The 129,325-nt window shown below is 47.3% G+C and overlaps 2 protein-coding genes and 1 pseudogene across 2 annotated transcripts; 2 read left to right on the top strand and 1 right to left on the bottom strand.

Moving 5' to 3' along the window:
• The first annotated feature begins 30,484 nt into the window (after positions 1–30,484).
• On the top strand, positions 30,485–65,265 carry LOC148505990 (UDP-glucose 6-dehydrogenase-like). The gene is made up of 11 exons (XM_088447371.1): positions 30,485–30,646; positions 33,226–33,327; positions 34,005–34,205; positions 37,437–37,634; positions 39,249–39,396; positions 43,035–43,114; positions 43,392–43,522; positions 47,274–47,413; positions 50,988–51,079; positions 51,169–51,279; positions 64,671–65,265. Exons 1-11 carry the CDS (start codon positions 30,485–30,487, stop codon positions 64,770–64,772), a joined length of 1,467 nt encoding a protein of 488 aa, XP_088303497.1. The 3' UTR covers positions 64,773–65,265.
• A 2,858-nt stretch (positions 65,266–68,123) lies between these two features.
• Positions 68,124–109,016, bottom strand: HARS1 (histidyl-tRNA synthetase 1). The gene is made up of 13 exons (XM_088447384.1): positions 108,843–109,016; positions 101,562–101,651; positions 82,811–82,930; positions 80,687–80,782; positions 79,267–79,392; positions 76,828–76,935; positions 76,579–76,677; positions 76,021–76,114; positions 75,614–75,741; positions 74,312–74,569; positions 72,987–73,103; positions 69,798–69,944; positions 68,124–68,371 (listed from the first exon to the last, which is right to left on the bottom strand). The coding sequence occupies exons 1-13, from the start codon at positions 108,930–108,932 to the stop codon at positions 68,312–68,314; spliced, it is 1,533 nt and encodes a 510-aa protein (XP_088303510.1). The 5' UTR covers positions 108,933–109,016; the 3' UTR covers positions 68,124–68,311.
• A 9,753-nt stretch (positions 109,017–118,769) lies between these two features.
• LOC148505992 (alpha/beta hydrolase domain-containing protein 17C pseudogene) lies at positions 118,770–119,270 on the top strand (annotated as a pseudogene).
• Positions 119,271–129,325: the final 10,055 nt, after the last annotated feature.

The raw sequence follows: 129,325 nt of genomic DNA on the forward strand, positions 1-129,325 counted from the left end.
GTGGCCCAGACGGCACTGGTTCTCAGACCTTCAGGGTCTGTCCGTGGACAGTCCTCTGCGGTTGCCGCTACGACCGGACCTTCTGTATCAGGGTCCTTGTCTTCACCCGGACCTGACTCGGCTGTCTTTGGCGGCGTGGCTGTTGAGACGGCCATGCTGAGGTCCTGGGGGTTTGCCAGCTCTGTGGTGCGTACCATGTTACGAGCTCGGAAACCGTCTTCCGCGAGGATATACCATCGCGTGTGGCATACGTTCTTCCAGTGGTGTCGACCGAGAGGTTATGCAGCGCGGGAGTTTCGTCTGTCTCGGATTCTCGCCTTCCTGCAAGCGGGACTAGATCATGGGCTTCGCCTTGCTTCTTTGAAGGTACAGGTTTCGGCCCTATCTGTCTGGTTTCACCGTAGGATTGCTACAATCCCGGATGTGCGCACCTTTATGCAAGGTGTTCTCCGTATTCAGCCGCCCTTTGTTCCACCTGTGGCGCCTTGGGATTTGGCTGTGGTCCTGAGGGCTCTCCAAGGACCGCCGTTTGAACCACTGGGCTCAGTGAATATTAAATGGCTAACAGCTAAGACTGTTTTCCTTCTGGCCGTTGCTTCAGCCAGACGTGTTTCTGAGTTAGGGGCTCTTTCTTGTAGACCCCCTTTCTTGGTTTTTCATGGGAACAGGGCAGTGCTCCGCACTCGGCCCGAGTTTCTTCCCAAAGTTGTTTCCCAGTTTCATGTTAACGAGGAAATAGTTGTTCCGGCCTTTAACTCACCGGGTCTTTCCGTGGGTGAGGCCTCTTTGGATGTTGTGCGGGCCTTAAGGACTTATGTTGACCGCACTTCTTTGTTTAGGAAGTCGGACGCTTTGTTGTCCTCTATGGCTTCTGTAAAAAGGGTTGGCCTGCTTCAAAGCAAACTTTGGCAGCCTGGATCCGTATGGCTATTTCTGAAGCTTATCTTCATGAAGGCCTACCGGTCCCTCCTTCTCTGAAGGCTCATTCCACTAGGTCTGTGGGTCCTTCGTGGGCAGCTCGACGTGGTGCCTCGGCAGTTCAGATCTGCAAGGCTGCTACGTGGTCTTCTGTCCATACCTTCGTGAGGTATTACAGGTTTGACACCTTCGCCTCTCAGGATGCTTCCTTCGGGCGGCGGATTCTCCTTTCTGCACAGGAGCGTCCCCACCCTTAAAGGATACTGCTTTGGGACATCCCCAAGGTATCCTGTGGATACCCTATGGACCCTGAAGTAGAAAATATGAGATATGGTAAGAACTTACCCTTGTTATCTCTATTTCTACGAAGTCCATAGGGTTCCACAGGACTCCCGCCCTGTCGCACCTGTGCTGCAGATGGGCTTTGCTCTGGTCACCGGTTTTCCGTCTCCCTCTGGTGAGAATGTGATTCTTGTATGTGTCCAGATCTTTGTTCTCTCTCTTCCTTCTCCTCCTCCGGCCTATGGCTTGGTAACTAACTGAGGTGCCTTGGCCCGGGGGCGGGGTATAGGAGGGGGACCTAGTGCATCCTGGGAGGCTGAAAGCTTAACTCTTTGGTGCCCTGCGACTGACGTCACACCTATACCCCCAAGGTATCCTGTGGAACCCTATGGACTTCGTAGAAATAGAGATAACAAGGGTAAGTTCTTACCATATCTCATATTATTAAACAACAGCAACTATTTGTAATATTTCTAAACAGATTTAACTTAAAGTAGCAACTACTATCTAGCATCAGATAATGGATGGATCACTGCAATAATATCTCTTGTAGATGTTTATAATATTGCTTGATTTCAATGTAGTGTATTAATTTCTTGTAGTAATTTCCAAATATACATCATTATCCCAAATATTGAGCTTATTGAAAGAACAAAGGGTCTGATTCACTACCGTTCGCAACTGCGATTACGCACGCAATCGGCCAATTGTTGCCTTCTGCCCATGCGTATGCATCGCAGTGCGCGAACAGCCATTGTGATCGCAGTGACTATGCAGACCCTTCGCAGAGTGATAGGCAGGAAGTGCCGTTTGTGGGTGGTGACGGGGCGGTGGTTGGTGAAACGCAGACGTGCCAGTACGTTTCAACGCCGTTGCAGGGGCGTACATAAATTATCCTCTGCGATGCCATACGCAGCCTGAGCATTTATAGCGTGCGATGAAGTTAGCAATTCCTGAGTAAGGTCAGAGCTTGTGCAAGTGTGTGTGAGGCTGCGATTGGACCGATGGTTTTGCAGTCTTGCTAATCATTACGGATGTGTGTAAAGTAAAGTGGGCATCCTTATGTTATGCTGTGACGACATAGCGAATGCAATGGATTAGCATACTATCGCAGTTGAACTGCCTGCATAATCGCTATTGCATTCGCAGTTGCGATCCATAGTGAATCAGGCCCAATGTCTCTAGTTCTACTGTATATAACTATGGATAATGTCAAGCCAAAAACGGAAATTGTTTTCCAAAACTTGTAAAAAGGAGGAATTATCGGAATATAGGGCTCTCACCCACTTTCCCCTAGCAGTGATCTCAACGAATATCTGCCAATACACCTCCCACTTCGTTCTTTTCCCTCTAAGCATAGGGTATGTTCTGGGGGGTAGGTGTAATCTTTCCTCAAACCAATGCTGGAGAAACAGTGGGGTGGTGGGCGCACATTCCTCAACACATGGTTGGATTGCCCCCTTATGTGCCAATTTTGGAGCAGCATCTTAGATATCATTGAACAGATTACAGCGTCCTGGGTCCCTTGTAACCCACATGTACTCTTCCTTAATAAACCACTGAAATTGTTGTACAGACCCACAGACAAATTAATCCTGCATATTTGTGCCGCGTCAAAGCTCTTTATAGCAAGAGAATGGACAAAACACTCCCTTTGAGAGTGTTAAAAGTCCAGTCCAGGACTTGTCTCCTACCAATATTCCTCCTGCTCTTGACCATGCTTCTAGGTTGCCGGTTGTTAGGAGACCCAAATGTTAGAGGATTTCACATGTTTCCTCCTAGTGTTGCCTGATTGGCAGCTGATCCTATTTGAACTTCATGGACTGTCGCCGCCTGTCGGCTATAGAGTTTTCATGTGGAAATTGTGGTTATGCAACCTGCTTTCTGTGCATCCAGACTTCCAGTTATAATTTGTACATGCTGCGTTTATTCTGCTCACCGGCTTCTAAATGACCCAAGTACCCCGGGTTCGAGCATCGCTGTCTATAGGGCCCTCCAGGCCATACAGCAATCCTGCTTCAACACCACGTTGTAAGCATCGCTGTCTGCTAGGCCCTCCAGGCCATACAGCAATCCTGCTTCAACACCACATTTCAAGCATAGCTGTTTACTAGGCCCTCCAGGCCATACAGCAATCCTGCTTCAACACCACGTTTCAAGCATCGCTGTCTACTAGGCCCTCCAGGTCATACAGCAATCCTGCTTCAACACCATGTTTCAAGCATCGCTGTATGCTAGGCCATACAGCAACCCTGCTTCAACACCACGTTTCAAGCATCGCTCTCTACTAGGCCTCCTGGCCATTTAACAACTTTAGTTTGGGCTGTAAGTCTACAGTATATTCTATGGACTGTCCTATTGTTTCAGCTCCTTACTGCACCATTAACATGTTGTGTTTGTACTGGCCCTCCTGGTCCACCATATCATTTATAAAGTAAACTGCCATGATTTTAATATTCTGCTTGTGACTGTTCTTGGATGTGCCTCATATCTCCGATACCTCCATCTCGGTCTTAGCAATTGCTAGAGGATCATAACATTATAGCCGACCAAATCTTTGGACTACGATGGAGCATACGCAGAATCCAGCACAAATTCTGGGAGCTCAAATTCAGACTCTTACTCAAAAAGTTAATGAACTCTCACTTCAAGTTGAAGATGTCCGTATTTCCTCGTTACAAGCTGCTCTTAAGGAGCCCAAAATGAACTTTTCTGATCGTTTCGCTGGGGACAGAAACTTGTTTGTAAATTTCCGTGAGAATTGTAAACTTTATCTCCGCGTGCGTCCAGTCTCTTCTGGTTCTGAGACACAAAGAGTTGGACTTATTATTTCCCTGCTTCAGGGTGATCCACAAACATGGGAATTTGGACTGCCTTCCTCGCATGTTGCCCTTCAGACTGTGGATGCCTTTTTCCTCAAGCTGGGCCTGTTGTATGATGACCCAGATAAGGTATCACTTGCAGAATCCAAGCTTCGCTCTCTTAAACAGGGACAAAAAGCTGCAGAGGATTATTGTTCTGAATTTTGTAGATGGGCAACGGAATCCGGCTGGAATGATTCGGCTTTGCGTAGTCAGTTTCGGATTGGTCTTTCTGAGGTAATAAAGGACATTCTTGTACAACATTCCCCGGCAAAGACTCTGGATGACTTCATGCAGACAGTTATCCGTATTGACCATCGTTTACGTGAAAGATGGAGAGAGCAGCAGTTGCCTACTAGGTCTCCCCGATTTTCTTCGTGGCCTCCTTCACTGGATCGTGAGGAGCCTATGCAAGTTGGAGCTTCTCGTCTGTCTCTGGGAGGAAGGCATAGAAGACGTTCACAAGGTCTCTGTATGTACTGTGGAGACAAGGCTCATTCCATAAAAGACTGTCCTTTGATATCCGTAAAAAGGCAGGGTCTAAGTGTACAGAAGAGATTACACTTAGGTCTAGCCTCAATTTCCTCCAAGAATTCAGTACTTGTTCCTGTATCCATTCATTCAGCTGATAAAGAGTTCAAGACACAAGCTTTTTTGGATAGTGGAGCAGCAGCTAATTTTATGGACTATGCGTTCTTTCAGAAGTTAAAGATTCCTGCAGTTCCATTAAAGCAAGAAGTTTCCATTTGTGGCCTGGATGGAGGCTTAATCTCGAAAGGAACTCTTAAGGTTAAGACATCTCTTATTCGGCTTACCGTGGGTGTTTTACATGTAGAACTCATTTCATTTTTTCTTCTGCGTTGTCCTTTGGTTCCAATTGTATTGGGCCTTCCATGGCTTAAATTACACAATCCTTACATTGACTGGTCCTCTGGGGAGATTATTAAGTGGAGTCCTGAATGTCAGTCCTCATGCCTTTCACTCCCTGTGCGGATGCTACAATTTCCTGAAGTTTCGTCCGCTTGTAGCATTCCTCTTCAATATTTCGATTTTGCTGATGTGTTTTCTAAGCAAAAAGCTAATGCATTGCTTCCACATCGATCATATGATTGCGCCATCAATCTTGTTCCTGGAGCCAAGTTGCCTAAAGGTCGTTTGTATTCTCTGTCCATTCCTGAGAGTAAAGCTATGGAGGATTATATTAAAGAGGATTTAGCCAGAGGATTTATTCATCCATCCAAGTCCCTGGTCAGTGCAGGCTTCTTTTTTGTCCAATAGAAGGATGGGTCTCTACGTCCATGTATTGACTTTAGAGGACTTAACAGTATAACTATCAAGAACTCATACCCGCTACCTCTTATTTCTGTGCTTTTTGATCAACTCAGAGAAGCGACCATTTTCTCCAAAATTGATCTCAGAGGAGCTTATAACCTTATTCGCATTAAGGAAGGTGATGAGTGGAGGACCGTTTTCAACACTCATTCATGGCACTAGGAGTACCTCGTCATGCCATTTGGACTCTCTTAACGCTCCTGCTGTTTTTCAGGATTTAATTAATGACGTCCTTTGAGAGTTCCTGGGTGTTTTTGTGGTTGTCTATTTGGATGATATCCTTATTTACTCCAAGTCAGAAGAGCTCCATGTTCAACATGTTCATTTGGTTTTGCAACAGCTTCGTGAGCATCACCTTTTTGCTAAATTGGAGAAATGTGAATTCCACGTCGCTCAAGTATCCTTTCTGGGTTATGTCATCTCTACTGAGGGATTTTCGATGGATCACAGTAAAGTCAAAGCAGTTCATGAATGGGTTCAGCCCAATACTTTGAAGGGCATCCAGCATTTCCTTAGATTTGCTAATTATTACCGGAGATTTATGAATTCTTTCTCTACCATTGTGGCTCCTATTGTGGACTTTACCAAGAAAGGAGCGGATACAGCTAATTGGCCTTTGAAGGCTATCCAGGCCTTTGAAGATCTGAAGACTGCCTTTACTGATGCACCTGTTCTACGTCATCCTGATCATGAGTTGCCATTTATTTTGGAAGTTGATGCATCAGAGGTTGGGGCTGGAGCAATTCTTTCTCAAAGAAGTCCTCCAGATAATAAATTGCATCCATGTGCTTTTTTTTCATGCAAATTTGCCACTGCTGAACGTAATTACGATGTGTGGAACAGAGAATTGCTTGCCATTAAATTGGCTTTTGAAGATTGGAAATACTGGCTTGACAGGGCCAAACATCAAGTCACGGTTCTCACTGATCATAAAAATCTGGCCTATATTGAAACAGGTAAGCATCTCAATTCCAGACAAGCACATTGGGCTTTATTTTTTACTCGTTTTAATTTTATTTCCTTCCGTCCTGGTTCTAAAAATGTTAAAGCTGACGCTCTCTCCAGAAGTTTCTTCTCTGAACAACAAGTCTCCGTTTCTCAAGAACCCATCATTCCTAAAGATTTGATTCATTTTGCCTTAACCCGGACTCTAGCTGAGACACTCCAGAGATGCCAATATGAAGCTCCATCTAATGTTCCTGCTCATCTTCTATTTGTTCCCGAGAGACTTAGGAAAACTGTCCTTTTGGATTTTCATTCTAAAAAGCCTTTGGTCATCCAGGCATTACTAAGACTATGGACAGTCTCTCTCGTTCTGTCTGGTGGCCATCTTTAGCCAAAGATGTCCGTGAGTTTGTGTTAGCATGTGAAGTCTGTGTCCGTAATAAGACTCCTCGGACAGCTCCTCCTGGTCTTCTTCCGTTGTCTACACCTAAGAGATCTTGGACGCACATTGCCATGGACTTCATTGTGGATCTTCCAGTTTACTCTGGATGTTCGGATGTCTGGACGGTTGTGGACCGATTTAGTAAAATGGCACGCTTTGTTCCTTTGTCCAAGCTGCCGTCGGCCAGAGAACTTTCTTCATTATTTATACAACACATCTTTAGACTTCATGGATTGCCTTTAGATAGTGTCTGATCGTGGCACTCAATTCATTGCACAATTTTGGAGAGCATTTTGTTCCTCGATGGGTATTTCTATCAGTCTCTCTTCAGGATATCATCCACAGTCCAATGGTCAGACGGAACGTGCCAACCAGTCTCTGGAGCTATATTTACGTTGTTTAATTTCCAAATGTCATTCAGACTGGGTTCTGCATTTGCCTCTGGCAGAACTTGCATTCAACAATGCTTGTCATTCAGCTTCATCTGTGTCTCCATTTTTCGGTGTCACCGGTCAGCATCCCAGAGCTAACTCCTTTTGAACCTAATGTTTCCAGTGTGTCTACTCAGTCATCTGTGTCTCGGCTTCGCCGTATTTGGAGCAAAGTTCATCAAAGTCTCTGCAAAGTTTCTCTTCGTTCCAAGAGTATTGCTGACAGGCATCGAAGACCGTGTTTATTGAAATAGGGAGATTTGGTCTGGCTTTCTACTAAGAATATCAAGCTGCGCCAACCTACTCATAATTGGGACCTAGATTCATCGGGCCTTTTCGCATCATTGCTCAAGTGAATCCTGTCGCTTTCAAATTGCAACTACCCAATTCTTTACGTATTAACAACACCTTTCATTGCTCTCTCTTCAAACCGTTTTTTTCTTCCACGAGATTTGGAAGTAAGCCTAGTGCCGAACCTGGTCCAGTGATTGTCTATGGTCAACAGGAATTTGTGGTTGAAAGAATTCTGGACTCCCAAGTTCTCCAGAGGTAAATTACAGTTTTTGGTTCATTGGAGGGGTTACAGCCCAGAGGAACGTTCCTGGGTTTTGGAAGATGCACTCCATGCTCCCAGACTGGAAAGACTTTTCTTTCAGAAGTTTCCTGATAAACCTGGATCTGGGGGTTCTTCAACCCCGCATCAAGGGAGGGGTACTGTTACAAATCCAGTCCAGGACTTGTCTCCTGCCAATATTCCACCTGCTCCTGACCATGCTTCTAGGTTGCCGGTTGTTAGGAGACCCAAACGTTAGAGGATTTCACATGTTTCCTCCTAGTGTTGCCTGATTGGCAGCTGATCCTATTTGAACTTCCTGGACTGTCGCCGCCCTGCCGGCTATAGAGTTTTCATGTGGAACTTTTGGTTATGCAACCTGCTTTCTGTGCATCCAGACTTTGTTATAATTTGTACATGCTGCGTTTATTCTGCTCACCGGCTTCTAAATGACCCAAGTACCCCGGGTTCGAGCATCGCTGTCTATAGGGCCCTCCAGGCCATACAGCAATCCAGCTTCAACACCACGTTTCAAGCATCGCTGTCTGCTAGGCCCTCCAGGCCATACAGCAATCCTGCTTCAACACCACGTTTCAAGCATCGCTGTCTGCTAGGGCCTCCAGGCCATACAGCAATCCTGCTTCTACACCACCTTTCAAGCACTGCAGTCTACTAGGCCCTCCAGGCCATACAGCAAATCCTGCTTCTGCACCACGTTTCAAGCATCACTGTCAACTAGGCCTGGCCATTTAACAACTTTAGTTTGGACTGTAAGTCTACAGTATATTCTATTGACTGTCCTATTGTTTCTGCTCCTTACTGCACAATTGACATGTTGTGTTTGTACTGGCCCTCCTGGTCCACCATATCATTTATAAAGTAAACTGCCATGATTTTAATATTCTGCTTGTGACTGTTCTTTGATGTGCCACATATCTCCAAACCTCCATCTCTGTTCTAGCAATTGCTAGAGGATCGTAACAGAGAGTAGCATTGCTCAATGGTATTTAGCACAGCTCCATGGTTTATCACAGGACTGCTCCATCTACCTATCACAAAATCTGGGGGCCCTGGTATCATTTACTTAACTCATTCACTTCTTGCATAATAATCTTCTTAAATAGGTTCTAAAATACAGAATTCCTGCCTGACGCTATTATATAACCTTACCACCTGCTTTTTGCCCTCCCATTAAAAACATAAAAATCTACCTTTTGACTTGAATCCAAGCTATTTTATTAGTCTGTAATCTTCACCCCCTGCCTGGTACTCTGTCATTGTTCAATTGTGCCCTTTGGATTCCTGCTGACAAAATTGAATGTCAATGTAACCTCTACTGTTTGTTTAATACGCATACTATTTTACTGTCCAATGCCATGTCAGTCACTGCTGCACTATTGCATAAAAGGTAATAAAATAATATAACAAAAAAATAGTAGAGTCCTAAATGTTCAGTTCCAAATTATCCAGAATATAAAACCGCCCCATTGAAAAACATATTGTATAGCTGTCATTACTTCCACATCAACACATTATGAAGGCGCCTGCATTTATCCCATGGGTAATGCAGCCCTAAATTTTACAGCGTATTACTCAGCACAAGAAACAAGATTTGTTTTTTTTACCTGAACAATCACCTTTTGTGATGTGAATTATTACTAGTGGCTGAGCCAGGAGCTCTGGATACAGGAGTAGGCACTGCCAAACCCACCCTTTTACACAGTTTCCTCTGGAGTAAGATCTTACTGAGAAAGCCCTAAGCAGGCCATACACTACACGACAATCGTGCAAACCAGCCAACTGGTATGCTGCATACATACTATACAATATGCCATTAAATCAGCCAACGAACGACATATCGTATACTGCATCTGTACATGTGTACAGAAGATATGTCTGTTAACGACGTTGTTCACCCTGCGGCACAGCCGATGCTGATATATCTTGCAGATATATCGGGACATCTTGCAGGCTGTATAGTCGACTTGCCGACCCAACCCATATGCTGGCTCAGGAACTGCTTGTGATGATGTCACTACCGGTACCTGTGGCCAGACAATATGGTTTGTGCATACCACTCACCAAATCGTTGGATCGGGTGACCGGAAGATCCATTGTTCAGGTGTATATTCTGCATAACTGGGCTAAGCGATTAACCTGAAAACTGCTGAAAAAAATGGTTTGGTTAGGCTTTCGATTCTATCCAATCTATCTGACCATCGTTCAGCTTAGGCTGTGAATGGAGATCTCCTCTATGCATCGTATAGTGTATGGAGGAGTTCTGATCAGGCTGTCGGCTCCTCCTCTGATCTTGTATGCTGCATTATGCAGTGTAAGGCAGTGACATGCGGTGAGGTCAATGGCTGGGGAGGCACACATGGAGATGGGTCTGAGTGCTGGGAGCCTGTTTCACCCCCTACTCACTGTAACTCCCCTCACTACACTAAGCTTCAGTGTCCATTGATTCTCCTGCCTGCATCACTGTCTTCTCTTGCTGCTGACTGAGCTCCGATCTCTAAATACTGCACTGCACTTCCTTGTCACATGACACATCCAAGGTGTCCATCAGTGCTCAAGGCACACCTCTATTAGCTCTCTTTCTGTGCTGCCTTCTGCCTGTGGTGTGGCCACGCCCCAAGCTGTGTAAGCAGTGTCTGACTATACAGAAGCGAGGCTGAGCTGTTGCTGCCTCATCTCTTGTCTCCCTGTAGTCCCAGGGTTCTCTAAAAAGCTAGTGAGTGTTAACTATAAAAAAATGATTACAATAAATAAAAAAAGATGTTTATAAGTTATAAATATCTTCTTTGTATTCTAAGCATTTTTAGATCAAATCTCAGGAGTATGACGGGAGGCTCTGCCTACCCTGACTGCACGTCCCTGGTGTAAGCCCAGCTATAGTCTCCCTGTTACACATAAACAATCTTACCTGGGGGAAGGGACAATGGTTAAACTGTTTGTCTTGGAACATAAGGTATCCCTCGCGTGCTCAAGCTGATCAGCCAGATTGTGATGACTGGACTTTGAGAAATGACAGCCACTGTTTCTGGGTCATACTGTCTATGGCCCTGATTTAGAGATGGATGCTAATGCGATCGCAACTGTGATTTCGCACGGAATGCAGCTTCAAAAATATGTTAATTGTTCCAAAGCTTACCAAAGCATACGGAAGCCCACCACTGCCTGCTCATATGCGTACAACATTGTGTGCCAGCATGAATATAGATAATATTAACACACATCAACCAGCCATGCAGGCCTTGCGGCAGGTCTGATTTGTCTCAAATACAGCAGCTCTTCTGACATGCCGAGACCTCTCATGCTGTGTATGTGATCACAATGGCTAAATTATGCAGGCCTGTGTAACAGGGTTTAAACGGTCAGACACGCCTGCGTTTATCTGACCACCCCCTGTAACCTCCCCCAAATGCTGACTAGCTGTCACTCACTTTGCAAATGAATGGGTTCTCTGTTCATCCAAATTGCAAGAAAATCCCAGCGTGTGCTCAGTGTGCGGCTTACACACTTGTGCAATGGCAAACAATCACTCGATCTGCTTAAAAATCTCCATTCCGTCCATGTTTGACTCAGAGATGCAAAAACTACCCTATGAGCGGTATATGTTCGGCATCCCGGTGGACGGGATGCTGACTCTTACATTACCAGCGCAGGGATCCCAATGCCGATCAGAATCCCGGTGCCGGCATCACGACCGCCAGGATACCGAAGGTAAGTAGCAGGGCGGGGTGAGGAATAGGTTTAGGGGAGGGGGAGGTTAGGCTGCAGGGGTAGGAGGTTAGGTTGCAGGGGGGGAGATTAGGGGTAGGCTGTGGCAGGAAGGTTAGGCTGCAAAGGGGGGTTAGGCTGCAGGAGGAGGAGGTTAGAGTAAGTCTGCGGGCAGGAGGGTTAGTGTTAGGCTGTAGGGGTGGAGGTTAGGATGTGGCAGGAAAGTTAGGGATAAACTGCAGGAGGAGGTTAGGGTTAGGCTGCAGGGGGAGGGGGTTAGGCTGTGGCAGGAAGGTTAGGGTTATGCTGCAAGGGGAGGTTAGGGTTCGGCTGCAGGGGGAGGATGGTTAGTGTTAGACTGTAGGGGGAGGAGGTTAGGGTTAGGTTGCAGGGGGAGGAGGTTAGGGGTAGGCTGTGGCAGGAAGGTTAGGCTGCAGGCAGGAGGGTTAGTGTTAGGCTGTAGGGGTGGAGGTTAGGCTCTGGCAGAAAGTTTAGGGATAAACTGCAAGTGGAATTTAGGGTTAGGCTGCAAGGGAGGAGGTTAGAGTTAGGCTGCAGAGTGGAGGTTAGGGCTAGGCTGCAGGGGGAGGAGGTTAGGGCTAGGCTGCAGGGGGAGGTGGTTAGGCTGTGGCAGGAAGGTTAGGCTGCAGGGGGAGGAGGTTAGGCTTAGGCTGCAATTGGAGGTTAGGCTGCAGGGGGAGGAGGTTATGGTTAACTTGTGGCAGGAAGGTTAGGGATAAACTGCAAGGGGAGGTTAGGGTTAGGCTGCAGGGGGAGGAGGCTAGGGTTAGGCTGCAAGGGAAAGTTAGGGATTGAATGCATGCATGGATGGGTAGGTTTAGGCATTAGAGGGAGAGTTAGGAATAGCAGAGAAACACAGGAACGCATGAGGATTCTGATTTGGAAGTGACAGTCAATTGACCACTGGGACTCGGAAGACGCCACTGGAGCGCAGTACGCATCAATCCGCCGATTACATGCATATTAGCAACTGCAATCCTTGCTGAATCAAGCCCTGAATACGTTCCTGAAACTATTATGTACCCTTCCCTACCCATTCCTTCGCCCCTCCTTTCACTTCCCCATTAAACATATAAACAATCTTAAAGTCGTTTTTAACGTAACATACTTATTTTATTTCTCCCTAATCATCACAACCTGTGTGCTACTCCTTCGTCATTGTTTAATTGTGTACTTTGGATTTCTAAATGACAATTTTAGAAGGTCATTGTAAACTTTACTGATTATAAGCACTATTCTAGTCCTTACTAATTTGTGCCTTGGCTGCATTATAAAATAAAAAATTAAAAAAATACAGACCCAAGAGTGTATTATGTTATACAGTGTTCAATTATCAGGAATATAAAACAGTCCCATTGTTATAGCTGCCATTACTTTCACATACAATACATCACTGGTGATTACGCTGCCTACAGTTCCATTATTAGTTATCCCATGGGTAATGCAGCCCTGAATTGTACATTATATTGCACAACATGAGGAAGCTTTGGGAAGACTCTCTGGTCCATTGGTAGCTTGCTGTCTTTCATCCCACATTCTGACACTCAGGAAAAGTAAGCTCTCCTTTGAACACTTACATCTGTAATTCTGGCAGCTTGCACTAATAAACTGTCAGCTCTCTCTGAAGAAGTGTCAGTTTTCTCTGTAAGACAGGCAGCTCTTTCTAAGGAATTGGTATCTAATGCTAATGGCGTTGCCCTTGCTGACTGTACTTCCATCTGCAGCTTCTCTCTCCACAATATTCACCTGCGCTCACTAGCAGGTTCAGGCTTTAGTCTGTCCTAATACACCTCATCTCGCACTTCATCTCAGTCAGGGTGCACATCTTCCTCTATGCCCCCATTCCCACACTAAAGCATTAATGAGTCTTTAACAAGTAGACAAAGTGATCTCTAATAAGTAGAACATGAAAGTCACACTTAGTGATGGTCAAACCGGATCTTGAAACTCAGTTAACTTTTTCTTCGATGTCCATAGGGACCACAGGATCTACCTTGGGGTATGTAATTGGAGTGATCCATTTCACCAAACAGCTTACAGCTTTGAAGCTCCCAGCATGCATAGGTCCTCCTCCCTATATACCCCGCCCCCAGCCGCAGGCATTCAGTTTGTAAATAAGCCTAATGGCAAGAGACAGAAAGTGGAGAAGGAATTACAATGTACCCAAGAAACACTTTCAAAACATGAAGAGGGAATCGGTGATACAAAAAGAAAGGAACAGATCCCAACTGAGGCCAGGTGTGTCAGGGTGGGTGCCTTGTGGAGCCTATGGACCTCAAAGAAAAAGTTAACTGAGATATGTTATACCATAACTCTTATTTTCTTCTTCAGGGTCCACAGGATCTACCTTGGGGACGTCCTAAAGCAGTTCCGAGAATCCGCTGCCCAAAGGAAGCATCCTGGGAGGCAAAAGTATCAAATGCATAGAATTTGATAAAGGTATGGACGGAAGACCAAGTAGCTGCCTTGCACAGCTCTTCAGCCGAGGCGCCATGTCTAACCGCCCATGTTGTTCCCACAGACTGAGTAGAATGTGCTGTCACCTTGTTCAGGACAGGGAGATTAGCCTGTGTATAAACCTGAGAAATGGTCATACTCAACCAGCGAGCCAAAGTCTGTTTGTTAGCTGGTCAACCTCATTTGTGAAAACCATATAACACAAAGAGCGCATCTGATTTCCTGATGAAGTTGGTACAATCCACGTAGATAAGCAGAGCTCGGACCACATCCAGTGAAGCTTCACCCCTAGAAAAGTCTGAAGACTGAAAACCAGGTACTACATTCTCCTCGTTCATATGAAAATGGGACACCACTTTTGGAAGGTAACCCGCTCTACTACGGAGGACAGCTCTATTTTGATGAAAAAGCAAATATGGAGAGCGACATGACAGTGCTGTCAAATCAAAAACTGTGACCTGAGGAAAAAGCGAGAAGAAAAAGTCTTCGCTGCCAACCATCTAAGGTCCAACTTATCTAAGGGTTCAAAAGGAGCAACTTGCAATGCCTTGAGAACCAAAGATAAATCCCATGGTGCCACCGGAGGGACAAACGGAGGTTGCAGAAGGAGAACCCCCTGCAAAAATGTTCTAACATCTGGCAGGGCAGCAATTCTGCGCTGGAACCAAACTGACAATGCAGAAACCTGAACTCTCGAGGTAGCCAGGCGAAGATATAAGTCTAATCCAGCCTGAAGAAAAGCAAGCACTCACGAGACCTTGAAGACCTTAGAGTTATAATTTCTGTGGGAACACCAAAGAAAAAATGAATGCCAAATCCTGTGATAGATGCGTGCAGAAGCAGGCTCCCTTGCCCTTAGCATCGTCTGGATCACAGAAGTAGAGAAACCCTTTGCCTTTAAGATGGAAGGCTCAAGAGCCATGCTGTCAAAGCCAGCCGAGGTAAATCCGGATATAGGCAGGGACCCTGCACTAACAAATCCAGTCATAAAGGCAGTGGAAGTGGACTGTCTATTGAGACACATCAGATCTGCGAACCAAAGTCTCGTGGGCCAGGCAGGAGCTATTAGTATTATCCTGCCACCTTCCTGCTTGAACTTTTTGACCACCCTTGGAAGGAGGGAGATTGGAGGAAACAGATATGCCAACCCGAAGTCCCACCTCACCGCCAGAGAATCCACAAAGGCAGCTGAGGGGTCTCTTGTCCTGGACCCATACCTGGGGACCTTGTGGTTGTGACGTAATGCCATGAGGTCTACATCCGGTAATCCCCACCTGTCCACCAGGATTTGAAATATGTCTGGATGAAGAGCCCATTCTCTGGCGTGTATGTCCTGACAACTTAGAAAGTCTGCTTCCCAGTTTAGGACTACTGGGATGAATATTGCAGAGATTGCTGGAAGATGGCATTCTGCCCACAGCAGAATGTTCGCCACTTCATGGCTGCCGGACTTCGTGTGCCTCCCTGATGGTTGATGTAGGCCACTGTGGTCACATTGTCGGAATGAATCTGGACAGGCCTGCCGTGAAAGAGGTCCTGTGCCAGAATGAGCACTCTGTAAGCTGCATGAAGCTCCAAAACATTTATCTGTAGGTGACTTTCTTGAGCCGTCCATTTTCCCTAAAAGGTGTGATGACCTGTCACCGCTCCCCATCTTCGCAGACTTGCATCCGTGGTGAGGAGCACCCAATCTGGGACCCATAACGAATGACCCTTGTCTAGATGAGTCATCTGCAGCTACCATGCGAGGGAGAGCCGAACCTCTGGTGAAATGCGGATCATCTGAGACTTTATCCGATGTTAAGGACCATCCCAATGAGACAGAATCCATTGCTGCAGGGACCTGGAGTGGAACTGGGCATAAGCCACCATGTCGAATGTGGATACCATGGAGCCCAGCATCTGCATTGCCAAGTGAACTGACACTTCTTGCTTGCAAAGTAGACTGTGCACATGAGATTGTAGTGCCGCAATCTTGTCCTCTAGTAGAAGAATCCTCTGCCCCAGAGAGTCTAGCAGCACCTCTAAGTGCACCATTTGCTGAGTTGGAGAAAGAGAAGACTTTTTCCAATTGATTATCCAGCCATGCTCTTGTAGGCAGACAATGGTCATCTGAAGATGACATTGTATTATCTCCTGCGATTGTGCTAATATCTGGAGGTCATCCAAATATGGCAGCATCCTGACTCCTTGTCGTCTGAGATGAGCCGCCATGACTGCTATTATCTCTGTAAATACCCAAGGGGCTGTGGCCAGCCCGAAGGGTAGAGCCTGAATTTGGTAACATTGCTGATCTACCACCAATCTCAGAAATCCTTGGTGAGATTGTGCAATAGGAATATGCAGATATGTATCCTGTATGTCCAGGGAGACCATGAAATCTCCAGGATCCATTGCCAGCATATTTGACAATAGGGTTTCCATATGGAATTTGGGCACATGAATGAATCTGTTGAGAGACTTCAGTTTCAAGATAGGGCGATGTGATCCATTTGGTTTCTGAATCAAAAACAAATTTTAATAATAACCCCTTCCCTGTTGCATCACCTGAACAGGGATTTTGACTCCTGACCTCAGGAGGGCCCCATTAGCCTCCCAAAAGGCCAAAGACTTGACCAGGTCTACAGGAAGGGTTGTGCGAACCAACCTCTGAGGAGGATGCCTCAGGAACGTGATGGCGTAACCATGAGAGACCACCTCTCGAACCAGGCATCCGTAGTTATCTGATGCCAGGCATGAGAAAACTGTAGAAGTCAGCCTCCAACTCTGGAGTGGGCTTATCGTCCGGTTTGGAAGCAGGATGTCTGGTTGACCAGGATTTCCTGGTCTGCGGTTTCCTGTGGGAATTATCCCATCTAGAGGAAGACTGTCCCTTTGTCCTACTCTATGGGCAAAAGGACCGAGCTGATGACTGCCTATACTTAGGGGTAGTCATAGATGGCAACCCCGCAGACTTAGAACGTCATCCAGCTCCAAAAGTATCTTCCCAAAAAAAGGCAAAGGCTCCAGGGCCTTCTTGGACCTGTATCCACCTTCCAAGTTTTTAGCCAAAGGGTTCTTCAAGCAGCAAACCGAAGTTGCAGACACCCTAGAAGCCAAGATACCTGCGTCAATGACCACTTCCCCCATATACATAACTGCTTCTTGCATCTGACTGAGATAAGACAACTGTTCTCTGGTAGCATTCAGCATGCTATCCTCCAGAGACTTCGTCCATTCTTCCATAGCTTTGGCAACCCAAGCTACAGCCATAGCTGGTTTGGTAATAGCGCCAGATAATGAAAACACTGATTTTAAATTGTTATCAAGATTTCTGTCTCTTTTAATGAGGATTCTGCAGGAATGGGTAATGTAAAACTCTTGATCAATCTAGTTACATGAGCATCTACCGATGGAGGAACTTCCCATTTGTTACATTCACCAAGTGCAAATGGGTATGGAGAGGTTAAGTTCCTTGTAGCATGGAAAAGCTTATTTGGAGTGCACCATGCTTCAGACATGAGATTCGTCAGTTGTTCAGACTGAGGAAAATAATCTCTAGCCACCTTCTGACGTCTTCCTCTATACTGAGGACAGATCTAACTGCTCTCACCAGAGAGGGGATATCCACAGAGGATTGATGGTCTTCTTCCACTGAGTAAGAACCCAAACTCTGAGTATCAGAGTGTAATGAGGAGGTTGAGTCAGAATCCTGAGGCAACGTCTGAAGACGTTGCCTCCCCCTCCCCCATAGCAGTATCATCAGCTCCCTAAGTCCCCACTCCCCATATGTATTTGCCTCTCCCTCCCACCATAGTGTCGCCAGCCCCCTGAGCCCCCACTCCCCATATGTATTTGCCTCCCCCTCCCCCCATAGCAGTGTCGCCAGCCCCCTGAGCCCCCACTCCCCATATGTATCTGCCTCCCCCTCACCCCATAGTGTCACCAGTCCCCTGAACTCCCACACCTCATATGTATCTGCCTCCCCTTCCCCCATAGCAGTGTCATCAGCCCTGAGCTCACACACATCCATCTCTCTGCTACCCCCTCCCCCATAGCAGTATCATCAACTCCTTTAGCCCCCTCCACCCATAGCAGTAACATCAGCTCCCTAAGCCCCCACTCCCCATATGTATCTGCCTCCCCCTCCCCTCAAAGCAGTATCATCAGCTCCCTAAGTCCCACTCCCCATATGTATCTGCCTCCCCTTCCCACCATAGCAGTGTCGCCAGCCCCCTGAGGCCCCACTCCTCATATGTATCTGCCTCCCCTTCCCCCATAGCAGTGTCATCAGCCCTGAGCTCACACACATCCATCTCTCTGCTACCCCCTCCCCCATAGCAGTCTCACCAGCCACCTGAGCCCCCACTCCCCATATGTATCTGTCCCCCCTAACCCCATAGCAGTGTCACCATCCCCGTGAGCTCCCACTTCTCATATGTATCTGCCACCCCCTCACCCCATAGCAGTGTCACCAGCCCTGAACTCCCACACATCCATGTATCTGCCTCCCGCTCCCCCATAGCAGTGTCGCCAGCCCCCTGAGTCCCCTCACCCCATAGCAGTATCATCAGCTCCCTAAGCCCCCACTCCTTATATGTATCTGCCTACCCTCATCCACCTCTTACCTTTATCCCATGTGGATAAGGCAGGGTCCTGCCACTCAACCTCCACATGCGCTGCTGCCTGGCTTTCTCTCTGCACAGAAGGGATGGCCATCGGCCATCGATGATTCGTAATCATCGATGGTTTATGCCTATGTTGAATGATTTTCCCATCGATGGGGGAAACAAATGGTTTCCCTCGATCGATGGAAGAACATAACCAAATAACTCCGCCCCCTGAATACCTGCAAAGCCACGCCCCCCAATTCTGATTGGCCCACGGGCCAGTCAGTCATAGAACAGGGATAACCATTGGTTGGTGAAGCCATTGATGGTCATCCATTGCATAGTTGGTTACCATCGATTGCCACTTTCTACTTTACCATCGATGGTAACCATACCGATGGCCATCCCTACTGCACAGCCTCAGTCAGAAAGTAAAAGTAGACACACTTTCTGCCTTTGTGAAACTGAGCATAGACTCTGGGGAGATGTACTAAGCATCGCTATAGCAATGCGATACATCCTCCCTGACTTCGCGTACATACCGCAGTATGTACAAATGATTTCGCAAAGGACAGCTCTCTCGATAAGAGCTGTCCTTTACGATGCTACCGGGCAGAGGGACTTCCGGGTTGAACACCCAGAAGTCCTTCTGCGCATGCCCTAGGCATATGCCTGTAATGCCCTTGCCCTGGTGACATGCGGTGGAGGGGGGAGATGGTCGGGCAAACGCAGTCGTGCAAGTGCGTTTCAGGGGCGGGCATAAATTATATACTGTGATGCCCTATGCAGCCTGCGGCCTGATAGCGTGCGCTGAAGTTAGCAATTTATGAGTAAGGTTAGAGCTTGTGCAAGTGTGCGTGAGGCGGCGATGGTACACGATTGTACCGATGCGAATGCGCAGCTAAAAGGGCAACAAAACATGCAATGAGAATGATAGCAGGTGCTAGCCATCACAGTGATTGTATGCACAGGGTACCAATAAGCAAGTTATGTAACAAAGGTATGAAAGCAAAGGCACTCTTGTATTGCATACTTTGTAATAATAGTTCAAATAAAGCGCGTTGTTTTCTTTGTACACTGATATTTTTTTTTAAGTTTTAAGCACGTCAGTAGTAATATATATATATATATTTTTTTTTTAAATTTTACTTTAGATGTATACAGTACCTTCATTGTCTTGGTCAAAGTATGAATTTTTACAATCTATGCTTTTCATTTGGTTATAATGTAGTGTGTTATAATACAGTGCGTTACACATGTATACGTCAAAACCTTGATAAAAACACTTCGAATTTGTCTATATTAAATGTCATGCGTATATATATATATATATATATATATATATATATAAAAAGAGTATTAAAATAAATGAAGTAAATCAAACTTTGGCATTTTTACAATCAAGAATTTCTGGAAGGATTTGGAAGTGGAACACACGCAGATGTGTGATGGTGCTGATTCTGCTACTATTACTGCACCAAATGTCCCTACTCCACTTCCTCCTAAAAAATATCACCTCCAAATCATACATGCCGACATTCAGGTCCCTCCTTCCGGGAGGGAGCTGAATGTCTGTGCACAGTGGGGGGTGGAGCCATGCGAGCGCATCACCGTGGCTCCGCCCCCTCTTCACAATGCCGAAAATATTGGCATTATGAAGCAGGGGGCGGAGCCACGATGACGTGATTCAGCGTGAATCGCGTCATCGGGCCCCCTGCTGCGGGTGTTTCTTCTAGTAGTTGGGGGGGGGGTGTCAGGCGGCAGCCGGGAGGCTTGCCTGCCTTTCCGGGGGGTCGGGAGCAGCACCCGATTTTCGGGAGGCTCCCGACCAAATCGGGAGGGTAGGCAAGCCTGCTCCAAATGTGTCTGCCAGAACTTCAACAGACCCACCATGTGATCGCACGATATGAGTACCAGATACCTGTAGTGCCCACCAGTTTCGTAAGTTCATCCCAGATGCCCCCCATCACAGCCGCTGACACTGTAATGTAGAATTTCGCATGCAGATACACCCGCAGTAGCACATATATAGAATATAGGCTGGGTACATATCATTTGTGAGTCATGTTTGCATTGCGACACCCTGTGCGAATAAGACGCATTTCAAGGGAAAAATTTGCAAAACAAGATGCTCTTGTCAATAACCCAAGCCCATAGTCAATAACCATCAAAATCTGGCCTATAAGAATTGATCTGTGTTGCGAGAGTCACCAGGAAGACAATGTAGGTGTGCAGGAGAGGCGTGTTCTTACCCTCAGCAGCTCAGCACATTGGAGGCTGGAGGATCTAGTTACAGCATAGTACAGTAGAGGTAGCACCATTCCCACCACTCTCTCATCCAGCATCAAGGATTCTCTACCCTCAGGCAAGTCTTATTTTCTCACTTTCAGCTGCATCCAGTCGCATACTATATTATATATAATGTTCTGCTTTCATTGATTATAAATAATAATAATGTACAGTTTAGTCATCTTTTGCAAGCTTGCGGTACAGTCTATACTGCCTTTTATGAGACTTTGGTAGTCTATATGCAGAGGCACATGAGTGGGACAGATGTATATGTGTGTATAGAGTATATCCTTACATGTTATAAGGGTAGCTCAGGCATAAGCAACATTTGCTCCTATAGCTGCTGTGGAAATAAAAATGGCAATGTACGTTGGCAGTGCATGGTTGTGTATGTACGAATGCAGTCTAAATGGGCCGGGGGGCTCTTGTTAGCTAAAGGTGAAATAGACAACATATTGGAATTTATGTCACCAATCTATCTGAGGAACTAACACAAGATGTATATGTCAAGTCATTTCAGTGAGGGTGTTAACACATAAGCTCAGATACCAGCGTGGCAATGGGATACCCCCAGCTGACAGGAAATGGGGCCCCTGACTGACTGATTTCTCAACTTGCTTTCTAATTAAAAGTAGTTTTGTTTTTTTTTGTTTTCTGGTTGAAAAATACATTCCTATATAATTCACACAATGCAAGCTTATATCTACATTTATTATGTTAGTACATATGCAGAGTCAAAACTTTCATTACAATTACAGTTCCCTGACCATGAATATTTCAGAAAAATTCTAAACTCCTAGTAATACATAATTAAAGACAGACCTCAAATAACCTATATATTTAATATGTATCTCTCTCTCTCCCCCCAGTGAATTGACGTCACGCGCATGCGTACGGCACATATTCACTACTTGCTCAGCTAATAAGAGCAGTGGGTGAGCGGTGGCCTCCCAACAAAATCATAGTGTACCTCATAACACTGTCCTCAATTAATTATATGCTACAAATCCGTGCCACAAATTCATTATATGCCGCAGACCTGTATCCCCACTTCATAATTATGCTACACATTAATTCTTCCAATACATAAAACATGCCACACATTAGTGCTCCCAAAATCTAATGCCACACATTAGTGCTCCCAAAATCTAATGCCACACATTAGTGCTCCCAAAATCTAATGCCACACATTAGTGCTCCCAAAATCTAATGCCACACATTTGAGTCTCCAATACATACTATGCCATACATCTGTGCCTCCCCTATTTGTATGCCACATAGCTATGAATGCCCCAATACATTTTCCACACATGTGCCCCAAATTATTTATATACCATACAGCTGTGCCCTCAATACATTATGCCAGACATCTATGCCCAAATACATATTTATGCCACACATCTGTGCCCCAATATATGTCAGCACCCATTAACCCCTCCACACACACACACTCACCCTGCCAGCACTCATAAACAGGGGCGCCGAGAGGGGGGGGAGCGGGTACAGATTACCGGGGCCCGGGCTTCCTGAGGGGCCTGGCGGGGGCCCGGGTCCGGCGTCACTCCCCCCCCCCTCACAGCAGCCCAGCACACAGCGTGTGCTGAGCCGCAGTTGGAGACTGCTCGTGGCTGCTGAGCAGCAGCCACAGCAGTCTCCTATGCCTGTGCGGGGAGCGACCACATTGATCGCACCCCCCTGGCTTTGCGCCGGGCTGAGGGGGCTGCAAATCTTTATTTTTTATTTTTTTCTCGGCAAGGGGGCGTGGCCACGCCTCCCGCGATTAGGCCACGCCCCCTATTACCGGGGCCCGCCACGGCTCTTGGCGGGCCTGCTCATAAACACACACACACTCACCCTGCCAGCACTCATAAACACACACACACACTCACCCTGCCAGCACTCATAAACACACACACACACTCACCCTGCCAGCACTCATAAACACACACACACACTCACCCTGCCAGCACTCATAAACACACACACACACTCACCCTGCCAGCACTCATAAACACACACACACACTCACCCTGCCAGCACTCATAAACACACACACACACTCACCCTGCCAGCACTCATAAACACACACACACACTCACCCTGCTAGGACTCATTGACCCACCCACAGAAAGAACGATCCTTCTTTTTTTTTGTGGACTCAGCGGCGCCTTCCAGTAGCCAGCACCCTGCCTAATGGTAGCAGGGGCCCTGTATAAATGTCTGTCCATGCATAGTCTTACACTGCCTTTACACATTGTTGCACAAGATGGAAATAAATACAGTGTAATTAACAATATCCCTATAAGGAATGAATGCCTATGGTGGTTTTATGTTTAATAAATGCAGATAAGCATTTGACGGCACAGTTATGTTGGTTTTAGTATATCAGCGTGAAACTAGGATATCATTTTGGGGTCTATGTGCTAAGCCTTGGAGAGAGATAAGTGGATGTAGATAAAGTACCATCCGGTCAGCTCCTAACTGTCACTTTACAGGTCATGTTTGAATAATGACAGGAGCTGTTGGTATTTTGTCTCCATCCACTTTATCTCTCTCCAAGGCTTAGTAGATAGACTCCTTACTCATATTTACATGTAACAAAACAGTACCATAGCCTAGGCATCCTGCTGTGCTGGAACTACACATGCCATCACGTCCTATTACCAAGATTTGTCATTCCGGGGTCCATGTGATGAGCCACAAGCTTCCTAAACCTGCTGTATAGTGCACATTTGTACCTAATGGTTGGATGGTATGAAGTCAGTTTGTTGACATTCAGACTGTTGGACAATGTTGCTATATTCTGAATGTCGACATAAACAAAATGTTGACATTGATCATCATTCACAATGATATAATGTTGACTTTGCCAGAATTCCAAAATTAGATTAGTTTAGTGGTAGGGTTATGCTGCAGTTAGGACTAGATTAGGGGTAGGCAGTTAGGATTAGATTAGGGGTAGGGTTGAGCAGCAGTTAGGATTATATTAGGGGTAAAGTTAGCCTGCAGTTAGGATTAGATTAGGGGTAGGGTTAGGGTTGGGCTGCAGTTAGGATTAGATTAGGGGTAGGATTAGGGTTGAGCTGCAGTTAGGATTATATTAGGGGTAAGGTTAGCCTGCAGTTAGGATTAGATTAGGGGTAGGGTTAGGGTTGGGCTGCAGTTAGGATTAGATTAGGGGAAAGGGTGGGCTGCAGTTAGGGTTTGATTAGGGTTAGGCTGCAGTTAGGATTAGATTAGGGGTAGGGTTAGGGTTGGGCTGCAGTTAGGATTAGATTAGGGGTAGGGTTGGGCTGCAGTTAGGATTAGATTAGGGGAAAGGGTGGGCTGCAGTTAGGGTTCGATTAGGATTAGGGATAGGCTGCAGTTAGGGTTAGATTAGGTGTAGGTTTGGGCTGTAGTTAGGGTTCGACTAGGGGTAGGGTTAGATTAGGGGTAGGGTTAGGATGCAGTTAGGATTAGATTAGGATTAGGGTTAGGCTGCAGTTAGGGTTAGATTAGGGGTAGGCAGTTAGGGTAGGGATAGGGTTCGGCTGCAGTTATGGTTAGAGTAAGATTTATTGTGAAATACCATTGCTGACATGTTAACTGTCAGCATCCACAATGTCAATATAATGTCATTGTCGATATTGTGAATGTAGTCAAATGACATATACAAATCCTGATTGTCGACATTCTAATTGTCAGCATACTGTATGTACAATACCGGATATATTTTATACAGTATATATACCTGTGTATATATATATATATATATATATATATATATATATATACACACACATATATATAGTATCCATAATTGCTCTCTTTGTACAGTGTCTGCCCCTGTTTCTCGTACAATATATCTGTGCCACACTGGCAAAGCTAGTAACATTACTTACAAACTGGTCTTTGTTGCTTACAGGCTTACATCTGTCAGTAACTGGGTTGGGAATAAATGGTTTGCATGCATCAGGCAATAAGAGAGGTATAATCACTCTTCTGTTCCCGTGTATATGCTACTTCATGAGATGCACGTAGACTGGTCTCCTCTCTCTGGGCTGATTCATGCTACATAAGAAACTTTTTGCATCTGTGCTATGCTGATAGGGCCAGTAAATGTCCTTCATGTGTGAAATGCAAAATATTAGACTGCTGATATGACTAGAACCATAGAACCAGATTAACCATTTAAAATACTAAACCAAACTAATTTGCATTTAGTTTTATAGAAAGATATGCTTGTGTGAGCTGCGCTCCCTATAAATGTGGTGGCAATAGGTGTGAGGCAGGTTAAACAAAAAATATAACCCCCCCAAGGGCCCCCTCCCTGTTACCCCCCTCCTTCTTTTACTCAGCCCCGCTCCCCATTTGCAGAGCACAGCAGAGCGTGGGGCAGGGGGGACTGATCATCAGCCCCCCTGCTGCAGCTGATCTCTGCACATGCAGAGATCAGCATAGCGGTGCTCAGTGGGAAGCTATGTTCCCCTTCTCACACCTTTTTTACCGGCGAATGCACCCCAGAGTGTGTCACAAACCTTCGCATCACTTCCGGGGGGGGGGGGGGGGGTCCAGGGAGACAGAGGAGATTCCTTGTGCACTTGTGCAGCTGGGGTCTCCTCCGCTAAAGCCGGGGGACGGGGCTGGCTGCCGTGGTCACATATAATGCGACTTTGCCAGATGAAGTACTTCCGGCTCCGATGCGACCACGCCAGTTAAGTGGTTAAAATTGTGAGTTCCTTAATTACAACAGTGGGCCTGATTCAGAGATAGATGCAATGCCGATTTTTACGCAGATCGAGCGGTATCCATTGCGTATGCGTGTCAGCCGCACTGCACACTCACAGCAATTGTTTTGCAATTATGCCCGCACAGAGGATCCATTCACAATGTGCGTGACAGGAAGTCATCGTTTGGGGGAGGTAAGAGGGGGTAGCTAGGCAAACATAGGCGTGTCGCAACCATTTAAACGCTGTTTCATGGGTGTGCACAAATGAAACATTGCGATCTGTGTAGCATGAGAGCTCTCTGCATGTCAGGACAGCCTCAGTGTTTGTGGCTGGGCAGACTCTGCTGCCCGATGTACGTCGATGTTACCTATGTTTACGCTGTTGTACGTTGTCGGATGGATATGAGAAGGCAGCAGTGGGCGTCCGTTTGCTTGGCTGTGCATTGGACATGCATTAGCATATTTTAGCAACAGCGATTCGCTAGAGAATGCTGTTGTGCTTGCATTAGCGTCCATCTCTGTATCAGGCTCAGTAAACTGTAATAAGGGATTATATTCTGTCAAACAAATTAAATAAAACAGTTGCTTGAGAATTAGGGGTCTATTTACTAAGCAGTGTTAGGAGACAGAGTGAAAAGTGATAAGAAAGTGATAAGGTGCAGGCCAATCAGCTCCCAACTGTCATTTTTTAAACACAGCCTGTGAGATGACAGTTGGAAGCTGATTGGCTGGCACCTTATCACTTTTCACTCTGTCTCCTAACACTGCTTAGTAAATAGACCCCTTAATGTTGTAATGATAGCGGATTCTACCAGAATCAGCTGTTCAGTTAGGTATGCAAATAACATTGTGATAAAATACATCCTAAAAGCAAATAAATGTATAAAAAGGATAAATAGCCAAATGTATAAAAACCAGGATGGTTGGAGGTGTAAAACTACTTGTTTAAAGGGCTAGTTGCAAGAAAAAGTTGTTTTTTTCTTTCCATTATCTGAACGAATTTCTGATGTGGTAGAAAAAAAGTTTCAAAATGTTGATGGTTTCTTTAACTACTTGCCTGACTCAGGTACATCGTTTGCGACAACGCCAGGCTGAACGTTACCTGATATGTTCGCATACAATGTGACCAGTCAGAAATGCACACTGGGCGGCTGCTGGAAGATAATCTTCCAGCAGAAGCCAATGGCAGTGGGACCTCCCAGACCCTCTTCGACTGTGTCCCTGTATCCGCCTGTATCCTCCTCCAGTGTCTACTGTGCAGCTGATCACTGCAGGTTGTGCTCTCATACAGCTAACTCGCAATGTCATCCTGCTAATAGAAGTAATTTTATCCAGATGTTACACATATATCCTATCCCATAATTCACACTTTGGGGGGTATGCATTACACAAGCCATGGGGAAGGGAGGCTTTTACTTTTATGGTTAACCCTTTCTGACTGATTTATAAACAAGTACCGCTGGTCATGAACGCAGCATAAGACATATTGGTTGTTTTAGGCAGCACATTAAGAAGGTTAAGAAAAATATTCTTCCTGAAGCTTTTTTTTTAAAGTAAGCAACACCAACAATGGGCTTGTATCAGAGATGTACGCTAATGCCACCAAAGCTCCTGTGCCAAAATATGCAAATGTCACAGACGCCGGGATTAGTATGGAGGTGCCTACTGACAGCATCGCAAATCTAAACGGCTGTGCACAAAGACTCAACATCGGCCGAAGATCCTTCGATAATCGGCCTTTTGAGTAACCCTATGGTCAGGCTGAATGGCCACGTGCAGCGGTGTCACAAGGGGTAGGCGGGCCGCACCCGGGTGTCACCCGCCAAGGGATGACACCAAAGTGCCGACTCCTCAGTGACAGGAGCCGGGTGCTGCACTGTAGCATTCTGTACAGCACTTGGCTATTGACACAGTGAGGGAGGCGGCACTGCACACAGAGTGATCCCCAGTGGCAGTCCGCAACCAGGACCCCCAGGGTGATTACAGTGGACACCTCTATCACCCCCCCATAGTGATTACAATGGTAGTTTGGACTGCGAGGCCACACCCTCTACCCATGAGGCCATGCTCTTTGATTACTGGCGTGCACACTACAGCCCTCCCCACAACGGCTGTCACCGAGGGGAGGGACGCCACTGGCCACGTGTACTGAAACGCCAGAGTCATTTAATTTGCGTATGGGAATGCAGGCGCAGGCTTTGACACCCCGAAAAAGGTCGCAACACACTTGCATTTTTTGCTGCCACTCCCTGATACCTCCCCCACATGCTCCCTGACTGTAAAGTAAATAGTCGCTGCGAGCGACTACAGTAAGGTAATGTACGCAATGGCCATATTTATACAGTTGAGCGATTATCAGTAATCCGTGCAAGCGTCTAAGTCGCACTGATTTAGACGCTTGCACAGATTACCGATAATCACTCAACTGTATAAATATCACTATTGCATACATCTCAGAATCAGGCCGAATGTCAGTTATAGATAGAAAGTGGAGCGCTAGTTTGATCAAGTGAAAAAACACAATTTATTAAAAACAATATAACGATAAAATGCATTAGCATCACACAGATACACTTTCACATATGATAAACACAATTACTACAGGGCATGAGGGTAAAACGGAGCACATGATGTAGGGCACAACTTGTGCCCCACTTTCTATGTATTGCATATTGTTTAGCAGGTGTAGCTGCCTGTGAGCTGCCTGTTTCAGGATATACCATGATCTGGCTAATAAACGCACCTGATTCTTTTTGTGTGTAGCAATTTTTTTTCGAATGTCAGTTACCCAGATATACTTCAACTTTCCAACTGCAATGCACTTTTTGCATGGAAAAAACTGACAAGCTCAAAACAAGGATTAAAAAAAAAAAGATGTTATTTTCATGCACTTGTGTTTTGTTTTTTCTTATAAATGTAAATCCAAAATAATTTTGCCCAATATTTTTATTTATTTGGCATGTATAATTTCACCGGCTTCATTACATGCTGTTGGCGATAACAAGTTTATCCGGCAGCTAGGTTCACTAAGTCTGATAACAGAGGTCTAGGTTGAGGAGTTTTATAATTTAATTCACTATTGCTGAAGACACTTTAAATGTTTCTCAAATTGGCAAAATGTAGTTATTATTATTATTAATAATAATAATTTTATTTATAAGGTGCCACACGGTGTCCACAGTGCCATACAGGGTAACAAAAAAAACATTTCACAGTATCAGAGCAGAAGTACAATACACAGAGGTGCCAAGAGGTGGACGCGACAGTTACAGATTACCGTCTGGGCGGGGCTGGGTCGCCTCTCCAACCTCATTTAAACAAATACTACCAAATTGAACTTAAACACTTTACATCTCACATGACCTCCCACCTCATTCTTATTGGCTCTTGATTCTTCCATGCAAAATCATCCAGATCCTTAGCCCCTTCACACCTTACAAAATGAACCAATCACACTAAAACCATTACCTGTCACCTACGACCCCTGCCGATCCACGGAATTCCACTCCACTGCGTTTATTTTCCTTAGTCCTAAAAGCCTTAAGTCTCTTGATAGACCCCAGAATTTGGGCTGCCAGAGATACAGTGCTTGGAATATTTTTCAGTGGTATAATGACTAGCGACAAAGAGCTGGTGGCACCTGATTGGATTTCCTTGGCTGCCATCCAATTAGTGCCAAGTTTCCTGGCACAATCCTACGCAATGTGAAAGCTCCCCAAGCATTGGAGCTGGACATTGTATACAGCAGCAGCAAGATTGCCAAGCTTTGCAAATATTTTCTAATGGCAAATGTCCAGTGAAATTTACCCAGCCAGGGTACAGTATCCATTCATGCACAGTTAAAAAAAAAAGTAAATGGGCACACTTTCTTTTTCACCGACATGCTGTTTGGTTAAACTTCAAAATGAACAGAAGTCATAGCATCTGGAGAAAATGCAAAGTCAGGGAAGGATTAACAGAAAAGTGTCGAAAATTACAAATTAGCCTCTTAATTACTTGTTTGTAAATGCAGGATTTCTAGTGGAATGGTTTAAAAATATTCGATTTTAAGAGCCATAAGTGATATGGTTTGGATAAGACTGGGGACAATTATGGGGCACATCCACTAGCAGTCCAAAAAATGACTGCACGACATTGTAATCGTGCAGTCGTTTCACAGTCTGTGCTGTGCCTACACTGAGCGACTGAACGTTCAGTCGCTCAGTGTAGGCACATCAATCATCCCCTACCATGCTCAACCTGACGTTATCGTCAGGTTGTCCAGCATATTCGGGCGATGATTGATGTCGGAAACGACCAGCGGGAGCGCGTATCGCTGGTCGTTTCCGACATTAATGTGCCCGATTCATGTGCGATTGAATGATTACTATATCGTTATCGTTCAATCGCACATAGAAATCAGCAAGTGGATGTGCGCCTTAACAGTAAGGCCAAATTCCACCTGTGAAATGTTGCAGGAAAATTGGAAACAGATTTGCTCGTTCATCAGATATGCTGAACGGCGGAAGGGCAGTCTGTGTATGATGGCTTAATGTTGGTGGCAATTGTTCTGCCCGGCTTACAACTACCTCCAGTTATCTATTCCCTGAGTGGGAACAAATCTAATTAGCCATAGGTGGTGTTAACAGTTCAAGGATAAATATGCTTATCTTGGTCAGTATAATAAATACATACCTGGGTAGTTTTTGGTGATTGCAAAACATATACTGTTTGTAAAGTCTGTCAGATTACTCAATCGCCCTCTTACATGTCATTGGCAAATTAAGGTATTCAATTTGATAAAGTCTTCCAGGCCATTGGTAATATGGGAGTTCTGATTTGAGTCACATATGTATTGCTGAAGACAAAGGAAACTATGATGACTTTGTATTTTTACTGTTAGGTTCATTCCTTTTGCCACGTACCTATAGAGACTGGTCTGTAACTGAAAATGGTTCAGGTGAACAATATCTGCTGCATTGGCGCAGGATACGTAGGAGGTCCGACATGTACTGTCATTGCCCAAATGTGTCCTCAGATAACGGTCACTGTTGTAGACATAAACAAAGAACGAATCCAAGCCTGGAACTCTGACCGACTGCCTATATATGAGGTAGGGTTTTTTATTTTCTTCAAATTCATTGTTCACATCATTTCTCCTAATTGTGGTGATAGTGGCTGCTGTAAGTTAAAGATGGTTCCTTGGTGTCATCTCAGGTTTGTATAGGGGAACAGCCTCTGCCATGGCTTATGATTGCTTTAGTTTAATTGTTCAGTAAGTAAACATCAAAGTATGTGACCATAAGTTATTTTGTGCAAAGATCTCATCTTCTCTCCATCTTTAATTAAATTGAGTGGGGGTAATAATTTCACTGGTGTTGTTGAGGTAGTATAAAATGCATAGGAAGTAGAACAGCACAACCCATAGACATTCCTAAACTGGTCCTCGAGCTCGCGGTCCCTCTAACGGTTGACATTTTCCAGACCATGTAGCTGGTGCATTTCTAACTGTCACAGTTTAATACATGCGGTGAGTTCATTCATACTGACACATTCTACAGATCCACAGGAGTTCTGGAAGTCATGAACCATTAGCGGTACTTGAGGACCGGCACCATTAGACCACATGATAAAATAATAGGTTGTTGCTTGCTTCTAGCAAACAATATATGTTGACCAAAACACCCATCATGAAGAACCAAGTCTCACTGAGCAGGATGAATCATCCAACACTAATTTCCAGCAGAACATATGGCAAGAAGGAGACTGCCATCAGCTAGAGTGTGCCTTCATCTTCTGACCACAGTAACGAGCCACATAGGAGCATTCACTGCTTGTGACTCTTGACAGAGGCAGAACTATGGGAGACAATGGAGGCGTCTGCCGCCGGGTGCCAGCACTGAAGGGGCACCACCTCCATTCACCCCACAATATATTCACCCCACTTAGGGCAGTAAATATGTACCTGGAGTGTACCGTCACGGCCGCCCAATACAAGGCACTTTTTCCCGGCACCTGAGAAGCCACCATAATCATATACTAGTGGAGGGCTCCATGTCAAACCACCAGATGCCGCTTCCGCTTATCTACAGTATAGCCTTTCCCTGCTCATTGATGTCGCTGCTCCTCAGCAGCTTTTCATGCCAGTGTGACTCTGACGCCCCTCCTCACCCACAACTCCCCGTCCAACTCCTTCCTGGTGGCAGCTCTAGGCGCGGACCTGTGCTGCGGTCCCAAGCATAAGCGCGGCTGCAGATCTTCCAGGAGCTGGATAGATAGATAGATATGCACCATATTTATTTTCTCTTTTTTTGGGGGGTGGGGGGTGGCACCAAATTATAACTTGCCTCCGGCCGTCTGGGTTGAACCTACGCCACTGACTCTTGACTCGAGGAGTCGAACAGCTGGAACTCTTCTGATTTGCCTACCCATGCGTCTGGACAAATAGAGTGATAATCCTGACAATTGACCCTTCAATGATTTTCATTGCTAACCGTTAGCACAGACAACCAAGGATATGTTTTCTTTATGAGCACAGCTGAAATTAAGGATCTAACTTGCCGCGATTTGTGGCAACACACCCAAATGTACAGGATAAATTTATCATTGTTCTGGTGCTGGGTCAGCTGTGCCAAACAGCAGCTGTACCGCAAACCTGTTCACTACCACTTTCACAATACAGGTTGAGTCTCCCATATCCAAAATGCTTGGGACCAGAAGTATTTTGGATATCGGATTTTTCCGTATTTTGGAATATTTGCATACCATAATGAGATATCTTGGGAATAGGACCCAAGTCTAAACACAGAATGCATTTGTTTCATATACACCCTACTTTATACTTAGAGCCTGAAGATAATTTTATTCAATATTTTTAATAATTTTGTGCATCAAGCAAAGTTTGTGTACGTACACAAAATTTATTTATGTTTCGCAGCCTGAAGATGATGTTATGCAATATTTTTTAATAATTTTGTACATTAAATAAAGTTTATGTACATTGGACCATCAAAAATCAAAGGTGTCACTATCTCAGTCATGCTCAAAAAATTCCATATTTTTGAGTATTTGGATATGGGAGACTCAACCTGTAGTAGCGGTGACAGTTTACAATGCTGGGTTCTTCCTGGCAGTGTTACTGGGCATGCACGATCTACAATAAGTCACACGTGTACTTAGAAGGCTGGCGGATCTGAATGTTTCCGTATGTATATCAGTGCGGAAACGGGTGATGAATAGGACCATTGCTTTGATTCAGTTTAGCATATACTGCTATTGTAGAAGTGCGGTGGCTATGGGGTATAGATATGCTTGGGATTGCCATCCCATCACTGGGCAGCCATTCTGGCCTTGTGAGCATGCTTTGGGGATGGACCTGCATCCCTTATCTGTATAATAAATATGCAGTCATTACTTTGTAACAACCTAGAAAATCCTATAATTGTTCTAAACTATTATTCAAGTGACTGGACATAAATGTAATGTAAAAAAAACTATAGAATATAAATTAAAACCAGTCATTTCTAAGGACAGAACTACACTGTGAGATGATGAAGATGTGTCTTTAAAGGTCTACTTGAACAAAGTGAATGGAGACTTTGCATGTTATGGAATTGTCTTATTAGTATAAAATTCTGAGATCTTCCACATGTTCTTAATGCTGTGGGATCATTATATTCTTCTGTCCCACAGCCTGACCTAAAGGAAGTGGTGGAGTCCTGTAGAGGAAGAAATCTTTTCTTCTCAACCAATATAAATGAAGCCATAAAAAATGCAGACATCATCTTCATTTCAGTAAGTCAAGGTCCATCTAAAGTCATCAGCATTCATAAATATCTATGTAAAAGTCACCATACCATTACAGGAGTTAAGATGTTTGACATTTTATGCAACCACATGGTCCAGGGTCGCCCGGGCCACAGGATCACAAGGGAAATTTCTGAGGGCCCAGCCCGCTCCTCTAGGGGTCAGATTTTCAGACTTTTAGCTGACACCACCCCTTAAGCATGGGCCCCTACCACTAAATTTCTCATTTGGGCCCTTCATGCCCCAGTCCGACATTGATATTGTCTCTCATATTATGGTCTTCAGCTAGGGCTCGGATATGCCTCAGTTTTCCCTGGATACTCATTTTCCCACCAAAAAATTCCACTCACAAAATTTTCCCACCAAAAAATTCCACTCACAACATTTTCCCATCCAAAAATATTTTTCCAGAATTGAAACTCCTAATGATCTCAAATCAAATTACAGTCATAAGATGCGATAACTGTTTATTATAGCAACCAATCAGATTTTAGCTGTCATTTATCTAATACATTATGTAAAGTGGTAGCTATAATCTGATTGGTTGCTTTGATTTTCATGGTAATCTATTTTCCCAGTTTCTCTCTAATGTGTGGAAATACTTTGGGATCTGGGCCTCAGTACTGTGTTTCACTTCCTGACAATCATTCATTATCCACCCACAGGTGAACACTCCCACAAAAACCTTTGGCATAGGTAAAGGTCGTGCCGCCAATATGAGGCATGTAGAAATTTGCGCCCGTCAGATTGCAGATGTCGCAGACGGCTACAAGATAGTGGTTGAAAAGAGCACTGTTCCAGTTAGGGCGGCGGAAATTATTAGACGCATCTTCAAAACCAGTACCAAGCGCAATATTTCTTTCCAGGTGAGTGTAATATTAATAATAGTCATTGTCTACAATAGTAAGTCTATTGTACAAGTTAAGGCTCATACGCACTAGACGATGTGCTGTATGCACGATATTGGTGAAAGATTTCCCTTGAACTTTCTGTATTGCAGGACAAACGATATTGAGTGTACACACTGAAAGATATCTTTCAGTAAAATCATCCTGCCACATCTCTGAACAGGCATTTCTTGATGATATAGTCAGATTGTCCTGCATGTACGGATGAAAAGACATCGTTAAAGACCCGCAGGATCGCGCATCGTTGGTCGTTCACTGCATACACACTGGACGATATGACCGATATATCATTGAACTATATCGTTATCGTCCATATAATTCATAAAAGTCGTCTAGTGTTTATGCGGCTTTAGATTAGTGTATCTCACACTTGGCCCTCAGGGGCTGTTTATGGAGTACAATTTCAGTATAGCCTTGTTGTAAAATATGTGAATTAATGAATCTGGATTGATAATCATCCAATTTGTCTTCAAACACCGGTAAAGTGAGAACTTGCAGTTTTGTTACTTACAGCAAGTTGCAACCAATCATTTCCCAGTCTTCTTTAACCTAGAAGATTTTTCTTTGTAGAGATTTAAATTTGTTCAACATTAATTTGTTTCACTCTATTTGCGACCTGCAGGCGCCTTTTTTTCTATATATTCTACATAAATTGGTATTCAGTGTCTATTTTAGCTGCATACAGATGTGTCCACGCTCATCTTTGCCGCTGATGTGACAAACGTGCCCAGACATCGCGGAATGCGACTTGCTACGTGGACACCACAATACGCCAGGCCACGCCAGCATTTGCACCATGCAAACCTTTGATTCGCTGGAGCAAACAAGACACACGAACCCATTCATTGGCATGCGACTCGTGGTATACATGCCAAGGTAAGTCGCAGCGGCGTGGACACATCTATATGCTAATAATATTTTCATACTTCTAGGCTGCTTACTGTTCAGTATACACGCACACACCTAGCTATATATATATATATATATATATATTTACATACAAAACATACATAAATACACAGGGGCCAGACATTACACTGATCTGTGGAAAGTTAATCTGGACATGCTGGGCTGCCTTCCGTCCAGAACTAGGAGACTGGTGGACACAGCTTTGGAGTAGGACAGTACAGGAGGTAGAGCTTCAGATGACTCGGGGACGGAGCTTTGGCGGGCCAGAGGTGGGCGGGGTTCGGCCAGTCAGCCAGCCAACCAGCCGAGGGGTGGAGGTGGGGGTGAGAATGGTATAAGCTTCGGGCGGCTGGGAAGTAAGTGAGCTGGGCTGTTGGCGGTGACAGGAAAAAAAAACTTTTTTTTCTATCTGCACTGCAGTCAGTGTATCCTGTGGGTCTATTTTCAATGTGAGGCCTGGAGATGCAGCTCCCCTCGGCCCGCCCCACTGTTAATCCTGCCCTGCTTCCGGGTTAGCTTATCCGATATAGAGCTCTCACAGATTGCAGCCTCTAGGTGTGTTCCCACACTCCTTTTCCTCTCTGCGTGGGCGGATCTCTCCTGCCCCACACAGAATCTGCTGTTCACCAGCACCATCTCTGGCGATACACTATAGCAAAATATATGAAGGTATGTAGAAGAAAGAAGACTCTTGTTTGGGGGCACTCAAAAAGTTGTATCAATAGAAAAGACTAATGATACTAAAACTTAACTTTTAATATTCAAAATTTAAAATTTACATTTATGTGAACAACTGATTAATTATATGCAACTGTAGGAGAATCCATAAATAGTAATTGATAAACACAACTTGTTGATTTACTATAATAGAGAATAATATTCGCCTGAACGTAGCTTAATTAGCTTATCTTTTCACATCAATTATTGGTGTCACGTGCACCATCTGTCCCACTTACCTGAGTAGTTAAGTGGAAGATTTTTATGTTGTATGGTGTATGTCATGTATTGTTGAGTATCTAGTGTTTTAAAATTTTGAATATTAAAAGTTAAGTTTTAGTATCATTAGTCTTTTCTATTGATACAACTTCTTGAGTGCCCCCAACCAAGAGTCTTCTTTCTTCTACATACCTTCATATATTTTGCATTACTCTGACTCAGGGGAGCACCGCCAACTCTTATCTATGTCCAGTTCTGGATACTAGGATTAGTGTATAAATTGGTTTAGACAGGAAAATATTACCCCATCCCAATCTTGTATATTATATACATTAGGGATGCTCTTATTACTGTTTTCTGTCTGTTTTTTCCTGTGCGGGCTCTAAAGATATATTTTTTTGATACACTATAGCACCCAGTGCCAGCCCTGCCCCCTAAGCGCATGACATCATGCTGTCACGTAGAGGGGCCAGGGCCGCCGGCAGCTGGAAGTGCAACGCTGCCCGGAGCATCCTGAGGACGCTGCAGGGACTTCAGGGTGTCTGTCTGGGCAGCACTGCAGCAATGATACTGGCTGCAGGGTGCCGTTCCAAACACCCTGCTAGCCAGTAGCAAGGGCTGTGCCGGGGTAGAGACAGTGCTGCAAGCCGAGCCCTGTGCAGCGTCACCGGTCGCATACCTGTAATTATGGCACTGTATACAGTCAAAACAAACCCACAGCACAGGCCATATCCCTATGTAAACCACACCTACACAACACAGGTCATGACCACACACCACCAGTCACATGCTGCAGCAATTGTCACACCCCCTGCAGCTGCTTGCAATAGGCCCATCATAAAATTCTGCTGCAGGCCCATGTGGACATTAATCTGGCACTGCCCGGAAGGTAAGCATTCATGCATACTGGCGTTATTATTCATGCAATAGTGGGTGGGATGTACTTGATACATCCCTCCCAGGTTGTTTCAATGGAATCGCTGGGGATGCGAAGTTATGCATACACGTAAAACACCTGTTTTCTGACTGATCTTTTCTAACAAACGATGGAACCGATGCAGGTGCTCGCTGATAATGATGACAGCTATAAAAAAAGAAATTTACGTATAGGGATGTTCCAGCCGCAGACCCTGTTTTTTCCAGGACTGTACGTAGGACCCGTGTGCTCTCCTTGGTTTTCCAAAAGTTTGTTTTCTGGTAAATCTTGATTAAAAGAATTAGTAAAAATAACAGGTCACGGCATTGAGGAGTGTGATACAAGCATTGTGACGGATATGGCGATTAGTGTGCGACCCAGGACCTTTGTTCCATCTCCATTTCAAAATAATATTGTTATGTCACCAGGTTATTTCTAATCCAGAATTCCTATCTGAAGGGACGGCCATAGAGAATTTAAAGAATCCGGATCGAATCCTTATTGGAGGCGAAGAGACACCAGCTGGCCAGGAGGCCATTGAGACCTTGTGTGAAATATATAAACACTGGGTGCCCAAAAATAAGATTATCACCACCAACACCTGGTCAGCAGAGCTTTCCAAGCTGGTGAGTTATTACTATTGATGGACCCATTTATGTTTTGTTCTGTTTTTGCTTTCACCTCAGCTCTTTAAATAGGAATGAGATTGAAATACCAGCGGCTCAAATCCCGACAGTGACACTCCGACAGGTGAAGATCCCAATGCCCGGTGGTAAGTATGCTTCTCCACACCCCCCCATGGGTGCATAAACCTAACCCCCCTCCCCGCACCCTTAACCTAACCCTACCTGGGGGGTGCCTAACCTTAACCCCCCCCTTTCCCCAGCCTAACTTTAACCTTCTCCGGGGGCGGTACCTAACCCTAAATCCCCCCGGGAGTCCCTAAACCTAAACCTCCATCCTGGGGCTAATTGTATACTTACCCGGGAGAGAGGACAATCGATCCAGCGTCCTCGATGTTCCGTCGTCGGAATTAACATAGGCGTCGGTATTTCGATGCCTATGTTGAATCCCTTGCCGGGATTACGCTGTCGGGATTGAGACCGGCGGCCACATATACTACATCCCCTTTAAATAGTTTGCTTGCTAAATGATAGAGGTACAAAAAAAGGTTAGTGACTGGCGCCAATGTAATGGAAGGAATTACCTTAGTTTGCAGACAAGGAGATACATAGGGGTTTCTATAGTAATAAATTGTTTCTCCAGTGCTAACTAGGGTATTTTAAAACTACAATATAATTTTATAATGTCTTTGTTGGGCAATCCTCCTTACTTAATAATGAGCTATTTGTAACCAAGGAATTGTCCATTCAATATAGGTTTCATCATACCAAGTGGTTTTATTAAAATACATATAATACCGCAGTGTCCTGGGGAATGGAAAGTGAAACCAATTTTACTTCACAAATCACATAATAAAATAGCGTAATATGCGATCATAAAAAGTGGTATAGATGAATATATAAAAACATTAGGAATAGGCATAAAAGTAAAGCATAACATTTTATAAAAAAATCTTATATTTGCAAAGTGTTTTGCAGGGATTTGGTATTAAATCCTGATTCGGGATCCCGACAGGGTTAACATACCGACACTTGTTGGTCGGTATGCTAATTCTCCCCCTCTCCTTACACTAACCCTCCCACTTTGGTGCCTAACCCTAACCTCTCCCCCTAGTGCCTGAACATAACCTCCCCCTTCCTGCACCCTAAACCTATTCGTTACTTACCTTTGGCATCCCAGCGGTTGGGATGCCAGTGCCGGGATTCTGACCGGCGCCGGTAAGGTAAGCGTCGGCATCGCAGCCGCTGGGATGCTGAACGCATACAGTTTTGCAGACAGTCTGCTTTCTCAGGGACCTTTCTGCAAAACAAACAAACGCATTGCAACAACAAAATTAGTAAGACTTTTTTATTTTATTTTGACCCTGCCTTCTAGTGACCCTGACTTTTGGTTTAAACCTGGACTCTGAACCTATTTTACCTGACCTGTCTTCAACGACTACGCTGTCTGATCCCATTGTGTCCATGTTTCCTTACTGGACAAGGCAGAAGATCAACTTAACTAGAGATAATTCTTCCATAAATCCAGAACAGTTGCAGACTGTCTAATGACACACCCCATTGTCTAATATTCATCTCACACTCCAGCCATTAATCTGTGCTTCGTGTTCCTTGCAGGCAGCCAATGCTTTTTTAGCACAGAGAATCAGCAGCATAAATTCAATCAGCGTTCTCTGTGAGGTGACGGGAGCAGACGTCGGGGAGGTGGCTCATGCTGTTGGTACAGACAATCGTATCGGGCGACTGTTCCTGCAAGCTAGCGTTGGTAAGGTGCTGTGAGATTGAGTGCCTTTGCATGTATCCATATATGAAGACTGAACAGCACTGAGAAATAAGCGTCGAATTTATGGAGGGTTTTTTTTCTCAAAATTGTTCCAAGTTTCTACTATTTAAGGCCTGTTGTAGCATTGCACGCAAGTTGGGCGAACGGCGTGCTCGGTAAAATTTGCAGATTTTTTCCAGTATTCAGGTTTGCGGGCATCTGTGTGGCTGATCCCCTCATCCACGCACTTGCTGAAGTAGCTGTTATCATGTGCACCAGCCCTATATCTGGGATGTAGTTAGCAGACTAGCGGACGGTATGCCGCCAGTCTATGTCCCGACGGTGAAAGCCTGACATGGGACTTAAGATAGGCGTCAAAATACCGTTGCCTATTTTAATCCTGATGCCAGAATACAGGGAGGGAGGGGGGGAAGTGTTAGGTCTATGCAGCATAACGTGGTTAGCTTTAGGTTTTTTAGGGGGAGGTTAGGGTTAGGCATCCCTAAAGGGGGGTTAAGGATAGGCACCACTAGGGGGGGATTTAGGGTTAGGCACTAAAGGGGGAAGGTTAGGTTGAGGCACGAAGGAGGGAGACTTAGGTTTAGGCACTAATGGGGAGGGTTAGGGTGTGGGGTGGGGAGGGTTAGACTACAAGAAGGAGAGGGTTAGGGTGAGAAGGGGGAAGGGTAAGTATACTTACCTGACCCGTCGGGATGCCGCTGTCGATATTTAGACAGGAGGCATCCCGACTACAGGCATTACATACCCATTCCCTATATCTGGTGCAAAAGGACAGTCTCTGAAATCAGATTTGCCCAAGACACGCCCTCAGAACACTTAGCCTACATGCGTTCGTTTCGTTGCCATCCAGTTACACCCATAAGTTGCAGGTGGAGATGCAGCTGACGTGTACAAATGTGGATTCCCCATAGAGTAGGAAAAGGCTGATATTCAGAGATAAGCACCTTCCAGGGTGAACGTGGTTATTAACCAGGAAGTACAGATAACATCTCTGAGGCTTCTAATACACAGAAGCTCCTCTTAAGGGCCAAAACATCAAATAATATTTGCAAGATATCCCCCGCAAATATTAAGTATCATCCCACTGTACCTTGGAGTGACTGCAGCTGATATCTACATATCTACCATGGTTCCTCCAATTCCGACAGCAGCCATGTCCCCACAGGTTTCTATGGGCTGCGAAGCTATAGATTTTATCTGTGGATGGCGCTAGCCCGTGGTAGCCTATGGGCTATACTCTGCAGAATTTTTCAGGAGAGGGTTCCGTAGGGTCCTTCTCCTTTGCTGCCCACTCACACATGCACTGAGCGACATCGGCCCATGAGCATCTGGGCGAAATAGAAAGTAAAGTGATTACAGATGCCATCACTTTACTTTTAATGACTGCAGGGATGGGCTCCTATCAGAGCACCCTTCCCAGCAACTCAGTAATAAAACACTCAGGTGAATAAGGATTCCTCAGTGCCGTGTATTGCGGCAATAAGGAATCCTTATTATCAGGGGCTGGCCGCATCTATTAATAAATATGTCCCACAGTATACTGTGGGTGGAATTTTCTATGAGCAGGAAAACGCAAAGGTCTTGCAGCCCCTGGTAATGCCAGACACCAGTTTATTTGGGAGTGGCCGGTCCCTGGGAAACTTAAAGATTGTAGTGTTGATATGCGGGGAGCTGGGGCGGGTCCTGGTACTTTTCAAGGGTGTGGGCTAATCGCGGGAGGCATGGCGGACCCAGCCCCGGTTAATTAGTACCCACCCCCTCCTCTCTCGGCACCCCTACTGCTATGATGATCAGGAATCTATGACACATTCATGAGGAATCAGCAAGAACATTTTATTACATTCTTTTTGTTATGTTTGTTTTGTTAAGTTTGCAAAACACTTATTTTACTAAAGGAGGGAGTTGATTCATTGTATAATGTGAACACATGTGGTAAACAATCACTACAGTGTATATCTGCCCTTTTATTGTCACCCTTTATCCTTTACCACCCTTGGCAACATTATATTATTGAAAGGCAACATGAATTGCACGGTTTTCCCTTTACTTCCCTTGTGTGATTATTTTCCTGGGTGGCTACAAACAAGCAGAAACCCTGGCACAGTCAGGGTTAAAATAAAGTGCATTAATGTCATATAGAGGTACTAGGGCTGGAAAGTGGGTAACCACCTGGGTAAGATTAGCAGTTTCTCCTTTGAAGGTGACAGTGACAGACTTATAAAAGGGGATAACTATTTTTCTTTTTAGGTGGCCTAATATTTGAGTTTCCGCTGGTGACAGGAGTATTATAAAATCAGGGATCTGCCAGATCCCTCCGCCGGCAATAGGCGATGCTCATGTGCAGTCCGCGGGACTGTGCATGCGCAGAAGCCCCGACCGCCCTCCGGAGACATCGCAGGGACGGGCTCTTTTCGGAGCCCGTCTCCCTGTATGTCCCGGATAATACATCCGGCAGATAGGATCGCATTTTGCAATGCGATCAGGGGCGGTACTGCATGCCCTGATCGCATTTTGCAATAAATGTGCCCCAAGATCTTTACTTGTGTACCCAGCTTTACTCTTGTGTTTCTCAACTTGTGCTTCCAGTTTTCAGTATCAATTAAAGAATTCAGCCAGAGTTTTAAGGATCAATTTTCAAGAGGGGACTTTTTTTTTTTATTATTTGCCCTGAATGCCATCAATCATAGGGGTCTATTTACTAAGCCTTGGATGGAGATTAAATGAACGGAGAGAGATACCATCCAATCAGCTCCTAAAAGCCATGTCACGCCACAGGCTGTGTTTGAAAAATGAGTCAGGAGCTGATTGGTTTGTACTTTATCTACGTTCACGTTATCTCCATCCAAGGCTGTTAAATGGCAGTTAGGAGCTGATTGGTTGGTACTTTATCTCCATCCAAGGCTTAGTAAATAGACCCCCTAGTTACAACTGCTTAATTTTGCCTTCTCTTGTGGTTAAAGGCTCAGGGCCTGATTCAGCAAGGATTGCTGTACGCAGGCAGCTTTGCAATGTGATCCTTGCTATTATGCAAATGCAGCAGGAGGTGAATGATACCCCTGCTGCATTTGTGATCACCATCGCGACCATCGGTGGTCGATGGTTGCGATGGTGGACGGCGCCAGGCGGGCAGCCGGCCAGCTGTGTAAGCCTCAGATTACTCAGGCTGGCCGGCTTGCAAGCCCAGCAGACTACGAATCTCCACGCAGTCTCTGGGCTTGCCACTCCCGGAAAATGGGGCGGACACAGCTCGTTTCCGGGAACGCAAGCCGCCCCTGCCCCTAAGATGCCTCTGCCTGTCAATCAGGCAGAGGCATTCAAGGGGCCAGCGTGCGTATTAGCAGCACCCATTCTGCACACTCGCAGAATGGGTCCTGCACATGCACAGATCCCCGATAATCGGGGATCTGCGTTCAGCAGTGCACTTGCGTGTACTGCTGAATTAGCCCCTCAGTCATTACTGAACAAATGGGGAAAAGAGAAAATAGTAAAACAAAGATTGTAATTTGCAAGATCACTGAAATATCAAGAAACCAATATTAAAACAGAGATGCTCGGCTACAACATGGTGATTGTATTTATTTTTCCATAGATCGCGTAATGTTCCTCTTTATCTCTTCTAGGTTTTGGAGGGAGCTGCTTTCAGCTGATTTACATCTGTGAGACCCTCAATCTCCATGAGGTGGCTTTATACTGGCAGCAGGCAAGAGCAAGGATTCAATTGACCAAAAAGCATCTGCTAACTCACATTCGCACCTTTAGGACCTATTACTGAACAAATATATCTCACTAACCACCCTTCTATCATGACATTAAATTATGTTTAATGAGTTAAACTGTTACTATGATTATTTAAGAGGTGTTTTTAGCAAAATCAGAGAAATCCCTAAAGCACTCACCTGTCCCCTCATATACAGTATATGCAGCTAGGCTGAGAAAAATCACTGCATCCATAAACATGATATTAAATCTAATTTCAGGTGCTCGACATCAACGAATATCAGCGGCGCAGATTTGCTTCCCGCATCGTAAGCTGTCTTTTTAACACCGTGGCAGATAAGAAGATCGCTCTCCTGGGATTTGCTTTCAAGAGGGATACTGGGGACAGTACGTAATTGCTTCTCCAAGGCCGGCTTACGCTAGGGGGTGTATTTGCTAAAGTGCGGGTTTTTAGAAGTGGAGATGTTGCACATAGCAACCAATCAGATTCTAGCTATTATCTTCTAGATGGTGCTAGTTAAATGATAAGTAGAATCTGATTGGTTGCTATGGGCAACATCTCCACTTAAAAAAAACTGCACTTTAGTAAATATACCCCTAGTGGTCTGGCCTGAGACTAAAGGCACACATACACTAGAAGATATGCACACGACTGCACAATTACGACATTGTAATCGTGCTGTTGTTTGTCAGTCTGTGATGTACCTACACTGAACGAGCAGTCGTTCCGTGAAGGCTCATCAATCATCTTGAAACATGCTGTGATATCGTCAGGTTGTACAGCATGTTTCCACCATGATAGATGTCTAAACGACGAGCGGGAGCGCGCATCGCTGGTCGTTTAATACATTTTTGCAAATGATTTGCAAACGATTGAACGATAACGTCCAATAAAATCACTTAGTGGATGTGTGCCTTTACACTGGCGTGAAAAGTTTTTGCCCCCTTCCTGATTTCTTCTGTTTCTGCATATTTGCCACACTTACTTGTTTCAGATCTTCATGCATAACACAAAGGCAGCCTAGTAGAGTAGACACAAAATACAGTTGTTACGTCCGTATAGCCGCCCCGAGTCACCGCCTAGGAATACCCGGCACATTTCTAGTACCTTTCTGATAGCATGTATCTTAATCGCAACTGCACCTCACACCGTGTAACACATACGCCATAGTTAAGGGTTTTTCCGCGCACACCCAGTAGCAGAAAATCACTCTACTGCTACAAGCAATATTGAGATAACAATTACTGCAAGTAATGTCAAATGCAGCCACAACGCCATAGGGATTTAGTTACCATCCCGTTGGTCAGGAGGCCGGCATAGGAATCCCAACCGCCATCATCCTGATAAGTATTAGGGTTAGGGGGAGGTCTAGGGTTAGGCAACAGGGGGAGGGGGAGGCTGCAGGGGGGAAGGGAGGGGGGGAAAGGATGATTACAGTTACCTAATTGGGTCGGGATTCTGACTGATGGGATGCCACGGTCGGTGTTCTGACCGCCAGCATCCCGACCACTAAGATCCTGTACGCAACCCTTCCATAGACTTCTAGCTGACCCTGATCACGTGGGTTATGTCGATCATGTGACCAAAAATGGACAGACATATACATAAGGCTAGAATAGTTATATTATTATATTTATGATTCTGGAGCAAAATAGATTTTATAGTTTCAGCTTGTACAGAGGAATTTAGGTTACTGAGCACAGGACCGTCACTGGACATTCCCATTCTAGTCCCTGTGCTGCATTTACTTTAGACGTTGCCAGAAGTGTGGGCACCTAGGTACACAAACAAAAATGAATCTGAAAATGGGGGTGACCGGCGGCCGCGATGCTGCCGGTCTAAATCCTGAAGCTGGAAGCACAACAAGGGACTTAAGATAGACGTCGAAATACCGTTGCCTGTCTTTATCCTGATGCAGGAACACAGAAGGACAGCTGCCCGAACCAGGTAAGCCCGGGGACCCCTTAGTGTTAGCCACGGGGCGGGGGGAGTGGGGAGATCTGGCGGCAGCATAGTAGGGTTAGGGTTAGGCTTTGGGTGGGGGAGGTTAGGGTTAGGCACCCCTAGAGGGGAGGGTTAGGCACCACTGGGGAGGGGGGGTTAGGTTTAGGCACAAGAAGGGAGGGGGCTAAGTGTACTTACCCGACCCCTGTCAGGATACCAACCATTGGGATGCCGGCTGTCGGTACTGTGACAGGAGGCATCCTGACAGCCGGCATTACATACCCATTCCCCGAAAACGTCACTTCAGTAAATTGGAAGACTGATGTCTAGTTATTGTGGGGTCTACTTGGAGAGAGATTAAGTGGACGGAGATAAATAACCAATCAGCTCCTAACTGTCATTTTTCTAACACAGCCTGTAAAGTGGCAGGAGCTGATTGGTTGGTACTTTATCACTCTCCAAGGCTTAGTACGTAGACCCCTTAGTCACTGTGCATGGATGGTAAAATGGCAGGAAAAAGCAAACTATATTTTAAGTAGAATTAAGCCTCAATTCAACTCACTTAAGTACAGTTATTTGCAAGATCATGTCTGGTTTCTATTGCTTGTTGCATTGGCTGGTCTTTATATTGAAATGTGTTAATATTAAAATGAACCTCTATATACCCCTGCCTGTACCTTCTAAAACCCTTCCTATAAACCTCTAAGGATGACGCTAATTTGCGTACGCAGTCATACCAGAAATAAAGACTTAGACGTGGAATCTGTGGTTCCAAAGCACAAGTGATATTCAGGTAAAAGTTCAGACAGTAACACGCAATTGATCAAGACACAATTTAGGCACAAAAGGAAGTTATACAGACCCCAAGTACAGTATACATACGAAGGCGCTTCCGGACCCGGAGATAGGCATCAGCAAGAGACCCCTAGTCATACAGCGTTCAGCATGAAGACTGAGAACCAGCATCCGTGCACTCATATTTATACCCCCCCAGAATAAACAGGACAATAGGGAAGTCTGTTGCTGATATCATTGGTTCCCAGGGGAGAAGCATCTGTTACAGCACATTTAGCAGGCTGGTTCAAACAGACTCTCCCTGCCTCTAACAGCTGGGGATCTTCCTCTTCACGCCCCCTGCAACATCCTAACAGCTGTTCCTAAAATATACATTTTGTTGCTTGTAGGCTCTGCGATCCATAACTCGAGAATGCATGATGCGATCTCCCCACCGATAACACCGGAACTGTAAAAAGAGTACGCATCAGTACAACTCCAAACACGACTTGTTTAGCATGGATAATACCTTAGTTATCAAATATCTTTATTTCTCAGCATTTAACTAACTGAACCAACTTAAATCATACACTTTAGAGCTTATTGAACCTTATGTGTGAATATGTAATTTGTGGGTATTCGGGGTTTGATATAAGGACGCTAGTAATTAATGGGTGAGATTTAAGTGCATAATTTCTCATACACGAAGTGAACATCCAGCAGTGTGGATTGCTGAGCATTGTAGTTCCACATGCCCTCTGTCAGCAGGCCCCCACCTGTCCTGTGTTCAAAGGAAAAAAACCTCTTTTGTTCTCCCAGACTCTTGTGTGAACTGTGAATCAAGCTGTGAAGTTGGGGCCATTCTGTCTGTGTGTGGGGCTAAGACCTGTTTAGGATTCAGACAAATCCAATTGTGTAGATCAATGCCTGGATTATATTACAATTGCCACAACTATACTTTGTCTGCATCCAGGGATTCCCAATTTGTATGTAAAAATACCCATTGTCTATTCTATTTACTTTTACTCAGGGAGCTTGTTCTTCCAGTTGCCCTTGGTAGATTAACAAAAACATTGCCATCTGTTCTTAGCTCCTGAGTTGTAACTTGAATTGACGCTGGTCACAAAATGGCGTCTTGCAGATTCTTGTTTCTAAAATGGAGTCTAGCTGCCATTTGCAAGATGGCGTCACGCACGCTTCAATTTTAAACAGATCTTGTCTCAGCCAAATATTCAGCTTCGACAAATGCAAAATAGAACTCCATAGAAACTGGAATCAGGACAATAAAACAATGCTTTATATATTTGAATATTTTTTTTACTTCTGGCCACAATAATTTGTCTGTTCTCTATATAATTAACTTGGCATATACCAGTGTATGTTAAATATAATTACCATACCGTCTCATTGCTCTGTTTCTAAGGGAATCATCAAGCATCTATGTTTGCAAGTATCTGTTGGATGAGGGTGCCCGCCTGACAATCTATGATCCAAAAGTAACGGCAGAGCAGATTATTCGGGATCTTACCCACCCAGCCATCTCTGGGGACAATCCTGAGAGAGGTAATTCACATAAACTTGCTAATGGAACCGGTTATTTTTATAAATTGCATTACAGTACTTACACCCAGTGGCCACTGTATTAAGTACACCTGCTTGTTAATGTAAATATATCATCAGCCAATCGTATGGTTCAATTATTGTTCAGGCCAAACACCAGTATAGAGAGAACAAATACGGAGTACAGATGGATACACACAAGACTAGTGGTTCTCAAACTCGGTCCTCAGGACCTCACACAGTTCACGTTTTCCAGGTCACCCAGCAGGTGCACAGGTGTGTTCATTACTCACTGATACATTTTAAAAGAGCCACAGGTGGAGTTAATTATTTCACTTGTAATTCTGTGAAGAAACCTGGAAAAAATGCACTGTTCAGGGTCCCAAGGACCAAGTTTTTGAACCTATGCACTAGACCAGTGGTTCTCAAACTCGGTCCTCAGGACCCCACACTGGTCACGTTTTCCAGGTCACCCAGCAGGTGCACAGGTGTAGTCATTACTGGCTGACACATTTTAAAAGATCCACAGGTGGAGCTAATTATTTCACTTGTGATTCTGTGAGGAGACCTGGAAAACATGCACTGTTTGGGGTCCTGAGGGCCGAGTTTGAGAAGCTGTGCACTAGACGATGTGTAGTGTGTATCGACCTCGTAAGCGACGGCACCCGGCGGGGTGCACAGGGCACCATGTACTGTACACGTATAGGTATTAATGTATTTTACTAAGTTGTATTTAAAGCAGTGTGTGCAGTTTTGAATTTGGGGAGACATGTTTGTATGTAAAGACTATGTACTTGTGAGGAATGTATAAGGTATTTTGCTATAAAAGGTAGACAAATTGCTCTTTAGACATCCTCACATAGTAAGTGTTCCAATCCAGATCAGACCCAGAAGTTCCCAGGCGCCGACGCAGGATATTCCCAACTCGGCGCCTTCACACCGGAGCAGGGTCTGCAGAGACGCGGTTTTTGCGGCGTTGAAGTGGACGCTTGGAGATGACGTCATCTCCAAGTGCCACTAAAGCAGAACAATCGGCAGGCATGTGGCACGATCCAGGTCACCCAGATTACACTGCAGGGTTTCACGGGTTATTCCCATGTTAAACCCTGCAAGTTACCTGGGTTGGATTGCCGGGTCACTCAACCCGGCAATCCAACCCTTTCCCCTTTTACACCAAGGAGCTACCCGGGTTAACCCTGAAATAACCCGGGTTTTAGCTCTGGTGTAAAAGGGGTATAAAATGCAGGTTTGGGGGAAACAAAAACAATTGGTTTGTTCTTAGGAAACTCCTAGGGGTAAATTTACTAAAGTGACAGTTTTTAGAAGTGGAGATGTTGCCCATAGCAACCAGTCAGATACTTAACATTTAACTAGCACATTCTAAAAGATAATAGCTAGAATCTGAGTGGTTGCTATGGGCAACATCTCCGCTTCTAAAAGATCTCACTTTAGTAAATTTACCCCCTACTGTAGTGTTTCCCAACCTCGGTCCTCAAGGCACACTAACAGTCCAGGTTTTAGTGATATCCATGCTTGAGCACAGATGGCTAAATTAAAATAACTTAGGTACTAATTAAGACACCTGTGTTCAAGTATGGCTATCCTTAAAACCTGGACTGTTAGTGTGCCTTGAGGACTGTGGTTGGGAACCCCTGCCCTATTGTGTGGAACTTCCTAAGAACTGAAGGTGTTAATACTGGGAAAGCCACACTGATTTGATACATAGATACTTGTATTTGAAAGGATGAATGCAATTTATCTGTGAATTTTAGATTTACATTTTAAGAGACAGTTAGGGGCAGATGTACTAAGCTCTGGAAATTGATAAAATGGAGAGTGATAAACTACCAACCAATCAGCTTCTAACTGTAAATTTTCATACACAGCCTGTAACGTGACAGTTAGGAGCTGAGTGGCTGGCAGTTTATCACTTTACAATTCATCACTTTCCAGAGTTTAGTACATCTCCCCATTATACGGTATGCTAAATCAGTTTATGTGTTTTAGGAAGCAAACTGCTTTTGGGTGGGTGATTAGAAAGGAGGAAATTGGTTAGCTCCTTTTGAAATGTTATGCTGGGCATACACGTCCAGATAAAATGTCTGTCAGACCGACAGACATTTTATCTGGTAGCCTGCCAGCTGCAGCATACACTGTGAGATTACTCACAGGGTATTTGCCCGACATCTGCGCTCCGCCCCCGGGGGAGGAGACATTTCCCTGTTCCTTCCATGGGAAGGAACACAGGAAATGTCTGTCTGTCGGCCGCGGCTGGCCATATGCTGCCCGATGTGGCCGACAGTTTACCGGTAAGTATCGCATCGGGCGGGCATGCTGGACAATCCGACATGCCCGACCGAGCAATATTTAACCCTCGGTCGCCCCCCGCAGATATCGAGCGGATCGCCCCAATAATTGTAGCGTGTATGGCCAGCTTAAGATATAATTATTTATATTTTGTGAGATAGTGGTTAAGGAACACAGGGCAGATTTACCCCGTGGTATTGTGTGTAAGAATGGGATATAAAGAGGGCATGTGAGCCCTGTGTGTGTGTGTATCTTTTGTGTGAATCTTTTTGAACATCAAGAAGGATTGTAATACTGTGAATATCTGTGTGCTGTACCCACCCCTAAAATAAGAAGATTATATTTGAAGGCTTTTTGAGCAGTAAACTCTTGCCTTTAGAACAACTTCATCTGTAACCTGTGACAACAGAATTGCGCCAAACGCTATTCCGTTCTCCGGCTCTTCAGAATTGAGCCCAGTGTCACCAAACTCGAGTCCTCTGCCAGCTACCGTTCAGAGCCTGGGCATCAGCTGACACTAATCAGGTGGTGCGACCGCAGCTCATCTACGCATATCCAGCAGAGTCGGTTCTAGGAGCCTGGGAGAAGTGGTTCCAGGTGCCAGTGTAGGAGCCTGAGTGTACATAAGAAGCGGTAACATTGTATTGTAGGAGGTTGGTGGCGGCAGCGTGTTACCAGCCCACGGCGCAGTGGGCGAAGTTAGTAACAGGCGGTTACTGACGTTAAGTGGGAATCCCTTGTACCTCAAAATCCAGTGGGGATCGAAACTAATCTGTGATCGGGTGGCAAAGCCATCCGGTCACAGTCACCTGGTCTGACGAAGTTGGCATGAACAGCCTTCATCCATGGATCCATCCCGCCTTGTGTTAATGGCTGAGACTGGTGGTGGTGTAGCTAATATTTTATTTGCACACATTAGGCTCCTTAATACCATATGAGCATCATTTAAGTACCTATGCCTGCCACAATATAGCTGCTGACCATGTGCCACAGTCTACTCCTCATCTATTGGCTGCTTCTGAGAAGTTGCTCATAGCGACCAGTTTCTACCTATCATTTTATAGAATGGATCAATGCTAGCTAAGAGCCGATTGGTTGCTATGGGCACACGTTACCCCAAGCTGGTTCAACCAACATGAGAGTTGTAGAGAAGAGTGGTCAGGTTTCTTCCAGTGGCTTCTATACTCAGGGTAGAATATAAGCCACGTTCATACAGGTTTCCTTGTAATACTGGCAGATTTACTATGCCATCTACTCTATTTCGTTACAGTGTCAAAGCTGGTGACCATCCTGGCAGAGCCATATGCTGCTTGTGAGAACACCCACGCCCTTGTTATTTGCACTGAGTGGGACCTTTTCAAGGTGAGACGTCCGACCTGAATTAAGCACTGATGTCTTCCGCTATGTCCTCGTATCTTTGCTTCATTGCTGTAATGACTTACTTTTTACAGGATCTGGACTACGAGAGACTCTATGAGAAAATGCTGAAACCGGCATTTATATTTGATGGAAGGAGGGTTTTAGACGGTCTGCATGAAAAACTACAGCATATTGGGTTCCAGGTAGGTTTTTAGGCATGTCTTTTTAGAGTGTCAGAACCTATTGCATTTAATCTCCCCCAGCACCATTGTAGTGGGAGAGGCAATTTGTAGGCTATGGGGTAAGCAAACCTGTGGCACTCCAGACTACACGTCCCAGCATGCTCTGCCACAGTCTGTTAGGTTATGCTGAAACTCTTTGGGGACATGTTGGGATGTGTAGTTCCACAGCATCTGGAGTGCCACAGTTTTGCCTGCCTCAGATGTAGGCCAATAGTGCATTAGAGCGAAAGCCTGCATGGAGACAGACTATACACACAACAGACAAAATCCTTCGGGGTACGCCACCACCCCTAATGCAATGTTAAAGTTTTCAGAGCTTGATTATAATAACTAATGCCTGTTAGATGGCTTTTTAGCACAATTCTTTCTATTAAAAGAAGTTCCTGAGTGCAAAAAGGGATCCACGTAGATCCCTCCAACACTCACTGTGAGCATGCGTGAAGTAAGGTCATACATGCGCTGTAACACTGCAGGGACAGAACCCGGCGGGGAAGGAAGGGTAAGAGAGCATATAACTAATTCCTAAAGGAGTGTAACATGAAGTACAATATAGAGGGAAGGAACATTTTTATATGGAGCATATCGGAAGCACTTTAGGACTACAGATACCTTTGAGCAGGATGTTAGCGTAGTGGTTAGCATTACTAATGACCTATCTGTGTGGAGTTTGTATGTTGTCCTTGCGTTTGCGTGGGTTCCTCCCACAGTCCAAAAACATACTGGTGGGTTCATTGGATTCTGACAAATATTGACCATAGTGTTTTAGCACTTGTATACTAGGAAATTTAGACTGTGAGCTCCAATAAACAATAACTGTATAAAATCCTGTATTCCTCCCACTGAAACACACTGTATATATGTTTTATTATTTAAAGACAGCCGGGTGTAGAGGTTTGTTGCATTTTTCACATTCCTGGACATTAAAAAAAATATGAGATATGGTAAGAACTTACCCTTGTTATCTCTATTACTACGAAGTCCATAGGGTTCCACAGGATACCTTGGGGTATAGGTGTGACGTCAGTCGCTGGGCACCATAGAGTTAAGCTTTTCAGCCTCCCAGGATGCACTAGGGTCCCCCTCCTATACTCCGCCCCCGAGCCAAGGCACCTCAGTTAGTTATCAAGCCATAGGCCGGAGGAGGAGAAGGAAGAGAGAGAAAAAAGATCTGGACACATACAAGAATCACATTCTCACCAGAGGGAGACGGAAAACCGGTGACCAGAGCAAAGCCCATCTGCAGCACAGGTGCGACAGGGCGGGAGTCCTGTGGAACCCTATGGACTTCGTAGAAATAGAGATAACAAGGGTAAGTTCTTACCATATCTCATATTTTCTACTTCAGGGTCCATAGGGTATCCACAGGATACCTTGGGGATGTCCCAAAGCAGTATCCTTCAAGGGTGGGGACGCTCCTGTGCAGAAAGGAGAATCCGCCGCCCGAAGGAAGCATCCTGAGAGGCAAAGGTGTCAAACCTGTAATACCTCATGAAGGTATGGACAGAGGACCACGTAGCAGCCTTGCAGATCTGAACTGCCGAGGCACCACGTCGAGCTGCCCACGAAGGACCCACAGACCTACTGGAATGAGCCTTCAGAGAAGGAGGGACAGGTAGGCCTTCATGAAGATAAGCTTCAGAAATAGCCATACGGATCCAGGCTGCCAAAGTTTGCTTTGAAGCAGGCCAACCCTTTTTATGGAAGCCATAGAGGACAAACAAAGCGTCCGACTTCCTAAACGAAGTGCGGTCAACATAAGTCCTTAAGGCCCGCACAACATCCAAAGAGGCCTCACCCACGGAAAGACTCGGTGAGTTAAAGGCCGGAACAACGATTTCCTCGTTAACATGAAACTGGGAAACAACTTTGGGAAGAAACTCGGGCCGAGTGCGGAGCACTGCCCTGTTCCCATGAAAAACCAAGAAAGGGGGTCTACAAGAAAGAGCCCCTAACTCAGAAACACGTCTGGCCGAAGCAATGGCCAGAAGGAAAACAGTCTTAGCTGTTAGCCATTTAAGATCCACTGAGCCCAGTGGTTCAAACGGCGGTCCTTGGAGAGCCCTCAGGACCACAGCCAAATCCCAAGGCGCCACAGGTGGAACAAAGGGCGGCTGAATGCGGAGAACACCTTGCATAAAGGTGCGCACATCCGGGATTGTAGCAATCCTACGGTGAAACCAGACAGATAGGGCCGAAACCTGTACCTTCAAATAAGCAAGGCGAAGCCCATGATCTAGTCCCGCTTGCAGGAAGGCGAGAATCCGAGACAGACGAAATTCCCGCGGTGCATAACCTCTCGGTCGACACCACTGGAAGAACGTATGCCACACGCGATGGTATATCCTCGCGGAAGACGGTTTCCGAGCTCGCAACATGGTACGCACCACAGAGCTGGAAAACCCCCGGGACCTCAGCATGGCCGTCTCAACAGCCACGCCGTCAAAGACAGCCGAGTCAGGTCCGGGTGAAGACAAGGACCCTGAGACAGAAGGTCCGGTCGTAGCGGCAACCGCAGAGGACTGTCCACGGACAGACCCTGAAGGTCTGAGAACCAGTGCCGTCTGGGCCACGCGGGAGCTATCAACAGGAGCGTCCCTCCTTCCTGTTTGAATTTCCGGATTACCCGTGGAAGAAGGGAGACCGGAGGGAACAGGTATGCGAACCGGAACGTCCACCGGACGGACAGAGCATCCACCAGAGACGCCCCTTTGTCTCTTGTGCGAGACCCGTACACCGGCAACTTGTTGTTGTGCCGGGACGCCATGAGGTCGATCTCTGGAAGACCCCACCTGTCCACCAGCAGTTGAAAAACGTCCGGGTGCAGGGACCATTCCCCCGGATGAACGTCCTGGCGACTTAGAAAGTCCGCCTCCCAATTTAGCACTCCCGGGATGAAGACCGCTGATATGGCCGGAAGATTGCGTTCCGCCCAAACCAGGATCCGAGAGACCTCTACGAGAGCCGCCCGACTGCGAGTTCCTCCTTGCCTGTTTATGTAGGCCACGGTGGTAGCGTTGTCCGACTGGACCTGCCCCGGGTGACCCTGGAGAAACCGATGTGCCTGCTGGGGAGCACTGAAGACCGCACGGAGTTCCAAGATATTTATTGGAAGCTCCGCTTCTGTCAGCGTCCACCTGCCCTGGAACAAGTGTGGACCCGAAACTGCTCCCCAGCCCCGAAGACTGGCGTCCGTTGTCAACAGGACCCAATTTGGAACCCAGAACGGACGTCCCTTGTTGAGGTGGGTCGTCTGTAACCACCACGCAAGGGACAGGCGAACCTCCGGGGTGATCATAATCGTCTGGGACTTCAGAGACTGAGGCAGCCCGTTCCACTTGGACAGGATCAGGTGCTGCAGAGGTCTGGAGTGAAACTGGGCATATTCCACCATGTCGAACACCGACACCATGGAGCCCAGTAACCTCATCGCCGAGTGTAGGGACACCCGGCGGCTGTGCAGACAACTGCGCACCCTTGACTGTAAAGCAGAGATCTTGTCCTCCGTCACGAAGATCCTTTGCTGTCCCGAGTCCAATAAGGCTCCAAGATGCAGAATCCTCCAAGCCGGGATTAGAGTGGACTTCTGCCAGTTGATTAGCCAGCCGTGCCATTGCAGCAGTGCAATGGTCAGGTCCAAGTGGCATAACAGGAGCTCTGGAGATCCCGCCACCAATAACAGGTCGTCCAAGTACGGCAACATGCGGACTCCCTGCAGCCGCAGAGAAGCCGCCATGACCGCCATCACCTTGGTGAAAACACGTGGTGCTGTCGCCAGGCCAAAAGGTAACGCCCGAAACTGGAAGTGGTCGCTGCGGATTGCAAACCTGAGGAACTGTTGATGGCGCAAAAGAATAGGGACATGCAGGTAAGCATCCTGTATGTCCAATGACACCATGTAGTCCCCAGGTTCCAACGCCAGAATGATTGACCGTAGGGTCTCCATCCGAAACTTCGGAACCCGCAAAGACTTGAGTGCTTTGAGGTTGAGAATCGGACGATACAACCCATTGGGTTTCTGTACCAAAAATAGATTTGAATAGAAACCCTGACCCCTCTGGGAGAATGGAACAGGCACTATAACTCCAGCCTGGAGCATAGTGTGCAATACCTTCCGCAGCTCCGTAGCCTTTTTCCGGTCTGATGGTAGACCCGTGGTGAAGAATCGAGCCGGGGGTCTGTGCCGGAAGGAGAGGGCGTATCCGTGGGAAACCACCTCCAGAACCCAAGTGTCTGTCGTAGTGGCCGACCAACACTGGGCGAACTGCAGCAGGCGGCCTCCCACCCTGGGATCCCCCAAAGGCAGGCCCGGACCATCAGGCCGCAGGCTTGTCATCTGGTTTGGGGGCCGGACGTCTGGTACTCCATGCCTGCTTCCGGGGCTTGGCCGATTTCTTAGGGCCAGCCTGTCGAGGAAACGACTGTGGTTTGGGCCTGCCCTGGGCCCTAGATGACCGAAAGGACGATGGTCCAGAACCAGAAGGAGCAGCGGCCGACGGGAGACAAGCCGATTTGGCTGCCGCCAGCATGGCCACAATCTTATCCAGATCCGGACCGAAGAGAACTTCTCCGGTAAACGGCAACGCCTCCAGACCCTTTTTGGAATCTGCGTCCGCCTTCCAGGATCGCAGCCACAAGGTGCGACGAGCAGCCACCGCTGCTGAAGAAATTCTAGACACCAGAGTACTAATGTCTAGGGCCGCCTCGTTGATATAAGTGGCCGAATCACGGAGATTACCAATCAACTCCGCCTGTTCGGCCGGACAGTCGGAATCAAAAGAAGCCTCTAATGAATCCGCCCAGCGCTCCATCGCTCTGGCAACCCAGCAAATGGCCATAGCCGGCCGTGCTGCCCCCCCCGCAAGGGAATAAGCGGACTTCAGGCAGATCTCCACCTTGCGGTCCGTAGCATCCTTAAGGGAGGACATAGATGGCATCGGTAATGTGGCACTACGGACAAGACGGGTCACGTGAGAATCCACCTGTGGAGGGGATTCCCACTTTGCAAAATAATTATCCGCGAACGGATAAGCCACCGCCAGGCGTCTCTGCGGCTGGTATCTTTTGACAGGCTGTTTCCACGCCTCCTCTAAATGGTCCACCAACTGACCCGAAAGAGGAAAGACTGTGGCATCGCCCTTCACATCTTTGAAAAAGGCATACTTAGATTTAGCCGCTGGGGGAACTTCGTCCTCAATCACCAAGGCTGTGCGGACCGCCCGAATAAGTCCAGGAATATATACTTTGGACTTAGCATCAGCGTCCTTAGTATGGAGAGGTTCCTGATCGTAAGGATCCAGAATCTCCCCATCATCAGACGTCCCCTCGTCATCCTCATAAGGAGCCGACAGAGACGCCACTGGCCGTTTATACGGCCGCATCACAGACTCCCCTTGCAACACATCCGACAAGTGCTGTACAGAACTCGTCAGGGAGTTAACCCATGCTGGCTCCTGAGAAACCGGGAGCGGGGAAATAGGGAGACTGTGGGGTACCACCAATTGTCGTGGGAAACCCTGCATGGGTGACGACACCACTGACTGCTGGGATAAACCCATCGGTGTAAACGCGGGCTGCGGAGCTAACTGGCCCACTAAGGCTGTAAGCGCCTGAGCGAAACAAGCCCAGGGCGGCTCCTGTACCGGTGCTGTAACCGTAAGAGGCCGCGCCATGGACAAACACTGCCGGCAAAGGCCCTCCGTGCTACCCTCCCCCTCCGCTAACGGTACTTTACACGTAGTACACTGTAGCCGGAGGGGAAAAATCACTTTCGGACATGATGGTACAAAGTATGTGACCCCTCTCACCAATTATAACTTAAATAGGCGAGAGACCACCCTGCAGCACCGCACCGCAAGGGCTTAGCAGAAAGAACAGGGACAGTAATAAAGCTGACAGTTTAGAGAAAAGTTACAGGCAGCAGCGCTAGCACAGTCACATACAATGCAAAGAAAATCAATTCCTGCACTAACAGCGCTGATCACTCAACTACGCAGACACAGGGCCTGGTAGGACACAGCGCTGCATACAGACCTGACCACAGCGGAGGAGAGGTATGCGGGGGGACCCAGACCACGATGCTTCCGTCCAGCGCTTCCAGCAGCGTTCACCATGCGCTCTGGAGAAGATGGCCGCCGAGGAGCAGAGAGGAGGCTGGTCTGGGGGAGGAGCGCTGCCACAGGACCAGTCAGCAGCATGCAGAGACGGCTGTGTGCAGCGGGGGAGGCGCCGGCTGTGAGACAGGGAAGGCGCACTCCCCTGGCATGCATTTAACCCCTGGGACACCGCAGCGCTACCGCTCTGCTGCGGTCCGCTGTCCCAGGGGGTAGTGGAAAGCGCAGGTTGGTCGCCTGGCTCCACGCTGCAGCCAGTCCCCAGGGAGCCTCCTGCCTGGGGACTTAGGACCATGTGACCAGCGGGGACTCACCGCGGGACCCCGCTGCTTACCTTTGTCCCCCTTGGATCCGGCCATGGTCCGGAACATCTGGGGTCACCGCTAGCTGTGACCCCAGATGCTCACCAGCATCCCTGGATCGGTACCGGCGGGGGTGTAGGGAAGACAGCATGGACGTCAGGACTGACTGTCCATGCTGTACATCCAGATGTGCAGCCACAGCTGCACTGAAGAAAGCTTCAGGGGCTCTTCTAGCCCCCACTCCGACAGGTGCACCCGACTCCGGCCGGGCACCAAACTAAACTGAGGTGCCTTGGCTCGGGGGCGGGGTATAGGAGGGGGACCCTAGTGCATCCTGGGAGGCTGAAAAGCTTAACTCTATGGTGCCCAGCGACTGACGTCACACCTATACCCCAAGGTATCCTGTGGACCCCCTATGGACCCTGAAGTAGAAAACAAGAGATATGGTAAGAACTTACCTTTGTTATCTCTGTTTCTACGAAGTCCATAGGGTCCACAGGGTTGACCTTGGGGGTTATAGCTGGAACAGGATCCATGGGCACCACACAGTTAAGCTTTTAGCTCCCAGGATGCACTTGGGTCCTCCTCTATACCCCGCCCCCGAGCCACAGGCACCTCAGTTGGTAAGCAGCCTAGGCCGGAGGAGAATATGGAACAGAGAGAAGGAAGACTGGAACACACAAGAAACCATACTCACAGCAATAGGAGACGGAAAACCGGTGACCAGCCACACAGCCCATTTGAAGCCAGGTGCGTCAGGGCGGGCGCCCTGTGGACCCTATGGACTTCGTATAAACAGAGATAACAAAGGTAAGTTCTTACCATATCTCTTGTTTTCTACTTCAGGGTCCATAGGGGGTCCACAGGGTTGACCTTGAGGATGTCCCAAAGCAGTTCAACTAAGGGCGGGGATGCTCCTGTGCTGAAAGGAGCACCCGGCGCCCAAAGGAAGCATCCTGAGAGGCGAAGGTGTCAAACACATAGAACCTCAAAAACGTTTGAATAGAAGACCAAGTGGCCGCCTTACACAGCTGAACAGCGGAGGCGCCACGTCTAGCAGCCCAAGAGGGACCCACAGAACGAGTGGAATGAGCCTTAACAGAGGCTGGCACAGGTAAACCCTCTTGTGCATAAGCCTCACAAATAACGGAACGAAGCCAACGGGCTAATGTTTGTTTGTTGGCAGGCCAACCCCTCTTGTGAAAACCAAAGAGGATAAACAAGGAATCAGACTTCCTAACCGAAGCCGTCCGGTCTACATAAATTATAAGCGCCCTGACCACATCTAAGGAAGTCTCACCAGCTGAAAGACCAGGGGACTGAAAAGCTGGCACAACAAGTTCCTGATTAATGTGGAACTTCGAGACCACTTTGGGCAAAAACTCAGGACGAGTGCGGAGCACCACTCTGTCCTGGTGAAAAATCAGGAAAGGAGGGCGACAGGAAAGCGCCCCCAATTCAGACACCCTCCTGGCCGAAGCAATTGCCAGGAGAAAAACCGTTTTAAATGTCAGCCACTTGAGCTCCACCGCCTCAAGAGGCTCAAACGGAGGACCCTGCAGGACCCGTAGCACCACCGCCAAGTCCCAAGGAGCCACAGGAGGCACAAAGGGAGGCTGGATCCTGAGAACACCCTGGAAAAAGGTGTGAACGTCTGGTAGTATTGCAATCCGCCGTTGAAACCACACTGACAAGGCGGACACATGAACCTTCAGAGATGCAAGGCGTAAGCCGAGATCCAATCCTGACTGAAGAAATTCCAAGATCCTAGAAACTCGGAACACCTGAGGATCATAATGTCTGGACTCACACCACTGAAAGTAAGTGTGCCACACTCTGTGATAAATCCGTGCTGAAGCAGGCTTGCGTGCCCGGAGCATGGTACCAATAACCGAACCGGAGAAGCCCCGAGACCTCAAGACGGCTGTCTCAAGAGCCACGCCGTCAAAGACAGCCGACCCAGATCCGGGTAAAGGCAGGGCCCCTGAGACAACAGGTCCCGACGCTGAGGAAGAAGGTACGGAGCGTCGATGGAGAGGCTCCTGAGATCGGAGTACCAAGGACGTCTGGGCCACCCCGGAGCTACCAGCACGAGCATGCCGCCGTCCTGCTTGAATTTCCGCAGAACCCGAGGAAGCAGGGATAGCGGAGGAAACAGATACGCCAGGTGAAACGTCCATTTCACCGACAGCGCGTCCACCAGACTTGCGCCTGCGTCTCTTGTCCTTGACCCGTAAACGGGCAACTTGTGATTGTGACGGGAGGCCATCAAGTCCAGCTCCGGCAGTCCCCACCTGTCCACGAGTAGCTGAAACACCTCTGGGTGAAGCGACCATTCCCCGGGATGCACGTCGTGACGGCTGAGGAAGTCCGCCTCCCAATTGAGGACTCCGGGGATGAAGACCGCCGAGATCGCCGGAATGTGACCCTCCGCCCAAGTCAGGATACGAGACACCTCCGACATCGCTGCCTGACTGCGAGTTCCGCCTTGGTGGTTGATATACGCCACCGTGGTGGCGTTGTCGGACTGCACCTGTACCGCCCTTCCGTGAAGAGCGGGGCCGGACGACTGCAGGGCCCTGTATACTGCCCGCAGTTCCAGGATGTTGATGGGGAGAAGTGCTTCTTCTGCTGACCAACGACCCTGAAGCGACAAAGAGCCGGTCACTGCCCCCCAACCCCGGAGACTGGCATCCGTCGTGAGCAGGACCCAGTCCGGGATCCAAAATGGGCGCCCCTCGACCAGATGAGCTGTCTGAAGCCACCAAGCCAAAGATTGCCGAACGTCCGGAGACAACACCAGCATCTGAGAGCGGATCCGGTGAGGTAACCCGTTCCATTCTGATAGAATCAGCCCCTGCAGGGGCCGGGAATGGAACTGGGCAAATTCCACCATGTCGAATGTCGACACCATGGACCCCAGAACTCTCATAGCCGAATGGACCGACAGGCGGCAACGGCTCAGGCAACTGTGTATCCGCAGCTGTAGGGAGGCGACCTTCTCCGGAGTCAGGAAGATCCTTTGCTGACGCGAATCCAGCAGGGCTCCCAAATGAACCATCCGCTGAGATGGAATCAGGGAGGACTTTTTCCAATTTATCAACCACCCGTGTGCTTGCAGGCAAGCGATCGACAGGTGGAGATGTTGAAGCAGTACCTCCGGGGAGCTCGCCAGCAACAGGAGGTCGTCCAGGTACGGCAGCAGCCGTACATTCTGGTTCTGAAGATGTGCGGCCATGACCGCCATAATCTTCGTGAACACCCTCGGTGCCGTGGAGAGACCAAAGGGTAGCGCCCGGAACTGATAGTGGTGTTGAAGGATAGCGAACCTCAGATACCGCTGGTGTGAAGATGCTATCGGAACATGGAGGTAGGCGTCCTGGATGTCCAGGGACACCATGTAATCCCCCGGTTCCATCGCCAGAATGATGGAACGTAACGTTTCCATCCTGAACTTGGGAACTCTGAGGAATCTGTTCAGAGACTTCAAGTTGAGGATAGGGCGATGAGAACCATTGGGTTTCTGCACCAGAAACAGAGACGAATAATACCCCGTCCCTCGTTGTGATAGAGGAACGGGAACAATGACCCCTGCTTTCAGCAAGGACTCTATAGCCTCCTGAACCTGTAACGCCTTGGTCCTGTCCTGAGGACTTGTGCAGAAAAACTGGTGGGGTGGTCTGTGCCGAAAAGACAGGGCGTACCCCTGGGAGACCACTTCTCGAACCCAGGCATCCGTGGTGGTATTGTGCCAGCACTGGGCAAATAGAAGAAGTCGGCCTCCCACTCTGAGGTCCCCCAGAGGGAGGCCCGTCCCATCAGGCCGCAGGTTTATCTTCCTGCTTGGAAGAAGGGCGCCGAGCACTCCAGACTTGCTTCTTGGGTTTAGAGGCAGTCTTACTCGCAGACTGTCTCGGGAAGGACTGACCTTTCGCCTTACCCTGAACCCGAAAGGAACGAAAAGCCGAACTCCGAACCTTAGCAGGCAGTGCCGCCGAAGGGAGGAAGGCCGACTTGGATTTAGCCAGGGTGTCCACTATTTTGTCCAAGTCCGGACCAAATAGTAATTCACCATTGAAAGGTAAGGCCTCCAGACCCTTCTTTGAATCAGAGTCCGCTCTGCAGGACCGCAACCACAAGGATCGGCGGCCAGACACCGCTGCAGCCGATACCCGCGAGGTCAGCAGACTAGCATCTAAAGAAGCTTCACCAATGTAAGAAGCAGCGTCCCTCATTTGTCCCAACAACGCCCGCTGGACATCCGGAGCGTCGTCTGGGAAGGTATCTTCCAATGCATTGGCCCACCCCTCAATGGCCTTGGCCACCCAGGAGATGGCCATGGACGGTCGGGCCACCGCCCCGGAGAGGGAGTAAATAGACTTTAAGCAAGTCTCAACTTTCCTGTCCGTGGGATCCTTCAGCGAGGATATCGACGGTAATGGTAAGGTGGCGCCCCGAGTTAAACGGATGACATGGGAATCCACCGCCGGTGGAGTTTCCCATTTTTTACAATGTGCCTCAGGGAAGGGGTAATTAGAAGCCAACCGCTTCTGAGGAAGGAATCTCTTACTGGGCGCCTGCCAAGCTACCGCCATATGATCCGTCAACTGATCCGACAGGGGAAACACCGCAGAAGCCACCTTAGTCTTTTTGAAACTAGGAAACTTCGACTTAGGAACCGGTGCCTCATCCTCTATAAGAAGAATAGCTCGCACCGCCCTAACTAGTGCTCGCACATTAATGGACGACTTGGTATCCATTTCCTGGACCGAGGCGTCCGAGTCAGTGTCATCAGGGACCTCCCCATCATCTGAGGAACCCTCTGAGTCCGATACCTGATCAGCCCGTGTCATGAGTGGGCGTTTAGAAAACCTAGAAGGCATGTCAGTCTGCAACATTGACTGAAAAGCCGAGGAAGCGGCCGCCAAATTTTGCACGGAGTTGGAGAGCACATCCACCCATGGTGGAGGCGTCGCCATAGGGGCCTGAAAAGGTACCACAGGCTGCTGCGGCACAGGGGAAGCCTGTATATACATTGGCAACCCCGCATAGGGACCAACTGATTGAGACCCAGGAGGACTCCGCAATAACTGCGGGACACCCGGGGAATGGGGGATGGTCGGCTGGGGCACCGCCCTAGTAGGGAGAGCAGTCGGGACCGACAGACGGTCCGCAATAGACACCAGCACTTGAGAAAACATCGCCCACGGTGGTTCCTGCGCCAGAGAAGGTCTGGATGGGCCAGGAGCCACCTGGCATCGACTACACAGGCCATCCTGTGACAAATCCTCCCTATCTACTCCTGCAGAACAGCGTCCGCAGGAGGCCAACACCGGAGCCACTGAGCGCTCAACCTCCTCGTCTGACATGACAGAATATATTATATATCTGGCACCAGGGTAGAAGTAAAACGCACTCACCGGTGTGCTGAACAACAGCCCACAATATGGCACTGAGTAGCACACAACTGTATGTGACGGACCTCACAAATACGTGATCTATATAAGTGAGGTCAGTAGAAACGCCCCTCCCCCACACACCTGTAGGGCCCGTAGGAGAAGTAAAGGGATAGGTATAAGCTGACAGTAAGCGGAAAATAAGCACAGACAGGCAGCACTAGCAAAAGTCACATACCATGCAGGAAGATATACTCACTGCACCTTTACACTACAATCAACCTGCCCAGATTCAGTGTCTGGGAGGGCTATAGTGCTGTGTACGCTGTCCTTAATCAGGGGAGAGGTACACAGGGGGACCGGTCCGCGTGCTCCCTGAGATCTGCGCTGCCACTGGGAAAATGGCCGCTGGAGACCTCAGAGGAGGAGTGGCCGAGTGAACTGCAGCTCAGGGACGCTAGACATGCAGGCTGAAAAGCGCGCTGAGCTGAGGGGAGGAGCCGCTGAACAGGGAAGGCTTCCTCCCCTGGCTGGCCATTAACCCCAGGGATGCTGGCTTCCCGCTTGCCGGTTATCCCTGGTGGTCTAGTGGTCCCACGGGTTATGGGGGGGGCCCGCCGCCACTGCCAGCAGCCTCCGGTCTGTCCCCAGGACCGGAGGCTAAAGGACTGCATTTAAGGTATTCCGCGCGCCGCTGCTAGCCAGCGACGCGCGGCTTACCTGAATCCCCGGCGACTCCGGCAGCAGTCCTGGGAGGTAGACAGAGTCCGGCTAGTACGGACTCTGTCCTCCCGCCGCGATCCCCAGATCAGTACTGGCGTCGCGGCGCCAGTCGGGGATCAGAGCGGCAGCGTGGGCGTCTGTACAGACAGCCCTTCGCTGCCGTCTGTAGTAAAAAGATTAAAATAAATAAAATCTATTAGAAAAATAAAAAGCTTCTGGGGGCTGCTCCTGCAGCCCCCCTGCGCGGTGACCGAGTCCGGCCGGGCACCAGCTTACACTAAGGTGCCTGTGGCTCGGGGGCGGGGTATAGAGGACCCAAGTGCATCCTGGGAGCTAAAAGCTTAACTGTGTGGTGCCCATGGATCCTGTTCCAGCTATAACCCCCAAGGTCAACCCTGTGGACCCCCTATGGACCCTGAAGTAGAAAAATCTAATTTAAGTTTCCAACTGGACATAGTTTTAGTGTTAGATCACAGCGTCACCTACACTAATTTATGAAATAACTAGCTGAAGTACCCAGCGTTGCCCGGGTTTAAATCTTTAAGTTATTAAGATTTATTATGAGATGTCATCCAAATCCTCCAGTGGAAGGCCCAGAACAGGCTTCCTGGGTCAAAGTTCTGCTTGGCACACTCCGCCATGAGGTCCTACGGAGACCCTAACCCCTCTAAAACCCAGCCAGGATCCAACTGGATCACCTCTCGTTGGTTTCATCCCAATCGGTGCAGGGGTCTCTGAATGCATAACCGGACAAACAGACCAATGAATTTCATATATAAGATTCAATTATTAAATTATAATTATTAATAATCTTACTTTAGGTGGAGACAATCGGAAAGAAAATCCATCCAGTGACTTCGTCCCATGTGCTGACCTGTGCTAAGCAGCAAGATCAGAACCCAGCAAAGAAGATCAGGACTTGAATATCAGTAATACGCAATGCTGCAGGAAGAGCTGCTTTATTAATCCACAAAATATCACCTAAGTCAGTGTGTCCCAAACTATCTTGAATCACAGCGCCCTAGAGTATCAGCTTTGCTTCTACGGCGTCCCTAGGACAAAAGGTTCTTATTAAGAAATTCTGCAAAAATGATTACGTAATTTGAGTTTATCTGTCACCCTTAGGTGCAGTTATGTGGTGGTGGGCAGGGGGTTGTTCTTGTATGTCCACATATTTTATGATTGGCAGCCACTAACACTTATTTTGCATATTACATTGATCATATTTTGTTTGGTCCACCAACCCGTGGCACCCCTGCAAGTGCCCAGCGGCACCCCTGGGGTGCCACGGGACAAAGTTCGGAACCACTGACCTAAGATGAGACATGTTACTTTTATAAGCACTAATATGGTATTAGCAGTAACTGCACTGTACATGCCTCTCTGCTTACACGTGTAAATCTGTACTTTACTAAACTGTAGTAATAATGTATTTAATGGTAAAAATAAATAAATAGTACTTTATTCATCTTACTCTCTGTATGAAGTGATTTACGTGGGTAAGTCCATTTATGGGGGATACAAATAAAAAAAAATAAAAAAAAGAAAGACAAAGCACAGTCAAATCTAGGCCTGAAGATTAGCAGGTAAATTACATTGTTGTACATTGGCTGGGTCAATGGAAAGACCAGGAAAAAAAATGTTCTCCCAAGCACACTGCAAAAGACCAGCAATAAGATTTCAACACTACATAATAGACATCCAGAGATCTTTGTGCATATTATATATATATATATATATATATATATATATATATATATATATACACACACATATACATACACACATACACACACAGATATGTTTAAGCCGCAAGTGTACGTGCGGTAGCCTGACTGCCCTTAGCGCGATTAGCAGATATATCTGTACACACTGGCCGACGGGCACACGATATACTGGCCGATCAATTGATGTGTACCCAGCATTAGAGTGAAAATCAATTAGAAAGCATGAAAAAGGACTCTGAATCAAGGGACAATATGGTAACATGAGTTGTGCTTTCATTAATATCCTTTCCAGAGAGAAGATAAATCCATACACAGGTACTGGAACATCTAGTGATATTAAGGGGAGAATCCAGAAATTTACTTTGGATCCCTGTCTGAGAAATTCTGCTGCATTGTGGCCAATAGACTACAATGGCTGACGTACTATGCAGACTGTCGGACCACATGCCTGCAGCAGATTTCTCCCATAGCTGCTGCGGGGACCCAGATCATGCCGTAAAGTGATGCGGAAAAACCTCAGAAAGTAAACGTTTTTTTTGAGATTTTACCGCAAATATATATGTTGATCCAACTCGTCCTTAATCTGAGAAGTAAATTGAATTGTGTATTGTAACACAAATTGGTTTTCCTTTCTTCTCTCATTAAACTATTGAATTTATATAGGGCTCGAATCAGATCCACACGCAAATGCCATAGCAGCTGCGATCTCACGGATGGCCATAGCCAATATATGCTACGGTCTCCAAAGCCTCCCCGAGCATAGGGACACCCACTGCTGCCTTCTCATATCCGTCTGATGACGCACAACAGCGTGAACATCAGTAACATTGACGCAGATCAGGCGGCTACCAACCTAAACTGCCGCAGACATAGCGGGCCTCCTGACAAGCATAGGGCTCTCCTGCTGAGAGCAAGAATCAAATGGCTAATTTATACACGCCCAGAAGAGTGTTTAAACGGTCCTGACAGGTCTGGGTTTCTCTAGCCACTCCGTCACCTTCTCTAAACAATGAGTACCTGATTCACTTTGCGAGTAAATCCTCTGAGAGCGTTATCGCAAAACAATCGCTCCGTGTGCGCAGTGCAGCTTACACGCATGCAATCGCTCTAACTGCGTAAACATCTGCATTTGCATACAAAGCTGAATCAGGCCCATAGACAAATGCATAAATATTCCAACAAACTGGGAATCAGATACAGAATCCTATCATCTTTTACTCGCTTTAAACCCAATTTAAATTGACTATGCACTTAATCTGGTGTTAATGGAGTACTCTCCCAATGTGTTTTGCCGGTTATGTTATTGGGCCAGATGGAGTTCAATAGCAGAGATAAGGTCACAAGCAGGGATAAGGTGATCTCACTAATGGAGATTCAGCAGTATCCGAGGCTTGTATGCTATTAGCTATGGAGAGCCTATAGTATCAAGGCAGCGAAACCAGGCAGACTGCAACATGACTCATGATTTCAGGTGATAGGAGGTATTTGCTATTGTGGAAGGAGTCATATAAACTTCAGAACTGAACCCTCTAAAACGTAGTGTTACACAACTCCACTAGAGGGCCAGGGCAGGGCAAAAAGCTGAAACTGATGCTTCGTCATTATTGTCCCTGTTTATGAATCACCCAAACATCTGCTGCCGATACGTCATGTCAATCACGCTCTGTCTTCTCTGCTAGAGATGACCTCCCGTCACATAGCCAACTGCTACACAGGAGTGGTGGAAACCATCATAATTGGAAGGATCCATAAGGAACATACAGTATATAAGGTTAGGTATACACAGGCCAGTCATTTCACATATCCTACTCATCTCAATAATACAATGGCATTCAATTTGCAGCAAAATAATGTAAAATAGTAGCTTTAATTTCTCTAGACAAAAGGAATTGATCCAACTGACGGCTTACGTGAATGACATTGAACTATGTGTTACTATTGGATGTGATGGGCTAACATCTATATTATAATTTCTGTAGGTCTGTCCCATCTCCTCGATGCGAGCGCAGTGGAAGCTGGGGTTGGGTGTTGGTCGGTCGGAGCCGAGGGGGAGACGGGATGGGACAGGACGAGCAGCTGCAGCACTGCAGGGGACGAGTCAGCGGAAAGATGGTGGTAATGCCGTACAGCAGGGGGCAGCAGGCTGAGGTGACCAATAAACTAGTCTATGTAAGATTTCTGTATGGTCTGTCCTGTCTGCGTCATGCAAAGCGAGAGCCTGTGGCATGGCCCACTCGCCCATCGATTCTAACTGCCGCGGAAGACTGATGGAACAAGTTCGTGGCCAGGGGTGAGAAGGAAAACCTGCATCGCCAGCCACACAGAGTAAGTGCAACTGCAGCACGGGGAGTATGACGGGTCCAAATTACTAGTGATGTTATATTGGTCTCCCAACTAAAAGGCAGCTAGCAAACTGTTCAGCTGCATGTTAAGGGCAGAGCAGACAGGGGGTAGAAAGCTTTGGCTTTTGCCAGTATTATCTTATACTGAGTATTATCTTATACTGAGATGGCATTCAAAATAACTGATAAAGATGTAACCCGATCATTGTTTCCAGTAACACATGCTTTATTAAACTTTGCTTAGTATGCAACGTAGTCCCTTTTTCTGAACAGAGAAGCCGAGGAAATGTACAATAGATGCAGGTGTTGGTAACAAATAATTGCTGGAATCCACAGAACACCAAAGACAGATGGAACCCGAATATACGACAACTGGTGCCTTGGGAAAAGGTCTTATAACATTTTGGTCCTCCTATGAATTTCTTCCACCAAGTTTGGCCTGGCAACATCGACCTAAAAATAAATGAATAAAAAAAAAAAAAATCACTTATTTCACAAAGTATACAGGCATATGACACAACTATATAGGTCCTGTACACTAGGTGTGGTGTTGGTCTGGAGTAATACTGGAGACCTGGTAGGGGAATGAATTATGAAGGTCACCTCTAATGTGTTTAAGTCCCCAGTGGTTCTCCAGCTATTGTGCAACTACATGTTCCAGCATGCAGTCTCTGTTTAAGTCCTAGAAGGCTGGGAATTGAATTTTAACAATAGCAGGAGCATATAAATGATTAATTGGATCAAGATGGCAAGACTACAGCCAATGGATAAAGGATCGGTAAATATTTTTTTAAAATGTATTATTTTGTTAACTATTTTTTTTTTTTTTTTAAATCTAGAATAACAGGATCTCTCATACAATATGAAACCAGGTAAAAACTCAAAAGTGGTCCAAGGGCCCCATGGTATGGGAAATGGGGAGAAATCTGGGGGCATAGTCAAAAGGATATAAAATGAGCCCCTCTGCCCAGCACCCAAAAATAAAAAAAAGATGGCTGGTCAGGTTATTCCATCCCCCACCATGTACAGATGGGCAATGCTCTCAGGACTAAGCTGTGAGGATGTTAATATTCGCTCTAGAACAAGGCTGGAACCAATAATGTTTCCCACTTACTCCCCCCCCCAGAAAACTTACCATTAATGTTTACATTAAGGTTGCCCGAGCACGCAGTACGTTATGCCAATGTCCACAAAATTACAAAGGATGGCATGGCTAGACGACTTCATTTCTATTTATATCACACCAGAAAGACAGGTAAGATGGCTGCAGTCCCATCAATACTACAGAAAATAAACTCGCCCCTAAAAGCTTATTTCTCGGTCATAATTTTTGATAAGAACCTTTATCTTAGTAAGTGGATACTAAAATTTCGATACCTCTTTTTTGGTTATTGATAGCTTAGTGATATAACAGACTGCAGTGGCATTATATCACCTCCAGCAGGGGCATTTCTAGAGAGGAGGGGGTCCATGTGCAGTCTCCGTCACGGGCCCCCTCCTATCCGTCCGGCAGCGCACTGAGCGGTGCGCAGCCAGCGCCGCACTAAGAGACTCTGGGCACTAGAGTGTGCCCAGAGTCTATAGCGCATGCGCAAACTATGGGAAAATGGCCACGGTGGCCATTTTCCAGCCGTATTTTACAGCGCAGACACCTGCGCCGATGCGGGACTCCGGAGAGGCAAGTATAATATGGGTGCAGGGTGTGTGGTGCGGGCCCCCCTGGATCCAGGGGCCCGTGTGCCCTGCACACCCTGCACCCATTATAAATACGCCCATGACCTCCAGCCACTGTTATGGGTACAGTACTGTAGTTACAACTGTGGTGACAATGACGCAATGTATTTAGAACGCTGTTGGGACATCATTGTACTGTACACACCTCCTCCCTTGTAGATACAACTCGGAGTTTCACCAATCCGTCTTTTAGTTCCTGCTCCCCAATAATGGCCACCAGTGGAATGCCCGTCTCTTCACAGTACTGCAGCTGATTAAGCAACTTTGGATTCTTCTTGTACAACATTTCTGCCTGTTTGGAACAAAACAAAAGACGTTACTATAATAATATTTTTGGTATATACCACCCTCATATTACATAGCGCAATACAGAGAAAATTGAATCATTCACATCAATCCATGGCCCGCTGGAGCTTGTGTAAGGAAACAGGAGGAGCTAGGAGGAAACTCACACAAAACACCACACAGATGGAGCCCTGCATTAAAACCATGATCCTAGCACTGTTGGACAGCAATGCTAACCACTGAGCTGGGTTGCCACTCTTTACATTTACAGAGAGGCAGTGGGGATCACTGTTTCCGCATTTACACTGTCTACACCCCTATTGTTATGTTCTGAAACAGTCTCTTAATGCTGTTTTAATTAGTTAGCAAACATATAAATGTGTTATTAGGAAAGAACTGTAATTGGTGTAATATTTTGTCCACACACACCACAATGTGGTCTTAAGACCTGATTGCAGAATCACTGGGTGTGTACAATTTGATGACACACATGGAGTGCAAATTTGCACAGATCTGACCATCGCAAAAACCAGATCATATTGTCATACTGTCAAATACTTTGCCACTATTGGTTTGGTCCATAACCTCACACATTCCAGTGGGGGGGGATCTGTTGCAGTCTGATAACCATCCTGATTTCCCATAAATGTGGATTATGGCATAATCAGGCAATGAGAAAATAATATATGATTACCTGTGGAGCCATTGTATAAGTACGCCAAGAGTGAATATGTACAGTAATGTTGTTCTCTTTAGCGACCTGGTTCTTGTCATCCAGTTTAAATTATGTACGCAAGTGACCTGTGTCCAGAGGTCAAAATTGTTGCTTTAAATGTAGTGGCTACATCGCAGAATTGGGTTAGGCACCACCAGGGAAGGGTTAGGGGGGGGGGGGGGGGGAGAGGGGTAGGGTTAAGCTACTCTCTGGCCCCTGTCGGGATTTGCAACATCGGGATGCCGGTGTCGGTTTTCTGACCGCCGGCATCCCATCCGCCGGTAAATCATACCGATTCCCATGAACATGGCTTTGCATAAAGGGACACTGTATGAATGCAGTGTATCCTGTCAGATGTCCCTAGCCCATCTCACCAACTGCTTCCATGGCTGGAGAGTAATTCTCATCCGCCAGTCCTGCTTTAAACAAACCTGAATGGCCCAAACCTTCTAGGTTGCAGGTACCGTAAAGAAGGACTGACTAAGGGCCTAGGGGCTGTCTGTTGGTCTCACGGTTATCGTATAATAGAAAAGGTGTTGTATAAAGTTAGAGTATCCCTCTTCCTTTCTTCTATATATTATATCACTTATTATCCATCACATTACCAACTCTTCATACTTTCACATCCCTAACCCTTTCACATCCTATTAGGCATTTCTTACCATAATTAGAGAAGTGTAGGCAGTATACATTAGATACCATATACAAACTTTCAAGACTACACACTGGGGTCTATTCACTAAGCATTGGATGGAGATAAGTACCAACCAATCAGCTCCTCAGTCATTTTTCAAACACAGCCTGTGACATGGCAGTTAGGGGCTGATTGGCTGGTACTTTATCACCATTCACTTTCTCCATCCAAGGCTTAGTAAATAGACCCCAACTATCTGTACATAAACTCTCCTTTCCTTCTGTGGATGCTCCTTCAACTCATACTAATGTCTGGTTGCTATGGGTAACTTGTCCCTTCTCCCTAACAATCAGCTTCTAGCTAGCATTTTATAGAACGTACTAGATTATTGACGGCTGGAATGTGATTGGTCGCTATGACAACACCTCCCCACTTGATACATTTCTCCCTATATCTGTAAAATGGTCTGAAAATAACTTCCCCAGTAACCAGCATGAAGCTGTCACTTTGTTGTTGTTTTTTTACACAAACTTTCCCATTTTTGCTTAATGAAAGTAAAGTCAACATCTCTGAGAAACTCACCAAGGGAATTCTGATCTTCATACACTAACCACCCAAGTACAACAGCCAATGAAACTGCACTGACAATCGCAAACAGAGTTCACATGCGGTTGCACATTAAGGATTTTTACTCTAAGAGCCATATTCAATATGAGCCGCAATACTTTTTTGCGTCCCGGACTTTTCGCCTACTTCGCCTGTTTTGTAGGTGGAAAAGTATCGCGCGCGTGCCCGCTTTACCCCGTATTAAATTTGAAAGTACGCGAAAACGGGACCCGGCGAAACTTACACAAGCGGAAAGTACTGTCAGATTTGGGGAAATCAGCCTGACACCCCCCAAAAGATGCTCTGACATGGGGGTTAGCTATGGTACCCCCCGATTTGGCTTGCTGAAGGTGTTTTTAAACGGGCTCGATAGCTGCTAAATATCGTTTTTGTACAAGTGGTGAAGAATAGTATTCAGGAGTATTTTTTCCAGAAAATAACTTATCCCAGCAAATTTGGGGTACTTCAAAATGGGGGTCTGCATATTTAAAAGTTGCTGAAGTGAAGTTGAAAAAATTGTGAAAAATCCACCTGCCGCAAGCACCTGCAATCAAAAAACACCTGGGGCATATTTGGGGACCCCCCCAGAGTTAAGTTCGCTAGTTTTTACCCCAACATTTTTTTTTTGGCCCCCTTTTTCAAAGTAATTTTTTGGGGTGTTTAAGTGTTTTTTTTTTTTTTTTACACAGTTTACCTTTGGGGGACTGTCTGGAGGCTGCAGGGGGGTTCCCGCAACATTGCACCCCAAAACCCCAATTCTGCACTTTTTTTCGCCTCCTGTTCATAGGCGAAACTTTTTCACCAATTACATTGCATTGATTTTTCGCCTAGGCGGAAGGTCTTTCAAATTGAATACGGGGTAAAAGCAAAACAGGCGAAAATGACATCAACGGCGAAAAAGTATCGCGGATCCGGACTTTTCACCTCAAATTGAATACGGGCCTAAATCACTAATAAAATGCATGAGATGGACACCGCTGGGTCTGAGGCCTAAGGAAGACTGGTGTATACCTCATTTGTGCCAAAGAATGCAATGTTTCATGGCCATTTAACGACATGATCTAATAATAAACTAATTAGCCAGCCCTGTGTACCTTGATCCCAGCATTCCATAGTTCTGCAATAAGTTTCATTCTTTCTTCTAGAAGCTTCTTTTGAGCTGCTGCCACCAGTATTTGGGTCCCTGTGGTTCGGATCTTCTCTACAGAAGCCTGACGGGAGAGAACACAAACAATACAGCAAAGCTACACAATTACTCACTAACATTGCCACCATATTAGGGAATGGACGGACAAATACAGCTCTGACCACAAGGATCGTGTGACAGGGCACAACCCCCCCCTTTCCCCTTTCAAGGCAAGGTGGAGGGGGTGGCTATGATTTCAATTTGGTTTCATACGACTGATGATCCGAAGACTTTGGTCTGGATTGTGAAGTAAAACAAAGATTATGGATCCCCACACGGTTCAGTGATCAATTAAAAGAAAGTTTGGCGAGGAGCACTCCTTTCTCTATAGCCTTCCCATTAATTACAGCAAACGAGTAGATACGTTTAAAACATTTATTATCCCACAAAATAAGAATTACAGTAACGTTATTTATTATTATAATCCCATGATATAAAACAGTATTAGTAAGGGGATGCAGTTAGGATGCCGGCACTCGAAATCCCGGCACCGGAATCCCAACCCCTGGCCCGAATCCCGACCACTTGAGATGCCGATGCCAGAATCCCGACAGATGGCATCACGAATGCAATTATAGCCGGACGGATTAGGTTTAGGCCGCGGGGGGGAAGGTTGTTGGATGGGTCAGCAGGGCTAGGTTTAGGCATAACCGGGGCGGGGGATTAGTGTTAGGCACTAAGGGGGAGGGTTAGGATGCAGGCAGGGAGGGTTAGAGGGTGAAGGGGGGAGAGTTAGGATACTTACCGAGCCCCTGTCGGTCTTCTGACCACCGGCATCCTGACTGCCCATCTCCCGTATGTATTGCTCAGTAAGCAGATCACATCAATTGCATTATGTTAAATCTTTTTAATTTCACATGACAGTGTAATTGCCTTTCGGCGTGTAGGAATTTAGATCAAAGCATAGTCTTAACTTGCAGTAATGGCAACAGCTGGTAAATAGCTACAGCGAGAAGCGGATCCATAGTTGATGAATAGAAAGTACTTGCAATACGAGCTGTAATGATTGCAGGGTCTGAGATGGGAATACTGGTGTGAATATTACAACAGCAGCAGTTTGTACGTTCATCCCAAACCACAGCAAGGTCTCATACACTTCAACACAGGGTTGAAAATAATAAACTGTATTAAAACCCAGAGCTGTTTCTACATCAATTTTAGAGGTAATACTTAATCCTTTATATACCTCCGAAGGATTGCATTTGCTGGAACTGAGCAAAGTGCACAACATACCTCTGCTTTCTGCTCCATGATAGAGAATATCCTTTCAATTCCGATGCTGACCCCCACACATGGAACCTTCCTGCCCTTTGGGTCAAACATCCCCACCAGGCCGTCATAGCGTCCTCCCCCGGCTACACTGCCAACACTGACTGATTCCTCCGTGTGGTCATTCTGCGGCTCCTTTCCTTGATGCTGGAGCAGAATTGCTTCATAAATGACTCCGGTATAATAGTCCAAGCCACGGGCTAAGCTGAGGTCAAAAGAAATCTGAATACAAAAAGAGGAAGCGATAAACAGCCATTACCCAGATTCAGCAGATGAGTAAACATTAACAACATAATCAGAGGGTACCAGCCTTTGCAGTTAAGTGTATTACAAGTCTGAGGATGGATTTACATCACTAGTACCCGTACTAGATCATCACAGCCCTTTGTGTCCTAAGCTCAGCAGCAATGACTAACCTAACCTTTTTGCATAGGACACTCCAACTCCGTGACCAAAGCATTACACACTTCAGCACAGCAAATGGGTTGGGTATGTTTTGGCGCCATTCACTGAGTCGACATTGAAGTTGTAATGTCGATGTGATTAGCATATCGACATGGTCATATTTTCATGAAATGTCAACTTGATTAGACTATTGACAAAACTGTGTCCTAGCGGCGCAGCAGCTTTACTAACCTGATTGCATCTCCGATGATGTAGCAGTGTCTTCTGGGTCTGGCGGGCATCTGATCCAGAGGCCACGAGTACGCTACCACTATTCCTAACCGTAACCCTAATCCTAACCCTCCTCCTAGTGCTTAAAACCTAATCCTCCCATCCCGCAGCCTGACCCTAACGTCGGCATTCTGCAGAATGTTGACAATTCACATGTTAACATAACTGTAAACATTGTGGTGTCGACAATACTACTGTCAACATATTGAAAGTAGGTTACTGCATCGCCAGTAAATACCATTAGAATATTTTCTTATCCTCCCAGTTTACACTGCTACACTTTAATTAACTTCAGTCTTAAGGTGCCCATACACCTGCACGATTTCGGGCCGATCGCCCGATTTTCGACGAGTCATATGATGTGCGTGAGGCAGAGGATCGATCATACGACAGGTCCTGTGCTAAGAAAAAAAAAAAATATATGCTGCCGGGACTGCCAGGGAGCTCCGGGGAGTCAGATGCTGAATCGGAACGTATGCTGGTCGTGGAGGTGTCACTGAAGGCACCCTAGACTGCCCGTCTCACACGATTACTGTGCCTTATACCATATACAGCCAGTCTACAAATGGTCGAATATATCCCTCCACCCACCTTATCTGTCACACCAAATAGTTCCAGGTACTGAAATAGGATCTTCATGTCATTTAATCCATCCAATGCCTGCTTGTTCTGCGAGAGCTTGGGGTCCTTCAGTAGTTTCTCAATTAGAGCCAAACCACCTATAATATACGACAGCAATCAGGGTATTGCCGGAAGAGGAAGTTACAAGTGATGGATGGAGACAAGAAGCAAGAACCATCCCTCGTCTAAAGGAATGATGCATTATACAGTAGGTGTAATCAGGGGACAGTCGTCTAGAGCAGGGCCGTGGCACCAAAAGTAACCCCCAAACAGCTCAAGTATTAGCAAATCAGTCTAACTGCCCCAGATACAGACATTTCTCGTGTATCCTGTTTCTGTGATGGAAGCAGAAGAGTTTGAAGTGAGCAGTTACTCACCATTGTTTTGTACATATTCCCCAATGCAATCAGCAGCCTCAGGGGCTAGGCCCTTCTCTCCCACCATTTCAGTTTTCACCTCTTCCCAGGGGGTCTGGAAAACAAGAAAGTTAGATTAATACACATTATTCCAGCTTCTGGAATGCACTTATGCTGCTTAGACGATGCTCTCTCCAGTATTTGGTTACAGCACCATATTCCTTTATTGCTTATCTAACAGGATAAGTTCTAGTGGTCACAATCTTCAGAATTCATGCACTTGCATTAGGTACCGGGCGACATTCCCCAAGCAGACCACGCCCACATCCCCACCATTAGAAATCATGCCCTGGGTTAACCTTGAGCCATTATGTGTGAAATGTTTTCCTCCTTGCGCTCCGGAGTAGTTACAAAAACTTGTAGAATACAGTGGGGCTTGCAGCGGTTGAGCAGTTTGGCCATATACATTGAGATCACATTATATACCATATATTGCACTTTAGAGAAACTGGCCATGATAACTGGCATAGTAATTGACATGACCTTCAAGTGATACGTAAATTGTATAACTATTTTTACCTTATCTAATTTGTCCACTGATGAGCAGATTGTGCGGAATTTACCGCCGGGTACTCCACAAACTGCAAACATGCCATCCAGGATCCTCCGGTCATTCACCTGCATATAAACATCACATCATTACAGCACACATACACCAAGCGGAAGTGTGATAAGGGCTTTTTTTAGCATTTCAAATCAGCTCTAAGGATGTATTTGACCCATTCACGTATAGAGTACTATATAGTGATGATATCATTGTGACCTTACCTTAATGAGAAATTCTCCCAGCTCCAGCTCACTGAGGATCTCATGAACAATCTTCAGACACTCAGCGTCAGGAATCATGGGGTCATACTGTCCGGCAATGTCAAAATCCTGGAGCAAACACAGAATATAACATTATTGTAAGCAGCTTATATAGGGTAAATATCAGTCAGACATGACCATGAACCGACAGACATGAGGTCAGTCTGCAGCCTTTGGGGGCCAATTATGAAAACTGGTGCACTTAAAAAAAAAAAAGTTGCTGCAACCCCTATAAACAAACAGATTGTAACCGACATTGTTTGACCGCAATTTAGTAGGTGAAAGCAAAGTTTGATGCATTGATTGACGGATTGGATTGTTGGTTGCAATGGGTTACAACTCCCCTCTCCTCCATGTACTAGTTTTTATAACTACAGATAAGTCCTTATACAGAGCCCAGTGTGACCGACACACTCCACAAGGAGTAGGGTGCTGTATTTTTCTTTACAATTTGCATCTTAGTCACAATCCAGATGCAACGAAAGCCGCTCACAGTGTACCAGAGACATTAGCATTAGGCTGCGAATTTATCCTTACAGGAATTGATTTTAGACATGTAGTAGTGTTCTCCCCAGGGCCTTTTTTGATGGGCGTTGGCACCGCCAAGCAGCGGGGCGTCGTAGGCAGCGGAGGTACTCACTGAATGGGGCCGTTCCCATCGGTGGGAGGTTCCCGATCTTACCCTCCACCTCAGCCCTCAGCCCCAGCCCACCCTGCTACAGGCTTTGCAGACTCAGAGCATCCCCCTCTCCAGCCTGGTGGCTACTGTTTGCCCCCTCCTCCCTCTGGCTGTCTCATGGTGCCGCAAGGCTTTGGAGAATTTCTGGGGAGCAAACTGCGTAAAAAGTTGCAGATGACGCAGAAAGAAACATGGCGGGAGGTGCGACCGAGTCTTTTTTACACACACTTTGACTCAGTCGCTCACAGCTGAACAAATGTCGCACTCTCCAGTGTATGCTAGCAATGTAGTTTCATTTATGCAAATAAGAGGCATATTTTAAGTGATAAACTCGCCGTGGAGCTGGTCGCGCCTAGAGGGGCTAATTTGGCGGGACTGAGGCTATAGTATAAAAGCACACATCGGTATAGGCATATGTGCTACAAGAGACAATCGCCTGGACTGTGGCGTAAAAAGCAAAACTGAAAGCCTTGCTTGTAGAGATAGGACACCACATCAGGCATTTGGAGTAAGCACACGTATACCATTTGCAAACTATGTAGATAAAGTGCAATTGCCTTTCAGTAGGAAAAATGGATTTCTGTAAGCAAGCTGCCATATCATTTGCAGGTTTCCTATTTGCATCCGATGAGTCCATCGGAAGAGGGAAAATAACTTCTTCATTGGATTTTTTTTAAATACGATTCAGACATTGTACTTAAAATGGACATGCTGCCACAAACTAACATTCCCTAATAGTACAGTACATACAAGTCCTCTATACCGCAAACTGACGAGCATTACTCTGCCCTGCAGAAGGTGAGCAGAGGGAGCCAGAGGAAAGTGCAGTACTCACAATTTCATATCAAGCCTGACTAAGCCATGTGGTGCAGGTGAGCTGCCAGGTCCCTTGCCACTATGCTAGCTTCGAAATGCGTCTTGCAGTGCAATGTACTAGAACGCACCATTAGACTGTGCTGATTAATTTGATATACAACACTTGTATATCTGTGTGCGACTGAGCCTGTGTAAGCAGCACAACGGAACTTGACGTTGAAAAAAGCTGCGGCCGCTACATTCTTGCACTTTGTAAACAGATACAGAGGGCCTGATTCAGAGTTGGGAATAGAGAGAGATCTCTCTCTCAACTGATCACCTTGGTGAAGCCATGCTGCACTGCAGGTGGGGCAGATTTAAAATGTGCAGAGAGATTTAGATTTGTGAGGGAGGTGTCCAAACTGACATCTAAATTGTAGAGTAATAATAAAGCTGTGCAGTATTTGTGGGCTACATGTAAAAGCAGCCAGTATTTACCCTACATGCAATTTTTTTTTATGTATTTACACCCCTTGTATTGCAACATGGTTTGTCCAGGTACACAGTTAAGTGCCATCTCTCTCTCTATTCCCAACTCTGATTCAGGCCCAGAGACTCAGCGCACACGTATATACAAGTGTTGCATAGCAAATTAATCAGCAGTCTGCTGGTGCATCCTACTGCAACTAAGACACATTTATGGGCAAAGAAAAGACGCCCGGCGTTAGCACACACATGGGATCTGGTGCGACTGCAGCAAAAATGTATGAGGACACATCTGTATAAATACTATGTATAGTGGTTCTTTAAATACTATACATTATGGCTGTTCTGATAACCTTAGTACTGTAGCTTAATAATACAATGGAAGAATTAAATAGCAAATAAAACATATAAACAATAGCTACAGTATAACAAGCACTTACACATTGGTAAAACTCCCGGTAGCGCCCTCTGGTCATAGCTGGGTTATCCCTTCTGTAGACTTTGGCTATATGGTAGCGCTTAATATTGGTGATTTTATTCATTGCTAAATAACGGGCAAATGGAACCTGGCAGCACAGTTAAGCGTTATAATCTGCATTAAGCATGAAATAAAACATTTTATTCAGTAGATTTAAAACCATGTACACACCAAGCTGGTGCTTTGTTCCAGAGATATATTTGGCAAATTATTTACTTATTTTGGATATCTGCTTCTTCTATAGACTTGCTTTAAATTCTAATGTTAGTGGTAATCTATACAAAGCAGGCCAGCCTGATTACTGTAGTTTTGTAACACTGTAAACCCAGTATTAGACATTAATGCCAAGTCTGTGCATCATGGAATTAGAGTATAGAGTGCAGCCAGGTATCCGTACATTTCCATTTGCAAAAGTGAGTCATATTCAACTACGACCCTGCTCCCTCAGATAATACCCCATTCTGCCAAAGCCACAATCTGTTGAACATGCCATTAGTGCCATCCACTGTTGGATATCACTGTAGCTATTAGGATGGGTTGAGGTTGACCCAAAAGAACGGATTATAGAGTTGCTGCAGTAGGTGCTTCTTGTATAAACCTTGTCCTACAATGTTTTGTTCTGTAAGTTACTTTTTTTTTGCTTATACTGTTCCTGTTTATGCATATTGTAAGGCGCTGTGGACACCCTGTGGCAACATATAAAGGATATTAATTATTGTATGTCACCTTCCTGTATCTGGAAATTTACCTTTATTCACAAGGTTCCTACATGTTTTGCTCTATTTTGCTTCCATGGTTTAAATCGACCACACATCACATGGATGCCTACTTTTACTTTATAAAACTTTTGGTATATGTCTTTTTTTTTTTTTTTTTTTTGCATTATTCTTAATTTTATTACCCTCGTGACAGCTGAACTGGTGACTGTGTCTCACGCTATAACAGGTCATTGTTATGGAGCTCAACAGGACTAATTCAAGATCCCATTGGTTGATGCCCTAGGCTAGGGTTCACCCACTACAATACCAACAAAGTAACCTAGCACATCTGTATGCTATCAGACATAGTGCAGTTCTTATCAATACTACAATTGTTTTATGGTAACACAGTATGGTGTACACTCCAGAGGCTTCTTCTGTACACTGCCTGTACAAACAAATAAGGCCTAACACTACTGCCCTAACACCAGTTACTTTGTACATCGCTAACTATTTGAAGCCAACAGTCTCCCACTGTTCACAGCACATAATTGTGATCCAGGAAAGCAATACAAATAAAGGATCACAATATGACATGCACTCGCTTTATAAGGAGCTGTATGGCCCATCAGCATCCGACAAGTCTTTCTGACCTCTTTCTGCTACAGCCTCTGTAAAGGATACGGTGAGATCGTAACGCAGAGACAGCAACTCCCCGCCCTGATCTTTCAGGTCATAAATAAGTTTGGAGTCTTCCCCGTATTTTCCAGTCAGAGTTTCCTGAAAAATAACAAATGTCACAAAAAATACAAATACAGTATTGTTATAAGTATGAAAAGCCTGTTACTTTATACTGAGCGAATACTGGAAAAGTTTCTATTAATGAGTATTGTAATTTACTTATGCATACTTAATTATGATTGCCCCCTTTTCCGCGATACAGTTTGACATTATTGGGTTGTTAGGGCCTCAATTATCAACGAGTTTTATCATAAACAAGGAGTGATAAAACTTGTTGCGTATGATAAATGGTGCTCCAGCTCCCAACTGTCATTTTTCAAACAGCAAAGGCATATATCCACTAGGCGATATGCTCCATGAGCGATATGGTCTAGTGTCTGCCCTGCAGTGCCGGGCTCAATGTCAGTAACGACACTGAGCATCCACATTGAACGATATCATTAATGATATTGTTCAGTGCCGGCACCCTCCCTCATCCCTGTATTTGCAGAAAATGACGATATCGTGAGGTTGCCCTGCAAGTAGGGGCGATGAAAGATATCGTCAACGACTGGCTTGAGCGAGCATCATTGGTCGCTGACTGCATACCCACTGGACGATATTGCGGACGATGAATGATATCGCTCAAATCGTCCAATTTATCGTCTAGTGCAGGGGTGGCCAACACACGGCTCTTTTATTTCTAAGATGTGGCTCCCCCCCCACTGGAACTGGGAACACTGGTCTCTGAAGCAATCAGAGAAGAAGCCTCTAGTGGCTTCAGAGGCCAGCGCTCCCAGTGATGCATTGCACTGGTGAAATCATGACGTCACCCGCCATGTGAGGAGCCTGCCGTGCGCGCCTACTCTAGTTAGATCCAGTCAGAGGCAGCATCAGCGGGAGCCAGCGTGGTCAGGCAAGTACTGGGTGGGGGCACTGCTTAATGGCCACTACTTTAGGGGGCACAAATACAAGGGGCACTGCATAAGGGGCACAAATACAGGGGGCACTGCATAATGGGAACAAATACAGGGAGCACTGCATAAGTGGCACAAATACAGCGGACACTGCATAAGGGCCAGAACTACAGGGGGCACTGCATAAGGGGAACAAATACAGAGGGCACAAATACAGAGGGCACTGCATAAGGGGCACAAATATCATACCAAAGGCGTGCGCTCAAAATGGGGCAGCTAGGCCACGCCCCTTTTTATGCGGCCCGCGCTTCCTGTCGGCTCTTTAGCTTAGCTAGAGGTATTTTTTGGATTTTTGTCTCCAACTGGTTGGCCACCCCTGGTCTAGTGGATACCTGCCTTTAGGAACTGATTGGCTGGAGCACCATTACCATACATAACGAGTTTTAACACTTGTTGTGAAAGATAAAACTCGTTGATAAGTGAGGCTCTTAGTCCTCAATCCAGTAGAGGCTGGAAAGTCAGATCTTTACCACCTGTAATAGCTGTTTCTGGATGATCTGTAGTGATATCATTACAGCCAACAGATGGCTCATAGGCTTGTTTATAAACTTAAGGCCTCGTTAGTGACGGGACCCGGCGGTGTGTACAGCGATGGCAGGGGCCATGCTGCAATCGGCAGTGTGGCCCTCACTATCGATGTCGCCCGTCAGACCTGCATGCGACATAGTGGGTACACACTAGACGATGTCCCCGATATGTCGTCCGATCCTATAGTCTAGTGTGTACCCGGCATTAGTGCAATGTGTACAAATATGATGTAACCAAAATCATCCAACCCAGACGCAGGTTAGATACATTGCTTTGTCTGTGAAATCTCCCTTCATACTGACAGTAAAGAGTTACTGTAATTGATATGGTCCTGCTGCTTTTGAACACATGAATGTCCTGATCGCAGAGTGAATCCCAAGCTCTCTCATCGGGCCACTCTGTGTAAGAGCGTAAAAGCTGGAAAACTTTTTTTTGTTACAAGTGAAAATGACTAGTACTGTATCAGCATTGTGAGGACTGCGAGCAAATTCCCTTCATGCGATGTATCCGATCTCATGCGGGAATCCATAAAACCAGATTCCTTTCTGTTCGATTGGTGCCAGGGTGTGACAGACCTGCTCACCTTCAGCTCAAACACGGGAGTGTCAATGGTCTCAGCACCGTGACGTTTAAAACAGCTGATAATGGTGTCAAAAACCTTCTCCCGGATGGCCATCTGTTTGGGATTATAATCCCTTGTGCCCTGTGAAGAAGGAAAAATAGCTCAATTAATTGAAAAAAAAAAAAAAGCTATTGACTATTCTCTTTACAATAATTAAAATTTTTGTCTACAGCACTTAATATATGTCTAACCCTACTGTGGCTGTTGCATCATGTACCAATATAGGCTCCGACACACTTTTCACAGAAACACACGCACGATGAGTAGGCTGTTATACAGCATGATTGTGTACTTGACAGCGTTCATCCTTGTGGATTTGTGTGTGTCTGGTCCACAAAAGTAAACTAGCACTTCATCCTTTAAGCTGGGTATACTGTATAGTAGACGACCTGTGTACCTAGCCGACAGCAGATGCGACGGACGACATAACGTGCGGCTCATACACACCACGAGATCTAGTGAACGACCGCACGATATGTCGTTCCCCCGCCACATCTAAATGCATGGGATAGTCAGTCGCATCTTCAGACTGAGCAGCATGTACGACAAATCTGAAGAGGCGACGGACGCCGCCACGGGAGCGCGCATAGTGCGTACACACTGGACGACTTGAACGAATTGTCATTCCGGTCTGTCGGAAAACTAAAAATAGTTTCAAAAATCCTCTAATGTGTACCCAGCTTAAGACTAGTGTTTCCAAACTCCAGTCCTCAGGGAACCCTAATAGTGCATGTCTTACAGATCTCCTCGCTGGTGCACAGGTGTATTCTCATTACTGGCTGACACATTTTAAAAGATCCACAGGTGATTCAATTGTGATACTGAGGAGATCTGTAAAATATGCGTTGTCAGGGGTCACTGAGGACTGGAGTTGGGAATCACTGTTTTAGAGTGTAAGCTCTAGGGCGCATTCTTCATGACCAATGTCCTTCAGCTATCCCTGAGATGGGGTTTAAATCATCTCAATACGGTCTTTGGGAGTGTCCCAAATCTGTCCTAGGTATTTTAAGGCCACAGCAAACACACACAAATTATTCCAGATCGGTCAACATACCTCCAAGGCAACCTGTGTTTCTAAGGGGCTCTTGTGAGCCTGTTTATTTAACATGACAGGTACTGTAGGGTAACCAAGCGCACAACACAACAATTTTGCTGGGGCCATGTGAGCAGCTATATATTCTGTGCAAGACATTACTATCCACTACCTAGTGCTTACTGGTGAGGGTTTAAATTAATCTATGTCAGCGGTGGCCAACCTGTGGTTTTTGAGCCACATGTGGCTCTTCCATTATTATGATGCGGCTCCCCTTCCTGACACCGACTGTCTTCATAGGTGCGCAGCGGTTTAGAGGAGGTTCGTCCTTTGTTGCAGCAATCTGCTCTGCTCCGGAGGCATGTATGGGCGACGTGGTGCCTCAGGCCGCAAACAGGAGGCAAAGCTTAACTTGCGACTGAACCTGCAGCCACTAGGAGGACCTGGTCACAGACGCCAGAGCGTACCTACGTGACAGACAGTCCATAACAAAGTAAGAGCTGTGTTTTGTTTTTCCATTTTGTTTGTGACATGTGGGGGGGGGGGGCAGGAGTGTCCCGTGGAGTGAGAGGGGATGTAGTGGAAGATGGCTGGGCTGGAGTGGCCCGGGGAGAGGTAGGGGGTCTGGAGTGGCACATGGGGGGGTTGCTGGAGTGACACATGGGTGGTTGCTGGATTATATTATGCTTTTTTTTTTTTGTGGAAGTGGCTTTTTCAGTGTATTATTTGTGGATGTGGCTTTTTCAGTGTATTTTATGTAGATCTGTTTTTTTCAATGTTTTTTTATATTATTCTGGCTTTTTTCCCCTTTAATAGTTATCTCCAAAGTATAGAAGCCCATTTCCGCCACTGTGTATATCAAAATATCGAGAAAACTTCTCAAAATATTGACTTAGTATCTCAAAATATCGAGAACATTTCTCAATAATTTGAGTTAGGCTGGACAGCTAAAGTCATGTGCACTAGCTAACATCCTGCCTTTGCCATCGGAAAAAGGGGAGGCAGCACTGTTTTGGGGCACTGATGCAGAGCAAACAACTTAGATAGATTATTGTGCTCTGGACACCAAGGTAATCTTATGTGAGAGATGCAGGTATTGTGTACTTGTACAAATGACAAAATGGGGGGGGGGGGCTGGGGTAGTGCTGGTATCTACCTTATTTATTTGATCGCATTGAATCAAAAAATAAGCAAAGTAAGCAGAAAAATCAACTATCAATCTTTCGCGCGCAAGGTTACGGTGGTTGTTTCGCCTCTCTTTCTGCGCTCTCATTTTGGGGTGTATACACTGTATGATGGATATGATGATAGCCTACAATAACTTTTCTTGTAATGCATGCTTACAGGATGGGTGACTTAAGTGACTTCTTGAGACATAGAAATGTTCCTGAGGAAATAATAGAGACCGTGGAGCATGAGAAGGTACTCAACTGCCATATGCCATACATAGTTTGGCCCCCGACTGACATACATAAGTCGTCTCAAGGGGTTGCGCGCATGCACATCTACTCCATTCCCGTCCATCAGTCGCATCAATTGCCTTACAGTTTCTTTGTCGGTTATTATCCCGGTCATCCAACATTTCTGGTGCATCCACCTGTAGCCGTGCTGTTTGCCAGACGTTTGTAGCTGTTGGTAAATGAAGGATGCCACTTCTGCCTCATCTGTCTTATTACTTTGTCTCCGCAAAGATGTTTTTTTTTGTAGCTTTCTCTCCAGTGTCCGGAGGCTTATTTTAATATTATGCGATTCCTCCAAAATTTCACGATGTGTGTATCCACACCTAAAATAGTCTTCAATGATTGTATCCATGTTGGTCTGCTAAGATTTGTTTTGAACACTTGCTTCTGTTGCTTTGCCTCATGGAAACAGCACATAGGCTTATGAAAACTTCAATAATATTTCTCATTATTTTGAGATACTAAGTCAATATTTTGAGATACTGTATCTTTGTTTTTCATCACAGTGGCGGAATTGAGCTTCCATACCAAAGTGACTGTGTACATACGCTTTTACATGCTCCTACAATGGGACGTGGCCTAGCTGGCACAAGCCCATGCCTTTTTTGCACATGCGCATGATCTCGGCTCTTTGACATACCTACAGATTTTTTGGGGCTCTTTGCCTCTGACTGGTTGGCCACCCTTTATCTATGTCATAAAAGTAGGCAGAATAGCAGGCTGCAACGCTGAATGTGGTAGCCAGACATATATCCCATTATCATATAGCCTACATTGCTTCAAATCAGTAGATCAAACTTTACTGAAGTCAGCCTCAGCCACCAATTAATGGAAACCAACTCTCACAGCTGGTGGGAGGTCCAGCTAGGCCCATCATAGACTACTGGTAAATAATTAAAAAGTTATCACCTTAAAAACGTTAATTCTGTGCATCCATTATTATTGTACTTTTTTACATATTGCATTAAAATAATTACGATAATTGCCATTCAGGTAACAGAGAAGTGTTTCATATACAGATGGGTCCACATACATCTTATTTCCTTGCACATTGAACAAACCTTCTGGTCAGGCTGTGCAGTGGCGTAACTCGGTAATGTTGAACGTATTTTTGTGTGACTTTTTACCTTCAAATGTATCTTATTCGTAAATCGCTGCGAATAGGACACACACAGCTTTTGCTGCTTAAAATGATATGCGGCATGCCTATATTCTGTGTGGGTACCGCGGGGGTATCTGTAGTGTTCACTCTAGGTCCGGCGGCAGGCAGGGCGCCGGACCTACTACAAGGGCACTTCTGCGCATGCGTCCGAAAAGGGGCATGGCCAATGAAAAGGGGCATGTCTTTATGACGCTCCCCCTTTTCGTCACTCCTGGGGGCGTGCCCGGCACTCACGGACGTGACGGGCAGCCCTCAAGCGTCGCGGTCACTGTGAATGGATGCCGGCGGTGACAGCTGCTCTGCCGTTTCCCCATCCACGGGACACTGCGGCCCGCGGGTGGAACACAGAACCCGCAGGCTGTTTCAGCGGGGCGCCGCACTGGAGGGCAGGGTGCTTTCTGCCCTTCAAAAATAGGGCAGGGCACGGTGCCCGCTGAAACAACCTAGCGGGAACGCTAATCTGCGTGCGAAACAGTGTAATGGAGTATTTCGCATGCAGATACACCCGCCGTCGCACACAGCATATAGGCATGCCGCATACCATTTTAATCAGCAGAAGATGTCTGTGCGTCCTATCCGCAGCGATTTGTGAATAAGACGCATTTGACAGTAAAAAGTCACACAAAAGGCCCTCATCGCTACCAAGTCGCACGCCACTCATGCGTTATGTTTAACCCGACTTGTAGCGCACGAAGGTAAGATGCATGTGGATACATCTGTAGTATCTTACTAAAGAATGGTGGTGGATAATAGAAACTAGTGAGCTTTGGGGGTGTCACAACAGTGTGCTGGAATAATACAAGTGTCCTGCTACAGGTGAATGTGCAGAGTGCAATAAAAGTGAGTCACAGAAATAAACACTCAGCAATTTTGCAAACTATAAAGAAAATTAAACAGATAAATCCCTACAGCTGAGCCACTTGCCATTGCATAACAGGTAAGTATTGAGGTCCTCACATGCATGCACACTCACTACATACACGTGAATGAAACCCGAAACAATACGTTTTATGTTGTGCAGATGGATGGACTGTTCTCATTTTATCTCTCCTTAACTAAAAAAACCCATTCAGTGTTGCCATATTTTCATTAAATGGTCATATCCCCTGACGGACAGGCCAGTAGCGTGGTTCGTGCCTAGAAAAAGCTAAAAGTAGGGTGGGAAATTTTAACATTAATAAGTTAACAAGCAACACAGCCTGTAAATGAAATGATACAGTAACTGTACCGTTCCATAGAGTGCCCAGCAAATTAATTAAATAAATTGTACAGGAATCCAGTACAAAATCCATTATACAAAAACACAGCAGCCCAATAAAAAAAAAAAAGAATACCAGCCTGTGATGCTATGAAATCAGCACACTTCAGCCTTTGGCCCCACAAAAAATATGAGATATGGTAAGAACTTACCCTTGTTATCTCTATTTCTACGAAGTCCATAGGGTTCCACAGGATACCTTGGGGGTATAGGTGTGACGTCAGTCGCAGGGCACCAAAGAGTTAAGCTTTCAGCCTCCCAGGATGCACTAGGTCCCCCTCCTATACCCCGCCCCCGAGCCAAGGCACCTCAGTTAGTTACCAAGCCATAGGCCGGAGGAGGAGAAGGAAGAGAGAGAACAAAGATCTGGACACATACAAGAATCACATTCTCACCAGAGGGAGACGGAAAACCGGTGACCAGAGCAAAGCCCATCTGCAGCACAGGTGCGACAGGGCGGGAGTCCTGTGGAACCCTATGGACTTCGTAGAAATAGAGATAACAAGGGTAAGTTCTTACCATATCTCATATTTTCTACTTCAGGGTCCATAGGGTATCCACAGGATACCTTGGGGATGTTCCAAAGCAGTATCCTTTAAGGGTGGGGACGCTCCTGTGCAGAAAGGAGAATCCGCCGCCCGAAGGAAGCATCCTGAGAGGCGAAGGTGTCAAACCTGTAATACCTCACGAAGGTATGGACAGAAGACCACGTAGCAGCCTTGCAGATCTGAACTGCCGAGGCACCACGTCGAGCTGCCCACGAAGGACCCACAGACCTAGTGGAATGAGCCTTCAGAGAAGGAGGGACCGGTAGGCCTTCATGAAGATAAGCTTCAGAAATAGCCATACGGATCCAGGCTGCCAAAGTTTGCTTTGAAGCAGGCCAACCCTTTTTACGGAAGCCAAAGAGGACAAACAAAGCGTCCGACTTCCTAAACGAAGAAGTGCGGTCAACATAAGTCCTTAAGGCCCGCACAACATCCAAAGAGGCCTCACCCACGGAAAGACCCGGTGAGTTAAAGGCCGGAACAACTATTTCCTCGTTAATATGAAACTGGGAAACAACTTTGGGAAGAAACTCGGGCCGAGTGCGGAGCACTGCCCTGTTCCCATAAAAAACCAAGAAAGGGGGTCTACAAGAAAGAGCCCCTAACTCAGAAACACGTCTGGCCGAAGCAATGGCCAGAAGGAAAACAGTCTTAGCTGTTAGCCATTAAGATCCACTGAGCCCAGTGGTTCAAACGGCGGTCCTTGGAGAGCCCTCAGGACCACAGCCAAATCCCAAGGCGCCACAGGTGGAACAAAGGGCGGCTGAATGCGGAGAACACCCTGCATAAAGGTGCGCACATCCGGGATTGTAGCAATCCTACGGTGAAACCAGACAGATAGGGCCGAAACCTGTACCTTCAAAGAAGCAAGGCGAAGCCCATGATCTAGTCCCGCTTGCAGGAAGGCGAGAATCCGAGACAGACGAAACTCCCGCGGTGCATAACCTCTCGGTCGACACCACTGGAAGAACGTATGCCACACGCGATGGTATATCCTCGCGGAAGACGGTTTCCGAGCTCGTAACATGGTCCGCACCACAGAGCTGGAAAACCCCCGGGACCTCAGCATGGCCGTCTCAACAGCCACGCCGTCAAAGACAGCCGAGTCAGGTCCGGGTGAAGGCAAGGACCCTGAGACAGAAGGTCCGGTCGTAGCGGCAACCGCAGAGGAATGTCCACGGACAGACCCTGAAGGTCTGAGAACCAGTGCCGTCTGGGCCACGCGGGAGCTATCAACAGGAGCGTCCCTCCTTCCTGTTTGAATTTCCGGATTATCCGTGGAAGAAGGGAGACCGGAGGGAACAGGTATGCGAACCGGAACGTCCACCGGACGGACAGAGCATCCACCAGAGACGCCCCTTCGTCTCTTGTGCGAGACCCGTACACCGGCAACTTGTTGTTGTGCCGGGACGCCATGAGGTCGATTTCTGGAAGACCCCACCTGTCCACCAGTAGTTGAAAAACGTCCGGGTGCAGGGACCATTCCCCCGGATGAACGTCCTGGCGACTTAGAAAGTCCGCCTCCCAATTGAGCACTCCCGGGATGAAGACCGCTGATATGGCCGGAAGATTGCGCTCCGCCCAAACCAGGATCCGAGAGACCTCTACGAGAGCCGCCCGACTGCGAGTTCCTCCTTGCCTGTTTATGTAGGCCACGGTGGTAGCGTTGTCCGACTGGACCTGCACCGGGCGACCCTGGAGAAACCGCTGTGCCTGCTGGAGAGCATTGAAGACCGCACGGAGTTCCAAGATATTTATTGGAAGCTCCGCTTCTGTCGGCGTCCACCTGCCCTGGAACAAGTGTGGACCCGAAACTGCTCCCCAGCCCCGAAGACTGGCGTCCGTTGTCAACAGGACCCAATTTGGAACCCAGAACGGACGTCCCTTGTTGAGGTGGGTCGTCTGTAACCACCACGTAAGGGACAGGCGAACCTCCTGGGTGAGCACAATCGTCTGGGACTTCAGAGACTGAGTCAGCCCGTTCCACTTGGACAGGATCAGGTGCTGCAGAGGTCTGGAGTGAAACTGGGCGTATTCCACCATGTCGAACACCGACACCATGGAGCCCAGTAACCTCATCGCCGAGTGTAAGGACACCCGGCGGCTGTGCAGACAACTGCGCACCCTTGACTGTAAAGCAGAGATCTTGTCCTCCGTCACGAAGATCCTTTGCTGTCCCGAGTCCAATAAGGCTCCAAGATGCAGAATCCTCCGAGACGGGATTAGAGTGGACTTCTGCCAGTTGATTAGCCAGCCGTGCCGTTGCAGCAGTGCAATGGTCAGGTCCAAGTGGCGTAACAGGAGCTCTGGAGATCCTGCCACCAATAACAGGTCGTCCAAATACGGCAACATGCGGACTCCCTGCAGCCGCAGAGAAGCCGCCATGACCGCCATCACCTTGGTGAAAACACGTGGTGCTGTTGCCAGGCCAAAAGGTAACGCCCGAAACTGGAAGTGGTCGCTGCTGATTGCAAACCTGAGGAACTGTTGATGGCGCCAAAGAATAGGGACATGCAGGTAAGCGTCCTGTATGTCCAATGACACCAAGTAGTCCCCAGGTTCCAGCGCCAGAATGATGGACCGTAGGGTCTCCATCCGAAACTTCGGGACCCGCAAAGACTTGTTGAGTGCTTTGAGGTTGAGAATCGGACGATATGACCCATTGGGTTTCTGTACCAAAAATAGATTTGAATAGAAACCCTGGCCCCTCTGGGAGAATGGAACCGCCACTATAACTCTAGCCTGGAGCATAGTGTGCAATACCTTCCGCAGCTCCGTAGCCTTGTTCCGGTCTGATGGGAGACCCGTGGTGAAGAAGCGAGCCGGGGGTCTGTGCCGGAAGGAGAGGGCGTATCCGTGGGAAACCACCTCCAGAACCCAAGTGTCTGTCGTAGTGGTCGACCAACACTGGGCGAACTGTAGCAGGCGGCCTCCCACCCTGGGATCCCCCAAAGGGAGGCCCGGACCGTCAGGCCGCAGGCTTGTCATCTGGCTTGGGGGCCGGACGTCTGGTACTCCATGCCTGCTTCCGGGGCTTGACCGATTTCTTAGGGCCAGCCTGTCGAGGAAACGACTGTGGTTTGGGCCTGCCCTGGGCCCTAGATGACCGAAAGGACGATGGTCCCGAACCAGAAGGAGCAGCGGCCGACGGGAGACAGGCAGATTTGGCTGCCGCCAGCGTGGCCACAATCTTATCCAGATCCGGACCGAAGAGAACTTCTCCGGTAAACGGCAACGCTTCCAGACCTTTCTTGGAATCTGCGTCCGCCTTCCAGGATCGCAGCCACAAGGTGCGACGAGCAGCTACCGCTGCTGAAGAAATTCTAGACACCAGAGTACTAATGTCTAGAGCCGCCTCGTTGATGTAGGTGGCCGAATCACGGAGATTGCCAATCAACTCCGCCTGATCGGCCGGACAGTCGGATTCAAAAGAAGCCGCTAATGAATCCGCCCAGCGCTCCATCGCTCTGGCAACCCAGCAAATGGCCATAGCCGGCCGTGCTGCCCCCCCTGCAAGGGAATAAGCGGACTTCAGGCAGATTTCTACCTTGCGGTCCGTAGCATCCTTAAGGGAGGACATGGATGGCATCGGCAATGTGGCACTACGGACAAGACGGGTCACGTGAGAATCCACCTGTGGAGGGGATTCCCACTTCGCAAAATAATTATCCGCGAACGGATAAGCCACCGCCAGGCGTCTCTGCGGCTGGTATCTTTTGCCAGGTTGTTTCCACGCCTCCTCTAAATGGTCCACCAACTGACCCGAAAGAGGAAAGACTGTGGCATCGCCCTTCACATCTTTGAAAAAGGCATACTTAGATTTAGCCACTGGGGGAACTTCGTCCTCAATCACCAAGGCTGTGCGGACCGCCCGAATAAGTCCAGGAATATATACTTTGGACTTAGCATCAGCGTCCTTAGTATGGAGAGGTTCCTGATCGTAAGGATCTAGAATCTCCCCATCATCAGACGTCCCTTCGTCATCCTCATAAGGAGCGGACAGAGACGCCACCGGCCTTTTATGAGACCGCATCACAGACTCCCCTTGCAACACATCCGACAAGTGCTGTACAGAACTCGTCAGGGAGTTAACCCACGCTGGCTCCTGAGAACCCGGGAGCGGGGAAATAGGGAGACTGTGGGGTACCACCAATTGTCGTGGGAACCCCTGCATGGGTGACGACACCACAGACTGCTGGGACAAACCCATCGGAGTAAACGCGGGCTGCGGAGCTAACTGGCCCACTAAAGCTGTTAACGCCTGAGCGAAACAAGCCCAGGGCGGCTCCTGTACCGGTGCTGTAACCGTAATAGGCCGCGCCATGGACAAACACTGCCGGCAAAGGCCCTCCGCGCTACCCTCCCCCTCCGCTAACGGTACTTTGCACGTGGTACACTGTAGCCGGAGGGGAAAATAACTTTCAGACATGATGGCACCACGTATGTGACCTCTCTCACCAATTAAGTATTAAATAGGCGAGAGACCACCCTGCAGCACCGCACCGCAAGGGCTTTAGCAGAAAGAACAGGGACAGTAATAAAGCTGACAGTTTAGAGAAGAAAAGATTACAGGCAGCAGCGCTAGCACAGTCACATACAATGCAGAAAAATAACAATTCCTGCACTAACAGCGCTGATCACTCAACTACACAGACACAGGGCCTGGTAGGACACAGCGCTGCATACACAGACCTGACCACAGCGGAGGAGAGGTATGCGGGGGGACCCAGACCACGATGCTTCCTTCCAGCGCTTCCAGCAGCGTTCACCATGCGTTCTGGAGAAGATGGCCGCCGAGGAGCAGAGAGGAGGCTGGCCTGGGGGAGGAGCGCTGCCACAGGACCAGTCGGCAGCATGCAGAGAGGGCTGTGTGCAGCGGGGGAGGCGCCGGCTGTGAGACAGGGAAGGCGCGCTCCCCTGGCATGCATTTAACCCCTGGGACGCCGCAGCGCTACCGCTCTGCTGCGGTCCGCTGTCCCAGGGGGTAGTGGAAGCGCAGGTTGGTCGCCTGGCTCCACGCTGCAGCCAGTCCCCAGGGAGCCCCCTGCCTGGGGACTTAGGACCATGTGATCAGCGGGGACCCACCGCGGGACCCCGCTGCTTACCTCTGTCCCCCTTGAATCCGGCCATGGTCCGGAGCATCTGGGGTCACCGCTAGCTGTGACCCCAGACGCCCACCAGCATCCCCGGATCAGTACCGGCGTTCTGGTACCGGCGGGGTGTAGGGAAGACAGCATGGACGTCAGGACTGACTGTCCATGCTGTTCATCCAGTTGTGCAGCCACAGCTGCATGAAGAATAAGCTTCAGGGGCTCTTCTAGCCCCCACTCCAACAGGTGCACCCGACTCCGGCCGGGCACCAAACTAAACTGAGGTGCCTTGGCTCGGGGGCGGGGTATAGGAGGGGGACCTAGTGCATCCTGGGAGGCTGAAAGCTTAACTCTTTGGTGCCCTGCGACTGACGTCACACCTATACCCCCAAGGTATCCTGTGGATACCCTATGGACCCTGAAGTAGAAACAAGAGATATGGTAAGAACTTACCTTTGTTATCTCTGTTTCTACGAAGTCCATAGGGTCCACAGGGTTGACCTTCGGGTATAGCTTGGATCTGGATCCACGGGCACTATACAGTTAAAGCTTTAGCTCCCAGGATGCACTTGGGTCCTCCTCTATACCCTGCCCCCGAGCCACAGGCACCTCAGTTGGTAAGTAGTCTAGGCCGAAGGAGGAGACTAAACAGAGGGAAGGAAGACTGGAACATACAAGAAACCATACTCACAGAAATGGGAGACGGAAACACCGGTGACCAGTACCACAGCCCATTTGAAGCCAGGTGCGTCAGGGCGGGCGCCCTGTGGACCCTATGGACTTCGTAGAAACAGAGATAACAAAGGTAAGTTCTTACCACATCTCTTGTTTTCTACTTCAGGGTCCATAGTGGGTCCACAGGGTTGACCTTGGGGATGTCCCAAAGCAGTTCAACTAAGGGCGGGGACGCTCCTGAGCAGAAAGGAGAATCCTGCGCCCGAAGGATGCATCCTGAGAGGCAAAGGTGTCAAACGCATAAAACCTCAAAAATGTCTGAATTGAAGACCAAGTGGCTGCCTTGCACAGCTGAACAGCGGAGGCACCACGTCTAGCAGCCCAAGAAGGGCCTACAGACCGAGTGGAATGAGCCTTAACCGAGGCTGGAACAGGCAAACGTTCCTGTATATAAGCCTCCCTAATAACAGAACAAAGCCAACGGGCTAAACTTTGTTTGTTGGCAGACCAACCCCTCTTATGGAAACCAAAGAGGATGAACAACGAATCGGACTTCCTAACAGAGGCCGTCCGTTCAACATAAATTCTGAGAGCCCGGACCACGTCCAGCGAAGCCTCGCCAGCCGTAAGACCCGGAGCCTGAAAAGCTGGCACTACAAGTTCCTGATTTATGTGGAACCTAGAAACCACTTTAGGCAAAAACTCAGGACGGGTGCGAAGCACAGCCCTGTCCTGATGAAAAATCAGGAAGGGGGGGGCTACAGGAAAGTGCCCTCAACTCGGATACCCTCCTGGCCGAAGCAAGAGCCAGGAGAAACACAGTCTTAAGTGTTAACCACTTGAGGTCAACCGACTCAAGAGGCTCAAAAGGAGGTCCCTGCAGGACCCGAAGAACCACCGCCAAGTCCCACGGAGCGACTGGAGGCACAAAGGGAGGCTGGATCCTCAGCACACCTTGGAACAAGATGTGAACGTCAGGCAGTGTGGCAATCCTTCACTGGAACCATACTGACAGGGCCGATACATGAACTTTTAGGGATGCAAGCCGTAACCCCAGGTCAAGACTTGACTGCAGAAGTGCCAAAATCCTAGAAACTCTGAACACCTGAGGGTCATAGCTTCTAGACTCGCACCACTGAAAGTAAGTGTGCCACACTCTATGGTAAATCCGTGCAGAGGCAGGTTTACGTGCCCTAAGCATGGTACTGTTGACAGAGCTGGAAAAGCCTGGAACCTTAAGACGGCTGTCTCAAGAGCCACGCCGTCAAAGACAGTCGACCCAGATCCGGGTAAAGGCAGGGACCCTGAGACAGCAGATCCAGATGTTGAGGCAGAAGGTACGGAGCGTCTACAGACAGGCCCCTGAGATCGGAGTACCAAGGACATCTGGGCCACGCTGGAGCCACCAACAGAAACGTGCCTCCGTCCCGTTTGATCTTTCTGAGTACCCGAGGGAGCCGGGAGATTGGAGGAAACAGATACGCTAGGTGAAACGACCATTCACTAACAACGCATCCACTAGGCCTTGTGCCTACGTCCCTTGTCCTTGAGCCGTATATGGGCAACTTGTAATTGCGACGAGAGGCCATCAGGTCCAATTCCGACAGTCCCCACTTGTCCACGAGAAGTTGAAACACCTCTGGGTGAAGCGACCATTCCCCGGGATGCACGTCGTGACGGCTGAGGAAGTCTGCCTCCCAAATGAGGACTCCCCGGATGAAGACTGCCGATATTGCTGGAAGGTGGCACTCCGCCCAAGTCAGGATTTGGGACACTTCCGACATCGCAGCTCGACTGCGAGTTCCTCCCTGGTGATTTATGTATGCCACCGTGGTGGCGTTGTCTGATTGCACCTGAACTGCTCTTCCGAGAAGAACGGTGCCTGACGCCAGAAGAGCACGGTACACTGCCCGTAGCTCTAGAATGTTTATGGGAAGGACGGCCACCTCCGCCGACCAACGGCCCTGAAGCGACAAGGAGCCGGTCACTGCCCCTCAACCACGGAGACTGGCATCTGTCGTGAGCAGAACCCAGTCCGGAATCCAAAAGGGGCGATCCTGGCTGAGATGAGCCGACTGCAGCCACTACACCAAGGACCGGCGCACTTCCGGGGACAATACCAGCATCTGGGATCGGATCCGGCGGCACAACCCGTTCCATTGCACAAGGATCTGCCCCGGGAATGGAACTGGGCGAACTCCACCATGTCGAATGCCGACACCATGGACCCCAGGACTCTCAGTGCCGAATGTATTGACACCCTGACACTGCTCAGGCAACCGTGTATCCTCAGTTGTAGGGAGGATACCTTTTCCAGAGTCAAGAAAATCCTTTGTTGACTGGAGTCCAGAAGTGCTCCAAGATGGACCATCCGGTGAGTTGGGATCAGAGACGACTTCTTCCAATTTATTAACCACCCGTGTGCTTGAAGACAAGCAATTGTCAGGTGGAGATGATGAAGAAGCATCTCCGGGGAGCTCGCCAGCAGCAGCAGATCGTCCAGGTACGGCAGCAGCCGTATACTCTGACCCCGAAGGTGGGCAGCCATGACTGCCATCACCTTGGTGAAAACCCTCGGAGCCCTGGAAAGACCGAAAGGCAACGCCCGAAATTGGTAGTGATGGTTGCGGATAGCAAACCTCAGGTACCGCTGATGTGCCGGTGCACCGGGCATATGGAGATAGGCGTCCTAGATATCGAGGGAGACCATGAAGTCCCCTGGTTCCATCGCCAGGATGATGGACCGCAATGTTTCCATCCTGAACTTGGGAACTCTGAGATACTTGTTCAAAGACCTTAAATTCAGAATAGGGCAATGAGACCCATTGGGTTTCTGCAAAAAAATTGGTGGGGCGGCCTGCACCGAAACGACAGGGCGTACCCCTGAGAGACTACCTCTCGAACCCAAGCATCTGTGGTGGTACTGAACCAACACTGGGCGAATCTGAGAAGTCGGCCTCCCACTCTGGGGTCCCCCAGGGAGAGGCCCGTCCTGTCAGGCAGCAGGTTTATCCTCCTGTTTGGAAGAGGGACGCCGAGCATTCCACGCTTGCTTCTTGGGTCTGGATGAGGCTTTGGTCGCTGAATGTCTTGGGAAGGACTGGCCCTTGGCCTTACCCTGAACCCGAAAGGACCGAAAAGCAGTGCTCCTCTCCCTAGCTGGCGCAGAAGCCGTAGGGAGGAAAACCGGCTTGGACTTAGCCAAGGTATCCACTATTTTGTCCAAATCCGGACCAAATAGCAATTCTCCATTAAAGGGGAGAGCCTCCAGACCCTTTTTAGAGTCCGCATCAGCCCTCCAGGACCGCAGCCACAAGGATCTCCAAGCAGACACAGCCGCAGCCGAAACTCTAGAGGGTAACATGCTTGCGTCCAATGATGCTTCCCCAATATAGGAAGCGGCATCCCTCATTTGTGCCACTAATGCTCTCTGAACATCCGGAACATCGTCCGTAAGAGAATCCTCCAAGGCATTGGCCCAGTTCTCAATGGCTTTAGCCACCCAGTGGTAGCGTAGCGGTTTTAACCAAGCGAGTGACATGTGAATCCACCGCCGGTGGAGTCTCCCATTTCCTGCAATGATCCGCAGGAAAGGGATAATGAGAAGCCAACCTTTTCTGCGGGTGGAATCTCTTGCTGAGTAATTGCCAGGCCGCCGCCATATGATCCGCCAACTGATCGGACAGAGGGAACACATTAGAAGTAACCTATGCTTTCTTGAAGTCAGGAAACTTCGACTTAGGGACCGGTGCCTCCTCTTCTATATTGAGAATAGCCCGCACCGCCCTCACTAATGCTGGAACATCAATGGAGGACCTAGGCTCTGCCTCCTGTCCCACAGCATCCAAATCAGAATCCTCACAGACCTCTCCATCATCTGAAGAGGGATCCGAGTAAACTCACAACAGGCCGCTTAGTCGCCTTCTGTGGCACATCACCCTGCAAAAATGACTGAAAAGCCGAGGATGAGGCCGCCAAACTCTGTACAGAGTTGGAGCGAACATCCACCCAAGGCGGAGAAGCCGACTGAGGGAAGCTCTGAAAAGGCACTACAGACTGTTGTGATACAGGGGGAGGCTGGACATACACAGGCAGCCCCGAATACTGTCTCACAGTCTGGGCCCCGGAGGGAGGCCGCAATACCTGCGGAATATCCGGGGAATGGGAGATAGAGTGCTGGGACAATGCCCCAGAAGGGGTCACTGTAGGGATCGACAACTTGTCTGCAATATATGTCAGCACTTGTGAAAACATCGCCCAAGGGGAGTATAGAGGGGTCTGGTGCCAGCTGGCACTGCCCGCAAAGACCATCCTGAGATAAATCCCCCCCATTAACACCAGCAGAACAGCGTCTGCAGGAAAGCAACACAGGAGCCCCGGAGTGCTCAGTCTCCTCATCAGACATGATACAGTAATTATGCAATAAATACTTATCAGCAGAGGACATACGGTGTTAACACCCCCGCACTCACCAGCATGCAACACAAACAGGCCCAAAAATATGGTACTGTGTAGCACACAACAGTATGTGACTGACCTCACAAATACATGATTTATAAGAGTGAGGTTAATAGAAAAACACCCCTCCCCCACACACCTTCGGGCTGTAGGAGAAGCAAAGGGATAGATATAAGCTGACAGTAATTAGAAAATAAGTACAGACAGCAGCACTAGCAAAGTCACATACAATGCAGGAAGATTGTACTTACTGCACCAATCGCTACCCTCAACCACTCAGATTCAGTGTCTGGGGGGAGTTATAGCGCTGTGTACACTGTCCTTTTGGTAGGGGAGAGGTACACAGGGGGACCTGACCATGCACCTGACTGGGAGCCTGCGGTATAGCCTTCTAAAGATGGCCGCCGGAGAGCTCTGAGGAGGAGTGGCCAGCAGAGGAGCAGCTCAGCGACGCCAGTACACATGAGAAAAGGCGCGCTGAGGGGAGGAGCCGCTAAACCAGGGAAGGCTGCCTCCCCTGGCTAGTATTTAACCCCAGGGATGCCGGTTCCCCTCCGGAACTTATACCCTGGTGGCCCAGCGGAGCATGCCTGCATGAGGGGGAGCCCGCCGCCGCTACTAGCGCCGCCGGTCTGTCCCCAGAGACCGGCGGCAACTGACTGCATTTATCCCTACCTGTTCCCCGTAGAGTCCGGCAGCAGTCAGAGGGAGGTCCCGGAGCCAGTGGCGTAACTACCGTGGGTGCAGGGGGTGCGGCTGCTATGGGGCCCGGACCAACCCGGGGCCCGGCCTTCCCCCTGCACCTACGGTGCCAGGCCGCTGTCCGCTGCCCTTCCCTCCACACCCTCCTCACTCCCCTAGCAGTCTCCTCACTCCCCTCTACTGTACTTACCTGCTCCTTGGTTGCGTGACCCCCGCTCCGTGGTCGCGTCTTCCCAGTCAGCTCCGCCTCCGGCTCTCCCCATTGGCTGATACTGGGAGAAGGTGTGGCCACCTCCTCCCAACATCAGTCAGTGAGATGGAGCCGACCGGGAGGGAAGGTGGGTCAGCCCTGCACAGCGCGACCATGGATCAGGTAAGCCGGGGTGCGGGGGGGGGCCTCAGACCAGGGGGGGCAAGAGCAGGACGAGATTGGGGGCCACGGGCTGAGAGGGGGGCCCATAACATTTTTTGCTATGGGGCCCCTATAGGTATAGTTACGCCCCTGCATGGAGCCATGCTAGAACTAACTCCGGGGTCCCGCTGCAATCCCCAGAGCAGTACTGGCGATGCAGCGCCAGCGGGGTGTTGAAGCGGCAGCATGGACGTCCAGAAGGACAGTCCTATGCTGCCGCATTAAGTGTAAAACACGAGAGAAAAAATAAAAAACTTTTCTTCTGTAAAAATAAAGCTATGGGGCTGCTCCTGCAGCCCCACTGCACAGTGCAACCGACTTCGGCCGGCACCAAACTGAAACTGAGGTGCCTGTGGCTCGGGGGCGGGGTATAGAGGAGGACCCAAGTGCATCCTGGGAGCTAAAGCTTTAACTGTATGGTGCCCGTGGATCCAGATCCAAGCTATACCCCAAGGTCAACCCTGTGGACCCCCTATGGACCCTGAAGTAGAAAAGAGGAATACACCAGTGCCCAAAGAAAGAAAGATGTGCACCAGCCTAACCACAAGAAAGCAAAGCCTGTATTACAGTATATCCCCCCAAACGCAGAAAGAAGCATGAAAGGAGGAGGGGAGGGGGGGGGTGAACTTTCTCCAATTCTCTTTTTACAAGATATACAGATGTGTCCTCATGCATCAAGCTTCAATAGGCATTTCCAAGGCAACTTTACCTCCCGACCCGCGGGACCGCGTATAGGGATCGTTATCGTTCGTGGAGACTGCACGATTTCAACGATTTAACATCACGATGTGTCCAAATCGAGCAGATAATCGTCTAGTGTGTGGGCACCTTAAGTCACACACAGATATTAAAGTGTCACATATCAAATAAATCAGCACAGTCTGGTGGTGCGTCCTAGTTGCATCTCATTGGGCATTTTTGGCAATATCACCAGCAGAGTTTCACAGGGCCTGGTGCGTGGGGAGGGGCTTATTAGTGCGGCTCCAGCAAAGATGGATAAGGGCACATCTGTTCATAGCAAAGTACTATCAAAATTCTCTTTCCTCTTAGAATTTATGGTATCGCCAAATTTCACATACATTTATGTCTGCCCCAGTCATTTAATGCTGAGATTATAATTTACCACTGTGATTACTTTATTATTATTATTATTATGACCAGTTATTTATATAGCGCACACATATTCCGCAGCGCTCTACAGAGAATATATGACCATTCACATCAGTCCCTGCCCCAGTGGAGCTTACAATCTATATTCCCTACCACATGCTCACACACATACACACTAGGGTTAATTTGTTTTGGGAGCCAATTAACCTACCAGTATATTTTTTGGAGTGTGGGAGGAAACCGGAGTACCCGGAGGAAACCCACGCAAGCACAGGGAGAATATACAAACTCCACACAGTTAGGGCCGTGGTGGGAATTGAACCCACGACCTCAGTGCTGTGAGGCAGTAATGCTAACCATTACACCGTCTGTGTACTAATTTTTTTGCTTTCAAACCACAGAAAGGTTCCTCAAACTAGGAGTTTCAAAGTGAGGTTTTATTTTTGGGAGTTGGTTTTGCTAGAACACAAGATGCTGTAGCTGAATGTGGCTCCATTGGAATTAAAACTAATGGTGCATACACACGGTCAGATTTTTCTTCAGATCTGAACGATAACGATTTTAAAAATCGTTCACATCTGAAGGAAAATCTGACATGTTTGAACGATGAACGATGCGCGTACCCGGTGGTCAGATAACGATATCTGACATCTGATGTGTTTGCAGTCAGTTTTGGACAATTTCAGTCATTTTAATGCAGTCAAAAATCGTTCATAGTTCAAATCGTTGATCTGACAAATCTGACCGTGTGTATGCACCTTAATTCATGAACAAATCAAAACTTCAGAATTGTGAATATTTTACCTTGGGCGTCTTGAGAACAAATTTGTGTTTCCCATCATCGGTTCCCAATTGTGCCTTCAGTTCTAGCAGCTTGGCGACTTCTTCTGCAATCTAATGAAGGGAAAGAAACACTATTAGCCCACAATGCTGAGAATGCATAAAAGCCCTTTCCAGAAAGTAAAGAATAGGAAATAAAAAGAGTATATTAATATATTCGACTATGGTGATTAATGAAGAACAATCAGACTAGTCACTAGCTCACATTGGGAATAACCTAGCACCGAGGAGAAGTACTGAAGTACTGTGTTCTCTTAAGTAACGGGTTCAAAAGAAAATGTTTATAGTAAAAGAAGGGAAACACAATCCATAACCAGCTGATTACTATATAGCTTTGAAAATAGACTGTATTCACAAACTCTCAGTAGATCATAGAGGACAAGACCAAGGGGTCGATTAAATTTGGGGTGATGTGGGAAATGTACCGTTAGAAATCCTGGCAACACCACCCTTCTTCTCCCCTAAATCATTCCAATTTCACCCCTGAATCACGCATTTTAGTTCCTAGCCCCATAGGGGTACATTATAAAATGTAGGCGCGTATGTATCATATTTCTGCGCACTGCATCATGCAATAGAATGAACTACTTCTAAGAGGTTGATTCGATTAGGAGTGAGGCCAGCGATGCAGTGTGCACATCAGCCGCATTTACAGTAGCCCCTAAATTGCATATTTGGGGTGCCATTGCCAGCGTTACAGCGGGCACCCCCCACAATTTGCCTCTAGTTGACACCCTAAGAGTAATATATCCTGCACATTAAGGGGGCAATCCAATTTATTGGCAAAACCATACAAATCTCTATGAATATACAGTAATAATGTCAAAAAAAAAAAAAAAGATTTAAGATTTTAATTGTAAAATAAAGGCCCACTGCACCACTAATCTGCTTCATCTTTCATTTACTCTTGCAATGCCATAGTCATATTAGAGTATAATTGTAGAGTATAATTGTAATAAATCTAGACAACAGATATCAAACTTGATTATTGCTCTAGGGTGGGCCTAAAGAATGAATGGGAGATAAACATTATTAGCTTGGTGCGGGGGTATTTTTGGTTGCTGTAAATCCTGATAAAACAATCAGCTATACTTCCTCTGTGTCAGGCTAAACATGGTTTAATAGTTGCCGTACCTGGAATCCACACCCAAAACTACAGCCGTCGACAAAAGATTTGAGAATGACACAAGTATTGGTTTTCACAAAGTTTGCTGCTTCAGTGTTTTTAGACCATTTGGTCAGATGTCACTATGGTATACTGAAGTAAAATGACAAGCATTTCATAAGTGTCAAAGGCTTTTATTGACAATTACATTAAGTTTATGCAAAGAGTCAATATTTGTAGTGTTGACCCTTCTTTTTCAAGACCTCTGCAAATCGCCCTTGCATGCGGTCAATCAACTTCTGGGCCACATACTGACTGATGGCTGCCCATTCTTGCCTAATCAAGAATTTGTGGGTTTTTGTTTGTCCACCCACGTCTTGAGGATTGACCACAAGTTCTCAATCGGATGTAGATCTGGAGAGTTTCTAGGCCATGAACCCAAAACTTAGATGTTTTGTTCCCCGAGCCACTTAGTTATCACTTTTGCTTTATGACAAAGTGCTCCATCATGCTAGAAAAGGCAATGTTTGTCACCTAGCTGATCTCGGATGGTTGGGAGAAGTTGCTCTTGGAGGATGTTTTGGTACCATTCTTTATTCATGGCTGTGTTCTTTGGCAAAATTGTGAGTGAGCCTACTACCTTGGCTGAGAAGCAACCCCACACATGAATGGTCTCAGGATGCTTTACTGTTGGCATGACAAAGGACTGATGGTAGCACTCACCTTTCCTTCTCCGAACAAGCGATATTTTCTCTAATGAAAGGGGATTCATCAGAGAAAATAACTTTAACCCAGTCCTCAGCAGTCCAATCCCTGTACCTTTTGAAGAAAATTAGTCTGTCCTTGATGTTTTTCCTGGAGAGAAGTGGCTTCTTTGCTGCCCTTCTTGACACCAGGCCATCCTCCAAAAGTCTTTGTCCTGTGTTATGCCAACAGTAAAGCATCCTGAGACCATTCATGTGTGGGGTTGCTTCTCAGCCAAGGTAGTGGGCTCACTCACAATTTTGCCTAAGAACACAGCCAGGAATAAAGAATGGTACCAAAACATCCTCCAAAAGCAACTTCTCCCAACCACCCAAGAACAGTTTGGTGACAAACAAGGCCTTTTCCAGCATAATAGACCACTTTGTCATAAGGCAAAAGTGATAACTAATTGGCTCGGGGAACAAAACATCGAAATTTTGGATCCATGGCCTGGAAACTCCCCAGACCTTGATCACATTGAGAACTTGTGGTCAATCCTCAAGAGGCAGGTGAACAAATAAAAACCCACAAATTCTGACAAACTCCAAGCATTGATTAGGCAAGAATGGGCGGCCATCAGTCAGTATGTGGCCCAGAAGTTGATTGTCAGCATGCCAGGGAAAACTGCAGAGGTCTTGAAAAAGAAGGGTCAATACTACAAATATTGACTCTTTGCTTAAACTTAATGTAATTGTCAATAAAAGCCTTTGACACTTATGAAATTCTTGTAATTTTACTTCAGTATACCATAGTAACATCTGACAAAAAGGTCTAAAAACACTGAAGCAGCAAACTTTGTGAAAACTAAAACTTGAGTCATTCTCAAAACTTTTGGTGACGGCTGTAGTGCACTATATAATGGAGTTAGTACCGTTTCCATGAACATGTTTTGAAAAGCTAATGACCATCTTTCTCCAGTGAACGCATGAAAGCACTGTGCTGTACACTAATAGACTGCTCCTTAGCCCTGCAAGATGATGAAATAGATACTGTGGATTACAGCAGGAACCCTAGATGGTGCACCTTACACAGCCCTTGCTATAAAGCACCCTCTTAAACAGGCCTGTGTCCGGGTGTTGTGAAACTACAAGCCCCAGCATGTTCTTCCAGATAGTCGTTAGCTGGCAGGGTATGCTGGGACATGTAGTTTCACAACAGCCAAAAAGCCACAGATTGTCTAGGGCTGCTCTCAAGAACGGAAATAATAAAAGACTATAGTAAATTGATTTAGTTTTAGCATTTATACATGAAGGCTCTTTAGGAATCTGCTCTTTGCAGGACAGAAACAGTGCACTCCATTGAAGTGTGTAGTATGGATAAAGCCAGGGTCAAAATAATAATACGAACAGCATCTTAAGCTAAGAAAAGATGTTTCCTTACAAAACGTGAAATTGTGGATGGGCCCCGGTCATTACAGTATCTGCAAGCCAAAACCACATTCATGACAAAGTTTAAGGGGAAATTTTACACACTGGCTGGCGAAGCTGGTCATTAGGTTATACAGTTCTATTGCAGTTAGTTACATGCTGCAGAAAAAATAAGACCACACATACAGTATATGATCAGATAACAGGGGTGTGTGCGCCTATACTCCCTGCTGACTGAAGCTCCCTACTCCCCCCCCCTCCCTCCCCCAGACTACAAACTGCCACTAACATTTGTATATTACTAATGCTGGGCATACACTATACAATTATCTGTCAGACATCTATCCAATCTGGCTGGTTGGAATGAAAATCTGGTAATGTATGGGAGCAAATGACAATCGACAATTTGCTCACAAACACTGAAAAACAGACAATAATTGTCATCCAGATAAATTGGTTAAATCAAATTAATTTAGCCAATTTGACCAATCATTTTTGTCCATTTTTCAGTTTAAGACCATATGGTCGACTGTCATTGGCTCCCATACATTATCAGATTTTCATTCCAACCAGCCAGATTGGACAGAAATCTAACAGATAATTGTAGAGTGTATGCCCAGCATTAATGAACTTTAAAATGCAAATAGAGTCTTTAAGCCACCTGAGATCTGGCAAACAGGTAAATATTTCTAAATTAGAAATCAAGAACATTTGACATTTGTCATGCCTCGATAGAGACACACCAGATGATAAAATGTTACATTACCAACAATAATCCCATTTAGATGTATGACCAAATATTATTAGCAGAGGTGCAAATGAAAGTGTTAAATATATATACTGGAAAGAGAAACAAATCAACCGTGATACATGTTACATCTGCACAACAGTCACTTAATATTCTTCAATGGATGGTTTCTTTTTGTTCGTTTTGCATATACAATAATCAGGAAGAAAAATGAAAAAGGGTTTATTTGAGCCATTATGGCATGGAGGAGAGTTGAACAAAGGAGACAGACAATCAGAACGCCACACAGTGTAATACACTCACTAAAGGGTAAGGGTGCCCACACACAACGATTTTTTTCCCGATCTGGCCGATTCCGACACATTGGAACGACAGATCGGGTAAAAAATTCCCAAATCGTGAGTCCCCACTCACGATCACGATGCACGCCCCCGCATGTAGCACATCGCATCTTCAGATCTGCCGTGCAGTACGATAGATCTGACAATCTAGGACACAATGCACTATGAAAAAGTCTGGCTGCAGGAGATCGGATGAAGATTGGACAGCATATCGTGTGCTGAGCTGCCGGGGAGAGAGAGTTTCAAGGGAAATCGGACACATTGTCGGATCGTAAGTATATCGGTATGTGTGTGGGCACCTTAAGATGTTTCAAACGGAATCAGTATGTATTCAAATACATCAAATCCCGACGCTGGAAGCCCGACAGGGGTGAAGATCCCGACAGTGGATTTAGGTAAGTAATGCTAACCCTACCCCCTCCTTAGGGGTACCCAACCCTAACCCCGCGCTAAGTGCTTAAACCTAACCCCCATCCCCGCAGCCTAAACCTAAGTCTCACGGGGGCAAGCCTAAGCCTAACCTCCCCCCGGGGGTGCCTAACCCCCCCCTTTCCATAGCCCTCCTGGGGGGGTACCTAACCCTGAGTCCCCCTGGGAGCCCTGAAACCTAATACTCCCCCCCCCCCCCCCCCTTCACGGCTGTCTGCACCCGGCTTACCTTCGTTCGGGATGCCAGGCGTCAGGCTCCTGGCGTAGATCTAATGACAGGCGTCAGGATTTCGACGCCTGTCATTAGTACCCTGCCGGGATTTGGCAGTCGGCAAGCCGGCGGTCGGTATTTCCTGACTGCATCCGTTTCAAACCTTTGAGAGAAAGTGGAAAAGTTGCCCATGGCAACCAAAATCTAGCCCATTCTATACAATGACAGTTAGAACCCGTTTGGTTTACTATCTCTTCCCCAAAGAGATTAATTCAATTACCCTACATTGGTGCGACGTGCCATTCCAGAACGTAATATTGCGATGTCAGCATTACCGTAAGTGCCCAATACACTATTATTCACAATTCGGACAGTACAGTACTTCCCGCTGAACTAAATTCCCTGCAGCTAGAAGTATCTGTAGCAAAGTGAAAGGTCCATATATATGGGTGTGAAAAGTGCAATGCATTTTCTCTCAGTACCTGCTGTTCCTGCTGAACACTGAGATGTTTCAAAGCTTCAAGAGAAAAAAGGGGCAGATTCAATTATCCGCAGTGTTTACCACGCAGGTAAAGCTCCAGGTTTAACGTTCAGAGCTATTCAATTATTAGTCGATTTCCCCGTGGGTAGAGTACATTAGCACTACAATCCCCATCATGCCATTGTACTGAATGTTAGAATAACGCAACTCTCGGGAAGAGAGCAGATGATGAGAATAACACATCTAGGGACAGATGTATCTGAGGAATTCCGTACACAAAATAACATTCCTCCAGCGGCGCCTAACATTTCACGTCATTTCACCACTGCAATAGCAGCGAACTGCTTTGGCTACTCAAGTGACGAAAAACGTATTGCCGGTACACACTAGACAATATGTCATCCAATCCGGCCAGATCGGACGACATGTCGGCAACATCGTCTAGTGTGTACACTCAATGTCGCTGACTATGCGCTCTCCCGCATACCGTCAGCGACATTATCTGTCAGACCTGCATGCATCGTGAGCGAGGGCCATGCTGCCGAATGCAGCATGGCCCCTGCCGTTGTGATGTCGCTCCCGACATCGACAAGTGTGTATGCACTTGCCGAGACCCACGCCGGCTCCCATCAAATTATAGGTCGTCTGGGTACACATTGTTAATTGTGTACCCAGCTTTAGCTTGTCAAAAAAAATAAACACACACACACATATGCCAACTGGGGATAACGCCATATTTACCCTTATGCAGGGATGGGGAACCTCCTGCCCGGGGGCTATATAAGGCCCTCAGAATCATTTGGTCTGGCCCTCGAAGCTTTTTCCTGCTAGCCTCATCTGGCTAGCAGGGTGCCTAGAATGGTAACCTGCAGCCAGAATCAATGCAGCAATGCCACCAGGAGCGTCCTTAGGATGCTTCAGACGGTCACACAGCTGCCCAGACAGCACCCCAGAGCATCCTCAGGATGCTCCGGGCATTGCTGTAATCACCGGCGATTGTGGCACGCCCCCATGTGATGTCACGTGGAGGGGGCGTGGCCTGCACCAGGTCCACGAATAATGTTATATATATCAAAATGGCCCTTGGCAGAAAAAAGGTTCCCCACCCCTGACCTAAGGTCACACGGCAGCTCTGGACACCCCACTTGCTGCGGTGACATCTCACATTAACAATGTAATACAAAGGGGAAGAATGTAAATGGGGGTCAGTAACCTCAAGCCTGAATTGCTAATACATTGCTGCGCTGTGACATACTATATTGCTGTGATAAGGGTGAGATTAATTGAATGTATCAGAGATCATTTGATACAGTTCCCCCATACACTGTGCATGTACTCAGTAATAAACAAGGATGGGGTAGATGTACTAAGCCTTGGAGACAGATAAAGTACCAACCAATCAGCTTCTGTCATTTTAGTCTGTAACATGATAGGAGCTGATTGGTTGGTACTTCATCTCTCTCCAAGACTTAGTACATCTACCCCTAAAATGCATAAAACCTGGAGCTGCCTTTGTACATTAGGGACAGGTGGGAACTTATAAACCAGTATGAGCACATGATGATGAAGAGATACTGTGATGCTTCATATACAGTCCTCCCCACCACTTCTGTCTGTGCCTGACATGAGGGGATAAGTGCTGACACATCTGACATCAGCATTGGTGGTCACAATACACCCGTGCTCCGGACAAGGCCCGCCAGCCCCCGGCACGCACACCTCACCGCGCTCCAGGCTCGCCCCTCTGCCGGCCGCCGGTCTCACACCAGCCCCCGGCGTCAGGTGCGGCCTGTGATGCTGAGCGGCGCCCCGCGCTTACCTGCTGCGAGCTGGCCTTACTCTGCTTCAGGGCCCTCACTCTCTCTCCGTGCTGGGCAATCGCCTGCTCCAGCTCTGCTCTGTCCGCCATGGTGACACCGGGGGAAGCCGGCAAGGGGGAGTGCGCATGTGTGCCATGGTGACAGCAGCAGGGAAAGCCGGCCAGGGGGAGTGCGCATGTGCGCCAAGGTGGCCCGGTGTGAGCGCATTCAGTACTAGTATAGTAATAGTTACTAGTGACTAGTGAGCCAGGATTAGGAGTCACCCAGACTGCTATATGATATATTTTACATACTGCTGCGAGTCAGGAATAGTAAGGGGAGGAGTCTATACCTGGGGCCAAATGCTGATGCCAAGGTGGGTCTGTGTGCTTTAAATGCCAGGGCCTATGTTTAGTCCCTGTCTGGCCCTGGTGGCATTATACGTATAAGTGCATTATTGTGAGGCATTTTGGGCAAAGGACAAAATGCCATATCGTAATGCACTTATATGTATAATTCCACACATTATATGCCCAGCGTTGGCATCTTATTCCACACAATACTGCACTAAACAACAACATGTCACACAAAATAAGATGTGATTCTAAAATACCTTTTGCATCACCAGTTTATCTGACCTACTTGCTATTTATTTTAAATATATGAATGTGTTACCTATGAGACTGCAAATGTGCTTTTTTTACTTAAATCATGTGATTTTATACATTCATTCATTCATTCATATTAGGGATGTGCAGGCTCGGATAGGTTCGAGTTTGCACGTGGAGTTCGGATTTTTCCCTCCAAAAAAACGGAACTCAGAAAGAGGCAAAACGTCATCTTGCACGGACGAACATCATCATTCCTGAAAGTCCAGGAATGATGATGTTCGTCCGTGCAAGATGACGTTTTGCCTCTTTCTGAGTTCCGTTTTTTTGGAGGGAAAAATCCGAACTCCACGTGCAAACTCGAACCTATCCGAGCCTGCACATCCCTAATTCATATATTTAAAATATATAGCAAGTAGGTCAGATAAACTGGTGATGCAAAAGGTATTTTAGAATCACATCTTATTTTGTGTGACATGTTGTTGTTTAGTGCAGTATTGTGTGGAATAAGATGCCAAAGCTGGGTATATAATGTGTGGCATTATATATATATAAGTGCATTACGGTGTGGCATTTTGGGAAAATGTGTTTGTCCTTTGCCGAAAATGCCTCACAATCTTGCACAGGTGAGTTAATCTATTTCTCTTTCATCCACTAGGGGACACTGGAGGTGCTTACGCTGGGGTATAGAGGCGTGGATAGCTGGAGCTGGCACTTTAAATAATTTAGAAGTGTGAAGCTCCTCCCCCTCTATGCCCCACCAGCCCTCAGTTTAGAAAATGTGCCTTGGAGCTGGTCACAACCTGCTGTGCTCCAGCAAGTCAATTATTTTATTTAACATTTATTTCTTTATTTTTGTTTTATTATTTCTTACATCTTTTACACTCTTTTATTAGTACCCTTCGCCACCTCTCTAAAGGTGGGGTCCGGGTTACTGGCACCCTGCTAACCTTCTGGGTTGCAGGAAGGAGTGTGCAGTGCTTCTTTAAAAGCATCTGACAGCTCCTTACTGCCGCACACAGCACAAACACACACGGAAGAAGACTGTGAGTGCTGTTCACGAGGAGCGCAGTGAGTATAAATCATCTGCGCATCCCCAGTCCCCTGTCCTGCGGCCAGCGCTGGCTTGGTAGAGCGCGATAGCGCTGTTTACTATATACAACTCTCTCCCCTCTCCCCGCTGATGAGCGCGGCTAGCGGCTCCTACTCAGCGGGGCTTGCACAGAGGGGAGAGGATCCTGCAGGCGGGGGCAGCCATTTTGTAGCCCTTAGGGCATAGAGAAAGGGGGTGGAGCCTAGCAGCGCGGGCTCACTGTCTCCAGAGCGGCTCCCTGGCTAGAAAACGCGGCAAGGGCTGCATGTACAGCGGGGCTGCCGTGTTTAACCTCAACTGCATCTCTCCACTACAGACTGTATGCAGTGATTACTGAAGGCTGATTCTCCTGGCTACATCCCTGCAGAGAGGTTGTGAGTAGCTGGGGTGTTTGGCAGGGAATCTAATTGTGGGATGGAGTGGGGAGTGCCTCTTCCTCTGTGTCCCATACCAGCCTTCTGTTCTATTCTCTTTTTACTGCTGTCCCTTTGTGTCTGGGTGACTGTGTATATCCATGTCAAACAGAACAAAAGCGGCTCAAAAGATGTTTGTCTGTTCTAAGTGTAACAACAAACTATCCAAGCCGCATGCTGCTGGGTCTACTTTATGTGATGCTTGTATAGCAATAGATCCACCTATGGCTATTACGGCCGCACCTGCTCCCCCATGGGCCGCTGACATGGTTGGAGTTATGACGGATTTAACGTCTGAGTTAGCTGAGGCACGTAGGTCTCAACCTCCCTGGGTGGAAGGGCTAACCAAGTCTCTAGACACCCTGGTACAGGTGATGGGTACAGTGGTGCCTGCACCCTCCACTTCCTATCAAAGACCGACACAAAAGCGTACTCTGACGGTTCTCCAATCAGAAGAGTCAGACGAAGAATTCCTCGCTACGGAGGAAACAGAGGAAGGGGAATTGGAGGAAGCGTTACAGGACGCTTCCCCTCAAGAATTAGAGTCCACCTCTCCAGGGGTGGAATCTCTAATTTTGGCGGTCAGAAAGGTTCTGAATCTACCAGAGGATGTACTACCTGCATCCCAGGAGTGTGAATTATTTCATGAACGACCAAAGAGCTCTACGGTTTTTCCGTTCTCACAGCAGCTGCAACAGCAGCTCTCAGTGGCCTGGAAGCAACCGGATAAACGGTTCCAAATTCCGCGCCGGTTTCCGTCTACTTATCCCTTTCCATCAACCATGATGGAAAAGTGGGAGACACCCCCTCCAGTCGATGCGTCAGTCTCCCGTCTCTAAGAAAACAGCACTCCCAGTACCGGGAGCTACAGTACTAAAAGATCCTTCGGATCGTAAGTTGGAGACAACGCTAAAATCAATTTATACTGCAGCGGGGGCTCAACTTAGACCCACCCTTGTTACCGCTTGGGTTAACAAGGCAGTGGTTGGCTGGGCTGACCAGTTGATTACAGGTTTGGACTCTGGTACATCAAGAGCAGAGTTACGGCTACTAGCAGAACACATCCGTGAGTCTGCGGTTTTCCTGGGAGAAGCTTCGAAAGATATTAGTCAGATTAGTTCTCGCATATCTGCTTCTGCTATTTCAGCCCGCAGAGCCTCTGGTTGCGCGCTTGGCAAGCGGACGCAGAATCCAAGCGTGCGGTCACGGGTTTACCTTTCACAGGCGATATGCTGTTTGGCCCGGAACTGGACAAATGGATATCCCAGGCCACGGGGGGTAAGTTTTCCTTCCTTCCGTCGGTTGCTTCAGCTCCCAGGAGATCGTATAATGGACCTTCATTTCATTCCTTTCGTGCGCCACATTCCTTTCGTGGTAGAACCAGAGGTGCTCCCACGCAACATAGAGGTGGCAGAGGTAGAGGTCGTCCACAACCCGTTGCACGTAGACCAGAGCCTAAACCAGCGGAGAAGCAGGTGGCATGACGGTCTTCCGTCCCATCTGGGACCTCCTGCAGTAGGAGCCCACCTGAAAGATTTTCAACAGGTTTGGAATCAGACCTCTACAGAACCGTGGATCCGCAGACTAATTTCCCTGGGATACCGAATAGACTTCGAAGTCCCCCCTCCACCTCGGTTCTTCACCACAAGTCTGCCAATGCCTGCAAGCAAGGCCAGGGTTTTACAGGAGGCTATCCAGTCTCTAGTAGTATCATCTGTACTAGTTCCGGTCCCGGAACATCAGAGAGGTTTGGGGTTTTACTCGAACCTGTTTGTAGTACCAAAACCAGATGGCTCGGTCAGGCCTATCTTAAACCTCAGGTCTTTGAACCTGTATCTGAAGATTTATCGGTTCAAAATGGAGTCTCTGCAGTCGGTTATAGCGAGCTTGGAACCAGGGGAGTTCCTATTATCCCTGGATATCAAGGATGCCTATCTCCATGTCCCCATTTGGGAACCTCACCAGGCTTTTCTGCGCTTCGCCTTATTGAAGGATCATTATCAGTTTCGGGCATTGCCGTTCGGGTTATCCTCGGCTCCCCGCGTCTTCACCAAGCTTATGTCAGTAATGATCGCTCTCCTTCGGTCATCAGAAGTGAACATAATCCCTTATTTGGACGACCTGCTAATCAAGGGTCCATCGGTATCTCTTCTATCAAATCAGGCCTTACTGACATATCAGACCCTAATCCAACACGGTTGGATAATCAACTTCAAAAAATCACATCTCAATCCGTCCCAGAAAATTCTGTTTCTGGGCATGATCTTGGATACGGCCTCACAACGGATTTTTCTTCCAATATACAAGGCCCGGGATATCCGGTTGTTAGTTCAGCTGGTCCTCAGAACAAGAAAGGTGTCCCTGCTTCTTTGTCTGCGCCTCTTGGGGAAGATGGTAGCAGCTTTCGAGGCGCTACAGTTCGGCCGATTCCACTCCAGGGAGTTTCAGCTAGAACTGCTTTCACAGGGGTCAGGGTCTCATCTGCTTCTTCATCTACAGATCCGTCTGAGCCCCGGTACCAGAGTGGCCCTTCTTTGGTGGACATAATCCACCAATCTGTTAGCGGGCAGAAGATTCGGAGTGTGGGACTGGATCATCGTAACAACAGATGCCAGCCTTCGAGGATGGGGAGCAGTAGTCCTCGATCATCACTTTCAGGGTCGATGGTCCCCTCTAGAACAGAAGTGGCCCATAAATGTGTTGGAACTCAGAGCGATTTACAATGCTCTGATAGAGGCAAAGGACTTGCTAAAGACTCGTCCGGTAAGAGTTCAGTCCGACAACGCGACGGCCGTCGCTTACATCAACCGCCAAGGAGGGACGCGCAGTCGCATGGCTATGCGGGAAGTAACTCAGATCCTTCGGTGGACCGAAAGACAGTCAGTAATCCTGTCGGCGGTATTCATACCGGGTGTGGACAACTGTTAAGCGGATTACCTGAGTCGACAGGATATGCATCCCGGGGAATGGATGCTTCATCCAGAGGTGTTCAACGCGCTGATACGTCGATGGGGATGTCCTCAGGTGGACCTCATGGCGTCGCGATTGAATCGTCAGCTCCCAGTATACGTCTCAAGAACTCGGGATCCGCAGGCGGCAGCGGTAGACGCCCTGACAAGTCCATGGATCTACGACTTCGTTTACCTTTTCCCTCCGATTCCGCTTCTTCCTCGTCTTCTAAAAAGGATAAAACAAGAAACAGCCTCTGTAATTCTTGTAGCTCCGAACTGGCCTCGGAGAAGTTGGTTCTCGGACCTTCGGTCCCTATTGTCAGACAATCCGTGGCCCCTTCCTCTACGCCCGGATCTTCTACAGCAGGGCCCATTTGTACACCCCAATTTGGCGCAACTGCGTTTAACGGGGTGGCTCTTGAAACCGATATCCTAAGACGCAGGAGCATCCCGGACGCGGTTATTCCTACCATGCTACGCGCCAGGAAACCAGTTTCGGCTGCGCATTATCATCGCATCTGGCGTGCTTATATCTCATGGTGTTCCAGTCGGGGTCTTCCGTCTAGAATTTTTCGGTTGTCCCGGTTTCTGCTTTTCCTTCAGACGGGTCTGGATTCTGGTCTTCGGCTAGGAACTCTAAAGGTGCAGGTTTCTGCCCTTTCCATTTTCTTTCAAAGAAAATTGGCCCTCATTCCTGAGGTGCAGACGTTTCTTCAAGGAGTCTTGCGGGTGCAGCCTCCTTTTGTACCTCCGATAGCTCCCTGGGACCTAAACTTAGTGCTTCGGTTTCTTCAGTCGCCCATGTTTGAACCTTTGGAGGAGGTTGATCTTAAGTACTTGTCTTGGAAGACTGTCCTCCTCCTGGCTCTCGCTTCGGCTCGTCGAGTTTCGGAATTGGGTGCTCTGTCCTGTCGGCCACCTTACCTTGTGTTTCATGCGGATAGGGCGGAACTCCGGACGGTAGCCTCCTTTCTTCCCAAGGTTGTGTCGGCTTTTCATATCAATCAGCCTATTGTCGTACCGTCGTTGCTGGAGGGCTCTGTTGGGTCCTCTACCTTGGATGTGGTTAGGGCTCTCCGCATCTATGTTGCCAGGACGGCGTCTCTTCGTAAATCTGAGTCGCTTTTTGTCCTCTATGATGCTGTTCGGAGGGGTTGGCCGGCATCTAAGCAGACTTTGGCACGTTGGATCCGGCTGACTATTCATCAGGCTTATAATAGTGCTGACCGTCGTCCTCCTTCCTCCATTTCGGCTCATTCCACACGTTCTGTGGGTGCGTCATGGGCGGCAGGTAGAGGAGCCTCCACGTCACAATTGTGCCGTGCGGCTACTTGGTCTTCAGTTCACACGTTTGTCAGGTTTTACAAGTTTGATACGTTTGCTACTTCGGCATCCCGTTTTGACCGCCTTGTTCTGCAGGCGCCGCAGAGCACTCCCGCCCGTGGGGAAAACTTTGGGACGTCCCCAGCGTAAGCACCTCCAGTGTCCCCTAGTGGATGAAAGAGAAAATGGGATTTTGGTACCTACCGGTAAATCCTTTTCTCTGATTCCACAGGGGACACTGGACGCCTGCCTGTTCGGTTTGTTCCGTATGTTGTATGTTTTGATTATTGTGTGTTCTTCTCTCCCTTTCACTCCGTTTGTTCTCCATCTCCTCTCGGTCTTCATTTTCTAAACTGAGGGCTGGTGGGGCATAGAGGGGGAGGAGCTTCACACTTCTAAATTATTTAAAGTGCCGGCTCCAGCTATCCACGCCTCTATACCCCAGCATAAGCACCTCCAGTGTCCCCTGTGGAATCAGAGAAAAGGATTTACCGGTAGGCACCAAAATCCCATTTTTGCTGGGTCATTAATTATCCAATCTGCTTCCACACAGAGAAAGCCTTAAAACATGACCTGTTGGGTAAATTTGAGGACTGGGGATCAGAACCACTGCTATAGAGTAATGCAGACGACACATCTACAGCCCTAATTCCCCGTTCTTCATATCCGCAATCCATCGTTGGACTGCGGGAAAAACAGCATGTGAAAAATCCCCGACCCCAATCATTTTTCAATCGGGATCAGTGAATCAAGGATTTCCAACATGATAAATTTTCCCTAATTCCCCGACCCCGCCGTTGGGCAGAACGGGAAATTGGGGCGATACATTGCAGATGTATGGACCCCATAACACTGACGTTTTCCTGTGTCATGTTGATATAAGAGAAAATAGCACCAACTTCTATGAGCTGCCTGTGTGAATAAGAGCATCATTTAATCCGTCCCTGAGTGCAGCACCTGGCTCCTTTCACTGAGGGGGAGTTGGCACACTTGGTGTCACCCCTCGGCAGGCCAACCCTCCACACCCTCCTTGTGTCGCCACTGTGTATAGTCCAGGGCTTGACAAATTTTTCTAAAACTTAGGAGCCAGGCTGAAAGTGTAGGAGCCAGAACCCCCTTCCCCCCGGGAAACATTACTGAGCATCTACGCCCCTGACAACCGACCCCCATGGTCACACCACTAACGGGGTGCCCCAGTAGTAATCCCCCCCTCTGCAGTGCCCCCAGTAGTAATCCCCCCCTCTGCAGTGCCCCCAGTAGTAATCCCCCCTCTGCATTGCCCCCAGTAGTAATCCCACCTCTGCAGTGGCCCCAGTAGTAATCCCCCTCTGCAGTGCCCCCAGTAATAATCCCCCTCTGCATTGCCCCCAGTAGTAGTCCTCCCTATGCAGTGACCCCAGTAGTAGACCCCACTATGCATTTCCCCTAGTAGTGGCTCCAGTAGCGGCCACCCCCACCTATGCAGTGCTCCCACAGTAGTGGCCATCCCCACCTATGCAGTGTCCCTACAGTAGCGACCATCCCCCCTATGCAGTGCCCCTTAAAAAAAAAAGAAAATGCAACTTACCTGATCTCCGCTCCTGCCGACGACTTCCGCTGTCCGCTCCTCCTGGCCACTCTGCACTATGGGAGAGACGTAATGACGTGACGTCTCTCCCAACCTGCTGCGGGGTGAGCCGGAAGGTGGAGCTCATGAGTGAGCTCCAGCCGGCTCACTCCGTGAACGACGCAGCAGCCAATTAGAGTCTGACAGACTCTCATCGGCTGCTATAACAAACATACAGCCGCCGCTGACGGCTGTATGTTTGATACTCTGTAGTGTGGACCGCGCTCGTGGTCTGCACCACAAGGCCCGGGGGTTGCTGAAAACCTGGTCGCCAGGCAGCCAAATCTGGTTGCCATGGTGACCTGGCCCCCGGGTTTTGTCGAGCCCTGGTATAGTCAGTGACAGGATCGCAGCATTTTCCTTAGAAACTACTGGATGTGAACATGCTGCTGTCTTTGCCATTCTGGCATAAAGGTCCTGATTCAGAGCTGAACGCTCTGACCAGAGCGCTCGCTCTGAATCAGGGCCCTCCTCCATGAAAATGGAGCGGCCTCCTGGCCGCTCGTATAGCTGTGGGTGACCACCCACAGCTTATGCGAGCGGCCAAAAAGATGGTCGCGATGGTCAAGACCATCGTGACCATCGGACTTGCGACGGAGACCCTGCGGTAGCGTCCCCCTGCCACAAGCCCTGGAGTGATTTTGGCTCTATCAGAGCCAAAATCACTCCCACTGACATCACTAGTGATGTCAGTGGGGCCGGCGTTCCCATGGGCGTTCCCAATCAACATCGACAGCACGCCACCTTTGGTGTGAGACCCGGAGCGATGGAAAGCCCGTCGCTCCCCGGGTCTCGCGCATGCGCTCGACAGAGCTCCCTCCGTCGTGCGCATGCGCAGTGGGGAACATCGACCCACTTGCGAGCGTACTGACGCTCACGAGCGGGTCTGAATGACCCCCAAAGTACAGCAAAGTGGATCTGACAACCTGTGTAAGCATTGTCTGACTAACGTGCCTTTCACACTTTATAGCTATAGTAAAGAGTGATTGCTACAAGTTGGTGCTACTGCTATAGTTAATAAGCCATATAGATCATTCTAAGGCCCCCATTTACTAACGAGTTTTATCACCAAAACGAGTGATAAATGTCACTGTGCTGTCATGGTGCTCCAGCCAATCAGCTCCCAACTGTAATTTTTCTAACAAGTGACAGTTGGGAGCTGATTGGCTGGAGCACCATTTATCATACACAGTGAAATGTATCACTCATTTTTGTGATAAAACTCGTTAGTAAATGAGGGCCTAAATTTGCTAAGGAGTAAAGTTGAATTGGCGTAATACAAATGACACTGACTCAGTGCTGCGCTTACAGTTATATGGAACATTTAATTAGTATGCCATGTGCCACGATTAGCAACGGTGTATAATATTTGGAAGTGGGTGCAGGTGTGCGCCACCAGCGATTACCTGCAATCAGGGTCCCAAGCGCCGGTGGGGAAATGAGGGGCGCAGGGAAGCTATAGTCTTTACATGTATGACAATAATTAAAGGGGTGTCATTTATTACATGGTTGCTACATTTATTCTGCATATAAACATTATGTACAACAGGTATAGAGGTGCCCAATACATATGTAATCTGGTAATATAACAATGATAGCTGTGTGCAGGGTGCTGAGGCAGCAGCCCTGTAGTGTCTGTGATGTCACCTCCATTGTAGTGTCTGTGATGTCACCTCCATTGTCACATTACCTTATGTCCACTTGGATATTTCTCAGAGAGAGTAGTGGCTTTGCAGTGCGTGGAGTGGATTATTTATTAGTGATATTAGTATTAGTTTTAGTGTAGTTATTATTGTTAAGTATTTTATTTTGATTTATATTTAGGATTAGTATTATAGTTAGGTTTAGGGTTAGTACTATTATCATTAGGAATAGTAGTATTAGATTAGTATTATATTATTATTAGGATTAGTATATTAGGACAGGGACCCACCACCACTGCTCTGCCAGAGGATGAGGAGGATATTCTCAGCCCTTTGCCGCAGCATAACCGCCAGATTGGCCTTTCATCCCCCGGAGCCTACGTACACTCTGCGGGAGATTGAGGCCCCTCCATCCCAAGACCTGGCACAGGATGAGCAGGTGGACCCCACAGTCTGCCTACCTCCCTTATGCAGCCTGCACCTGTCAGAGAAGGCTAACTGGCAGTACTCTCAGCGGGAGCTGGATATGATCGATGTGTTCCGCTGCACCACCAAGCGGGGAAACAGCCTGGGCTGCATGTATGTCCGCTGTGCCCCTGGGAGCCAGTACACGCTGCTCTTTTCTCACGTCAATGCCGGTGACCTAGGCCAGATGTGCAGCCACTACATTGACCTGGGCTCCAGCATCAAATGCAACATTTTCTCGTATGACTATTCTGGCTATGGTGTAAGCAGTGGCAAGCCGAGTGAGAAGAACATGTATGCGGACATAGAGGCTGCCTGGCATGCCCTGAGGACCCGGTATGTATAGATGGGGTATATGGGTCTCCTCCAGCCCTCACACAGCCTCTGCCTGATGCACTGCGAGTGTTGTATGGGTGACCTGTATGTATGTGGGGGATATGTTACACTAGAGGTACATGTGTATAGTTACTACATGGAGTGAGTGTATATGCTGTGTATTGTGCATTTATACAATCCACTTACACATAAAATACTTATATAAATGTAATTGGTGTATTGGGGGCTGCTTATATAGAGACAGTGGGTATATTATTGCTGGCATTGTAGTGTCTTAGCCAAAGGGTGTAACTACTGTAGAAGCAGAGCGTGACATTTTCCTCTGCTCACCTGCCTAATGTGAAGCGCTATATGTATTGTATTGTAAGAAAATGTTCCATCATTGGGCTCCCCCCTTCTATCTAGCATAGGCATGGGCAATAAGCAGCCTCACAGCTTATGTAGAACTACATATCCCAGCATGCCCTGCCACAGTTTTTCTATTTGGCCTTGCTAAAACTGTTGTAAGGCATGTTGGGATTTGTAGTTCAACAACAACTGGAGGGCCGCTTATTGCCCACCCCTGATCCAGCAGCATAAATGGGATTTGGAAAAATCCCCAGGATGCCTATATTTGATCTGTGAGTGGGTTTTGTGCAGCCCTGGTACAAGGTAAATACAGTCACAATAGGAAATCTATTGCCAGTAACACAATGTGTACAGGCCTGGAAATATACTACTTTTCCTATTGTGATAAGATGTTGAGTTTACTTTGGGTCTGACACCATTTATAGGGTCTTCAGACAAATACACAGTACTGGTTTCCTCAGTGAGCAGACATTTGTCATGTGAAAAATATGCCCAAAAGTAGCTGTGGCCGGGTTGTGGCTTCTGCCAAGCCCTATATTACTGGGAGGTTTTCCTCTCCTTACTTGTCATATTATTTCACTAGTCATTCAGTCACAATAAATACTATAACTTCTTCCTACCTAAGCCCATGCAGACCCTGCCCCATTTTGTTTTCTGCCTCTGTATGTAAAACATGCTGCTGGCACCCAACGTTTGGGAGTTTTCCTCCCGATGTGAATGGACACACGCTGCCCCCAGCTCCTTAGAGGTCCTTGCTGGCTGTAATTAGGTACATGTGTATTAAACTCCCCATCGCCTGATGAGTGTTCTCTCCTAACAGTGCAGGGTAAATCATCAATCATAATCATACTGAAATAATGACACAGAGACTTGTATAAGGGGAAAGGAAGGTCAGCTTTATTTAATTTAAAATTAATTAAACTATTTAAAATCTATTTGCATTAAATGTATAACTGAACTAACTAATAGAAGAAGAAAGACAGACAAAGTATGGTGGTGCAGAAAGAACGGCCCCACAATGCAAGATCACCAACTGCATACTCACATCGATCTTCTAAATAGGAGGCGAGCAGCCAGCCCATTACCATGCCCAAGGTATCCACCTCCCACCCCAATAACACAACATGAGGCCCACCTGGTTAGGTGGTTGCCGCTGACCCCAGTAGGGCAGCAACACGTTATTTCCCCTAACACAACAACATTTATCAGCCAACCTGGTGCAGATGGAAACGACAGATTCCACTGGCATCTAATCTTTACTATATATATCACGTAGTCTAATACACACTCTGAGCCTCATTCTAAATCACACACATACGTGGCCACCTTTCTGTATGGCCGTGGCAGCCTGCTAATGCAAGTGTCCACCTGTCTATGTTGATTGTCTGTCAGTATATTCTGCTAATTGAACCATTCTGCAATGGTTGCTGAGTAATAGATTAATAAGACTCTGCTACTTTCAGGAGGATAAACCATGGATTAAAGGATGAGTCAAAGTGGAGAATCCCTCTCTATAAGCTCATCCCTTCTAAAATGTCTTTATAGCAGGACAGTCAGAGGTGTAGCCTGGAGCCATGGTTCCCGGAGCAATGGTATATTGCGGTGCCCCCCTCATGTGTCCTGGATTGGGGGCAGGGCCGGATTAAGGGGGGTGGCAACAGGGACGGTCATCCCTGGGCCCACATAGGCTCACTGCAGTAGCGGATTCACGCTAAGAATCCCAGGCGACTGCTTAGGGTCTGGCAGGTCCCAGGGGACCCACCGACAGGTGCACGGAGAGAGCATTTTCCGGCGGAACCTGAGCTCCGCCGAAAATGTCCAAGCACTGGGCTGGCTAAAGTCTGGCAAACTGTCAGTGATGACAGCTGCTGGGTGCCAGCTCCAGGGCAGCGCATGGATACATCCTCTGTGCCCTTTGTGTGTGACCTGTCATAACGCATGTGCGTATGATGTCACACGCACAGAGAGGATCCGGGACACACGGTGCGGAGGAGTGAGCTGCTGCCTGTGCCTGCTGAGGTATACGGTAGGCTCCAGGTGGCTAGGGGGAAGGTGGTGGCGGGGGCGATAGACTCCGTGTAGCCAAGAGGGGGGGTGTTTATATAGGCTCCGTGTTGTAAGGGGGGGAGGAGGGGGTGGCTATGTAAGCTGCTTGTGGCTTGAAGGGGGCCCCCACAAGCCTTAATCTGGCCTTTGTTTGGGGGTGTGGTCAACAACATGTGAGCATTTGAAAGGGTAAAAAAAAAATCCTACATTGATGACAGAGCCTGTTCTGTTGAATAATTTGTAAATACAATACATAAAGTTAATGAGGTGTTGTAGTCCTAATGAAAAAAATATATAAATATTATATGCATTACAATTATACATACAGGAGCAGGAGCAGCCAGCATGCACCTTTCTTCTTTTTTTTTTTTTTTGTTATTATGGGAACCAAAACATTTCTCACTGTTCTTGTGCAGCTCCCGAGGGCAATGAGCTTAAGCCACGCCCCCGGAGTTAAGCCCTGCCTCCCGGCGACGTCACCCGTCAGTCTCTAGGAAGGCAGGGAGAGTGCTGTATAGGTGGAGAGGCACAGCATCACTCCATGGGGGCATGGCTTCACGGCAGGTGCGTTAGCGTCCTGTCCTCCTCAGATGTGTTGTAAACTAATCCGTCGGGACCTGAGTACACCGAGTCAGACTTTCACCATCTGAAGTCTTTGGCACCTGGAGCTCGTGCTCTGCCGGAGCCACCCTCCCTACGCCTCTGAGGACAGTGACCCATATATACAGATGTTTCCTCATACATCTCGCCTCCTTGCGCATTAAGCACAAAAGACGCTTGGTGCTACGCAGTCACACGGCGCTCACGCGTTATGTGGAACGTGACTTGTAGCGCACAGAGGATAGATGTATGTGGACACATCTGTATGTTGTTCCGGCAGCGCATGTGAGACAGAACACAGTGAAACTGTTGAAGAACGACATCTCCCATACTGGCCTGACATTTCTGGCTACAGTTAGATGGTGAATTGGAGGGGAGACCCGAAGATATTCATTCACAAACCCTTTTGCATGACTGTGCTATAGTTTCAGGAGACCCAGAATACAGGAGAGAAAAGGGAACAGCCAGGGACAAAAAAAAGACACCAAGATGGGGGGATGTGCAGGCAGGTCCTAGAGAGATGGGGCAGAGTGATGGATTCCTCCTGAGGAGATCTCCAGAGAGAAGAGGGGAGAAAAGAGAGTCCCCTTATGCATAGGTGAAACTAGAGATCTGGTAATGGGTGGTCCCAGTTTTAGCACCGTGTCAGATATTGGGAAAAAAACACTAGTGGCGCCCTTCCCCATGGTGTCACCTGGAGTAAGAAGGTATTTGTGAACCTACGCCGTGTGCCGCAAAAAGGGGGCGTGGCCTCGTGATCAGGGGGCGTGGTCACTTGAGAAGGGGGAATGGCCTCGCAGCCCGAACCCCAGTGGTCTAGTGTGTGTCTAAGAAGTACGGGTGCCGGCTCCCTCACACTGTCAGGAACCGAGTTCTGCATTTGATGCTACAGTGCAGCACCCGGCTCCTGTCACCTCGGTGTCACCCCTAGGCGGGTTTTTGGGAACCCGGTCAGTTTGAAAGTCTTTTCTTACCTATATGGTGGTTTCTCTGCAACGGGGAACCTCTGAGGAATTTGAGCCTCACTGGGCAGTGTCTTCAGCCGGTATTTACTATTCATGTAGGAGATAACATTGTCTGGAAGATGCCTGTTTACATAGAAATATAACCCATGTCATCATCATAACCAGATAATATATACTGTAGTAACAGGAGCTTTTGTGCAGGAAAAATGTGATTTCCCTGATCAAACTTCTGTGTCTCTCCAGGCTCACCTGTGTTACTCCAGACCCCCCAATGTCTCCATCCCCAGGCCCCTCTGTGGTTCTCTAGGCTCTCTGTGTCTCTTTATCTCCAGGCCTCCATGTCTATCTCCAGGCCCCCTGGTCTCTTTCCATCCCCAGGACCCCTGCATCTCAGGCCCACCTGTGACTCTCAGCCCCATTCCACCAGCCCCAGTTTTCATCTCTTAGCCCCATTCCCCCAGCCCCAGTGTGCATCTCTCAGCCCCATTCCCCCTGCCCCAGTGTGCATCTCTCAGCCCCATTCCCCCTGCCCCAGTGTGCGTCTCTCTGCCCCATTCCCCCGACCCCAGTGTGCGCCTCTCAGCCCCATTCCCCCGAAACCAGTGTGCGTCTCTCAGCCCCACTGCCCCGACCCCAGTGTGCATCTCTCAGACCCATTCTCCTGGCCCCAGTGTGTGTCTCAAAGCCCCATTTCCCCGACCCCAGTGTGCATCACTCAGCCCCATTTCCCCGACCCCAGTGTGCGTCTCTCAGCCCCATTTCCCCGACCCCAGTGTGCATCTCTCAGCCCCCCAGTGTGTGTCTCTCAGCCCCAGAGAGACAATTTCAGTAGGCATTCGTGGGTAGTAACGGGGGGGGCTATCTAGACGCGGGCGTGTTGCAGCTAGCGACTGCGTCTTTTTTCGATATACAACTGGCACCTGTGTCCATGTTCCGATGGATATTCTGAGCAACCATAGTGCTGCACTGGCTGATGGTGTGAAGCGGAGGATTTAAATCACAGCCGGTGGGCGTCTCTGTACAAATCTTATCGACTATGGCATCAACATAATAATAATTTATTGTCATTAACAACCTCCATGGAATGTCAACAAAATTCTCATATAAAAACACACACCACGTGATAAAACAAGCAGTATTACAGCATCCTAAAGAAAATTCAAGTTAAATCACTTTCAATTTAACATGCGCACAGCCGTAGATAAAAAAAAACTTGTATAATCATTATCATAATTACGCAGTTGCGCTGCGTAAAAAAAAAAAAAAGTTGTGGCTGCATTACTGTCCACCTCTGAATCAGTCTCAATGTGTCTCCCATTGAGTCCGATTCAAAATCAGATGCAAAATGACTGGTTTTTCGTGAAGTCGCAGTAGCCTGATTTATTACTTTATGCTAATGCGAGATTCCGGGAAACCACGTATACTAAGTAAAAGCTGTTGGTGCAGAGTACCCCTACATTCCTTAGCAGCTACCAATTCCCACTTACTACCCCTAGCGTTCCCGCTAGGCTGTTTCAGAGGGGCGCTGCGCCCTGCCCTATTTCTAAAGGGCAGTAAGCACCCTGCTCACTGGCGCCCCACTGAAAAAGCCTGCGGGTTCTGTCCCCTCCCGTGGGTGGGGAAAATGGCAGTGCAGCGGTCGCCGCTGGTGAATGGATGCCAGGCGCATGCATTCACAGTGATCTCAGCACTTTGGGGATGCCCGTAATGTCCTTAAGTGTCAGGCACGCCCCCAAGAGTGACGAAAATGGTACACATTATAAAGACGCGCCCCCTTTTCGGGCGCGATATACTTCAGAGAAGCAGTCTAAACATATCTGTTGCATGAAATTACCCTATATATGTACAGTATATGTAATGCAAATTACCACGGCATGGAAATCTTCATCCTTATATGGTGTATCCATCCCCCCTGTGGTGGTCACACCCCCGTACCCATACTGCCCAATGTCTCAGTGGCGCTGTTTGCAGACAGAAATCAGCCTACCGTAATTCCACTTACGTTGGCCACAGGCAGCTCACATCTAACTGAATCTGCCCCTGCAGTCGAGTTCTGTCTTTAGATGGCCCTGGACAATGCCCTGGTAAGCCTGAGCAGAAAATCGAGCTGTAAGCTACACAGCCCAGACTTAAACTGGCTATACACTACCAGCTGACAGGGACGGGTGGGGCCGACTGCCCAATATTTGGAGCACCTAAATACAGTGCAGAATGTATGGAGACAATCTCCATCCACAGCTTGAAGTTGTGTGGATCGGACAGGTTTCTAAACAAAACAAAATGTTTTTCAGTCGTTCTCATGCTGTGAACGGTCATCGTTAAGTGCCATACAATGAACAGTAATCGTTCAAACTAGTCATTTAGTTGGCTTGTTTATACGAGTATCGTGCAGTGCATGGCCAGCTGTAGAAACATAAGTGGGGGGTTGGCTGCATGGGAACACTCCTCCCTAACCTCTATAGTAAATGAAACTAACATTGACCCTTATACACCAAGAAGAGACTACACAGGATTGCTAAAAGTGCTACAGTATAATCCACGTATATATATTTGGTTTAACATCACTACCTTCTAGTGGTGTGTGTATGCATTTAAAGGAGAAGATCTTAAAAAAAATAAAAATCTTATGGTCGCAATTCAATTGTTTGCAGCCACCTACGCACTGACGGAGCTATTCAATTGATGATCTTGTCGGGTGCGATCAGCTGCCGGTGCCAGCATTTCAGCTCGCACGACCGGGGGGGGTTGCAAGCTGTAATGTGCGGAAAGCGAGCCATTTGGGAGCCCAAACTACACTTTTCGCAATCACGCCCAGCACTTTGGTCGGGTGTAGTCGTTTTAAGTGGCTAAACCCGACCTCATTAGGCGCGATATTCTAATCAATTGAATCTCGCCCAGCGATCTGTCACTTTAGACAGGAGATCGGGCTCGAGAAAATAATTGAATTCTGCCCTATATGAGCTATGGCAGACATTCCCAAACTCCCCCATTACAGTCCAAGTTTTAAGGATATCCATGTTTCAGTCGAGATGGTTAAGTCAAGTTTACTGAGGTACAGTACTAATTAAGTCACCTGTGCTCAACTATGGATTTCCTTAAAAACGTGGACTCTAATGGCGGAGTTTTGGCATTGCTCCTCTGCAGGGCCATTTTTAGTGACAACAGTACATTTTGGTGACAGCAGAATTATATCAGGCTGTCAAGTCTCCCAGTTTTTCTTGGAGTCACACAAGTTGACTGTAATTTCCTGGTCTCAACATGTTCATCCCGTAAGGCCGGCTACACACTTGGCAGATATCGGCATGACAAATCGTGCATATTGGCTAGTGTACACACTATTGCGCGCACCCGCAAGTTCTATGCAACGTCTTCCAGTCGGCCATGCTGCACAGCCAACTGCATGCGATTAGGTGGCAATCGTGTAGTGCATATGGCCGACCAGACGATATGTCGGTCCGATGTGGCCAATTTTGATGTCATCTGTTGCCAGTGATTGTTGTAGTGAGTACGGGAGCAGTGTTAAATATAATACTATAAAATATATTATTCGATCATATGCGATTTTGGACAGTGTGTATGCTCAATGTCGTATGGTCTGGCCTCAAGGAAAATTGGATGGAAAATCGGGTGTTGTTCAGGTGTGTACCCACCCTTACTCCTTCTTGCCAATGTGAGCCAACGGGACCAGGGGCTCTTTAGAGAGGAGGGGGCCCACGTGCATTCCCGTCACGGGCCCCCTCCTCTCACCCCGGTGGCCAGCAGCCAACTGACGCGGCTGGCCACCACACAATCAGTAGACTCTGGGTACTAGAGTGTGCTCAGACTACTGTGCATGCGCAGATCACCGGGGAAATGGCGCGGCTACCATTTTCCCGGCGATTTCCTCACAGCGCATGTGCAAAACGCCGGAAAAATGGCAGCAGCAGCCATTTTCCAGCATTTTGAGCAGCACTGAGAGACCAGACGCGGGACCTCGGAGAGGTAAGTTTTACATAATATGGGTGCAGGGTGTGCGTTGCACACGGGCCCATGTGCTTGGTGTATACTAGTTACTTGCAGGTAGAGGGCGCTGGAGATGCAACCAGGATGAAATTCTGTTACGCAAGCAGGATGAATGACGATGAGCTTGTCAGTGGATTGTAACCGAGCTGGAAAGCGGATTAGCACATAGACAGTCAGGAACCTGTTGAAGCTCTGGCAACTGAAAGCTGGAGATAATATGATGCTAGAATGCAAGATGAAGAAGAGCGTTGGTAACTTCAACCAGGCTAGAACCAGATGGGAATTGGATCAAGTGGAGCCCGGAGTAGCTCTGAACTGGTCTGGGACCGGAATACACTGAACCGGACTGGAACAGGAATGCTGAGAACGGAAATGGACCGGAATGCTGGAGTCACCGGAATGTGACCGGATTGCTGGAACTCCAGAATGGGATCGTATTGTTGGAGCCAGTACTGCAGCAAGATGATAATAGTACTTGAAGTCTCTGGACAATGATAAGAAACTGCAGGGCCTCACTGGAAAGCACACAGCTAGGCTGTAGACAACATTAGAGAAACTAACCACTATCCCCCAATACCTGGCGCTAATAATAGTAGTTTAATTATTAAAGCAGCAATACACCCAGAGAGCTTGTGAGGGCTCACATCAACAACAATAGATTCAACCAAAAAATGGTGATGCGCTAATCAAAAAGGGTAATGTTCCCAGTATGGCAGAAACAGAATTCAGGACACCATCTGTTTAAATCAATATATTTTATATTATAAATATGTATACATCAATATCTAAAAACGAAACATATATTTTTAATGAGAAGCTTTATATAACACTGCTGACAAAATTTAGCAGAGTAAGAATAATGGTGCGCACACACAAGACGATGTGCTCCCTGAGCGATATCGTCTAGTGTGTCCCCGGCAGGCTGTGCTCAATGTCGTTCATGACATTGAGCACAGCCGCTGAACGATATCATTAACGATATCGTTCAGCGCCGGGCTCTCTCCCCCATTCCCCAACATGCAGCAACCTGACGAGATCGTCAGGTTGGCCTGCATGTCAGCCCGATGAACGATGATGACGAACGACCCGCGGGAATATATGCTTACTTGCCCCTGTGGTCTCCAATATATCTGTAAGACCAAGAGGTGTTTAAAAATAAGAATTTTGGAGCACCTGAGGAATATCAGGAATAGTGTTACTAATCATAGTGTCCCAAAGCATTTCAAATTGTGTCATAAAAGTGACCCAAAAGGTCTGAAATGCAAAGGGATTGAAATGGCACATATTGGAAAAAGGGGAGGTAATCGGGATGTAGCCCTGTTAAAATGCGAAACATTCTGGATCATAAGTCTTGATACTTTAGTCCCCAATGGACTTAATGAAGGGTATGAGATTACGCCATTCATTTAATAATTATTTTATCATACTCAGGTTCTGCGTACACATTATTTTTGGAGATACATATTTTGTGTTTATTAATATGTGTTGATTATGAATGAGCACATCATGGAGAAACACTTTTTAGCATTGTTTTTATTTATTTTGTATATTATTTCAATGTTGTGTACATGGTTATGTCTACTGTGGGGACATATCATTGTCCTATATATGTAATTTTATCTCTTGTCAGTCATTTGGATATGTATATTTTCTAATAAGTTATGTATAGTATAATTGGTTGTTATATGACAGCCAGGTTGTTTAGCATTGATTATGTGTATTTTAATATGTGCATGCCATAATATACTGGTTATATATGTAAATATGAGTAGCTGTGGCAAAGTTTGATGGTCTCATAAGCACCTAAGCACGGAATGCTGTGGTATTAACCACACGACTGAGGGGCGGTGTGTGTTTACAACTATATACACCCGCCCATTAGATCTGCTGATTGGTGGATCCGGTGAATAAATATTAGGTCCTTACGTCATCTAGGCCAGCCCTATGACAAAGTCTGTTGACGAAACGCGTTAGAGCGTGGCCTATTGACGTCATCCCGTTCCAGCATCACCGTCCGGCTCCTGTGCTCCACGTTGGTCCCGACACGCCGCGTCCATCTCCGGTGGTCTGCGGAGTGGTGTGTGGCAACCTGTGAGATTTCCGG

This window comes from Taudactylus pleione, unplaced genomic scaffold, assembly GCF_031769625.1.
Source record: "Taudactylus pleione unplaced genomic scaffold, aTauple2 ptg000431l, whole genome shotgun sequence".
In the NCBI taxonomy this organism is placed as follows: domain Eukaryota; kingdom Metazoa; phylum Chordata; class Amphibia; order Anura; family Myobatrachidae; genus Taudactylus; species Taudactylus pleione.

What these genes read in the sequence shown, in the direction of transcription:
- HARS1 (XM_088447384.1), bottom strand. Translation starts at nt 108,932, where the DNA reads ATGGCGGACAGAGCAGAGCTGGAGCAGGCGATTGCCCAGCACGGAGAG. An exon ending in CAGTGGACAAATTAGATAAG is followed by an intron (nt 76,115 to 76,578) that starts GTAAAAATAGTT and finishes CTTGTTTTCCAG; the next exon opens with ACCCCCTGGGAAGAGGTGAA. An exon ending in TTGTATCTACAAGGGAGGAG is followed by an intron (nt 68,372 to 69,797) that starts GTGTGTACAGTA and finishes ATTTATTTTTAG; the next exon opens with GTCGATGTTGCCAGGCCAAA.
- LOC148505990 (XM_088447371.1), top strand. Translation starts at nt 30,485, where the DNA reads ATGGTTCAGGTGAACAATATCTGCTGCATTGGCGCAGGATACGTAGGA. An exon ending in GTTCCTGCAAGCTAGCGTTG is followed by an intron (nt 39,397 to 43,034) that starts GTAAGGTGCTGT and finishes TATCTCTTCTAG; the next exon opens with GTTTTGGAGGGAGCTGCTTT. An exon ending in TGGGGACAATCCTGAGAGAG is followed by an intron (nt 47,414 to 50,987) that starts GTAATTCACATA and finishes ATTTCGTTACAG; the next exon opens with TGTCAAAGCTGGTGACCATC.